At 46.5% G+C, this 144,179-nt stretch overlaps 2 protein-coding genes across 2 annotated transcripts; one reads left to right on the top strand and one right to left on the bottom strand.

Moving 5' to 3' along the window:
* The first annotated feature begins 42,406 nt into the window (after positions 1-42,406).
* LOC149370786 (uncharacterized) lies at positions 42,407-54,183 on the top strand. Its single transcript, XM_089584057.1, has 6 exons — positions 42,407-42,621; positions 48,501-48,631; positions 49,204-49,231; positions 50,460-50,518; positions 53,948-54,007; positions 54,092-54,183. The coding sequence occupies exons 1-6, from the start codon at positions 42,407-42,409 to the stop codon at positions 54,160-54,162; spliced, it is 564 nt and encodes a 187-aa protein (XP_089440183.1). The 3' UTR covers positions 54,163-54,183.
* Positions 54,184-64,367: 10,184 nt separating this feature from the next.
* LOC149370785 (uncharacterized) lies at positions 64,368-139,695 on the bottom strand. The gene is made up of 6 exons (XM_089584049.1): positions 139,635-139,695; positions 98,863-98,972; positions 90,527-90,592; positions 82,519-82,560; positions 81,475-81,528; positions 64,368-66,877 (listed from the first exon to the last, which is right to left on the bottom strand). Exons 2-6 carry the CDS (start codon positions 98,926-98,928, stop codon positions 66,800-66,802), a joined length of 306 nt encoding a protein of 101 aa, XP_089440175.1. The 5' UTR covers positions 98,929-98,972; positions 139,635-139,695; the 3' UTR covers positions 64,368-66,799.
* Between the last annotated feature and the right edge of the window lie 4,484 nt (positions 139,696-144,179).

The following is a 144,179-nucleotide window of genomic DNA, read 5'->3' as shown; positions in this document are numbered from 1 at the left end:
CCCCTTTATGTTGCAGCTAAACTGAGGGCGCTACAAACCACGTCCGCTTCTGGAAGCAGCAATCTAAGGTTTCTCGCCGGTTTTACGTTCTTGTACTGCCGAATTCGTCTCAGTAAAAAATGGGCCGTTTACACCACGCCGACGCGAGAAAGAGCGGACTCGCTGCTCCTTCCTCGCAGCCATATAAACGCCGCTTCAGTCACATCTTCCACCTGAAGGAAGATGGAAAGCATGACACCTTCGTCGTGGCTTGTGACGACATGCATCCTATTGTAACTGCGCATTTACATCTTTAATGATCAGAATACTCATTTATCGCACTCGCCTTCGTGTTTACGAAAGCAAATTGCGTTAAAATATATCGTATTGCGGTTGTCCTTATATGTAGCTGTGTGTCCAAAGGGCGCCAAACATTGCTTGACGTTCCCTTCGATCTAAGGCCCCCACTGCAGCGACCAATACGAAAAATCAATAGCAAAGCGCAAAGCATGGTCAAGCCCCGGCTTACTTGCGATCGCTGGAGTAGTTGCAGTAGGGGCAGCGGTATCTTCTCTGCAGCTTCTGGCGATTCTTGCTCCGCCGGTGCTCTTTATGATGCTCTTGCGTAGAGAACGGGCCGTCGCATGTGTCGCGGGCGAACAGCGTGGTTGAAATGGGCGAACTGCTTCCATTCTCGTAGGCCAAAACAACCTTGGTACGAAGATCTAACGGACAAGGATTATTTAACTGATCTTGCATATCAACTCGCACTTTTAATCGTCAGTCATCACAGACACACGATGCACGAGAGAAGACGCGCAATGGTGTCCGCCTCTGCCACTTTCCTTGCTTTATAGCGTTTTTATACTCTTTATAGTGGCACCAATATCACTGGCGCCAATATCAATAAGCTAAAAGATCAATGCCTTAGATACCGTCAGTTGCCCTGCTGAAAAAATTTTTCACTCCTTTCTTCCTCAGAGTGATTGTGTCCTTCTTTTAGGTTTTTGGCGCTGATGCTTTATCGTGCCCGCTTTTTGCGATCTCGCTCGGCTTAATTTTTTCCCCACATATCTCTGTTAAGTCATCAAAGGTTTATCGCCATCGGGTTCTGATGCTTCCTTGCTTCGTTTTAGGCCTGATTTTGTTTTTCACGTACGTGACCACCTTCGCTTTCTAGTCGTTGCCATTCTCACAGGATTTTCCATTTATATCTTAATCGGTTTTAGCGCTCTTAATCCAGTCGTTTTTTTAGCGGAGTCATTTGTATACTTATTTCAAAGGCTTTTCCTTTTGTTCCAGTTTTAATCGTTTTCAGCGCTTTTATACCCGTTCATTTTTCAGCAGTGACTTACACGCACTGCTTCCGCTACGTTGTTTTTTTCTAGCTTCGCTCTTTCATTGTCACTCGTTGCATCGTACTGGTTCTTGGCTTTCATCGACATCGTATTAGATGTGTTTATTACGCTTCCTGTTTGTTTGTTTGTTTGTTTGTTTGTTTGCTTGCTTGCTTGCTTGCTTGCTTGTCTGTTTGTTTGTTTGTTTGTTTGTTTGTTTGTTTGTTTGTTTGTTTGTTTGTTTGTTTGTTTGTTTGTTTGTTTGTTTGTTTGTTTGTTTGTTTGTTTGTTTGTTTGTTTGTTTGTTTGTTTGTTGGCATCTGTTCCCCCAACCCTACTTTCCTTTCGTTTTTTCTTTGTGTGGTGTCATTCTTGTGGACGACGATAATGAAATGATAGTGCATCTTTTGGTCCTTGCCGTTTGATGGTCTTTGAGCATGCGTATCACTCCATTCATTTTGTCTCTCGCCATATACGGTTCGCATCGGCTGCCTTCCGAAATCAAGTTGTTAGCCCGAGGAGCTGTGTGCGCTCCTTACACCTGTCCGTTGACTGCCAGCGGTGTTCTTCTCAGACTGGGAAATCTACAGCTTCGGGCCAGTTCAGTCGGCTTACCAGAGAGAGCATGTGAATGCGCTGCTTTGCGACAAGTTAAATCATCTGTGCCTTTGCTGGATTATTGCGCGCAATTAGCCATCGATTCACGGACTAATATGGACGAGAAATGCAGTAAGTATAGTGTGCGCCTAACCGTTTTGCTCCTCCTTCTTCGCGCCCACGGGCGTGTTCGGTGCTAACATAATTCTTACTGGCGTCGGCTAACAGCCGCGATTATCTAGAGTAATTCTTGTCGAGATGCCGGCGTGAAAGCAAGCGCGTGAGCGAGAATGAGATGTTTTACACAGAGAGCTGTAATAGATTCGTACAAAGCACACAACAAGCCATAGAGGGGGTACGGTTTCGATTATGACAGAAATTCGGTATACAGACCAGGATCAGCTTATCTCGATCAGAGCTTAACCTTAGTCCACTATCGTCGCCAGACGTGCCGACACCCAGTAAAGCAAAGCCACGCGCCAATCAGGCTAAATAGATGCTTTCCCACATCTACTCGGTTTAACTAGGCTATAACCCAACCAGTTTTTCTAAGTGGGCTTCACTTCAGGTCATCCGTAAGGGGCGCTAGCAGCTCGCGCGGCGTCCGCTGTGTCCATGGAGGCTGTTGCAGACGCCGCAATAGAACCACTGAAGTGCAGCAACCGTTTTGCGCAAATTGCCACAAACGTATGCCTGGCTTGCAACAGTGTCATTCAGAGGGTACACCCGTGATCTGCGTGGTTTGGATTATTGGATTTTAGGGTTTAACGTCCCAAAGCAACTCAGGCTATGAGGGACGCCGTAGTGAAGGGGTCCGGAAATTTTCACCACCTGGGGTTCTTTAACGTGCACTGACCTCGCACAGTACACGGGGTCTCTAGAATTTCGCCTCCATCGAAATTCGGCCGCCGCGGCCGGGATCGAACCTGCGTCTTTCGGGTCAGCAGCCGAGCGCCGTAACCACTGAGCCACCGCGGCGGCGCCGTGATCTGCGTGGAGCAGAAAAGATCAGATATCTCGAAAAGTTTTGACTGTGCGGCAACCCCTCTCAGTAGGTACAGAGACTTCGACGTGATGCGGGAGGGGGAGCTGCTGAAGGGTGGTGAGCTCACTGATATGAGACGCCTGTGCGAGGCGTAGGTTTTTATGACCCAGACCTATTTAAAGCTCTCATATCCACGGAGGCGTGCAAAATTTTTTGACTAGCGGATAGGTGCCAGAGCCACGCTTCGTCGTCGTCGGAAAGATAATTTGTTCCGTAGCCGTCCTCGTAGTTAGCTTTCCAACTGCCACTTTCATCTCCTTTAAAGTTACAGGCTTTAAATTGATGTATGGGAATAGCTGCGCATCCGTACTGTTCTGCCGAAGCTCGATTCAGCGTCATGCACGCACAGCAGCCATTGAAATGGCAAACTGTTGACGCTTAGTTAGCCATTCGTGTTGCGAGCGCATGACAATCTTTTCTTGACCGATTTACGCTCAAATAGAGCGGCTAATTGGCTTTGTTACGGTGCTCGACCAGAGTCGACAGAGTGACGCCATATATCGCCCGCTAAGCTGTCAAAAATGCGGTTGCTGCAGCCGGGTGCTGTTTCGAATACTGTAAAAATGTACTTCACAGGAGTTAACTGCCGGGCTAGTTGGTGCTCTGACATCACATTCCTTCTTTTTAGCGCGAACGACAGGACGAAGGAAGTGACAAATACGAACGCGGACGGGTAACTGCCACGCATATACATATCGACAGGCGCGCGCAGGCGTAGCCATAAATTGAATGTTGTATAGATACTAAGCAGGAAGTTATTATACTAGGCGCGAAAGAAGCTTCATCTCTTGTACAGCACAACTGATATGTGACATACGCAGTCTTGTCCAGGCTTAATAATAAAAAAAGAAATGACTCCATGGTTTCAGGTGGGTTTTTTTTTTTATTACTTCTGCCAATTATTCTCGACTCACGGAAATGCGGCATATAATCAGAGCAAGCAACGCAGTAGTCAACAAGGTGCCTGCCCTCCTTATTACCCAGGTTTATTGAGTTTTACTTGAGTTGGTCACTGACGCAGCACCCCGTCTGCCCGATGTATGACCTGCCTCAGGACAGGGGGTCTGGTACTCGACGTTTATTGCGCCCTCAACGGAGCGCCTTTAAGTGATGTGACTGCTGAGCTGAGCCAGCTCCTCGGGGCCTCAAAAAACCATAACCAAGTTGACCGATAAGTCACTTTTTTCAGGCTGTAGATGACCTTGTGTATTTACTTTACCACTGCCAGGCTTTACACTGCAATGTTTCTGGAGCATTAGTGCATATGCTTAGCTCCATTTGCTTCAAAAGCGTTTCGGCCACTCTCACAAAGACCGAGCCAGGGAAGCTAGCTAAAAACAGTCTCCCCTGTTGGTGATCGAAACTTCCTTGCACCTCATGGACAGACTATTTCGTATCTTCGACGCCAAGTTAGGCATTGCCGTGGTGGTTAAAATCATCCACTACATGTTTTAGTGTAGGCTCGTTAGAAACGAAGCACTTTTTTTTTTCAGAATGATTAAAAAATTCGTCCATATGATGGAAGTCTTTAGGGTCATTACAGTTGTTGAAATGTATAAAAAATTATTATGCACAGAACGATACATGAGTGATAAATTTGATATTTCACAGCAACGGTGCGATGCATGACACTACAGAAATGCCTGTCTTTTGCTGATAAAACGCGTACGAAATTTTATTAACCTTTCTAGAGGCTAAAAACCTTCTCAGCATTCATGCAAGCGGCATTTTAGAAATCAACCGCGTCGCGTTCAGTCGCGCCGCCTGGGAATTCTGCCTCTTTGAAGTGCTCTGTAATAGCTGAAGGGTGGTCCACGTTTTTCAGCAGCACCATGGCGAGCGCCCTTGTGGCGTCTCAGATCTTTGATTTAGCACAAGCCCACCCCACAGCGCGTCCGGTTAGGTCGCACTTCTGTTGGCGCATACCAGCCTATACCACTCCTTCTTGTCTTGGTAGTGCAGCGTGAGCCTCCTACGGCACAATATTCGACCCAGCGTGAGGTCTCTCCCTCGTGTGCGTCACCAGGTATCTCTAGACGTTGAACTTCTGGTGCAAGCCTTTTCTGCAACGAGGACACCGGTGGACATGGTCCCGCCATCGACAGAGTGCTTGTGCCTGCGGTGACGGGTCAGGTTGCCAGTAAGGCAGAAGCGCTGACCACATTCGGTGCAATCTCCTCCGATCAGCAGGTGTTTGGCAAGGCCCCCTTGCTGTAGGAAGTGCTTCCCGCAGACGTCGCACACCAGGGGCCGCTCACCAGTGTGGGTCCGCACGTGGGCTGTGATGCTGCTTCTAGATGAGGAAAGACGAAAAAATAAACAGACGTGGCACCCTGTGAGCCTGACCGCCTCACTGACGGTTCAGAGGAGGTTCACTGCACCACCCAAACACCACTTACAGCCGTTTAGTTATGTTTAGAGGCATTTACATGGCTGCGTAAGAAGCTCGTTGCAGGCAGCTGACTCAGCGGTCACTGGGATAAGCCAGTTTAGTGAAGCTTCCATCAGTATTAAAACCAAGATACTTTTCTTTTCATGAGATGAGAGCAAAAATAAGAAAATGAGGCGCACCCATTTGGCTTATCATAAATGCGTTGCTGGTTGGGAAACTGTCGAAACACGTCGCGTGTACATATTCGCGAGTGCATATTAAGTTTGTATTTCATTCACTGCCGTTCACTGCCGATGTTACTTGGCGTTGGCGGGAAAGTGGTGAGGAAATAGACATCGCAGACGCAATGAGACCTCGCTTAACATGGTGCGCCTATATAGTGCCAGCGTCTTTTGAAGCGAAAGCTTCACTGCGGAACCTCGTGCTTCGATCGTCGGCTGCCTAGTTTTGACCTTCAGTTGAGTTAGGGGTCAAACGACAAAAAATGAGAAAAAAAAAATAAAAAAAATTGAGTCAATATCTATTACTGGGAGTCGAACCCACGGTTGCGCGAACAGATCTCGTTTAAGTGCCGTTCAGTGAGACCAATATAGGCTATCGCCGCAGCCAACACGCCTCCTGTTAAACTGCACACTCTCGTGCTGTGCATTGGAGAACGTGGCCTTCGACAACTTCCATCTGCTCCGTCCCGCGGCACTGCCTGCTCACCGTCGTCTTCTGCGTTGCACAAATCAGTGCTTTCGCTCCGATTCGAATGTAGTAAACATTATCAGTAGTTTTTCTGTTACTTCTACAGCAGTCCGCCAAAAACATTGCTGTCTAGAGGAAATTGGCACTGAATACAACACTGCAGCATTTTTTATACAGACGACAACACGCACTTGACCGGTGGCTAAAGAGCCGGACATCACTCCGAGCGTCAGATTAACAGCACAGGAGAGGATGGCAACAGTTGGGTGTCGTGCAGCGCAATTCTTCGTCTCCTGCAGGGTGGTGTATAGCTGCGTCCACCACACGTGATTTGCAGGCGAATTGTATTGTTCGCCCAGAGCCGCAATGTCTTTCAAACGCCTGCCTTACTCGGCAACCTATTCATTAAAGAGGTAAACTAACAGAAATTGTCGGGTAGAACGCGGCAGTGGAATATAATGGAATATAAGGAATGAATGATTACGTGATACTTAAGCTCGATACGTACTGGGCGGCAGGTGTGCCAGTAGACTGTGAGAGTGCTTCTGCTCAGCCCAGACGATGCCAGTGTTTTTCCTATCAATTATACCGCAGTGCAGAGTTTCGCAGAAAGGTTAATGTACTCAACACCTATTGTAAAGTTCAATGGCTGCAATGCTTTTTATTTGTCGCCAACCGAATATACAATACACCGGGCGGAAATGTTCCCAGAATACGCCGTACGTTGTCAGCGCGGGCCGTGCACTTCCAGTGAAACTACAAGTTCAAAGCCGCCAGCCATTCTTGTGATTCGCAGAAGCTAAAAGCGTACTTGAACGCTTCTCAAACTGCCGCTCAGGAGCCTCTCCGCTTCGCCGCTGCGTGGCCTTTTTCCTGTCACGAGCCCACTAGAGACAACAGCGCCACCTCTTTTGTTTGCAAACATGCAGGCTTGCTTGAAAGCCGTTTCGGAGGACCCGAGTTTGCGAACAATGGGTTGTGACAGGTTTGTGCCCAGTGAGTTTAACTCGCATAGAAAAAGAGCAATATTGGAAATTTTTAACCGGAATCCTAACTTATTAGTTGAAAAGCAAAACATACGATTTGGATTACTGGCATACCAAGAGGAAGGTGAACTAACCCTCAGGCAAGTTTCAACTTTGGAGTAAATTGCAGGCGCTGCATAGTTTTACAAAAAAAGAAGACAAGCCAGTAAAGACATTCCACACTATATTGTTGAACCAACTAGCCAGAATACAAAGCATGCTTAAATTTAAACTTTGCACGAGCACAGAACGAGCTATAGTTGCCTGCTGTGTATAAATCGCATAAGAGTGCTGTACATTGCGGTGCAGATTCCCGTCGAAATTGCACCTCTCTTTTAGAACACCTGGAGGACAGGCATTTTCATCAATACAACGAAAAGGTACGCAGACCAAATGAAACAAGATCAAGCGCTCGCAGAATGTGAAAGCAGGCGAAGGCACGGGAGGACTGACGAATACGAATAGCGAGGTTATTACCTCCACCTGAAATATTCAAGCATACACTTGCTCCAGGATGTTATCCAGGAAGATTTCAATACAATAACAGACCTCATTAAGGACTGATCAGTGCCTAACGCGCACGTAAAATAGCACCTCGGCATGCGATATTTTGTAAATGGCATTTTGCATAAACAATGACCTTTGACGTACAGTTCTCTTCTCTGATAATAAGAGGGCAGTATCACGTCGTCACCACGTCTCGACAAAACACAGTGAGCAAAAAACCCTCTTCAGTCGCAGCTTTTAGTGCTCAGTGACACGTAAAAAGCGCAAACGTCCCAGGCACCAGTCACTTGGTATTTGCATGAAATATGGCTACAGATTTACCTGTTTTGAAAGTAGTACCAAAGAGTGATATTAAGCATCTATATACTCCAAATCACTGCCAAGTGGAAGGCCGGTCATACTGTTTCTTCACCATGAACACAAAGGATTCTCGCGCATTATTTCACTGTGTAAGGTCACCACAAAGCGCAATCACTCAGTCCCACGGCAGTTGCCAGGAAAATAACCGAATTCAAAACGGAACATGCGCTTTCACAAAAACTACCAAACGATCATCCGAAAACTACATGTTACACTTTCCACACAGACGTTATTCCCCTGTACCAAAAAACTGTAACACCATACCGCTGCAGTTTGGTGCCAGCGGGGCACTTCACACTTGGACACTTTCCTATAGAGCCCCAGCTCTTCGCGCACTGCGCGTATTTCGTCTCGAACCACGCCGTCTTTCCGAAGGCAGCAGCGTCATAAACCGTACGAATAGAATCGTGGCTGGTATGGCAAAAAACAAGCGCGCCCACTCAGCCGATGAGAACGTACCACGAGGAAAAAATTACAACGCACTTGAAATCAACACTGATAAAAAGGCGAGCAGCCGCACGCAAAGATGTCACGGGATGACGAGATACGCTGACCGAAGCCGGCAGCTAGCGGCAAGCAAGCCGCACAATAGTCAAGGTTTGGCTTGGTTTAGTTTATTGGGGTTTAACGTCCCAAAGCAACTCAGGCTATGAGAGACGCCGTAGTGAAGGGCTCCGGAAATTTCGACCACCTGGGGTTCTTTAATGGGCACTGACATCGCACAGTACACGGGCTCCTAGAATTTCGCCTTCATCGAAATTCAGACGCTGCGGGCGGGATCGAACCCGCATCTTTCGGGTCAGCAGCCGAGCGCCGTAACCACTGAAAAACCGCGGCGGGGCAATAGTCAAGGTGAAGAGCATAGGAGCCTTTGCAAGCTGTTGTAAGGGAACTTGAATATAATTATTTTTTCTAAAAGCAATGGATATTCCAGCGAAATCTACGCAACTTGAGCAATTTTTAAAGCAGTAGTTAAAATCTTGTTTTGAATGCTAATAAATCACAACCATGTAGCTAATTATTTTTTTTCTAATTTGTGTTTGTCCGCAAATTTCATTTTGGCTTTCAGTACCGCAGTCTTTCTGATGTTGCGGGCACGTCGTTTTAGAAAGCATTCGAGCGCCGCCTTTCCGACCTATGTAATTTGGCCGTAGTAGCACCCTCAGTTAAACTGCCGCACACGGGAGCACTATCAGCGTCAATTCGCATGGATCCGAATCTGCGAATGCCGCGACAAGTGTAGAAATATTCGCGTTTCCTGTCGGTGCGAAGTACTCTTTCCTTCAAAGAACGTCCGCACGCGACCTATTTCCGCGGTTTCCAAGGGCCAACGCATGTATGAAGAACACAATGCGAGTGCCTTGTTTAGCCGTCTTCTGTGAGGTATAATGTAAAGAATAAGATATGCATTTCAAACGCAGAGCAAAGCTTCATAACGTCGGCTCATCTCAAGGGCTGCTAAAGGTAGTTTAAAGGCCTCATGTGCGGCTTTTATGACAGAATGGTTATTTCATGCTTCCTCCTCTAAGCCGGCAGAAGGACTGCCATGCTCGGCTCACCACGCCTTCTGCTTTTCACACTTTTCTCACCCAGATACAATAACACCAGACACGCGCGGACCCACACGGGCGAGTGGCCTTCGTGTGCGAAATGTGCGGAAAGGGCTTTCGACTGCATCTCACCCAACACCTGCCGGTTCACTCGGGGGAGAAGCCGCAAAGAGCAGCGCATTTTTGGCACCAAATGTACGTCACTCATGCATCCCCACTTCGGAGAGGTCAGAGTCGCAACCATGAGAACCACCTGTTGACGCACCCGTAGGAGAGACCCCTCGTCGAATCTCTATGCGACGCCGGAAGAGGTTCGCGTAGCTCAGCCAGGCCCAGAAGTTCCAGAGAGGGATGCCCTATCGCCGATGCTCTCTGCACGGGTAGAACTGTGGGCTGGACGTATGAAGCATCAAGGATCGAGCACTACATGCATGTAGGCACTCGCTACGTGTTCCGCTGAAAAATGCGAACTCCCAAGGGAGCCGCCCGGCCATAAGGCTCTGCTTCGGGCTCCCCAGCACATCACATCTCGCGGGCACGTACGCGCATGCGCGCGCCTTGCCCTATGTCCCTACGACATGTCGAGCGGCTACATCGCGTTCCGGACGCCTCAGCGCTCTTAACTCGCCTTCGACACCAGCGCCGTTGGCACATGGGAACTGTGGTGGAGTTTCTGGGTGACCTCATCGGCACTCCGGGGAACAGGCCCGTATAATCGCATCACCGCCTTGCCTCCTCCGCATCACCACCAGCGTTCCAGGCGTCCGCAACAAGCGGTCTACATCGGGCATCACAATTCGACAGGAGGTTGCGTCCCTACTCGACGGGCACGGCGGCGCCCTCCAAGTTTTCAGCGACGGCTCCGTCCTCCGAGACGTCGGCGCCGCTGCTGCTGCCTGTACCGCCCCATCCATCACCGCGGACCACCAGTGCAGACTGGCATTCGTGGTCTCTCCTACGACTGCCGAGATCGCCGGCCTCCACCTCGCTGCTGATCTGATCACTGAGGAACGAAACTTGGCGGAGGCAGTCGTTTTATCCTACTCGCGGGCAGCCATCCATACCCTAGCCCGACCAGATATGGGCACACTGACTGAGCAGCGACTGGCCGCGAAATTCCGTGCCGTGGACGCCGTACAGCTGCAGCGGGTGCCTGCCCCCTTCGGCGTCAGCGGCAACGAGGCGGCCGACAAGCTGGCTAAAGCTGCCCATCTCGTCTCTACACCTGTGAGCCTCGACATCTCACTCTTTTACGCGGAAAAACACGCTGTGCAGAGGGAGCTGCGGTTGCAGCATCCGGGCCACGTATCGCAGCCGGCTGGCAGCCCCGCCCACTCCCATCATGGTGCCAGAAACACGTGGACGCCTCCCTATTGCTACGCTTCAGGATCGGCTGCTCCTGGACTGCGGACGCGCCTACCGCCACGGACGGCTGGGCTCTGTCGCGTGCTCCCTTTGCGACGGACTGGACGAGACGTTGGAGCACCTTGTTCTAGAGTCCCCAGAACTATCTCCCCACACCGCCGTATTGGTAGCATCCTCAAGGAGTATGGGTCTGCCTTGTACCAAAGCGGAAGAGATCCTCTTCACGCACTGTTTCCCATCCTCCGACATCCAGGCATTCCGAAGCTTGCTCCGGTTTCTCGCCGATTCTGGTCTCGTCGCTCGGTTGACTAGCACCCACTCCAAAGCCGTCGCAGCTTTAAGCACCATTTTATTTATTTTGGAGGAGAAATTCTAGAGGCCCGTGTACTGTGCGATGTCAGTGCACGTTAAAGAACCCCAGGTGGTCGAAATTTCTGGAGCCCTCCACTACGGCGTCTCTCATAGCCTTAGTCGCTTGGGACGTTAAACCCCATAAACCAAACCAAACCAAACCATTTTATTTATTGATTTATTTTTGTTTTTGTTTAGTTTGACTTTTTATGTTGTTTTTCCTGCTTTTACATCTGCCCGGGAGATTGGTTCCGATCCATACGCCTCACGTGCAGACCGGGCGCGTCAGTCGAGCATGTCCGGTTTTTACACTCCTCCTTCCACGGTTTTCCTTCCCTTCCTCCGGAGGCCTTTGAAACCCCTTTTCTACTCTTTCCATCCCTCTGTCCTCACTTCTTCACCCCCCCCCCCCCTGCTAATCCCTTCCGCCGGTCATCCACGCGCTTCAATGCTCTGCGTCTCCCTCATCTCGCCTGCCCTTTCTCTTCTTTTATTCCCATCTCCCCAATCCCGGCAGCCTGGCGCAGTTGCGATTATAACACTTAGCTCGGTGAACAGTTACGTGCCTCAGTCGATTTTGTTTTCATTACCAAAACCACTTTCTCTCCAATTGAACGACTACCAACAAAGACGCAGTTGTATGGGCAGTCACAAAAAAGGCAGATAAGAGTACACCATTTGCAAGGCCGACATGAACGATATAAATCAGAACCTGTAATGAACAGTGAAATGGAGGACCCATAATTACTTCTTCCTTACAGGAAAAATTCTGGACGAGAAGGCATGTCGAGTCTCAGCGGCTATGAGAGCACTCAGCCGCCTGCAGGTATGCCGCTTGTACAGACTTCATGAACCTTTTAGTCGGGCGTACTAAGAGAGTTCACATACGCAGCGACTATGCGGGCAACGAATGCGCATGCGCAGAACGCTACGTATCTCACACCGTCTCACGGGCGTACGCACGTTACAAGGCGTGCGCGCGCTCCGGGAACGTTACGGGAAGCGTTGACAAGATGGCGGCGCCCTGCTCGCCCGCTTCGGTATAAATACATGTAACCGCTGGATTCTTCGAATCGACAGCTCGCTCAAATGGTAGCGGTTCGCTTTTATTCCGCACAATCTCGCCCACGCGCAGAGGTATAAGCGATAACTAGCCCCTATTTTTCACATATGGCGATATTCAAGCTCTTAGGCTTAACTGAATGCAGTGTTATACCAGTGCTTTCCTCGCAAGAACGACACCTGGCGAAGCAGTTGTCTAGCTTTTAATCAATTGTTACGTTTTCTTCTATTTGCATAGTTTTTTCTTCTGGGAACGAAAAAAAAGGCTAGAATGCACCCTAGTTATCAGTAATTACGGATGAAAGTTTCAACACCATGTTGATGTGATTTGGCATCTTGCCACTAGATGGCGCTACCATTTACGCGTGCCTAGAGTTACTGTAGTAACTCTACGCATGCCTAGGGAGCCCCTGAGGGACGCACGGCCAGCTAAATGTGTCGTGTTTACACTATTTACAGCGCACGCAACGCAATAAGCGACGAATTCGCTAGCTTACTGCTTACGTCCAACTAAAACTGTCTAATGGTGAGACAACGGAAACGCAAACGGCTTGTCAGTGCTATCACACGGTGCGTGCCGGTTGTCGAGATATACGCAGTGCGCCCTCCATAATATGCTGGGCTCTTCACGTGCATACATTTTCACTGGACGCGGCTTTTTCAAGAATTCTGCCTCGAGAGACCGCTTTTCACTTCCGCTGTAGAAGGAATCCTGGGCTTGCGAATTAACGCTCGCGGGCAGTTGTATGAGTAAATCTCTAATGCAAGTCACTAGCACGGCACAATTCTTTGAACGCATGCTCTGCTTGTGTTCTATGCGAGCAATCTGTGAACAGCTGGTGTTTGTGCTGTTTACCATCTTGCAAACTGAGCTGAACGACACGACGCTTTGAGTTCACAGGCATTTGGGCGATTCTTACCGGCAACCTAGCTCTGCACGAGAAACTATTCCATATACGTAGCTTTCAATCTGTAGTATGGTCGCGTGGGCATACGTGCTGTGAAGTGGAAGTTCAGGGTTGCTTTAGGCAGTATGCATAACCTTTATGCAACGTTGTGCTGCTAAAGCGACTTGCGTTAATGCTTGAACGACTAACGGTTCGCCCGCTCTATCTGCTCGCATAGACAGACTGCTAGCGCAGTAGCGAAGACTGTTCCCATAACGACTTCTCTGCTGAAAAAGCCTTGTCCCACTGAAAAGCGTTCGGAAACAGACCGGCACATTTAGGAGGGCGCACTCCACATACCTTGACAAAGGGACTGGCCGGCAGATTGCACTGAAAAGCGTACTGAAGTGTGGGTACGGAGATGGACAAGACAGGCAGTGGCTTTCAGTCGTACTTTCTAAAAAGGATATTATGTATCACAGCATGAACAGTGAGACACGAATTTGTTTTCGTATTGTATGCTCCTTGTGTTCGTTTAAATTTCTTCCCCCTTTCATGTGCCTATATATTCTAATCAGTCTTTTTAATTAATTTAGTTGGAAGTAGCGCTAATTGATCGTCTTCCTTACGTCCCCTTTTTTCCCGTGCTTCACGCTTGCTAACAAAGACAAGTTCTGCCATTGTTTTCCTCGGCCGTCGACTTTTGCTCGCGCCGGTTCGTCAGACGTTATGCAGGCATGACTGTGAACAAAGATATGCGTCTTCAATTAAAGCATTTATTTTACTAGGAAATGCAGATTTCATGACCAAGACAGAGAGAACCACATACTCCCAAAAATGCACAAATTGTTGCGGGCGGCCTTGGTTGGTTTTGGCTTCCAAGGAAGGTTTTCTTGGTGCGAAAGCAATGAGAAGTATTGGCTTCCTCTATGCGGCTTTTAATATCTGTGCATCTTCCTTGTAGCGGTCGCTAAGAACGCCGTGTTACATTTTATGGATAGTCAACAGTAATTTAGGCAGGCTACAGAAAAACGGAGTCCAGCTTTCCTGCAAAGCAAAAAAATTTCCCTCTGGCGGCGCGGCTCCATCTGCACGCAGCAGTTGGGCGCAGCGCTGGAGATTTGTAATGTGAACCTTATGCCATGCATGTGCCTGTGCAACCTAACGATCATTAACTACCCTCTTTCCACATCACGGGGACAAAGGTCTGTCTCTTATTCCTGCCCAGCATAGTCTGCAGAGCCGCAGAAAGCGTGGCACGGCGGTGTTTTTCCGCCTCGCGAAACAGGCTCGGGTTAATACCTTGATTGCGACCGCAGCACAACGCAGGAGAGTTGTTCATGTTCGATGACTGCATGCCCGATGACTGAGGTTGTGGCCTCCGACCCGCCAAAAGAGAGAAAAAAAGTGCCCAGTTTCGCGGATGACTGCGTCGTTTATAACATCATGCATGACCCTGAGGACACCATTAAGCTACCATATTATATAGACAAGAATTTGTATCATGGTGTGAAAAACGGCACATGCCGCCTAACTTAAGCAAATGAGAATTCATGTCATTCGCTCGTAAAGAAGCCTCTATTAACAGCACATACCATACGTTAATTCAACTCCCATTGCACGAACTTCCTATTACAAACACCTTGACGTTCACCAGACATCATCCTTATCATTGGTTGCTCATATTAATTCAATGTGCTCCAAGGCCTGGCGCGCGTTTAGTTATTTACTACGAAATGTAAAATCAGTACCACCTGAAATCAGACAGCTGGCTTATCAGACGTGTGTGCGCTTGAAGCCCGAATACGCTTTATCCATCTGGCCTCCTTCACAAGCATACCTTAAGAACTAGAGAACCTTGCAAACGGTGCAGCGCGGTTTATCATGTTAGGGTTCTCGCGTGATACTAGTGTCACTGCCCTAAAACGAGCCCTTTCCGTCCCAAGTGTTCAATCCTGTCGCCTCGTATTATGCCTCTGCCTCCTTCATTCCTTTTTCAACCACCCTGTTAGCAGACACCCCCTGCTATAGCCCCTGTCAAGAACGTCCCCTCGCATAAACCAGTCATCCAATAACTATTATGAGAGGCCACACGTCAGCTACGAATCATTCATTCCTTCTAGATGCAGTGCCCCGATGGAATTCCCTGCATGATAATAGTGATTCGCGCAGAGATTGAGCCATTTTTTACATTAAACGTACGAGTCACCTGCGTTTTGATGTTTTTCGCCTTACCAGATAATCTGATTCTATTCTACTGTCCCTCCTCTTATGATAACTTTCTTATTTTTGTTCTTTCTTTGCTTTTTTTATTGCTTTTGCTATTCTTCAACTGATACCGATATGTTGTCATAGACAGCTGTTGCCCTCGACTTATGTTATGCCCACGAGCCCTTAAGGGAAGCTGATTTTATTCTTTGGCAATTTGTTCCTTGATGTGTCAGCATATCTACTCTATACCCCCTTCTTCTCCACTGCTGTTCTGTTGAACCCTCCTCAGAAGTAGCATTAATGAAAGGTTGCTATTCTAGATGCCTGCGATGTGCCTCGCGCAGAACGCACACACATATTTCACCGTCCTTTAATATCTGTTCTCTTTCTAACCCATTCGCTGTCTTTCAATTTCCTTGCCTGTCTACGTAACTAATCCATCACCGATAGCCAGTGCCGTGGCCGTCGCAGCGGCTTAAATTGGAACTTTCGCGATCCCCGGCAGCGCTGCGCACTCAGCGAGTGGCTCCTAAAGTAGATCGGGCCGCCGTGTTCTTCACTGCCATTTTTCTAGTGCTGTGTCGCTTATGTGTTTCCTGTTGTGCATAATGTTGATTTGCCACTCTTATCCTTATGGCTTATACATAGTTCACGGACATAGAATATTACATCACTGCAATAAATACCGCATTGAAAAAAAAATTGCGATTGCGTAGTGCTTAAACGAAGCGGTCAGTGAAACTGATCTGCTCGCACCGGTCTGGGTTCGAAACTCACATTGGAAAAAGTCTCATTCAAAAATATATATTTTTTATTTGTTTTCTGATGACGCAGGCTTTGCCGGTGACCTAAAGAGGTCAGGTTGGTTTGCATACCGTCTGGCTGGGAGAGCTCTGTTTTCGGTCCCATGAACGATGGTATGCTTCACATCAAAAAGGAAGGAAAATTTTTTTTTCTTGCCGCGCCAACTGCTATCGTAACCAGATGCACCTGCGCTGCGGCCAGAGGGAGTAAAAGGGCAGGGAGAGGACATTAATCAGTGCACTGCTGCCGATGTCTCAATGCGTTGTCGGAGTTCAAACGCTTCGTTTCTGCGCAACATGCGTGTTTTCGTCAGAACAGCAGGGTCTCCTATTCTGGGAAGAGGGGTGAGAAGGTTTCTTTCTGCGCGCGGCCCGCCTTCTCTCCACTGCTGTGCTGAGCAGCCTTCGCACGGGGGCCATTCTATTCAGCGTAGCGTGGCTTCTTCTGTTCGCCTCGGAGCCGTCTCCGTACCGGCAAGTGTATTCGCAGTAAGCCGTAGCAAAGCCGGCATCTTTGAGTAGGAATCCATAGACCGATGGAAAATCTTGTTGAGGAGTCGCTCATAAGCATGCTTGTTGCAAGCGTTTCGGAACGTGTGATGAAGCGGCCGTCTGTCGTGCCTCGCAGGATGGGGTGGGGGACAATGTAGCGGCCGACCGAGTGGCAGCGAGACCGGTTTTCCTTTTGTCGACATTATGTATATGGCTCCCTTTGTTGGTGTCAAAGCGGAGTGACTATGCCAGCAGCGAGTGGATGGAGTCCCGACTGCGCCCTCCGGAAATTCATGTAAACCCGAAAGCGTGTCGCAGCGAAGCGGAGGAGGACTCTGAGCATTGTGGTTGCGGTGGACAAAAGTGGAAACACTTGCAAGCGCATAGTAGCGCGTCCGAATAAGAAGGCCCTGGAAGCGGAAGTGGAGAATCCCCAAAGGCCTAACTCCCAGCTGCGACACAGGACGGCGCCACCATCGCGGAAGCTTCGATGCGCATGAAATGTTTACGGGCATAACACATTGGTTGTAGATGGTACTAGTCAAAATCTTGAAATGGGTTTAGTGTTCAACACACCACACCACACTATTCTTGTTGTGTCGAAGCGATCGCCTGCAATAGTGCGGGCTTAGGTAGGCAGCCGCGAACCGTGGCGGCCTTGTCGCTTTCGGGAGCGGCCGCATAATCATGGCGTTGTCGGCAGGGGCGAGCAGTCTTCTGCTGTCCCGCTCGCAAGTCGGCGGAGGCGCCGCTCACTCCGGAAAGATCTCGATACTACTGGAACCCGTCACAACTTTTTGACCAATGAGGACGCGCGACCGGCGCGAGAAAGAAAAGAGTCTGCACGGCCGACACTGGGCGCATTTGTTTTTCAGTCCCGGACTGTCCGGGACTACTTGCGGACTCGAGTCCGGTATTTGTTTTTCTCGGGCAGCCCGAAAGCTCCGCCTACCTGCTTGCATCGCCATAGCAACGCGCTCGTTTTTAGCCTATGGCAGTCCGCGGGCTGCTTGGGGCTGCTGAGAAGGCAGCAGACGATAGCTGCGCGCCGCGCTGGCAGCCATATTAAGTTAGACTCCGTGTGCATTTTGAGTGCTTTTCGTGTTCCTGGAGGTCGATATCATGCGTTAAACCTTCACATGAGCTCCGTAGCTCCTCTCTGAGCCATCGCAAGACTTTTTGTTCTTGCATCTTCGTTTATTTTCTTGAAATCCACCGCACACGGACGCGCGTTCGGAGCTGCGAGCGCGTATTGTTTGCTCGTGTCGTCAAGAGGTTCTTGTTCGCTTGTTTTGCCACATGCTGTCTGTACGCTTACCTGAAAGCGTCGCAGGTGAACCACTCGTATACTGGAGCAGCTATAGAGCTTGTTGTCAACATTTTTGCGGAGGCTTTCGTCTATCCGCCTTTCCGCAACGAGTTGGGCTACTTTGTGCGAACTTCGCCGCAAGCAGTAGCGGCGAGCATACCTCCGAAGCTGAGTTCTGTAATGCACCTACGCTAAGCTGACAGTACAGTCTTTAAATCGACTCAGTATCATGATCGAGCGCACGGCGTTGCTTCGGCGTTGCTTCGGCGTCGTAGTGGCCGTGGCTTGCATCGTCTGCTAGCAGATGACAGCGTCCTTGTACGGTAACCGAGGGGGAGCCCGGCTCTGGCGCCGTGTTCGAAAGCAGCCTATGGCAAGTAGGTCATGTGACCATGACGCTTTTCCTGTCCGAGCGGAAGCCGAGACCTGCTAGCAAGTAGTCCGGGACTGGAAAAACAAATGCGGCCACTGTTTGTATGTGTGCGCGTACTTTGGCGCGTAGAACAAACAGACGCGGAGCAAGCCTACATAAGAAGGGCGTTGACGGCTTTCAGTTTAGTCCGAACCGCCGTTTAAGCTTCATCGAAGCATGCCCGTTTGACTCCTGGGAAAACACCACTCGGCCAGCATCGGATCAACGAGGCAACGTTCGCCAGTCTGCGGGACGGCATCGTCGTGGACCTCGGGTCGTCCGACGGTCGCAGTGCCCGGTCAACAAATTGTGTTTTGTGTGTTTGTCTCTGTGTTAGAGAACTTTAGGTGCAATATTGCCTTTGTATTATATTCTCTCTCGAGTTTAATTTTGCACGAGCTGCATTGTTTTGTTAATCACTATGTGTGTGTTTGTACTGGACATTGTGAAATCCTCTGTATCGTCTCATTGCTGTATAAACGTTGTTTTGTTTGTGAACCCTTGGCTCCGACCCATTCTCTGGCTTGCGACCGGCGAAAGCTGGGCACCAAACGAGCAAAAACCTCTTGTCACTTGGTAGCTGGTCTCCGCTGAGCTTGCCACGCTGAGTCGAGGGCATCCCCTTTGAGTCCGAGACCGCTACCCCCTCATGCTCTAACGGGGTCTGGGAGCTTCGCGCCTAAAGTGCGCAAAGTTGGGTGACACCTATCCGTAGATGCAGCTTGTGCGGCATCCCCTGGAACTGCTAGTGCAGAAATAGTGCTCACCTTGCGACAAGACACACTATAAGCGACCGCTGTCCAGCAACTCCTGGTGTCTTTTTGTTCGCAATTTTGGTTATGTTGTTTTCAAGCAGGTCGCCCTTCTGAGAGAGATGCCGTTATCTGCCAAAGCACACATTCATGAAGAGGCCGTTGGCGGGAAAACAAGGCTATCAGAGATGCTATAAACCGTACAGAAGCACAGCGTTCAAGGAAATGAATACATTTGAAAAAACAGTGAAACATGCTCCGTCATGTTCTTATTACAGGCGAGAAAGAGTTTTTGACCACGGATGGAAGGTAAGTAATAAGTATTCTCTCCACAAAGACGCGTGAAAGAGAAAGAAAGAAAATGACAAACTGTGGAACACGGCAGGTGGGCCAGAATTAATCTCCAGTTTTGAGCGGTCCGCAGTCTGGGCAGATGCTGAAACTTTCCTAAGGCACGAGCAGAAATAACAAAGACAGCACAGCCTTGCCAAGCTATAGAGTCAAAGGAATTATATCACAGAAAAAATTAAGGTATTCACTATAAAATTCCCCTAATTTTTTGCTCTCTTGTTATAATTTCTTACATGTGCTAGCACTTACTATCTCGTCATTGCCGCAAGACCACGCCGTGTCAGCAGGCGCCCTATAGAACGCGATACGTTTAGTTCAGAGCACCGGTGTCCCATATTTAAATGCAGGTTCGTTCTTGGTTATTAAACACTACAATGCGTTCTACTAGACAAAGGATAATGCGCATTCAACCTTCGTCAAGTCTCTACCTTTCACGTGCCCTACGAGAAGAGACAGACAACTTTCGGCAGCTGTGTACGTTCCTGTACTGTGAGCGCTTTTATTTCGTCATATATGCCTATGGTTCAACGAAAGGGCCAGAAAAGCATTTGCTCAGATTCTCACTATGGAGCTCTAAAGAACATAAGAAACAACTAACTTAATTTCCGACTAAGTAATTTTTCTGTAGATGCACAGTCAAGCTTATTCACACGCGCTGATAAAGGGCCGCTGCACACAACTAATGACACGAAGTACCCCTCCAAACCACCTGGCGGAGCTCAGCTACGTGGAGTGGATCGCGGAGAGCCCGTTAGTCTCCAAGACTTCGCATCAGTATTCGTTTCGTTTCTTGTGCAGCTTTGTGTAAGAATTGTCGCTTATATTCTTTGTGTAATTTAAGCTTGCACGTGTAGCCGGTGTGTCACTCCGCTTTTTAATGTAAATTCTAGGCCTTTTTGGAGAATAGCTTTTCTGTTTTATTCTTCTTGATATTTCGTCTCGAAGCTTACTTCTATCAACTGAACAGGACAGACAGGACAGAGCTGGAACTCGCCTCTTGTTTCATAAAAAGCGAGCGACACACTACAGAGGCCTTTTGTAGCTTGTTCGCAGTAACAGCAATAACCCACGGCTAGACAGTGGCATGTGTCGTCTGTAAAATTAAAAAAACAAAACAAGACGTTAAAAGCGTGCGCACATTCCTTGGTCTTTTTATTTCATTGAAGGTCGTCTTTCTCATTTCGTTTCCTTTTTCCCGACACGTGCGACCGCTTTTTGGTGTTGACACATCTGTCAGTGGAGCTAGCTTTGGACACTACTAGAGAGAGAGAGAGAAAACTTTATTGTACAAGGAATTCGGGGCACGCCCCAGGGTCCCCGCACGACCCCACTGCACTCAAGTGTTTATGTTCCTAAGGTGCATAACATGGCAGCCCGGCCGGTTGCGATGGTCTGCACGGCCGAGTCCTCCGAGCGCAGCAGGGTCTCCCAGTCCTCCCAGGTCTTGAGGTTCTCTAGGTCCCGCGGGGGAGGGTCCGCCGGGCAGAGGGAAAGGATGTGGAGGGAAGAGGCGAAGGGTTCTGTGCATAGGGCGCATGCCGGAGTGGGAAAGGAGGGATGATAGTGTGCTAGGGTAAGGGGTGAGGGAAGAGAGTGTGTCTGTAGTCTGCGCCAGAGCGTTGCGTGTTTGTTATCTAGGGAGGGGTGGGGCGGGGGGTAGAGCTGGCGTGAGGCTCTGTAGGCCTGCGTCAGCTCGCTGACTGAGTGCATGCGCTCCTTCGTGAATCCCTGATCCGAGGGCACCTGAACCCGGTTTAAAGAACCTCGGGCTAAAAGGTTGGCGGCCTCGTTTCCGGGATTCCCGGAGTGCGCGGGCACCCATATCCTCAACGGTGCACTGTTCACTTATTCATCACCGTCAACATGCTGTCGCCGGCCGGATACCTCCATTTTGCGTTGAAATACAAAGGTTTCTTTGTATTTCAAGCCAAGATCTCTGCTGTTCTTACCTTGAGGAAAGTAGATATGGCTGGCATCCGCTCAAATATTTTCGAATTCAGCGCGGCAGAATATAGCCTTCTTTTGCACCCCGTGGAAATAGATAGACCTTCGTGGGCTGTACGTTGCTACTCTTTGGCGGGAAATTAAAAGGGCTAAGCATAAACCACTTTTATCTCCTTCATAGGGCGCAAATTAGTCTCAATTCAGTGTTGATTTTTTATCAATAGACCTATGTGCTTTTTCAACGTCGCCACTCCAATCTTTTGGCCGCAAACAGGAAACTTGAAGGGACGCTTTTGCAGTGCCTTAGCTCTTATTATCTCGTCACTGATTTTCGAGCTTACGTTGTCGTTGGTGTCCGCAGCACCACCTGCTAACTCGGTTGGCAGGTGGAAAAGTGGATAGAGGGAAATCCCCTGCTCCACCTTTAATGAAAGCCGCCGCGGTGGCTCAGTGGTTATGGTGCTCGGCTGCTGACCCAAAAGACGCGGATTTGATCCCGGCCGCGGCAGTAGAAATTCGATTAATGCGAAGTTCTAGAAGTCCGTGTACTGTGCGATGTCAGTGCCCCTTAAAGAACCCCAGGTGGTCGAAATCTCTAGAGCCCTTCACTACGGCGTCTCTCATAGCCTGAGTCGCTTTCGGCCGTTAAACCCCCTAAACCAAACCAAACCAAACCAAACCTTTAAGGAAAAGGAAGGAGAGTAAGACTGAAAAATAGAATAGAGAGAGCGTTTGGGGCGCTACGGGTAGCCCAGTGTTTTGGGTGTCCGCCATGGCTGCTGGAGGTGTGCATGGTTCGAAAGCCACCACTGCACAACTGCGGGTGCAAGGGTCCCTCGGCCCGGCGCCCAGAGTTCCATTCCCAGAATTGAAATACTCAGCTTGCAAACGTGGTTCTTTTTATCGTGTCCACACGAGCGTTCAAATTAATGCGCTATAACCAGCGTGCCCAAACCGACCGAGAGCTTTGCTCCCATTGCTATAAACGGTCCTTCGAGTAGCGCCTCTGTGTGTCTGTGTGTCTCTTCGTTGTGGATCGTCCCGTGTATGTTCAACCTTCACCTTAAAGGTAACATGTAGCAACTAGGCACAACCGAAGTTTTATTTATTTCGAAACAAGTTTTAATTTAGAGTACCACTGCAGTTGGGCTAATCCGGATTCACCTCCTGCTTTATGTCTGCGAGAAGAAATATAACCTGTCGGACAAATATAGGTGCGATAGCACTCAAAAGCTCACCAACACAAACCATGAATCTTGCAACTGAACGTACCGGCGCCCACAGACTTAACACGATTGACGGAAATCGTGGCCTACACGGCCGCCAGCGCCTCGAAACGATCACGGCATTAAGCTCTTATAATGACGGTCGCTCCAGGTTGCTCTGGTATTTTTATACTTGCATGAATAAAAATAACATGAATAAGTGTAGTTTTAGGCGTCATGACATGTGCACTGATACAATAATGACAGCGAATTACCGAGATAACTGTGTCATGGCACACAGCCGCACAGTCGCGTCCGTGTAACGCCTAGCCCGAGTTGCTTCTAGAGAAGGCATTGATCAGTACCCCGTTCTTCACGAACTTTTCCACTCATAAGGAGGTATTTTGCTTGCGTCATGCCATTTTAACGGGCAAGCCCGAAGACGCCTGCCATTAGGCACCACGCGCAGACTGCGGCCCCAACCGCTTCGCGCGAGTCCTTATCCCCTTCGGGAGCGCTTGCACCTCAGGCGCGGACATTCCCCTTTTGCCTAAGAGAAAACCACATACATATCACTGTGGAAGGACGATGTCCCAGCAAGGTGTGCGCTTGAGCAAGTGTCCTGCTACAAACGATCGTGGAGTTAATCGGGCATAGAAAGTGGAAAGGAGAGGAGACTGCGCACGTTCACTCGGCTGCCGCAGGTGCTCGAGGGTTCCCATTCATTTGCCCGTCGTGCGCAGCCGGCACAGGCAAGAACTCGCAGGATGAGGTGTGCGTGGAGCGCACACCACCGGCTAACCTTACCAAAGGAAAAGTTTCCTGCGCTTGCCTGGTATAGAAATTCCATACGACTTTCTCTTATTCATGTCACTCACAGGCGATACTTTTGGGTGGTGACTCAAGCGTCTCTTTGTTTAGCTAAGAGATTAAAAGTACGTAGGGTCTCATTCGGCTTGCACGCCTGATTTAAAAGACTTTTCTTTCGGTCGGGTACGTGTAAGCACATCTTTGTTCTATGCTTGCATGTGCGCCCGTCAAGCGTATAAAATGGGTTGAAGGTTTTCTCCTGTGCTATCGGCTTCGTGTCGATTGTTTAAATCTTATATTTGCGGTGTTCAGCTTTGAAAAGCGTTTTTTTTTATATCGGTGCCAGGAAATCTGAAGCCAGTAGCAATTGAAACAAAAAACACGAGCAGCGCGAAGAACCGAAAAGGGGTCTTAAGAAGAAAAAATAAAATCTTGGAAGCTGGAACCCTGTAATTTCAAGTAAAAGAATAAGGCCAATGATAGATGAAGCCACGCAGAGGTCAGTTTGTTAATCTAATAGGATTTTACTAGTTTATTAGATGCTAGGCGGGTATTGCGTAGCACTATATTCATGCTAATTCGTGTAAATAGAAAATAAAAAAGTTAGTTAAACAACGCTCAGAGGCCTGTAGAAAATATTCACTTCTGTTCCAACCCGAGACTGAGTACCTAGCAAGGAAGCCGATGTTACTCGATATTAACAATGTAGAAAGGTTCCGGACTGAACATAGATTATCCGAACAGCAACAAAAGACCACTTTACTGACAATGAGTCGGGCAGCAACCGGCTTTCTAAAGTTTACACTCAGCGCGAACCCGCAGTTTGCTATAGCAAATGACATAGCTAAGCCTACGTTAAGAAACTAACGGTATAATGTTGGAGGCGCAAGACAGGCTTTATATTCTGAGTCGTGGCCTAGTGGTTTGAGCGCCCGTCTCGGCTGCGGGAGGTGGGTGGTTCGAAACCAACCCACCGCCGGGCACCCACCGGTCAAAAGGGTACAAGCGTCCCCCGGCCTGGCGCTCGGCTTCCTTTAGGGGTGTACGTTTGGGAGAAGTGAAAAAAAAAAGGGCCACAAATTGGGCGGTGAAATGCTTGGGAAAAGGGTCTTAGACCAAACAGTTGCCTTGACGGATGAGTGATAAGTTCCCCCCGCAAGCAACCATAAGTCCGCCTCGTGCGGCATAAGCCCAATTTGTGGCCCTTTTTTTTTTCACTTCTCCCAAACGTACACCCCTAAAGGAAGCCGAGCGCCAGGCCGGGGGACGCTTGTACCCTTTTGACCGGTGGGTGCCCGGGCGGTGGGTTGGTTTCGAACCACCCACCTCCCGCAGCCGAGACGGGCGCTCAAACCACTAGGCCACGACTGCGGATATATTCGCCTCGCATTCGGAAGGTGCTGGGTTCGATCCCCAGTGCCGCCGGGTACCCACCGGTTTCTTTAATGGGTACAAGATTTCCCCTGGCCTGGTGCTCGGCTCTTCTAGGGTGAAATGCTTGGGAAAAGGGTCTTAGACCAAACAGTTGCCTTGACGGATGAGTGATAAGTTCCCCCGCCAAGCAACCATAAGTCCGCCTCGTGCGGCATAAGCCCAATTTGTGGCCCTTTTTCGTTTTGTGCACACGACTCTCTGCCCACAGTGACGGGATTTGAAGGCGCAGGCTCCTTTCCCAAGCAATGTAGCCCTAGTAAGCCGAGCACCAGGCCGGGCCATAGCTTGTACCCATTTTGAGAAAACCGGTGGGTACCCTGCCGGTGGCGGGAGTCGAACCCACCACCTCCCGAAGCCGAGGCGGGCGCTCTGCGACGAGGCCACGGCTGCGGTGCGCATATTGGCTGTCATCAACCGCGATGAAGCCATCGGATTGATGACACGTCGAGGTTGCATGGAACACTTCCACTGATGACACGGGTGCGTGATTGTTGCGCCGTGAGCCACGACTACGAAGGACGACCATTTGCAAGTGCCCAAACATAATGGTGTGCTTGAAGATGCGAATTCGTACGCCTGAGATGTTTTAAATGACGACATATATAGCGGGCAAGTGCAGTGGCGCATGAAAATGTTTTTCTTTAATTTTCATTTCCAGAAAGATTTCACTCTTGCGAATCATTGAGCAAGGCTGCAAAGAAGCGTGCATATATGAGCACGAACGCATGCACACACAGGCGCGCGGCCTTTTGGTTGAGTAGATCTTTGTGAACGCAGAGAAGAATAAAAGATAGAGTGTGCTGTTAAATAGCGCATTTTAATGTCCGTTTGCATGTCCCGCACTGCGGCTGAAAAATATTCTGCGGGTTTTTCACACGTTCGTACACGTTTATTGCACAAATCTTCGTTAAGCCGTACAGTGAATGCAGCGGCTGTGTCGCAACACACGTCGGGCCGGAAGTGAAAAACCTATCTAATTACGCAACAAAAAAAAATGCATATGAATTTCGTCGGCCGTAATTTAAAAAACCTGTTAAATTTTAACTGCCGTTCTTTGTGAAGCAACCATGCGGCGAATATTTCACCCTTTAGTATTAAAAAAGCTGGTCAGGTTAAAACCTGACCAGCTCGTCAAGGCAACTGTTTGGTCTAAGACCCTTTTCCCAAGCATTTCACCCTAGAAGAGCCGAGCACCAGGCCAGGGGAAATCTTGTACCCATTAAAGAAACCGGTGGGTACCCGGCGGCACTGGGGATCGAACCCAGCACCTTCCGAATGCGGCAGTCCCATCTTTCGCAGTGCATGAATTGAATGCTCTATTTCGGAGCCACCACGGTGGCTTAGTGGTTATCGTGCTCGGCTGCAGAACCGAAAGACGCGGGTTCGAACCCGGCCACGGCAGTGTCATTTCGTTGGAGGCGAAATGCTAGAGGCTCTTGCACTGTACGATGTCAGTGCACGTTAATGAACCTGAGGTCGTACAAATTTTTGAAGCCGTCGACTACGGCGTCACTTATAGCCTGATACACTTTGGGATGTTAGGCTCCGTGAAACAAAAAAAAAACTGGATTTGGTATGCTCCGCGATTTGAATAGACCACGCTGCTCTACTTCAGATGGCACTGACTACATACGTGCTTTCACAAAATCGCCTCTTGCTAGTTTGAAGACAGGGTCGGGGCGTGTCTCGGTCATTGCACGGGTAACAAATGTCACAGATTGTAAGAACAAAGTGCAAATAAATATACCACGGATAAAAAGACGAAGAAGACGTGATAAAGGTGCACGTCGATACGCAGAGAGGGAGAGTCACTGGGTGGAGAACTTTGGATAGCCATGGGGTGTACGCTGCCGATCAGGGCACTCATATTGAAGCTCTAGCGCACACATGAGGACTTCTTACTACATTCCTCACATGAAGACGGCAGTCTATATAGAAAGCGCGTAAGATTCGGTGGTCAACTGTCAACATTTGGCTTCTGACCACCTTTGCTTGCTGAGAATACATTGCTGTGAGATGATATGATGATCAAATTGATGATGATCGGATGGATCTGAGCTTGTTGGTTTTTAGCGCAATTAAAGCAGTAGCTTACGAGGGACAGCGCATGCAAGGTGACACGACACTCAGCCTTGTGTAGTGTCTCCTTGCTGTGCGCTGTCCCTCGTAAGCTGATTTTTTGACTGAAAATGCATGCCCCATTTATTTTCTTTCAAATTTGTCTATTGAGCAAGTCATCCTTTGCGCGCTTGCGCTTGGTTTGTCTTCATTTCTTTGTTTTTGTCATGTGTTCCAAGTGTCAGTCAGGTGAGGTTTCTGGTACAATCACAAACCGGCCCCTTATTTTCAAGTCACCACCATCATCGTTGAAGAGTGTCGTCGAATGAAAATATGAAGCACCGAATTCCTTGCCCTGTTTTTTATATTTATGAAGTTTTCGCTTTTAAATTTAACTTGCCCTTAAGTGACTTTAACTACATGGCTCACGAAGACAAAATCAAGTCCGTAAAGAAAGCACTGGAGCCAAAATACGCGCAATGAATATGAAAGAAGTTGTTCATATCTAGACAGCTTTATTACAAATCCTTTCAATGGTCTCCTACTTTCTTTAAATAAGATTTCTCTCGTTTTCTCTCTTGTTTACCATATCCTAATTATTTTTTTCAGCCATTTTCCTAAATTGCGCTCTGTAATTATCAACTGTACTGAATGACAGGATACAAATTAGTGAGAAAAATGTGGCAAAGCACAGTGTCGATGCATGCCTAAAACACTCCAACGTGCAGGTCACAAAATGTTACGGGCTTGGTAAGCGGTGAAAAAATGAAGCAAACTTTCCCGTATCCTGCATCTTTACTTTGCCACTGATGCTGAGTGGCTTCCGGTTGGATCCTTTTCTTCCCATCCAATTGTTCCAGTAAATTGATTTTCCGTGTTCCGCCCAACTGTTCAACACCAAGTGCACTTAGGAGGCAGATTATCGTAAATTACCTCAAATAACTCTAGTAAAGCCAAATATGTTTTTTAGAATATCAGTACTCAGACCTGAACTGAAAATTTTCGATAAGGTTAAAGTAGTTTTTGAAGTTTGGCATTGCTTAAGTTTTGGATCAGTACTTCCTATCGTACCTACCCAGCAGCGGTGGCTCAGTGGTTACGGCGCTCGGCTGCTGACCCGAAAGACGCGGGTTCGATCCCGGCCGCGGCGGTTGAATTTCAATGCAGGCGAAATTCTAGAGGCCCGTGTGCTGTGCGATGTCAGTGCACGTTAAAGAACCCCAGGTGGTCGAAATTTCCGGAGCCCTTCACTACGGCGTCTCTCATAGCCTGAGTCGCTTTGGGACGTTAAACCCCAACATACCATACCAAATATACCATACTTCCTATCGTACCTTATTTGCACAAGGCGGTATTTAGCTTTCTTGAGCACGAAGACTTTCGTGACTTTCTTTTCTGTGCCAGTGAAGTCCAGCGGTTTTGGGTGAAGAATTCTGCCTCCCCCCTTAAGATAATAAAAAAACTGTGCTCCATGAAATATCAGAATTATAACATGGAATGCGGCATCATAGTCTTTGACCAGATTTCTTTTGTATGTAAAAAATCTACACTTGTCAGACAAGGCAGACTGTTGATAACTGAATGTGCGACAACCGAACAAAAAGTAATGGTACAGAAAATGGTCATCTTTAATTTTATAGTAACTGATTTACACGCGTACGTAGATCATGTTTCAGTGGGGTTGGTGTTCTAGACTTCGGAGAAGCCCTTAAAAAGACAAAATCACTGCGGGCATCCAGAAAAAACACAAGGGGTCCTGTGTGAATGTAACAACTAAAGCACTGAATTGGAATCTCATGTGATTTTGATACGCGGCTTACTCGCAGGTTTTGGCGTGTTACTTTGCAGCCTGTATTCAACAACACTTATAGTTGCTATGTCAACAACCGCGCTGTGCTTTCTTGTTTTGCGTGTAGCGTCTTTTTTGGCTGTTTTTAATAATAGTGAAACAATCTACAATGAAATCGGCTGGATGAGATGGGTTCTCAGACACAGAAGCAATTTCTGCTTGGTACCAGGCGGCAAGACTAACCGCTGCTCTCCAAGGGCTAGGTGTTACAGCCAGCAAGTGCGTCAGTCCTTTGGCGTCAAGCCGTGTTCTAGGAGACAAGTACTACCCCACAAGCGTAAACGTCTGGGGGCGTCTACACAGCATTCAAGCTGAAGCTCTCCGGAAGTGCCTAGGACTGCCCAAATGCGCATCTACTGCCGCAACAGTACTCATCGCCCAGGAGAATTCAGTGGCTATCTATATAACAATCGACGCCTTGAGAGCGCGGGAATCTCTCAGATTCCCGCGCACCACCTTGCGTCTCCCTGCTAACCAGCCGCGTACATCCTTTGCGAAAATTATTCATGCCCATCGCGACTTTCTACTATCCCAATTTACTCCAGCCACTTGACCGTCGTCTCCATTATGGAGCCTGCACCAATCTCGTGTGCTTCTTTCTATACCAGGCATCAAAAATAAGGCTGCTTTATCGCCACCAGCATTAAAACAGATCACAGTTGAATATTTTCATGAGAAGCAAGGACACCGACTGCACATATACACCGATGGCTCAGTGACCCCCTGTAGTTCCTCGGGCTCCGTGGTCATCCCCGTAAGGACCATGGTAAAGAAAGTGAAAACATCACACCACACTTAATCGACTGGTGCAGAACTCACTGCTATTCGCGTCGCTATTGAACATATTAGTGAAGAAACACGCCAGCAATGGTCTTTTTTCACCGATTAAAAAGTAGCCATCTATGCTTTATAATCTGCTCTTCGTCATAGGACCCATGAACAACTGTTCGCGGAAATCCGAGAGCTACACCACACCGTCATCAATAAATGGCACGATATTATCTACCAATGGCTGCCAGGACACAGCGGCATCGCCAGCAACCACCGCACGGATGAGGCCGCGCGAACTGCTTACCACGAGCGCTATTTTATGTCAATCCCCATCTCGAGAGCCGAAGCAGCGGGTAGGCTTCAAACACTGGCCCGAGGGATCACGCTTGCTTTGCGTACTTCCGGCCAGCTTTCGAACCAGCGTTTATTATCCCTCTATCATGACCTGTAATTAGGCTTCTATCCGGCCTACTACGATGTGAGCGAACTTTGATGTTTCGCCTGTGGCATAATGTCGCATTCACGGAACACTTCTGCACTGTGATCGGCATGGCTGATAACGCTGCCTGCAACATCTGTGGCCGTGATGAGACCATTTCTCATATTCTTTGTGAATGTCCAGCATAGAGTTCTGCAAGACGTTCTCTTCGCCTTGCGTTGGAACCCATCGCTTCACGCCCGCTAACGGAGTTCAGGTTCAGGGACCCTGACCGCGGAGATCATCGGCGGTGAGGTATTGCCAGGCCCTCCTGCGGTTCTTGCGAGTGTCCGGCCTGCACGACAGGCTGTGACTTTATCTAAGCCTTTTCGCCTTATACATTTTCTCATCTCTTCCTTTCCTCTCTCACCTTTATATGCCCTCATCCCTTTCCCCCAGTACAGGGTGGCAAACTGGCTTCACCTACGCCTTTCTTCCTTCTCTTCCTCCTTCTTCTCCTCCGGTTCACTTCTCTCTGCCTTAAAGCTGCGAATGCAGGCTGAATTTTTCCATGTTTCGTATTCCTAGACGGAACGAGAGAAAAAAGTGTAATTCTTAAAACGTAGGCTTTATTAGTTGGCCCAAGGTTACTTTGCAATAGCCATGTGTGACGTTAATGTTTAAGCTTACAGATTCTCCCTAGTAGTTTCTTATAGCGAGGATGAGTCGTACTTTTAGGCTTCCGAATCAAGGCACCTGATACCACATCTGAAATTCACTTGCGATACGGAGAAAAATTTCAAGCCATACATTACTCAGGCCGGGGTTAAACTACAATCAAACTGATTCATAAGGTACCAGCGATAAGCTAACGAATATGTACACTCCTTCATTTCTTCCGCTGAATCATGAGTGTGCGTATCCTGGTGCTTGGAAAGCATACATACGCGAAAATGCTTGAGCATGAAGACATCCAGTCACTTTCGCTTTAAAATGTGCAGTGTGTAAAAATATCTCTCCCTCTCCCATATAACCGAGAGTAGAGTAAGCATGAAATGCTTACGGGCATAACACATTGGTTGTAGATGGTACCAGTCAAAACCTTGAAATGGGTCTAGTGTTCAACACACCACACTAAACCAGACGTACTGTGCACTGGTCCATGTGGACGCAATCATTCCCTGTGAGTGTCTGGAAAATCTCTTCCGCCCTGCCTCGTCAGCTGTATCCGGTTTCTGTTTGCATTTCATCTTTGTAATTGTTGCTTTCATTCCTCAGTTAATTGTACCACTTTGCCTATGTGACAGTGGGGACGTCACCACTGCATTACGTCACACATAATTGATGACGAAGTAATGAAAAATTACTAATTAGTGACTAATTAGTGATAGTTGAATTAGCCGAAGAGTTCTACACAAATTTCACATCGGACTACCTCTACTGGAGCAGAGTTGGCCGCACTTCTTGCGGCGGTACAGTATATCTCACAACAATCACCTCAAAAATGGGCTGTTTTCTGTGATTCAAAAGCTGCCCTACAATGTCTTCAATCTGCCTTGAGACATAGCGACCATGAGCAAGTTATAGCGGAGATACGATATCTGCACCACCAGGCAATTGAACAAGATCATGAAATCATCTTCCAGTGGGTATCAGGCCATAGCGGCATTGTTGGTAACGCCTTAGCTGACGATGCTGCTCGATCGGCTCACGAAACAACCAACACTGTCCGCATACCACTGACAAGAGCTGACGCAGCAAGGCACCTTCAACTGCTCGCCCGAAACCTGACTGCAACGTCGTGGTCTGCCCCTGGAGGTTGGACACCCCGCTCGCATCACTTCAACCTCTTGCTCCAACATCATATACCATTCGGCCTCCCCCGCGGTGATACTACGCTGTTGTGCCGCCTGTGGCTGGGAGTGGCGTTCACAAACGCCTATTCCCATCTCATCGCAATGGCTGACTCTCCAGCGTGTGACCAGTGTGGTTTTGACGAACGATCAGCCACCTCCTCTGTGACTGCCCTCGTTTTGAGCGAGAGCGCGGTTTCCTAATTGCTTCTCTGCTCCGCTTGGACTCGCGTCCTTTAACAGAGTCCAACGTTCTGGGGCCTTGGACACAACCTTCCAGACAACGGAAAGCGGTGAAAGCGCTCCTGAATTTCTTAAGGGACTCGGGGTTGCATTCCCGCCTACAATCTAAGTTTTCAGTGCGCGCCCTCTGTCCCTGTGACATAGTGGTCACTGGACACTTAGAAAACTCATTTCCTTGCTGCTCTTTTTCCTTTTTTCCCCTTTGTTCCCCTCCCCAAGTGTAGGGTAGCCAACTGGGCATCGCCTGGTTAACCTCCCTGCCTTTCCGTCCTTTTCTCTCTCTCTCTCTCTCTCTCTCTCTCTATACAGTAGCGAATGTAATCATCAAGTTACTGAGGGAGGCAGTCGAGCACAGCAATGGGACATCCTGCCAGTAACGGAGGAGGAAGTAAAGAAGGCCTTAGGAGCAATGCAAGGAGGGAAAGCAGCTGGTGAGGATCAGGTAACAGCAGATTTGTTGAAGGACGGAGGAGAGATTGTGCTACAAAAACTAGCCACCCTGTATACGCAATGCCTTGTGACCTCGAGAGTACGAGAAGCTTGGAAGAACGCTAACATTATCTTAATTCATAAGAAAGGAGACGTCAAGGACTTGAAGAATTAGAGACCAATCAGCATATTGTCCGTTGCCTACAAGGTATTTACTAAGGTAATCGCTAATAGAGTCAGGACAACCTTGGACTTTAGTCAACCAAATGATCAGGCAGGCAAATGATCGGAAGAGGGCGGAGTGTGTGAGGGAACAAACGCGGGTTAATGACATCTTAGTTGAAATCATCAGGAAGAAATGGGCTTGGGCAGGGCATGTAATGCGAAGGCAAGATAACCACTGGTCCTTAAGGGTAACGGAGTGGATTCCAAGAGAGAGCAAACGTAGCAGGGGACGGCAGAAAGTTAGGTGGGCGGATGAGATTAAGAAGTTTGCGGGGATACAGTGGTGGCAACTGACAAAGGACAGGGTTAATTGGAGAGACATGGGAGAGGCCTTTGCCCTGCAGTGGGTGTAGTCAGGCTGATGATGATGACTAATTATTGATTAATGATTAAATACTAATTAACTGCTAATTAATGACGCTTAAGCTTCACCTTTAGGAGTGGAACGTGACAGTGTGTTGTAGCGCTGCTAGGCAGTCCACGGAACGCCACCACCCGTTCGGCGCGATGCCTTGCCCTTTGAACGCAAGGCTTTATGAGGGAAGGAAATGGTTGGTTTTGGTTGGTTGGTTTTTGAGGAAAGGAAATGGCGCAGGCTCTGTCTCACATATCTCGGCGGACACCTGAAACGCGCCGTAAGGGAAGGGAGGAAGGTGGGAGTGAAAGAAGAAAGAGAGAAAGAGGTGCCGTAGTGGAGGTCTCCGGATAATTTCGACCACCTGGGGATCTTTGACGTGCACTGACATCGCACAGCACACGGGCGCCTCTTGTGTTTCGCCTCCATCGAAACGCGGCCGCCGCGGTCGGGTTCGAACCCGGGTACTCCGGCTCGGTACACGAGCGCCAAATGGCGCAGTAATTCTCTGTCATTTCGGTGGACAACTAACCCACACCGTAAAGAAAGGGAGGAACGCTACCAATTCGGCGCGATGCCTTGCCCTTTGAACGCAACGCTTTGTGAGGAAAGGAAATGGCGCAGTAATTCTATGTCAACTCGGTCGACACTCGAAACGCACCGTACAGGAAAGGAGGAACGCCACCACCCATTCGGCGCGAAGCTACCGGCGCTTGTACGCCGGTCCTTTAGGAAAGCTTAGAGAGTCTCGTTAAATCTCGTACGGTGCCCGGATGATCTCGTTTCAGTGCCCGGATGAGCGGAATTCAGTGCCCGGATGTTGGCTCTCGGCCTCGGCATGACGTCACCACACTGCCGACAACGGGAGCTAAAAGCATTTCATGCTTAATATATTCCTTCGTTAACATCTGTAATCAAATTTTGATTCGACATTTTATTTTGTTTGTTAGAGGAAGTGTGATAGCTTGGAGGATATTAACAAGAATGTATTTTACGTAGTGCAACAGTATACCCGAATCCTCAACGCATGATTTTGTTTTATAGTTAACGCGCGTAACTGCTTATGTACAACTCCCGTAATGAATTTGTCCTAATGTAAAATATTTGTATGGCGCCTCTGTGATTTAAAACATGCGCAGTGGTAAAGTTGGATAGCTGACACTAATTATACGCTTCATATCCAGCTCACCCAAATGTGCTGAAGAATGACGGAAACTTTAATATAACCAGCGCAGAAAACTCAATATTTCATTTAATGTAAACTCCGTTTATACATTCCTGGCGCGTTCAGAAATAACCAAGCAAAATCGAACAGCACAAATATCATGAATACCAGCGAGCCCCGCATGACATACCACAATAATAGTAACACTTAAATACAGCATGTGAAATCACATGTCGGTTCATTATCATTTACCTTGAGAATGCCTTATGCTCCAGGCAATAATACTACGAGCTAATAGATGAACCCTGCACTATCCATGCCGCGTAGTGTGGCTGTCGAATTACTGATTGTTTGTTGCTTGTCATTTGCCGAAAAATAAATATCTCATCAAGAAAAATAGCCTAGAGATCTGGGGCAGTGCCTCTCTTTATGCAAGCGTCTGTCACATTTTATACTTTCATGTTTTGTCTATGGCACGGTGAGGCGGGACCCTGCCTAGATGGACAACTTTTTTTCAGCGTATAACAACCGGCTAACTGCGTGTGGAGATGTGACCGGTGGAAGGAATATTTTGCTTCAGTTGAAAAGAATTGTGCTTGTGTTTATTTGTGAGGTGATTTCTGACGAGTGTGCAGAGAGGTGCAAAAATTTGACAAAATTGCTCAGGCTCGCCGAATACAACCCTTATTACATAACCGTGAGGCGGAATAATTTATTTTGACCCATGGCTCGTGAGCATATAGTAAGACGGCTATATTAATTTATTTGTCCCTGCTTTTTGTCTACGTTACCATTTTTATGCATTCAATCCTTGCCGTTCTCCCACCTGTACAATCCATGCAGATCTACTACCAGCTCTAACTTTTTGACATGGACACCTGCGCCTCGCGTTTAAACCTAACATTTAGAATGTACCTAGCGTGCACGAAACAATGCAGTGTCGTTTTTTGTTACCATACATAGGACAAATGTGGAATAGAGCAGCTGGCTTTCTGATCTAGGAGGATGTTTTTTCACACTTTTGATCGCAGTTGTGCTGCAATGAGAGATAAAATGTAGCACAGGCTTGGATTTGCTCGAGTGAATATGTCCAAGATGTGTGAGTGAGTCGAAATAAACATATTTCGATTGGTTGAAAAACCATTGCTTAACTTTCACGGCGCTTTGGATGCAGGGCACAGCAGAGATGTATTCTCGAACAGGCCAACATAGAACTCAGAGGTCAAAGTTCCACTGAGCAGCCCACCCAAGAACAATTTGTTAATTTTAAAAACTGCTCGATATCATTAAACTCCACCACGCGTCGCGATACTGGAGTGAGGACGGGAGGCTTCCACCTCGACCTACAAAAGATCGATAATACATTAGGCAGCGCAAAACGGTGTGTTAGCACGCGGCTTTCTACAAAACAATGTTGGGATGTAATTTTTGTAGCGCGTCAAATCACATCAGCGCATTTTCGCTTTTCAACTGCTGCCTGGGATAGGCGCGTTTTTTTTCGTTAAATGGTTTGCGAAATTCTTCCGACACGGCTTACGCAACTGTAAGTTCAGAAAGGTCGGCCTCATCTAAAAAACTAGTTTCCCGGTGAAAGGCTCGTTCTACTTTTAACTCATTTCAAGTAGTCTCCAAAATTTACTGCTGCTTCTTGCGCAAGCCCATATTAAGGGGAAAATTAAATTTGTTTGAAAGTCCTTAGCTTCTATAACTTTGTATTACCGCTGTTGTGTTGTGGGGAACTTTTCAGGACTAAGCTGATAGGATGAAAAAAGAATCGCCCAAAAATTGTAGTGAGCTACTAAAAACGTTAACAACATTCCTCTTTGTTCCCATTTCTTGCTTTTTTTTTAAAGAGCCCTCTTCGGCTGCCGGATTTCGTGTTCTCTGCATGTGAACTTCACGTTTATTTGTTAACGAGCTGTACTGCCTTACGTTATCCCTTATGACAGTTATAAATATGCGGTTAATTTAGCTATTCGCTCAATAGCTGGTAATTTATTTACGGCAATTTGCATTTCGAAATTTCGAGTGTTTTTTTATTTATTTACAGTGCTCTTAATAACCCACTGAGGAGCAATATATCAAGGTGGGGGGGGGGGGGGGTAAATTATTGTACACTAACAGACAACCGAGGATACAAAATGGCAGGCTTTTGTAGAAGGCACAGCAGCACAAAATAGATCAGTATTATTAATAGACGCAAAGTCTCCTGGTAGCTCAATCTAGTAGCTCAAACCAGCCACATTGTGATTTATTTTCTTGTTTCTCAAAAAATGGCTTGATTTGTCTTCTTTGACCTCATTTAAATGGACACTATCTGAAACCATTAAAAATCCGTCTAATATAAAAGCTGTGCTATACGTCAAAGTCACGAACAACATACACCCTTCAAATATTCTGTGCAAATTTTCTGAATGGCGGCCTCCACCTAGCAAAACACCTCTGCAGTAGCGCGAAGCAACGCAGCCAAGATTTCCTCCGTTTCGCCCGATGTCATTGGATTGCCTCCGAGCTGGCGAGGGCAAATGTCGCTGCTCGTGCGGGCAGGCGCAGACCCGTTTGCTCGATAGTTTTCCACTGCGCCTTGTTCGGTTGCGATGTGATATGCGGGGTGTTTAGTGTGAAGAGCGCATAATGAAATCAACGGAGCCGCATACTTCTGTGAAGCGCACTACAGGAATCAAAGGAACCAGTTTCGGTCGGTTCCATATTGCTTGCGAAGGCGGTGGCATCGACGCTCCTAGGAGTGCGCTGACAGCACGATTTGCTAAAAGTTGAGAAAGTCTCTGTGTTCTTCGTCTGAAATTTTGCGCCATTCGGATGAATGTTTGCAACAGTGGTGCCGCCAGGTAAAGTCCTATTCGAACCGTCGTGGAGCTCACACCACAGCGGCCGGTATTTCTCCCCACGTCCTCGTCGTTTTCTATAACCTGCAGCGCTCGTCCTGCCTTCCTGGTGGCTTTGTGGAAGGGGTGCAGGGTGTGTGCGCCTCTCTCCGTTTCACACGCACCTCAGCGCACCCGTTTTATTGATTACCGGACTTCCGTATAGAGCTTCGGACGGACCGTTCGGACGGCTCCGTGCGCTGCAACCATGCTGCGCGGCGGCGGTAGTCGATGCTTGTGGTGGCTGGTACATTGAGCGATAGCCAAAGCGACAGAATTTAGCTCCAGGTTGGGAAATGACTGCTTTGCGTGCCGGCTGTGCAGACGTGTCTCCAGGTCCATTAGCTCAGGTACTTGAGGCTTCTGCAGCTACCGCTATACGCCCCAGTGAATAAATAATCCGCCGCTTGTGCCGTGGCTCGTGGTCGTAGCGTCTCTCTGGACGTAGCGGGCAGTGTCCACTTACTGTGGAACCTACCTCTTTACATTATACTGCCTGATTCCTCAGGTGACATTTCAAAACTGGCTTTATTCTTTCATCCCCAACCTCTTCAGCGTCGGATATTTGTGACTGTACTGTGTCACAGTAATGTGTCTTGTAGTTACCGTACAATGCTTCATGTGCATTGCAATAAAATGTCTAGTCTAGTACCACTTCGGCTTTTTCTAAATGACTTCCTCACATAGCAGGTTCAATAAAGGCTCTAATAAGTGCAGAGGATCCGAAAATAGGCATTTTTGACAACATAAAATGAATTTTCATTATTTTTCTCTTAAGGCATAACTGCTTGTAAAAGTCATTCTCCGGGGCTGCCTAAATCCTCCACGTGAGCATGAAAAAATTCTGTCGGCACCCCTACCAGTTACCTGAAATAAGTAATAAATGTTGACAATGAGCCCGGGGAGAAACATTCCTGCATGCACAGGTAAAGATTTTATATTTCGTTTTGACGGAGTAAGGAAATTATTGCTAGGGATTGCGCTAAAGGAAAAGTAGTTTTATGCACATGAGGCCTCCTTTTCGGCAGATTTGTGTTTAGTGTGCCCCGTTTCTCTGTTCTTTCTTTTCCTTGTCTTCTTTAGTGCGTGCGGCTTAGTTTCAGGGGTATGCTACTGTGGATTCCTCAGATGCCTGCTAGCGCCGTAAACGGAAGGCTCAGTGCGTCCTGTTTTGAACACGATAGCATTAGAGTGGTCAGACTAAAACCGGGCTTATGCCCAAACCAAAATTCACTGATTGGTCGAAAGAGGTCTCGCAACTTTGTGAGGTCATCACAACCTGATCAATGATTGGTGGAGGGAGATCATGCGGCCATGTCACGCCATTACTAATTGCCACGGCATTTTAGCAACCTAGATTCTGTACAGTACCCAGCTAGAGAATCGAAATCAAAAATGAGGAAAGAATGCGATATACGCAAATGCTGGCGACGTCACAGCATAGCGAATACCTGCCTGCTAATACAGCCAGTAGAAGGATATGGCATTTGATGTACCAAAAATTGCAATGAAACTGCGCAAACACTCGCAGAAGTTGCAATGGAAGGTGCGGAAAATGTGAAATCTAATGCTATCCCACTCCACTCTTAATGTGACCAGAGCGTCCTCATAGTTTCTTTGTCTTTTCATGGCAAAGTCACCCGCGTCTCCAGAAGATTGCCGGCAGTACGCTTCATTTTTCTTTAGGAGTCTTGTGATTATCCTTGAAAAATGAGAGACAGCAATGCTTTTCTTGCCCGCCCAGCCCAGACTTTCCTAATTTAAAGGTGCCTCCTGGCGCGTACATCTCAACTCGCTGTTGTTCGGTTGCACGTTGCGTGCCTGTTGGGAACAGACATCTTGAAACTTCTATTCGCCGAGTACATTTTTCAATAGACATTCTTGCATCATTCGTTAATCACAGTCATCTTCACAGATCATACGAGCAAAATCGGCATGGCGCAAACCGTTGTTTGTGATTCACTTTTGCTCAGGTAGTGTTTCTTTGGCTTTTATATAAATCTTTCCTCAAAAGGTGCTCGATTAAGTCATATTAAATGCAGGCTTGACAATCAAGCACCACCGTGAGACCTATGAGAGCCTCTTTAGGGAACGCAGTCACCGCAACGTGCCTATATATCACAATCTCGGGTTCTTCCAGATTTCCAATCTCGAAATTCATTGATAAAGCTTAACCGGAAGAGATAACACTGCAAAAACGGTCAATCCGATCTGTGTAAAATTGCCTAGGCATACTTTTTAAAAATTTTTTAAAACGGGCACGATTTTGTTTCTCTGTTTGAGCTTCCATTGTACATTTAACTTCGTAATAATAATGGCCTTGCCCTGAATCGATGCCTAACAAGCTGAATAATCTACAATAGTTTAATTAACAACAAAACAACCCATTTTTATTTCAACAGCTTCGGGTACTGCTGCGAATGCTTTCAGACTTCAGATTAGCTCAATGGAGCTGCCTAGGTGCTAACTGACAAGTGTCGTGTTTTAGCAGTTCTGCGTTAAGTATTTCAGAAATTCCACACCAAAAGATTCGATCTTATACAGAATATCATATAAAACTACAAGCTACGCAGCAGAAGAGGAGTCTATAGATTTAACATTTCACTTGAAATACATGTTTACCGTATTTCCTAGCATATTTATGTCCGCGTTCAAGGCGTCGTACTAAGCAGCAGCGGCTGGGATTACTGAACACAGTCTTGAACAAGAAAGTTCTGGACCATCAAAGCAATATGCTATTGTAAGAAAAAAACAAGGCCGACTCAGCACTGCCCCGCTTCGTTGTTAGCGTTTGTATCCGCTATGCACCCTGGCCAATCCCCCACCGTGGGTATGTGCCATTAAGCCTGAGGACATCATCACCATCATCACCGCTGGTGGCTAGAGCTCCAGTCTCGGGCTGAAGCTGCTGCCCCCGGCTGGCTATCTTGTCCTACGCTGGCCCAAGTTGGTAGTCATGCCTACGTTGGTCGCCATGACCCATCAAGAAATCTACTCTTCACTACGAACGTCAGATCTATAAAGGTGCCACAATTCATATAACAACTTTTATGCTGCAAACCGTGCTCACAAGAGTAACAATATCCGAAGCATGAGCACCTCGTTTTACGTTTATTGACTGCTATCATGTCGCTTTCAAATTTTTCCACCTACAGTTGCTATCAGCGCGCAGACGTCACGATCCATAGGGAGTACGCCCTAATCACTGGTGTATAACCTCGTAATAAAATCCTGCAAAATCGCCAGAAAAAGATTTTGTTAGCAGTCTCGCCATGTCAGAGAACTAAAAATGAAGTACAGTATTCACTTACGATAGTAGCGAAATCAGCAGTCATAAGCACTGAAAGCCGTCTACAATTTCGCGTTATTGCCAAGGATTGCCTGCTCCGATGAGAAACGCCGCATTTCCTCTAGCTTACTCTTAGACGACCAGCTCTAAAAAGTATTTTGCTGCATAAAACTATGTGATGTTAGCACTAAAAAATGCAAATTTTCTGGTTTTAATTATACGAGATTTTATTTCTCTTCAATGAATATAAGAAGAGCGAACATATTTATATGCTAGGAAGCTGACGCAGAGAAATGTTACAACGCGAAAACTTCTGCTTTTACATTTTGTAGGCCCTAAACATTTTTACTTTTGAAGCGCTCGCAATGATGCAGCATTCCTGGGCTTTTTTAACAGTAGCCAGGGGTCGTAGCATTCACTTGCGTTGTCCAACTGTGAAAGTTCTGCGTAGTAGAAATTAGCACCCAGCACCATAATCTCAACTTTGCCACAAGAATAATTGTGGAAAATAATTAGTGGATGCTAATTAATTAAAGTCAGTGCGATCACTTCTATGCTTCCGGGTGGATTTTCCAGCCATATAGGCACGTTCGTGTCCGTTATCAGCTATTTCATTTTTATCAATCAAAGGAAAAGCAGGCGGCGAAGCCCAGAGACAGCAACCACCGCAACAAAGTATTGAAGCCGTGCACTCTGAGGGTAAGACGCTGGTGTCTGGAATGATTGACACAATTATGACGCCACAGATGAAAGTCGCTACTAGATAGCTTTTATTGAACAAAGAAAACTAGAGGCAGTAGCCTTTGGTAAGAGGCTCCTGTTACAATTAGGTTGTCCAAGTGGGCCATCACTGCAGGGTGGAGACCCGTGTAGAGTGGTGGTGCCCCTGTCCCGGCAGCTTTGTACAGTTGTATTTCTTTGTGTTTGCTACGCAACGATGATGATGATGATGATGTCCTCAGGCTTAATGGCACATACCCACGGCGGGGGATTGGCCAGGATGCATAGCAGAATGGAGCTTGCGGACACGACGACGACGCTGATGACGTGAGACTGGGGGAAAAGAGCGAGCATTGTAAAAGAAGAAGAGCCAGTGTTCCGCTGCCCTCTACCCTAAGGGAGCAGTCTTGTACCTGCGCTACCTTTTCCCGGAAACGACAGCGGCAACCAACTATTGATGTGAGCCTCCCGCTTGTTACCCGGTCGTTTGCGTGTTTCGCGCGCAAGAGTTCCCAAGGCAAGCACGGTGCAGAGAGGCGTATAGGTACCACTCTTTTCCCAGTACAAGCCTCGTCTTGTCGCTCACTTCTGGTCATAGGGGAACTGGTCATAGGGGACAGCCGACAGAGGCGACTGGAATAAGAGAATCGTTTTGTATTCCTCTCAAGATGGTCGCCTTCTCACGGTCGTTATTTCTCTCACTTAACAGTGCCTATCCTCAGAAAGAGGTATTTTGCTGCGAACAGTCGTTTGCGATGGCTTTTTCTTCGCCTTCTGTTCGACTTGCCTTATCGAGCACTGAGGCAAACAAAGGAGAAGAAGCCTCAACTCCCATTGTTGTTGCTAGATGCGCAGCAACGTGGTCCTATGAGTCGAGGTTTTGCTCCTCGAAGGCCGAAGTTATTAGCTTCTTCTCTTACAAGCAAATCCAGTTGCATTCAACCTATGCTGTCTGAGATGTAAAATTCCGTGTATGGCTAAAACTTTCCGGGCTAGTTGGTTTATACCTATAAGAACGTAGTTGACAGCTTGGGTTCAGTTTAGCTCAAGCTATCGCCGAGTCATTCGAGGTGCTATTTGATTTGGACAGCTTCCTCGAAGTTTTGGTGCGCACCATGTAAACAAATCTAGCTGGACGTACGCAGTAAAAAAGGAAGTCAGCGCCTGTCCCGCATTTCATGCGTATCCCACACACCTGCCTTCGGGCGGTTACGTGCCCGCGCTCACCTCAGCGACATCTGCATGCCTCCCGATAACTCTGCTCTGGCGCGTGCAGATGTCTGAAGAGGAGACTGAAAAGCACGAAGCAGAAGCAGGCCAGAAAGGAGACGGCCAAGCGGCGGCGGAAGCCCACCCAGAAGGCGGCAGCGAGGAGATCGCCCCACCGGAGGGCGAAGACGCGGCTGCTGGCGGCCCGCAGAGCGACGCCGGAGGCGGCAAGCGTGCCGTCGCCAACTCCATCTACCTGCAACGCATGGGCTATCGCGAGAAGTGAGCGGGCATCTTGCTTGAAGCTTATCCTTTCCCACAGACGCTTGCAGAAAGAATTGCCAATTCCTAAAAACCAGCTAGTTGTCGCGAAGTTAAATACATGATAGTCAAAGTGCGGGATTCTGCGCTCACTGTCCCGTTTTTCGCACTTTTCATAGCATGTAGTCGTATCGAGTAATCTACCTCCTATCAGCATGGACGTTTGATGAAAATCCCTGATGAGGAGTGGAATGCAAACCGGGGAAGAACGTTCAAACAGCTTGAAAGGAAAACTTTACAGCTCCATCAAGATGGACAAAAATATTAACAGTTTTTAACTGCATGCCAAACGTTTTATGTTATTGCTCTGCAACATCAATGTTTTACGCGCATTGATCAGCTGACCATTTTGGTCTTGCCCGGGCATCAGTTAGCCTACCTCGTCGGCTCCGTTAGGGAAACGAGCGGTCCGATGAGGTTTTAATCCTCCTCATTTGAGCAGCGTACCAGAACGAAATTTACAACTCCAATGATCTAGGAAAGCTGCATACATACCTTCGCAAGGTATTTGGTTGGGCTATGGTGCGTGCGTGCGTGCGTGCGTGCGTGCGTGTGTGCGTGTGTGCGTGCGTGCGTGCGTGCGTGTGCGTGTGCGTGTGCGTGCGCGCGCGCGCGTGTGCGCGCGTGGTGACACTTCACGGTACCCATAAAAGGTGGCATCCTCATTCAACCTTGTAGGTGGCGGAATAAATTCATTTTTGGTCGCGCGAGGTTCCCCGAGCAGTGCAACCTGGATCGCAAATATTCCTCCGGTGGCAGCGCCTGTCATCCGAGGCTAGTGCCAGACCACTCAAACTCCTCACCACTGTACCAAGAGCGGTATAAGAAGTCCGAGTGATCTATTAATGTTAAAGAAAGATCAATTCTGCACATATGGGAGCTAAACTATTAGCTATCACGTCATATCCTTAAGGCGTATGAGCGCGCAGATCAGAAAATGCGCGGGTGTTACGTATAGAGTCAAGGGGGTGGTGGTGGAAACATTTATTAAGAGGAGAGAGGAGGTATATTTGGATCAGCCCTGAGCAGTCTCTTAAGGGCTGACCCAACATACCTCCTGACCCTTCTTAATGTTTTCACCACCACCCCCATGGCTCTACACGTAACACCCGGGCATTTTCTGATCTGCGCGCTTATACGCCTTGAGGATATGACGTGATAGCTAATAGTTTAGTGCCCATATGTGCAGAATTGATCTTTCTTTAACATTAATAGATCACTGGGACTTCTTATACCTCTCTTGGTACAGTGGTGCAGAGTTTAACTGGTCCGGCACTGGCCTGGGAGAGTCATGCAGAGGTTGAACTGCCAGCTGCGTGGCATCGGATTACATCATGGGGCACCGCACGGTGACTGCGTTCACAAAGTGAGCGGGAGCCTTTTCGGACGTAAGCAGTCTTAAGGGCCTATGCCGACGTTTTCTCCCTCCACCTACAAATATGGGCGTCTACAGTAGTGATATGCAGCGTTGTTTTTCCCGAATAACACAATCTGGCGGGCTAGTTGGTGGGAATCCATACGATTTCAGTAGCGCGAACACCTTCTATCTTTTCCTAACCGTGTTCGCGCTGCTGAAATCGTATCTTTTCCTGGAAGAGTGGAGTAGTAGTTTCTCTTTAATGGAATGCACATCGCAATGGGGACAGAAGCATGAAAGCTTTCCCGCATGCGCGTGGGCCACTATTTTTCTCGTCTCACCAGCCAAACAGTGTTTGGCTGCAGGGCAAAAACTAGCTGGGCCGAAGCCCTCCATTATGGCGTTCCTCATATCCCAACTGCCGCTTTGGGACGTTGAGACCACAGTCCTACCTAGATTTCTTTTCTCTCTCTTTTCTTGGTGTTGTTGCTCTTAGTACTTTGCAGCTGCTGTGTGTCAGGTGGAATGATTAAGTTAATTTATTTATTTTTATTTCTTATTTACTTATTTATTTATTTATGCATACTGTTAGTCCCATTTGGGACTGTTCAGGAGGACCTACTTAGATCAACAAGATAGCGGTCTAGTATTAATGAGAACACTGAAATTGGTAGCATGTTAAAAAATATACAAATGATAAAACGCAAATACAGCAAAGCTATGACGTAAACAATGAAATACAACACGAAATGAGGTTATTCTCAATAGCATTACACAAATAATAACAAAAATGTAGAAAGAATAGTGCATTTTGAGACCGTACAGACAATAAACAAACAATTAACATTATGCACATACACTGGAAAGGCTTCCCTATCTACAGCGCTAAAGACTGGACTGAAGACCAGAACACAACAAGTCACACAACAGAGCTGTGACTGACAACTTACTGGCTACCGGAAAGGAAAGAAACCACAAGAAAGCATGCACGGAAGCAACTAGTGCCCGCGGAAAAGTTTCACGTATCAAATCTCGCAATCAAGATACTTCATTTCCTTTTGTGACAATGCTATTGAAGGCACTATTACACAAACATCCCGCAATCTTGCTGTCATATGTGCCTCCATTCTTGCTCGTGTAAGAGCGTCACAATTTTTACCTGTCATGCTGCATTCTCTGTACAGCGGTTCACAGGCTTCATTGATAGGGCATTTGATAGGGCACTGACCGCAGTTTTTTTATTTTAAAGTGTAACCTCCAAGTTCCCTCATGCCGCGTTTTAATGAAACATGTTATTACGAAATAATGGATTAAAAAAAGGTTTAGTTACTGCAGTTGGAAGCTCGTAAAAAAAAGAAAAAGCTTGCGTCTTTTTTTCCTAAGCGCCCTATATTGATACGACGGTATATAGCAACGCCCAATTGACCTTGCCATTTTGAGCTGAGGACGTAGATTTTTAAGGTTGCTCAACACTTCTGTATTTATTAGTTACCAGAAAGTGAATTTACCGGTCTTTAGCGGCTCTGTCGAGCAACACAAAATTGAACACAAAACTATTCCCGGCACATGCGGTGGCTGCGTTTTTCCCGAAGTTTCAGTCGCTACAGTGCTAGAAAATTTTTGCCAGCCGCGCGCCCATCTTTTCAACTCGACTACGCAGCTATCTGGATAACATCGCGCAGAGCAGCTCGCAAGACCCGCTGCGCTTCTCCAAAGTTTTCTAGTCATTAGAGTCCCGCCATGCTGTAGCGTCATCGCTGCGCGTAGCACGTTGCACCGCACTGTGCTTCTCGACTGTCAAGTGAGGTTTAGTTTCGCTTATCGTGGCGTGGGCCGTGGTTGCATGGTTTGACCTTTTGAAAGCGTGTTTCTTCTGCCTGACGACCATGATGAAAGCGGTTGCATAAGGTACGAAGAAGTTTCAGGCCGCAATGGAGTTCGTAGCTCAGAACACGCTGTCTACAGTCTGCGGCAAAAAAAGAAGCAAACGCTAATTCCGTCACACGCAGTATTAATGGAACCGACAAAAACTTTTTTTTTTGTTTCCGAAGGAGTTGGAGGAGCCTTCACACGCAGTATTAATTGAACCGACAAAAACTTTTTTTTTTTCTTTCCGAAAGAGTTGGAGGAGCCTTTTTTCAGATTATCGAAAAGTTATCCGGTATACCTTCATTCGGCCGAACTCATTATCCTAAAAGGGTTCTCCTTTCCGGCAGGAGAGAAGCCCACATTGGGCATTCCCGACGCAAAAACGTTCCCCATTAGTTTTCTATGACGGTCTTAACTGCTACATGCGAGCGATAGAAACATATTCAGACATGTTTTTCTACGTATTGGAACATTCAACCATTACTCAATATTTCCATGACACTGCCTTACAATTTTCCAACATTAAAAATTCTTGTCCAGAGTGCTGGGCATGCATACGCTTGGTGCGTCTCGCAAGGCGTGCTATCGGCAGAACTCGTATTAGTCACTTGCGACAAAGCTAAACTTACTATAATTCCTGTACACGCCGTTAGAGCCCTCCCGGTGACAAGTCAGCAGTCCCACTCATCAGGCATTCACTCGCGCCCACTTCCACTGGCACATATTAGAGTGGATATTTGCGGGAGTGGACGCTGTTTTAAGCGAATGCAATTCTTAGTGAGTGGATTTAAGTTGCAGTGGGCGGACGAGAGCGTGCGTTAATGTGAGGGAATCGTAGCTGCAACGTAAGCATGAGTGGATGTAAGCTTTAGTGAGGGGATGGGATTGCGCGTGAATGCAGATGAAGTGGGTGTGATTGTGAGAAATGAGTCGTGTCTGGACGATCCTTAGGTAAGTAGATCAATAGCTGGATGCGCTGACGTCTTGTAGGTTCATTGCTTCAAAATCACGTTACCCAAGGAAACTTTTGAGGCTAGGGTAGCTCCTTAATTACAAACTAGAAAAAAATTCGCAAGATGAAAATTTTTGCAAGCGACGGACTCATGAAGAAACTTGCCGAAATCATCCTCAATCCTACCAAAACCACTTCTATGAAACGTAGTGGCCCTCGGCAGAGCCGCAACCTATTACCCCGGTTTGATCTCGTGTGCTTTAGAACACGACCAGTCAGCCAGTATCGAAAAGGCTTTCATCTCAAAGATTTTTGAATACCGGTAATTTGTCTTCCTTGCGTGCACCCTTGGTCTTTGCGAAAACACTCTTGTTTTCCCAGACATTCAAATATTTAGTCTCCACTTGCCTTAATTGTGCAGTACATTGGCTCTTCGGCATGCCATTTTTGAGAACTGATTTGCAGTTCTGTGCGATTAAGGCGCTCCTGAGATAGAGCTAGTTTTCTTGCATGGAGACATTAGATACTTTTCGTCGGGCATACGCATCGCTTCCTGAGTCCCTTAAGCTGTAAATAGCGTAAACACGATACTTTTTGTTGGCCATGCCATAGCGTCTATGTATCAAGCGTAAATAGTAGCGCCATCTAGTTACAAGACATCGAAGCGCATCTTCGCTGGGTTGAAGGAATTTTAATTCGTAATTACTCAACGAGAGTTTGTCCATTGCGAGCCTTTTTTTTTCTTCGAAGTAAAAAAAAAAACTCTGAAAAGAGAAGAAAATATAGCAACTCACTAAAAACTAGAGAACTGCTTCGTCAGGTGTCGTTGCTAGGAGGGAAACACGCAGCATTTAGTTAGGTCGAAGATTTGAAAATTGCCATGTTATCTCATAAACAGGGGCTAATTAGCGTGTATGCGTCTACATGTGGGCCAGTGTATGCGAAATAAAAGCGAACCGCTTCCATTTGGGCGAGCTATCGCGTTGAAGAATCCAGACGCGACATATATTTATTTCGAAGCGGTGAGTAGGGCGCCGCCATCTTGTCAAAGTATCCCATAACGTGCCCGTAGCGCGCGCGCTATGCTGTATAGCGTGCGTACACCATGAGACGCTGAGATTTACGTGGCGTCCTGCGGATGCGCATTCGTTAGCCGCAGTGTCGATGCGTACGCCAGCTCACTGCGTACGCCCAACTAACAATATCTATTGCTGATTTCTCAAACCTTAACATTTCTCTGTCGCAGACCAAATTTACAGATTCCTCACGGAAAAGTTTCTTCAACATTACGCACAATCATATCCACCTTAACTATATATCTACGGCTCATCCCAAATGATAGAAGCTTCCAAGTCTAGCACAGCAAATAAACAAAAAACGAGCAATGCGCAGCCATGTTGACCAGTTTGTCGACGCCTACCCGCTCAATCGGTACCACCAGACGGACACCCGTAGTATCAAGCTGTGCCGCAGCGTTCCGTTGGCCAAACGCAAATCCCTATTTCCCTGCCGTACTCCGTACTCTCTGCTGCTCACGGTCCAGCAAAGGAGCCGGAAGTGAATGAAGGTAGCCTAATCACGTGATCAAAGATGGCGGCGAACGTGCGCAATACCAACGCTGCACACAGAGTGGAATGCAGCGTGTAATGTCGTCCTTCGCAGCATGGCCCTTCTTCAGCTGCAAGCGGTGCACTCGTACAAGGCGATTGTGCTGGCCGTGGGCGGGGCCCTGGCTTTCCTCGTGCTCGCCATTGCCGCCGTCGCCTTCATCGTCCTCAGCCTTCTCAACTCTGGTAAGCGGCTAACGCCGCCAGCGGAGGCGGTATGCGACCTTAAATGGCCATCTCTCCTGATATTTCCTTTTCCATCCATTGTTTTTCGCAATTCCTGAGCCAATTACTAACTTTTTCCCCGGCTTGGTAGTGAATGCAATCAGTTGATATTTTTAAGACACGCTCCCTGCCTACACGTCGTAACCTGGTTACGCGAGTAATGTGATTTTAAAAAACGGACATCACTCACTCCACAACAGTCCTTAACGCGAAACGGGTGCTGCTCGTTATGGTAACTCATTAAAAAAGCCGTCATGCTCTTTTGTTGTGACGTCACTTTATTGTGTATTGAATTAGCGATGATTGGCGAGTGAAGACTGACGGAAAGGCCATGGCCGTCATGATTCCGCATCGGCTAAACGGCATGAGTGGTGCAAAAGATCGCTGAACAAGGGCGGATGGCAACTTAGACAATGCGAGGCAGCGGGCGGCTCATCTCAACAACCGATTTACACCTGATGTGGCGACATGCCAAGCGAGCTATGCCGCAATTTAAGTTCGTTTTTTGCATTTTTCTTCTTGATGCTTTCCAGATACAGAGACTACGATTTTGCCAGACAAGTGAGTAAGCTGGGAGCTTTGTTGCCTGCAGTATGAACGTGAACAAATATATTTCATGCCTATTCAATATGGACATTAGGTTTCTGGGAAAAACTGCCCCAAAAGCGAAAGAAATGTAATAACTAACCGTGTAGGAAAAGAAGTGTTTTTAAGTCGCACTAAGTACATAGCCGTGTCGGACATTGTATAGCTTTACGCAACCTTGGCATCTTAAAACTGAACTCTCTCGATTGCAGTTATCTTCTAAGAACTCATGATATTTATGAGACTACACAAGATTTGAAGCCCCCTAATCGCTGGATATCTGATTTAGAGACACACAAACACAGCAGGCAGGTGCTATGCACACACAAACGCACACACTCACATACGCGTTAACCTGTGTCCATTTCTTTGGTAAGATGCACCCCAAGAGGTCAGTTGTTCTAGTTCTAACGAAGCAAATAAACTATACCATAGTTCCATCATTGCTGCCTCCAACATTGTCTGGTAGGTAGGGCAGCTGCACACCGCTTGTGCTCGACCCTCTCGCTGTCATTGCTGATTCTAACGCTACTTCACAGCTACGAGCAAACATACAAAATCCAGAGCTTTGAGGTCATAATTCGCTCACTGTTTCATTTGTTAGAAGGCTATTGTACTTGGGCCATTTAAACTGGTATTGAACACGGATAACAGCATATGCTTTTCTCAGCCGCGTAACAAAGCACAGCTGATGTCAGAGGGCATGAACGAAGCAGGCGTACAAGCTGCTACGTGAAAGTGACAGTTTATCAGGCGAACATGCCTACATCGAGAAAGGCCCAACCTCGATCGGTATCATATCGTTATATAGCCGTACTGGAGGGTTATGCTGTTCAGACTGCGAAACCGCCCATAGTGGCGTAGGGTGGTGTTTCTAGCACAATTGTCAGCTTGATGCAAATTAGGTAAAGTAAATCTGCCCACACTGGCCGAAACTCATCAGCATACACTTACGCTTCTCTTATAAACTATTTGTTGTAGACTTGCCATATGCCTTTGGGGCAATTTTTTCGTCACTTTTAAAATACACCGAAGGGCTACAGCTTACTCCTCGCAGTCGTTAAAGCAGTGTGCGTTTATGCATATGCAACATTTGCGGCGCGGCTAGAAAAACACTAAGGACTGACGCTCGTGAACAGCCTCTGACGTCAGTTCTCTGTGTCATTTTGCTCTCTTTACATGCACACGCGTTTTTCTAAGGCAGCAACGAGACCCAGACGGTCGACAATGTGGCGCTATTTCCAGAAGACACCATGAAAAAAGGTGCGTGTCTGTCAGATCTCTAAGCATGAACTTGAAGTCCGAAAGGGCTCATGAATTCGGCCAGATCGTTATCGACTAGCCAACAAATTTATCAGTCGCTGGACTGTTCTTAGTTTGTGCACGGCTTCCTTCATAGCGGGACTCTATAATGTACTCAAGAAAGCAATGATGCATGACTTTCACAGCGGAACCCGTACCGGGACCAAACGCCTGGTCATGAAGCCTCGAAATTTTTTTTCGTGCAGAAATTGGTATTTTTAGAGGCTCGTAAATGAATGTAGAGGCAGCTATTACTAGGTCAGCAGTAAACTCAATGATGCCTTGTTTCTATACGTCATCCCTCTTTCAATGAAACAGTTTGATGTGTTTGGCACGAGCCCTCCAAGGACAGCCATCCACGGCAGTTCGAGACTGTCCTAATTCGCATTTGGTGACGAAGCACATGGCCAACTTTCATTCAACAAAGTTCTCCGTGCACTGATTTGTCGCTCATGTGCTCCTGCAAAGACTCATTGGCGCTGTACGCCAAAAGTTACAGGTGCACGTGACAAACGAAGCAGTTAAATCTGATCTGTGTGCGCGGCGAATGTTCTCTCATCGTATGTCTCCGTCTCCGCATATTATCAATATATCAGAACTTTTCTCTTTGCTCAAACTGCGCCACCTGTAATACTTACATGCCGGTTGTGTAATTCGATATTATGCTAATTTCAATGACCGGCAAAGACGTAAGATGCCCTTCCTGGGACCCGTGTACCACTTGAGTGCGGGCATGCTAAAGAATTTCTAAGAACAGGGTGAGTCTTTACAGCGTGCCTGTGAGAAAAGCCCTGAGGTCGATTCAAAAAGGCAGGTTTTAAACGGAAGGCGAACAAGAGCATTGCAGTTAAGAAAAGAAAAAAAAGCTGTACTCAGTTTACGAATAGAGAAAAACCTGTAGTCACACCGAACGCGTCGGAAAATATTTATTTCTGCATAAATTACATAAATTGGGTATCTCAAAACCGTATGTGAAATATATTTCCTGTGGCCTCGAAAGAATTGCAGTTTAGTGCTAAATTCGAAACACAAGAAATCAAAGCATATTTCTTTCCTCAAAGCGATAAACCTGGAACTGCAAATAAAATTGCTCTATTGATGGAAAGGAATGAACAGCTCTTGCAGACAGAATGGAAGAAAAAAAACATAGACACATCCGTTGAGTATCAACCAAATAATTTAGACAAAGACAGCAATATAATGTAACCATGGCAAGCAAAACACAAAGGATTAAACACGTGTGTTAGCCAGCCGTCTGTGGCTCTGATTCCACAGAAGATTGGCTATCTTGGCCAATCACATCAATTATAGAACCTGATGGTGGACTTTCCCCGGTGTGTTTGATCCTTTGTGTTTCATATGCCATGTTCCCTATGTATTGCTCGTCGCAATAAACTATTTTCGTTGTGTTCTTCTCTTCCATCCTGTCTCTTAGGGCTTTTCAGTCGTTTCTATCAATATTCGCCACCTGCCCGACTAAGCCAACTTCCTAAATTTGTTTTGAACTGGCAAACTTGAATTACGTAATTCTGACAGCCTTGACGCCATAGGTAGCATAAGAGGGTTCTCACACAGCTTCCACCCTCGCCGTTCGATGGCGTTCTACGTCACACCAGCGGTAACTCAGGACGTTCCACGTCCGCCGCTTAAGAACGTGGGTGGCGCTGGTGAACACTCCCAAGGTTAGGTTATTTGTAAACATAAATACCCCCGAAAAGCTGAAGATTTGACAGCCGTCGCCGTAGCTCAGCGGTAGAGCACCGGACACGTAATTCGGAGGTCGTGGGTTCGGATCCCACCGGCACCATGTGGTTGTTTTTTCTTCTGCTTTTCTAATCAATTAGCTTTAAGCGATAACATATTCAGTAATATTATAAATTGGTCAACACCACAAAATAAATAAATTTAAAAAAAGAAATCCCCAGTGCCCCTTGGTTTCTGTGCCTGTTGGCTTCTCTCGTAATTCATATATGTGGGCTTTGTTACAAACCTCGATATCGACACTACCGGAACCTCACCGGTCTTTGTTCCCGACAGTGAACCAGACTGCTTGTGGTAGTTTTATGGATAGGTATTTATTATCGCAAGCGGTGCAAAAAGAAATTAAATGTGTACCACGGCTAAGTAGGTTTTTCAGCCTTCCTGTCAGTAGAAAGGCAGCGGGGTATATTTTGCAATGCTTCTTCTCTGATACATTCTTTCATGTTTCTGTGTGTACCACTCCTAACTTCACTGGCGTTGCATACCACTCACAAATTCGCAAGGAGTGAGTCGGGGAAGACTCATTAGAAAATATAACGCGAGATTGAAATTTGCATTTTGGTGCAGCCTTTCTTTTTTTTTTAGTGCGAAAGCATTTAGACTGATCGGCAACAAGGCCCGGGTTCGGCGTTGACCAGCGGTAATGTCCCCAAATATCCCTCATGACGTCACCGTGGTAGCAAGATAAAATAAATTTTTGTCTGAAGGTGCTGAGAAATCAGACCAGGACTTTCAGATTTTAGTTAGACGGCGAGTTGAACTAACTGGAACATAGTGGGAATGACAGCGCAGAGGCAAGGGACAGAGCAAGCGCTGGTCTTGTCTGCTTCCTCGCTTTCTTTTTTAGCTCAACTCGTCGTCTAACTCAAATCCCAAAGTCCTGGGCTCATTTTCCTGCACCTTGGGACCAAATTTATTTTTGTTCGCAACCACGGTGACGTCATTCGGGATTTTTGGAACCACTGCTGTTGGTCAACGCCGACGCCGGGTTTCAGTGCGAATGAGCCATAGAGACCAGCGGCAGAGAAAGCGCCGGTGTTGACTGCTTCCTCTGTTCCTTGCCTTAACCGGCTCTGCGGCCGGGGCACTTTTCTTCTCCTTTCTTTCTCTCACCCTTTCTTATGTATGTCCCTCTCTATTACCCGCGATACACGAGTGGTGCGGGCGAGGTTCCTCCTTTACCTCAACATATAACGTGTCCCTTGTCTGTGTGCTGTAATTTACAGTCGGTATGACTTTCAAATTGCGAGGCAAGCACTCAACCCATAGTCCACAAAACCACGTTTTTTTTTTGTTGGTGAACGAATTTGAACCTCGTATATGCGCCGCCTTACGACTGAATGCTAATTAGTAGGTGTGTCAATAGAAATGAAGATAGAAAATAGAAAATAAATACAAATAAATGAAAATAAAGAAGAGAAAGCTTTCATATTCCAAGCCCGCAAGTAGCCATAAGTTCCCTTCGCAATTTTTTTCCTCGCGTCGGCTCTCCGCGCCTTTTAGGGTGCTTTAAAGATCACCCCCGTCAAATTAGTCCACCGATGTGCAGTATGTTTACGTATGGTATCTCCCGAACGCAAGCTTATAGTCCGAGTGTGAGCTGACGTTGATCCACTGTTTTCTGCGCAGAATTAGAGATCGACGGGAGCGCTGCGGCATTCGCGGAGGAGATAGTGCCGGCACAGGAAGGTAATACCTTTTAAGAAGGTGGCAGCGATCTCGAACGTTGCTTGCCATGCGTGGTTCTCACGGCGCGCCTTTTGTCGATTGCAGCTGCTACAAAGGAACCCTGGAACGCCAGCGGGAAAGAAGACAGCTACGTGAACATCCTGGACGTAGCGTGAAAGCCAGCAAGCGCTCGAGGTCCGTTAAAAGATTTTTTTCCACCCGCCACTGCGATGCAACTGCTATGGTTTCCGAGGCTGGATAGGATTTCGCTCTTTAGATCCCATTCGTCGCAACCGCATTGGAATTGAGACTTTATGAAAAAACATCCGTGTGCCGACCTTTTGCGATATGCTAATGAACATAGTATCATCTAAATTACTTCCAGCATTCCAATACGGCGCGCGTCATGTTTCAGCAACTTGGCATGGCGCTGTAAAATCCTAACCCTTTAGGAGACTTAGTGACAGGATATTGCTGATTCGGAAAACGCCGGTTCATGGCTGTGAAGAGAGTTGAATTAAAATTCGGGGGGTGAAATATTTTTGATTATATTCTAGAACTGTGCAATATTTAGAGATAAGCAGGTTTTGGTCCACGTAGATCCTACTAGTTCTCCCCTGAGTATTAATGAAGCTTGGCCTTCCAGCAGAAGTATGGAAAATAAGATGTCTTGAATATGTTATCGCTTAAAGCTAATTGACTAGAAAAGCAGAAGAAAAAACAAACACATGGTGCCGGTGGGATCCGAACCCACGACCTCCGAATTACGTGTCCGGTGCTCTACCGCTGAGCTACGGCGACGGCTGTCAAATCTTCTGCTTTTCGGGGGTATTTATGTTTACAAATAACCTAACCTTGGGAGTGTTCACCAGCGCCACCCACGTTCTTAAGCGGCGGACGTAGCACGTCCTGAGGGACCGCTGATGTGACGTAGAACGTCATCGAACGGTGAGGGTGGAAGCTGTGTGAGAACCCTCTTATGCTACCTATGGCGTCAAGGCTGTCAGAATTACGTAATTCAAGTTTGCCAGTTCAAAACAAATTTAGGAAGTTGGCTTAGTCGGGCAGGTGGTGAAATATTTTTTGATTATATTCTAGAACTGTGCAATATTTAGAGATAAGCAGGTTTTGGTCCACGTAGATCCTACTAGTTCTCCCCTGAGTATTAATGAAGCTTGGCCTTCCAGGAGAAGTATGGAAAATAAGATGTCTTGACGGAAGGGTACATATGTGCAAAGTGTGTTGTATCTGTCTTCGTCTCCGAACTCCTATTCAGTCCTAACTGCTTACATGATGTGTTCTCGGGACATGCTCGCGGAATATTAGCGAGAAGGACACATGAAGACTTTCTTCCTCGTGAAGGAAGAGTTTCCACTTCTTCCCGCTCTAGAAGTCTGGGTGAAGTGTCATTAATTTTTCGATAATCCGAAGTAATAATCTTAACAACCTTACGAAACCTCCATTTAGCTTAACTGTTCAACAATGAAACTCGGCCATGTATTACGTATACGTTCCGTGCACGTGGTCATGCAGCGGCGTCTCCTTTTTTTGAATTTCATAGTTTTATTTCTTTATCCCGCAAACCGTCTTCTGATTTTTTTTTTCATATTTCCAGACGACGACGCCGGTTGGCACCGAGCTCCTTCAGGCGTCAACTTTGAGCTGCAGCTTCACATAGATGCACACTTATGTACGACGCTACAACAAAAACGACAGAAGCTTCCAAGCACGTGGCGAGTTTTATTGCGCGTGACTGACGTTATTGTATACCATAAATTCGTGATGTCTGAGCAATTCATGCTTTACAATTAAATACCATACATGATTACTTTTCTCACAAGCGCCTTCCGCTGACTACGCCTTGCGGCAATGCGATACACGAGCCTAAAAGACTGTCACAAAGTGCGCGCATGCTTTATCTTTCTTTTTTCTTCTCCGACCAAATTGGCCACGGCTGGCCATGGCGCCGGCAGTATGCGGGCATGTCGCGACGCAGCGGCGATGACTTTGCCTCCCCCCGCGGGGGCGTTGACCTCTCGCGACGCTGGGGGGTCAAGACTACGCCGCCCCCCTCCTCAGAAGCGAGTGCTTTCGCGAGGGGGGACGGGAAGCGGCCGGTGGGTGCCCTGGCGCCCGTCCCAACCTTGAGAAGTTAACATCCCTCCTCGTTGGGACCATACCTTTCCTTCGCGTCCCCTTCAGTTTCTTCATGTCTCTTCTCCCCCCTTCTCGACATCTGTAAGTCGTTGGTGCACGGGGCCGAGAGGATTCGTTTGCTTTTATTTGTTTTTTTTTGGTGGTTTGTCACGTGAACACGGTGGCGGGAAAATCACGACCGAGTTAGTTGGCTTAGAGATTTCGGTGCGTGCCGACGTGTGTAGGGTCAGCCAGGGCAGTGGTCGGGAGGCGAGCCTAGGCGGTGTCTGACGCGTAGAGCGCGGCGACGGCGGCCCCGAAAGACGCGTGGAAGACGCGTAACCCGGGGCCCCAGTGCGCCCGTATCCGCACCCCCCCCATCAGCACCGCGCGCTTCCGCAGCCCGACGCTCCCTGCGACCGGACCTTACCACTACGCAGCTAAGTCACCGATTCTCACCACTCGCTCCACTCTTTTCTTTGTTCTGTCGCTGTTGTCATCCTATTCTTTTGTATATTGCTTTAATCGTGTAACTTTGTTGTATAGTCCTCGCCCTGTTGTTTTCCTTCCTATTGTTAATAGTTGTTTGTGTTCGATTCTGTGTTTATTCGTGTCGCGTCTCTGTATTGCCGCCGTTTTGTTGGGCCTTGTTTTGTAACTTTTTGTTGTGCTGGTTTGCCCAAGTATAAAAGTGTTTGATAAGTAACCTGCCTACGCCTCATGCCTCCGGTCAACGGCTAATCAGGCGTGGCCCCTATCGCCGGTCAGCAGTCTAACCTCATCTTCCGCACGCGGGGTGGAGAGGTTGTCGCTCCTCCCCCTCCGAACTTACGGAGAGTGCAGTGGTGGGCAGGTTGGCCCGATTAATTATAATTTCGGCGCCAATCAAACATCTAGCCGCCCACCATATCGCGACAATTGGCGTCCGCGGACAGGACTTGCTGACCACGATTGGCCTTGACCGCGAGGCATAGCATCCGGGCAATATCTCAGCATTGCGGGAGCTGAGAACCAGAGCGTGTGCGCAATGGCAGATTTGGAGAAGATAATTGCTTTCGGGAGGCAGCTAGGCTTTGAGGGGGTAGCCCTTCAGGAATTCCTCAGAGACGAGCGCGCGAAGCACCGCGAGCACTTGAAAGAAGAGGAGCAGCGGCTTCGTGATGAGGATGAAAGGGACAAGGCGCGCTCCGCTCGGCGGCTACTAGAAATGAACACGGAGCTGCAGATTCTCCGCGCTAGAAGCGAGAGCGCGAGTTCGGATTCCGCTGCAAATGGAAGTGAAGCGACATCGCGTTTCACAGGTGTCAGTCCACATAAGCTGATGGCGCCGTTTAACGATAAAACGGACGACTTGGACGCCTACCTGACAAGATTTGAGCGGGTCGCAGAGGCGCAGAAGTGGCCACGAGAGCAATGGGCTACAGCCCTGAGCACCTGCCTGACGGGAGAGGCATTGAGCGTTTTCGGCCGGATGCCTGGATCGGACGCGGGGGACTACGATAAAGTCAAGCGAGCTCTCCTGCTACGTTTCCACTTGACGGAGGAGGGGTTCCGACAGAAGTTCAGGGCAGAAGCGCCCCACGAACACGAAACTCCGTCTCAATTCTTCACCCGATTGGAGAATTATTGGGAGAGGTGGGTACAACTCTCCGCATCCGAGAAGAGCTACGAGGGTATTAAGAGCCTTCTTTTAACGGAGCAGTTTCTAGAGAACTGCACCCCTTCAATGGCTACCTTTCTGAAAGAGAAAACGGCAGCCGATACGAAGGAGCTGCTACAAAGGGCAGACAACTATGTAAGTGCCAGGGGTGCCACTTACTTTGGCAAACGCGAACCGAAGCGTGAGGCGCTGCCCTTGGACAAATCTTCTGATGCTGGCCGCAAGGGTCACCAGGGAAAGCCGCCACCAGCGTCAGTATCGTCCGCACTTCGCTGCTACATTTGCGCGCGATGGGGGCACGTTGCGGCGCATTGCAAGGAGAACCGCAATCCTGAACAGGGCAACCGGGCACGCCCGGGAGCAAAGGACGTGTCGGCCTGCATTCAAGATGGTTATTTGGAACTGAAAGACGGGCAGTTTGTGCCCGTGGTGAGCCTCGGCAGGGCCCAAACTTCCGGGGTCCTTCCCGTCGTTGAAGGCCGCATCGCAGGGCAGAAGATAACAGTTTTGAGAGACACTGGTTGTAACATTGTTATTGTCAACCGAGATCTTGTCGCAAAGTCCCAACTTACTGGCCGAGACCGAGCCGTTTACCTGGTGGACCGCTCGGTCAGAACGCTCCCCGAGGCGCGAATCCAGGTTGACACACCCTACTATAAGGGAGAGGTGCTGGCCGGATGTATGGAATCGCCGCTGTTCGACCTCATCCTCGGGAATATCGAAGGCGCCAGGTATCCGTCCGAGCCCGACGCGTCTGGGAGGGCTGCGGGCCCGAGCACCGAGGAGGCCGAAACGAGAATATCGGATTTCGTACAGGGGCGGCAAAAGGGCCCGGAAGAACCCGCACCCGCGGCGGCCGTGACCACCCGTCAACAGGCCAGGCAGCAATCGTCGGAGACGTTCCGCGAACTACGCGTACCAACCGCTATTGCGGAAGTCCCACCGACGCAGTTGAGCAAAGATCAACAAGCGGACGGTACCCTTCGACACTGTTTCCAGATGCAGAGGGGAGAGAGGATAGTCAAGTGCAAGGGAGGGGGCTCATACACCTTTCTGCTAAGGAATGACCTGCTCTATCGCCAGTTCATGCCAGAGTCAGGCTCGTTTACTCTGCAGCTGGTGGTCCCCTCTCAACATCGAAGTAAAGTTCTCCGCCTCGCCCACTGCGGACTGACGGCAGGTCATGTGGGGCGCAAAAAAACGCGTGACCGCATTCTGGCTGATTTCTTCTGGCCCGGCGTGCATGGTGACGCCAATCGGTTGGTGGCGTCGTGCGATGGTTGCCAGAAAGCAGCGCCACGAGGATCGGTGAAAAGGGTCCTCTGAGAGAAAACGCGCGCTACGACGGCTCAGTTTCCGCTTAGTTAGTTAGTATTGTCTTTTTTTTTCTTTGTCTGTCGTGGATCTTTTTTTTTGTGCTTGGAATGTTTGGCAACGCAAAATGTGTGTATGTTGGGTGCAGTGTTGAAATGTTTCGATTCCAAGTGCAGTGTGGAACCGACTGCAGTGACTGTGACGTGACTGCGTGAAGTGTGCAGTGCGCGATCCGGCGAGCCGTTGGGGAAAACTGATGAGGCGACGAGATGGTGCGCCCTGGTGACTGTGAAGTGCGCGTATTTTATCTGTGTTTCCTTGCTCGGCAAGACGCATTTGTGCATGCACGACATTTGTGCATTTGATTTTGAAATGTTATTAAGAATAACATTCTTTTCGTGGGGGTTGCCACCACAACCCCCACGAAAAGAATGTTATTCTTAATAACATTTCAAAATCAAATGCACAAATGTCGTGCATGCACAAATGCGTCTTGCCGAGCAAGGAAACACAGATAAAATACGCGCACTTCACAGTCACCAGGGCGCACCATCTCGTCGCCTCATCAGTTTTCCCCGACGGCTCGCCGGATCGCGCACTGCACACTTCACGCAGTCACGTCACAGTCACTGCAGTCGGTTCCACACTGCACTTGGAATCGAAACATTTCAACACTGCACCCAACATACACACATTTTGCGTTGCCAAACATTCCAAGCACAAAAAAAAAGATCCACGACAGACAAAGAAAAAAAAAGACAATACTAACTAACTAAGCGGAAACTGAGCCGTCGTAGCGCGCGTTTTCTCTCAGAGGACCCTTTTCACCGATCCTCGTGGCGCTGCTTTCTGGCAACCATCGCACGACGCCACCAACCGATTGGCGTCACCATGCACGCCGGGCCAGAAGAAATCAGCCAGAATGCGGTCACGCGTTTTTTTGCGCCCCACATGACCTGCCGTCAGTCCGCAGTGGGCGAGGCGGAGAACTTTACTTCGATGTTGAGAGGGGACCACCAGCTGCAGAGTAAACGAGCCTGACTCTGGCATGAACTGGCGATAGAGCAGGTCATTCCTTAGCAGAAAGGTGTATGAGCCCAACTGTCGCGATATGGTGGGCGGCTAGATGTTTGATTGGCGCCGAAATTATAATTAATCGGGCCAACCTGCCCACCACTGCACTCTCCGTAAGTTCGGAGGGGGAGGAGCGACAACCTCTCCACCCCGCGTGCGGAAGATGAGGTTAGACTGCTGACCGGCGATAGGGGCCACGCCTGATTAGCCGTTGACCGGAGGCATGAGGCGTAGGCAGGTTACTTATCAAACACTTTTATACTTGGGCAAACCAGCACAACAAAAAGTTACAAAACAAGGCCCAACAAAACGGCGGCAATACAGAGACGCGACACGAATAAACACAGAATCGAACACAAACAACTATTAACAATAGGAAGGAAAACAACAGGGCGAGGACTATACAACAAAGTTACACGATTAAAGCAATATACAAAAGAATAGGATGACAACAGCGACAGAACAAAGAAAAGAGTGGAGCGAGTGGTGAGAATCGGTGACTTAGCTGCGTAGTGGTAAGGTCCGGTCGCAGGGAGCGTCGGGCTGCGGAAGCGCGCGGTGCTGATGGGGGGGGTGCGGATACGGGCGCACTGGGGCCCCGGGTTACGCGTCTTCCACGCGTCTTTCGGGGCCGCCGTCGCCGCGCTCTACGCGTCAGACACCGCCTAGGCTCGCCTCCCGACCACTGCCCTGGCTGACCCTACACACGTCGGCACGCACCGAAATCTCTAAGCCAACTAACTCGGTCGTGATTTTCCCGCCACCGTGTTCACGTGACAAACCACCAAAAAAAAACAAATAAAAGCAAACGAATCCTCTCGGCCCCGTGCACCAACGACTTACAGATGTCGAGAAGGGGGGAGAAGAGAAATGAAGAAACTGAAGGGGACGCGAAGGAAAGGTATGGTCCCAACGAGGAGGGATGTTAACTTCTCAAGGTTGGGACGGGCGCCAGGGCACCCACCGGCCGCTTCCCGTCCCCCCTCGCGAAAGCACTCGCTTCTGAGGAGGGGGGCGGCGTAGTCTTGACCCCCCAGCGTCGCGAGAGGTCAACGCCCCCGCGGGGGGAGGCAAAGTCATCGCCGCTGCGTCGCGACATGCCCGCATACTGCCGGCGCCATGGCCAGCCGTGGCCAATTTGGTCGGAGAAGAAAAAAGAAAGATAAAGCATGCGCGCACTTTGTGACAAAGACGAAAGCGCGAAGCTTTTTTGTACGGCCGACCCTGCACTTTTCTTTTGTTCCCTCTGAGAGCCAACCTCGATGAAACTTCCCATCCCCTTCTCCCATCGGTCCCCCTCAGTTAATGAAACAGTTTAGAAAAAAATAAAAGAAATTCCTGGCATGCTTCTATGAAGATACCAGTTATTAGAGGCTTTTAATCTTGACGGAATACGATCGCGCTCCAGTAATGACAAGATCATGAAAGGTTCTTTCTCTTATCTAAGCAGATGCTCGAGTGCAGTGCGGTAATGCAGGTACGCAGGGGCGTGGCCCGAATTCCTTTCGTATAATGAAGCTTTTTTTTCCTCTCTCTCTCTCTCTCTCTCTCTTTGCCGCTGCTCCTTCTCAAGAAAGACTGATGCGGGTAATAGCTGCCACCGTTTGTTTTGCGATGGGACGTAAACGAGATAACTTTGTGCTGTCTCTATTTACGAAGTTTTCCGGCAAAGTGTGCTGCAATGCTTGGTATAATCCACGTTGCGCTTTTGGCCCCATATGGCCTGCTAGTATGGAGAACCCCATTACGATGACGGAGCGTAAAAGTCAACTGAAGCAAGATTTCTGACTGTAATAAAAGATTGGGGTGTAATCCGACTGTGTGCCCCCTCTCCCCCCCCCCCCCCCCTCACAAGATTCGGGCCGGTGTAGTTCCGGCTAGGAGGCTTTGTTCTGGTGCAACGCCAGCTGTCAGAGTGGCACATTGTGGTTCCAAATCCGCAGCAGAGGGCGCAGAGGCCTCCCTGCGACGTGAGCGTGTCGCAGCCACAATGCCCGTTGCCCGTGTGCGGGACAGGGCTGGAGGTTAAAATATTGATTTGGGCTAGTTGGTAGTTGTTTTCCTGAAACCAGTTTCTTACCGCTTTAAAAGTACAGACGCTACATCTAGGACAAACACCGTGGGTTTCCCTAGTGTGTGTGTCGTAGATGTAGATTTGTGTTTTTAAACCTCTAATGAACTGATTCACCAAAGTCCAAAGGGTCATGGACAGGGCACATGGAATCCGGCATCTGAGCAGAACAGTGACTTGAAAATGAATACGCCAAAATTAAGCCGTATGGTCTCCTCCTGGTACGTAAGGCGTACCACCCAGCCGAGGACGCGTTGGTTTCCGATTCCGAAGAGCTCGGGGCCACGTAGGGACATGCAGCTGGGCGAACAAAGCCTAGCTTTTGGCGAAGTCGCCCTTATGTGCGAGGACGGGAAAGGTGGCATAATTAATAGCCCACTCGGGAGGCTACTTGGCTACGAAATTTGGGAAACCCCTGTGGTCAATACAGAGTAACGGTTAGTAGACCTGACGAAATCGCAGAAACACACCAAGCCTGGGGAAGGCACACGCAAAAAGACCTTGCGGTAGCGTGAGGCTTGAGCTGCGGACATTACATGAGACTTCAAGCCTCTGCAGCCTGGAGGTGGGTGTTTCACAGACTATGTCAGGGGGCGGACGCTGGTGGTGCGACTCCAGAGAAAACCATGAACGGGTTCCCACCGCGAGTGATTAGCTTGAAGTAAAAACTGGAGACCGAACGGTCGGGCGAAAACTGTCATCTTGGTATTGTTGGATGGTCGGGGTGGCGGAGCCTGACTTGGGGGAGGTCATCTCAGTCGAGCCCCTGCTGTTAGGTCACCTCGTCGTGAGCAGTCCGAAACCCTGGAAGCGTTCTCTGTGATATAGAAGTACGCTTAAAGGCCGAGGGCCGCACTGTTGTTTATTGGTGAATTTATTACACTGAATGTGTTCCAATCTGAATGTGTTTGAAATATCCATGTTTAAAACCTGATGTATTTCAGAATAAGTGTTTCTAATGTACTTCTAACTGGATGCGCTTGGTGGTTCTTGTACGTGCTTGCTGGTTATGTCCGCTCTCGATGGGAGGCTTGACCAGTTCGGCTCCAGCTAACAGGCTCTTCATGAGATTGGAGCGTTCCGGCTGCATGCAGGATAATTTCGTGCCCAGCGGTACCGAGAACCCGGTCCCTGTTTGGACTGGCAGTTATTACAACTTTCTCTCAGGCATTCTTCAAGCAAGACACAACGAGCTTAAAGCATGAAAACGGTATGAATAGTCAACAACCAATGGAGCGCTTCGTTTATAATATTAAAGCTCGTGGCGTGCAGCTGTAGCATAAAGTCGGGTCAGAAAAAAGATCAGTATTGTCACGCAGTGGTGACTGCAGTCCGGCGAGCACGACAACAGCCAGAATGGCTTGTAAACAAAACTCTCTATCTCGACTGAGTTGCGCCCGCAAAGAACTGAATGACTCTGCGCCGGCGTAGCAACAGGCGAGCTCGGTGGTCGTCGAACAGGATCCCCACGTAAGCTGGCAAGTGCTCTCAAAATTTTGGCCAGTGTAATATTATTCGCGTGTAAAACCCCTCTCGGATTTGAGAAAAGGAAAAGCGCGTAGCTGGTTCACTTTGTCGGTTGACACCTTGAGCGCGCCATGAATGCCGAGTAAAATAATGTTACCAAGCTTTTCCTCTGCTTTCGTGATGCGCTTGAGGTGTTCACTGAAAATGTGAACCAGCTATGGGTCTTCCCTTTGTCTCAACACCGAGAGAGGTGCAAGCTGGGCAGGGCCTCGAACTGGCAGCGCTGAAATCCGCGACTGCGCCTAGAAGTGCTGCTCACTAAAAATATTTTCCCCTCCTTTGAAAATCTGCCTACAGTGTGCCTACTGTAGGAGTTTCTGTTTTCAATTAGAGAATTAACACCATGCTGACTCAGTTTGAAGTTCACTTCTAACGAAATTGCTTGGCGAGGCCTATCCGTCAAGAGGAAAGATGTTGGCTGTAGAGGAAGAAACAAAAAAAAAACAAGTATTCTTCGTTCAACACAAGACCAAATAGGTTTGGTAATGGTTTATTGAAGTTTTACGTCCCAAAACGATTCAGGGTACGAAGTAGGCTATAGTGAAGGGATCCGGAAATTTCGGTCACTTTGGGTTCTTTAACGTGCACTGGCATCGCACAGTACGCGCGCCTCTAGACTTCAGCGTCCATCAAAATTCTAAGACCAAAACTAATAACCTTATTTTTTTCTCATGCAGTTTATGGGACAAGAACCAAAATCATGGGAAAAGAGTGTTAATTAAGGGACGATTTTTAAGATTTTCTGAGGCACGCGGTTCCTGAACAAACAATTGGCATTCGCACACAGATGATAGTGACTACTATCAAGCCTTATGAACAAAACTGTGCGTGTGGTGTTTTGGAGCGAGAGCTCCACTACAATATCATCATCATCAGCCTGACTACGCCCTCTGCAGGGCAAAGGCCTCTCCCATACCTCTCTAATTAACCTTGTCATTTGCCAGTTGCGGCCACTGTATCCCCGCGAACTTCTTAATCTCATCCGCGCACCTAATTTTCTGCCGCCTCCTACGTTTGCCTTCTCTTGGAATCCACTCCGTTACCTTAAGGACCAGCGGTTATTTTGCCTTCGCATCACATGCCCTGCCCAAGCCCATTTCTTACTCTTGATTTCAACTAGGATGTCATTAACCCGCGTTTGTTCCAACTCCCACTCCGCCCGTTTCCGATCTCGTAACGATACACCTATAATTTTTCTTTAGCTCGCTGCGTTGTCCTTACCTCAAGCTGAACCCTCTTTGTTAGCTTCCATGTTTCTGCCCCATAGGTTAGTACCGGTAATATAAAGCTGTTGTATACTTTTCCCTTTAGGGATATTGGTAAGCTACCATTCATGATCTGAGAAAACCTGCCACATGCGCTCCACCCCATTCGTATTCTTCTAGTTATTTCCCTCTCATGATCCACTACGACATGTTTCGACAAATTCATCGAAGGTTGCAATTTAACCTTTAGCAGGAGGAGCGCCGGAGGCGTGGCTGTGACGTCAGACCACTTGACTCGCCGCAGCTGCAGCCGCCGTGCCGCTGTTGCGACCGCTGCCGCACCCCTGTTCCGACATCGGTGCGTCCGCCGCTGCTTCTCCAGATGGGGTCATGTGATTATGCACGGGACTCGGCGTTCGCTTAAGGAGGTTTGTGCCGCGTTCGCATGCAGTTTCGCCATAGTTGAGAGCTCGGCTGACAGTGTACCAGAAACGCCTGCGAGGACTTTGCACTGAACCCGACTGCTGCGTCCGCATTTTGATGGAGGCGGACGCAAACGGCGCGGACGAATAGCACCCACCATCCTCAGCATTCTTGAAAAAGCAGCCCGACCTCCCAGAGAGGTCGAACTGATTTGGGTGCCGTCCCACTCGGAAAATCCGGGGAACAAGGCAACTCACAATAAAACTCGAGGTTTCGTCAACCGGGCAAGAAGCTCGCCTATTCATCCGGGGCTCACGACAGACGGCATGACCTCTTTTCATGACATTACCCACCAACACACCTTGGAAAGGCGCGTTTATCCCCCTCCGGCTAAAACGCTGTCCAAAGCACAAGAAACCACGTGGAGACGGCTTCAGACGCGCTCCTTGAAGAATCCCGTGAAATTGTCATCGTGTACCCCTCTCAATACGACGCCCAATGTTTCCGCTGTGGCGAACGTGCCACAACGACCACAACTTGTGGGATTGTAGTGAAGAGCCGCCTCCGGCGGAACTAGTACGAATCCCTTCTCTCGAGCGATGGGAAGCTCTGCTGGCCAGCTCAGACCCGAAGACCCAAATCCGGGCCGTCGAGTGGGCCAATCGGGTCTCCAACAGTCATGGACTAGCGGCCACCTAACAGGGCCCTCTGATCACCAAGCTCTTCTTCACTAAATAAATGTTTTGCAGTCCAAAACATCCGGAGACCTCCACTATGGCACCTGTTGCTCTCTTTCTTCTTTCACTCCCACTTTCCTCCATTCCCTTACGGCGTGGGTAAGGTGGTTAACCGAGATTAGTGATACAGATAATGCGCTATTTCCTTTCCCAAAAACCAGTTTTTACTTTGCACTGTAGACAGCAAGCTGCGTCTGATCATCCTGCTGAAATAGCCGGACATCCTGCTTCGTTACTTAGACGACGAAAAGCTAAGCGTGCTAAGGCGGAAGTCGAAACCGAGGAAAAGCGTGAGCAACGACTCGCTAAGCGGTGGTTGCAATATCGTGAGGGTCATCAGCGGAGAGAAATGACCCAAGCTATTGCGTCGGCGACGAATTCTGTAGTATAGCTTGACGATCTAGTCTACCAAGCGCTGCCAAGTTTAATGGAGCCTACTCTATCACTAATTAGGTTTGGAAAGTTAAACCATAGCATTCTTATTCCAAGTCACTGATCTTCATGGATATTTAAGGAAAAGCCTGTTTATAACAGGGTACATTACTGGCTTTTGTCGACTGCCAAATGCCGATAAATATACAAATGCAGTATCAGCGGTAACCTGAATGCCTTGGAACAAGTACATTTCTAACAAAAAATGACGCTGGGAAGGGTGGTCAGAATTCATCATCCGGATATCTTTTCAAGATAGGCCATCGTGTGCTTGGCAACTCTGCTGGATGGGGCCGCATAAGCGGCGCAAAGCTGAAATAAAAAAAGCAGCAATTATAATTAGAACGTGGTGCTTCTCTCCGCAAAAAAAAAAAAATAACTCGGGCGCTCGCTTGAAGAAAATTCGGTAAAGGTAGCACTACAGAGTTACATTAGCGTGGTCCCAGTAGGAGGGCGTTCTTGACCATCTCCTTCCATGCGGCAGCTCCGCTTTACGGTTTTAACTGTTGGCTCTACATATGAACGCCCCTATCATATAGCGAACACAGCGGCACAGATGGATTTCCGAATGTTCGGTATGCAAAATTGTTGTCAATATTACCATTCAAGGCATGTGAGGGAGAATTTGGACGCTGCCTACGCAGTGGAGCTGGCTCTTCCCCAATGGGATTGATTGATTGAAAACTTTAGTTAAACAATGGCAATTACTTGGGTGGTCCGCCTATTCCGGAAGCCCACTGGCCTGCGCCGCAGCGTGGGCCCTGCGAACCAGTCCTCTTTGCCGGTCAGGGTCCTCGCTGTGGAGAATAGCCTCCCACTGATCCCAATTGTAATTACGAAGTCTGTATATAGCCAGATAATCACGCTCGTGCGACCTTTGCTTATGTCAATACGTAAATAGGCTTATTACAGTGTACCTCACCCCCTGTCCTTTCTATTTTCGGATCACTCCTTTCATTGCACTTCTATACACTGCCTGCTATCCTTTACTTCCGCTGCCCAAGCTCAGGGTCTTCCTGCAGCGATGCAGATGCCGGGGGGGGGGGGGGGGGGTGGGGGGGGGTGTAAGTAAAAATATTTTCCTTCCATTTGTTATGTCATTAAAACCACTTACTACTTTCTATAGCGGGATTGAATTTGCATGCCCACAGCAGGTGAAAAGCTGTCGCTATTTCTCCACAGTGTGGGCACTCCGGTTTGTAGAGTGTGGGGTACCATCGGTGGAGATCAAGTGAAGTTACGGGAGTGTCTATTTATAGTCGGCGAAGGGTGTGTTGTTCTGCCTTGTCTAAAGTTTTGTGAGGTGTAGGGGATGTCTGTCTGGCCTGTCTGTAGGCCTGCAGTTATTCAGCGAAGCTGATTATGGGCTGTGTAACGTGTTCCTCTGCCTCGTCGGCTAGGGGGGAATCCCGGTATAACACAGCTCGGGCGTTTCGGTGGGCGGCATCATTCCCTCCCGTGTGTTCCATGTGCCCTGGAAACCACATGACTGATGCGTGATTAGCAGAAACATAAACAAAGGACTAGTCCAACAATCAGGTCTCACACTATTAGCCAAACATCCTCCTGATCACGCCTCAGTCCCCTGAAAGAAATATCATCTCTAATATTTTCGTGAAGTCGCCACTGAAGTCTCTCTCCAGAAGGTATTATGTCTCCAGGAAACGCGCCTCTAATGTGACACACTAATTTTGAGCCTTACCTTTCAACTTGTCCTGAAAGTATGAAAGCATGACTTGCTCTTTGCCTCGCAGGAATAGAATTTTCTTCGTTTTTTTTTGTTCAAATGTAACAGTCACAGCCAAGGCATTTGACTGCCCTGCCAGATCAATTTTCGCTGCAGTGATCAATTCCTAAGCTGGCTCGGTACAGAAACTTCATACATCCATACAGTCCTTTCAGTTATCACTGTATAAGGCTGCTCGGTCGCTGATGGACTACTCGTTGATGGAAAATACTCGTTTCTCGTCAGCGGTCTTCGAACTCTTGCCAGCCTTACTGAGCAATTATTACTTTGCTCTCTGAGGGCCCTACGTCGCTCGCTGACTGACTGATTATTAAATAAGGTCGTCGAAATCGTAATAGCGCATAAAAACGCCTTTCATAAACAGTCAAATTAGGCATGCCAAGGGGGTGCTCTTTTATGCAATCGACAAAAATTACCGAAGACACTTTGGAAAGCCTTATGGCCAATCCACTACTGCTGTGGTCCGTGAGAGACTGTTCACCTAACTAGAAACGCACAACGAATTTGTAGACACCATGTACGAGTTCAGCCCACACCGGTCCGCACAAGATGTGCTGCTGCAACTTCATAGAGAGATTCTTGATCTCGTCGAGCATCCTAGCGACGACAAGGTGGTCCTCTCATTGTACTTTCGGGGTGCTTTCGACAATGTGACGCATGATATCATCCTTTCCCACCTGTCCCAAGTTAACTGCGGGTGCAACACATTCCAATACATTAAGCAATTCTTCACAGATCGGCAATCATATATCCCACTGCAAGGTAGTGAACATGGACGGTACCAACTTGTTACGCGAGGGACTCTACAGGGAGCAGTCCTCTTGCCTCTTCTTTTCAATCTGGTCATGATGAAGCTCCCTATCCTGCTGGGTGAGTTCCCGGGTGTGCAGCATGCCCTGTACGCGGACATCACCCTCTGGGCAAAACACGGTTCGGTTGGAGATATCATGGCCAACCTGTAGCAAGCGGCGACTATTGTGGACGATTATGCACACCTCTGCGGGCTTGAGTGCTCCCCGAACAAATCGGAATTCGTGCACATACGTCCCAATCCAAGGCGCACAACCAAAATTGCCCTCTCCCTGCTTAGTGGCCCGATACCTGAACACGATGAAATAAGAGTACTGGGACTATACATACAAAGGAACCGCAAGATTGACACCACGCTGAAGAAGCTCCGCAAGGCGGGGGATCAGGAGGGCCGTATGGTACGCCGGGTATCAAACAAACGAGGGCGGTTGTGACGCAAAGACGCCCTGCGGCTGGCCAATGCATTCGTAACCAGCCGAATCCTGTATTCGGCACCGTACCACAACCTGCGCAAATGCGATGAGAACGCTCTCGAAGTGATTCTCCGCAAAATCTGTAAGAGAGATCTCGACCTTCCGATTGCAACATCCAACCAACGTCTCCTCGGCCTGGGCATGACGAACACCTTTGGGAAGCTGCGCGAGGCTCATATCGACAATCAATACTTGCGGTTAAGCAAAACACGTGCGCGTAGCCGCCTTCTGACCCGCCTCCACATCAGTTACACAACCCAAGAGGAGAAGCGGGTATCTATGCCCGAGGCCTGGCGTTTCGCCCTGGAGGTTCGCCCCCGCCCCAATAACATGACAAAGGATGGCCATGATGGCCGCCGCCTCGCGGGAGCGGAGGGCATTTCCGAGCAGTATGGTGCTCGACCAGGGGTATTTTGCACGGACGCGGCCGGTCCACACCATGGGGTTTGGTACGCGGCTGCCGTCGTCCGCCAAAACAACCCAGTTCAAGGCCTCACCTTCCGTGCCCCCCACATAACATTCGCGAAGGAAGTTGCGATCGCACTTACAGCTGCGGATCTAGCGTCCCGAGTCATTATCACCGACTCAAGGGAAGCTTGCCGCAATTTTGAACAGGGACAAATTCCAGATCGTGCCTTCCAAATTTTACACAGATCTCAGAACCGGGATTTCCCCATCCAGCGCACCATCCCCTAGGCACCAGCACATGCGGGGATAGAGGGAAATAAGGTAGCGGACGTTGCCGCCCGCGTGCTTAACCACCGGGCATCGCCTCTCTCGCCGCCTTACCCGGCTACTGATTTTAATCCGGCTATTACTTTTCTGGAGATCTCTCTCCTGTAAAAAACCGCTCACGGCCGACACCCACCCCCCTGTCAAGGCCTCAAGAAGGCAGAGGAGCGTTGACTTCCTTCTTCGCCTCTACTCCAACACGGTATTGCACCCGGCAGTGCTTAAACCTTTCAATTCGACCTTTTCGGGCGAGTGTCCACCCTGTGGGAAAGTGTTTGCGGGCCTGCATCACAAGGTGTGGGCATGCCCTCCCAATCCTGCTCCCCCCCCCAAACCCACCCCTTAGAGGACTGGGAGGCTGCATAACTGGTTAGTCATTGAGCACTCATGACTAGTTAGTCAATAAACAGTCGTGACTAGTTATGACTGGTTAATGACTGGCTAGTCATAACTAGTCATGACTGGTTTGTCATGGCTGGTTTGTCATGGCTGGTTAGTCATGACTAGCTAGTCATTAATCAGACATGACTAGTTCCCCCTTCACCAGTCATGACTAGTTAGTCATCAACTAATTAGTCATGACTAGTCAGTCATTAACCAATCATGACTAGTTAGTCAATAACCAATCATGACTATTTTGTCATGGGTCATGCCTAATTAGTCATACCGCAATTAGTCGAAATTAGTTAGTCATGTTTAGTCAGTCATTAACCAGTCATGACTAACTAATCATGACTAATTGCGGCATGACTAATTAGCGATGACCGGTTAGTCACGGCTAGCTAGTAATTAACCAATCATGACCAAAAAGTCATAAACTAATTTGTCATGACTAGCTAGTCATTAACCAGTCATTAATTAACTAGTCATGACTAGTTAATCATTAACCAATCATGTCTAGTTAGTCAATAACCAATCATGAGTAGTAGTTAGGGGTGTGCGAATATTCGTAATTTTGGAATATAATTCGAGTATTAGATTTTTGCTATTCGTATTCGATTCGAAATTTAAGTATTCGTGTTGTTTCGATTATTCGATCCCATGCGAATATTCGTAGTTTGCCGAATATTTTATTGCGAGCACCGGCGCACATTTAGGTGTGCAAGTGAAATCGACACAGACATAACAATATGGCGGCGTCCAGAGCCATGCGTAATGTTGGGCCATGCCTTAGCTGACTGTGCTTGTGAGCTTCTTTGGTATAGTCAAAGCTGTGCACGAAGTACCTCGCAATACCTGCCACTTCAGTGCCAAGTGAGAGGGAATTACCTGTCTCTGGAGAAGTCGTTTCAGCTAGAAGGGAACGACTCCTGCCTGACCATGTGGAGCAGCTGGTTTTCCGTCACAACAACCTTTAATGTTCATCCCAGCACCGAACTTTTGCGCTTATGGCATGCTAGATTCAATCAGTGCTGTGTACTAGCCATTTTCTGTGAAAACTCCACTCCTCTAAGAATAATTTTCTAGACTTCGATACATTCTAGAGGCCCGTGTGCTGTGCGATGTCAGTGCACGTTAAAGAACCCCAGGTGGTCGAAATTTCCGGAACCCTTCACTACGGCGTCTTTCATAGCCTGAGTTGCTTCGAGACGTTAAACCCCAATAAACCAAACGAAACCAAACCAAACCGATACATTCTGTGCAGCCACACACACCTTTTGTGTTCATTTACTTATTGATAGTTGAACTGTGATGTTCTTGGATGCTCAAATAAATGTTTTGCAGTGGTTAAATGCGTCTTTCCTTGATTATTCGATATTCGATTCGATATTCGGAACTAAGTATTCGTATTTGATTCGTATTCGAAAAATTTGATATTCGCACACCCCTACTAGTAAGTCATGGGTCATGACTAATTTTTCATGACCAAACTAGTCATGGCTAGCCAAACCAAGTCGCCCCATACCAGCCTCGTGTGTGCCAACGGTCGTGCAGCCAAAGTTGCGTGGAAAGGCTTTCGCCTCGCACACTTTAGATCGTCAAAGTGGCCCCTGAATTTTTGTTTTAGAGCACTGCTCTCTGGCTCCCGTTTCGCGGCTTCGCCGTCGCCGTTGTCCGTTCGCCGTTCATTGTGTTCATTGGCTTTGGCGTTGTCGTTTTACACTACGGTCATTTTAAGGAAAGAAAGAGCGCAAACTGGCTCCCTGGGTCAGTGGACGCCTGAATCACGCTATTTCGTTGCCTAGCAACCGCCGCGGTGGACCCCCGAACCACACCGTACAGGAAGGGAGGAAGTGGGAGTGAAAGAAGAAAGACAAAGAGGGGCCATAGTGAAGAAAATGAAAATTGTATTTGAGGAAAGAAAATACGCAGTAACTGCCTCGCATATGTCGGTGAACACCCGTCATTCATTTTTAGAGGAAGGGGGGAAGTTGTAGTGTGAGAAAAAAACAGAAAGTGGGGCCGTAATGAAGAAAACGATTTAAGGAAACGAAATTACGGAGGTGGTTGCGCCGCTGCGCGGAGGTGAGGCCACAGTTGGCACAGTTCCAGCGCACGGATAGACACCGCGAGCATGGACGGACGGCGTGAGCAAGGACGGACACCGCGAGCATGAGCCATTAAAGGCTTTCGCCTTAAAATGTCTTGTTACTTCTCCGATCGAGAACCCCTTTCTATTGCTTTGTTATTCCACAACTTCAAGGTATCACTGGATGGTCGCAGTATGATAATTTACATATATATATATTTTTACTTTTTATTTCTTAATTTTCTTTTTCCTTTTTATTTTTTTAAATATTTTTAACCGCGCCCACACTAGGGCATTATTAAAGCTGGAAACATCATAAATTGCAGCCAACATACTGTATTGAACAAATTAGGCAAACGAACAACTGCACGAAGTAATATGAAACTCATTCACTATGTGAGCAAAACCCAAAAATGAAAAGGAATAAAGAGGAGTCCTCACATGGCTCAAACCGAATACTAGTGGAGTAAAAGCAGTAGCGGTCCCTCGATGCTACGATTAAATATTGGTAAGTTTTAATAGGAACGCGACGATGCTATGAAAAGTAAGAATGGTGTTTGGAACATTTTGGTTGCGTAAATTGCTACCCACCCATCAGCATTTTTTTTTGACCGCTGTGCAAAAACGTCCTCCTAATATAAGTGCAATGTTTGTCATAGTAGTGTACTGTGTTCTTTCTCTTGATTATTCCAAAAGTTGCTGTATTGCTAAAGCAGTCCCGCATTTTCAAATGTTCTTATCTTGTGTTTGTGTGTCATGTGTGATAGTTTTTCTTCAACGATTCTTTCGGTTTGGTTTGGTTTGGTTTATGGGGTTTAACGTCCCAAAGCGACTCATGCTATGAGAGACGCCGTAGTGGAGGGCTTCGGAAATTTCGACCACCTGGGGTTCTTTAACGTACACTGACATCGCACAATACACGGGCCTCTAGAATTTCTCCTCCAAAGAAATTCAACCGCCGCGGCCGGGATCGAACCCGCGTCTTTCGGGTCGGCAGCCGAGCAACGCGGGTTCGATCCCGGCCGCGGCGGTTGAATTTCTTTGGAGGAGAAATTCTAGTGGCCTGTGTACTTTTGTACACAGCAACATTTTGTGTACAGCAACTTTTGGAGAACTTTTGGAATCGGTACGGTGCATTGAAGCCAACGGAGCCAAAGGCTTTCTAAACGCAACAGGCATCTCGGTGGACAGCTTTCTGACTCTAATGCAGCTTTATTTAAACACCACTTTTATCACTTTTGACAATCGGACCTCTGCACATCGACAGGAAATGTGCACTTGGTCGTGCGTAGCACCAGTCTAGTGTAACATCTTTTTGTCCTGTATCGACCGCACCTTATTCGGTGTACTAAACATTGACGACGTAATTCATGTTTTTAGATACGTTGACGATTTTCTTGTACTCATGAAAAAATTGAGTGATTTTGTGTATGACGATGCCGTTGCGGATATTGTAAATCTCATTAAGGCCAACACCTGAGGTTTAACTTTTACCCATGGGCTCTCTGTCAATAACATTGTTCATTTCCTGGACCTTAAGCTTACCTTCTCTCATGAACATGTGTTTTGGTGTTTCTGCCCCTGCACAAGGAAACAACTATTGCCTTACAATTTCGCTCACTCTGGAACCACTAAAAGGGCAATTGCTAAACAGATACTTGAGAAGGATTTAAAAAGCCTTCTACGCATGCCATGCAAACCAGCTTCACCATGCAGATTTCAAGGTTGAAAAAGGCTCTTTCCTGATTTGATTGTCCTCGAAATAGTTAAAACGTTCGCAAAAAAGCTAAAATCCACTGAGAACGCAAACACTGGGGTAGCTATCAAAACAAACTGGCCAGTCGTAATTCCCTATACTCTTGTCAAATGTTTTCGTTTGAATCTTAAGAAAGTAGGAAACAATCATGGCGTCCCACTGATTTTTTCTGCACCTTACATTAAAACGCACACCACCGGAAAGAAGGAAAGAAAGGCTCCTCGATTGAATGCCAAGTTGGCGTTGTTTATCTGATTCCCCTCACATATGGCAAACTCCACATAGGGCAGACATATTGCTGCATCATTATTCGCACTCGTGGACATGAGCGGTCTATTGAAAAAAAATAGCTGGTGGATAGCTCTGGTTAACCAAGTGGTGTTGCGAAAGCTAGAGTCTAGCCATCTCGTTGCTCTCCAAAGGGAACCCAAGATCAATTTTGGGAGCACGACGCCCATTCCACAGCGGCGAACCGTGGTAAGTCGGGGCGCGGCCGGAGCAGACGCTCTGCTAGCTTTGTGCTCACGTGCGACGGGAGAGTCGCGCGAGGCGCAATCTTCTCGCTGACAGACGCGGTCTCGGCCAAGCAAATATGCGCCGCTACTGCGCATGCACAACTGGCGAGCGTGGCGGCGGCACCTCTAAGTCACCCGCGCAATGATGATGAAAAGCCTTTATTTAATAAAAGAGGTGAGGCTCTCTTAAAGAGCCCCGCAATGGGTGGAGTCCCTATTCCGGGACCCCATTGGTCGAAGCCGCCAGCTTAGCCCTCTTGACCAAAGCCTTTTGGGCCTGAAGGTCCGAGCAGCCAAGCAGGGCCGCCTCCCATTCCTCTCTGGTAGGGTTGGGGTGGGGGTAGAGAGCTGAGTTGCGCTGACAAGCCCAAACCATGTGGTAGGTGTCAGCCACCTCGCCACAGTGTTTGCACCTGCCAGTGAACGCGGGATCGAAGTGTTTTAATACTGCCGGGCACAGCATTGTATTAATGAATAGTCTAAGTAGAACGCGTTCGTTTGCTTTCCCCAGTCCCTTTGCAGGGGCTGGGTACACGCGGTGCCTATCCTTATAATAAGATGTTACATCTTTGAACGAGAGTAAAGAGCCACCTTCAGGTTTCAGGTGCTCAGGAGCCAATGGGAACGCCCGGTGAATGAGTGCTCGGGCCGCCGCGTCTGCAGCTTCGTTTCCTGCTAGGCCCTGATGGCCCGGAGTCCAAACTATGCAGCGGGGAGTAGGATCGGTGTCTCGGCTGCAGTTACTTAGTATTCGTTCATCTAGTGGAGTTATCGAGCCAGCCTAATAATTTTCACACGCCGAGCGCGAGTCTGTTATGATGTGTTTTGATTCGGTATCAGAAGCAGCTAGGGCGATAGCAACCTCTTCAGCTTGTGTTGTGCCTGGGGCTCGAAAGGAGAGCCCATCCACCTGTATTTCTTGATGTATGACCGCGGCCGTGTACCACCCCCCGTGGGTCGGCCCGGCTACATCTACGTAGTAGACACCTTGCTTTTTGCCATAGTGGCGCGCTAAGGCTTCCGCCCTAGCCTGGCGACGACCACTGTGGTCTTCCTTATCCATCTTAGTGGAGAGGGGTCGAACTCTAACGGCGCGTCTCCAGAGTTCGGGCACTCGTACCCGCTCCTGAATGTGGAAATCGTGTTGGGTGTGAAGCTGGGCTAGCATGTCCCGGCCCGACTTCGTTTGGGCTAGCCTCGTGTATTGATTTGTGAGATGGGCTTCCTTGAGCTCCTGAAAGGTGTTCACCACTCCCAATGCAAGAAGTCTCGCATTGGAGGTGCAGACAGGAAGGTCAAGTGCCCTCTTCATCATTTTACGGAGTATTACCTCAACTTTGTCTTCGTCGTGCTTCCGCAAGTGTAGATAAGGGACAGAATAGAGAATTCGGCTGATTACGAAAGCATGGGCCAGCCGAACTGCATCCCTGCTTCGCAAACCCCCTCTCTTATTGGAGACGCGACGGACCATACGGCCCACCTGGTCTCCAATTTTGCGGAGCTTGTGCAATGTTGTGTCTACTCTTCTTTGGTTATTGATGAAGAGTCCGAGTATTCGAATTTCTTTGGCCTCATGTATGGGGCCACTTGTTAAGGAGAGATGTATTTTGGTATTGTCCTTAGGTGATGCCCTAAGGTGTACGAATCCAGATTTGCTGGGTGCGCATTGGAGACCACAGTGCCCTGCGTAGCGATCCACTACGTGAGCGGCGGTTTGCAGGCATTCCTCCATGCGCCCTAAGTTTCCCTCTGTGGCCCAGATCGTGATATCATCGGCATACAGCGCATGCCGTATGCCTTCAATACCCTGCAACTGGTCCGGGAGATGGAGCATCGCCAAATTAAAGAGTAGGGGGGATAGCACCGTGCCTTGTGGTGTCCCCCGCGTACCCATTTGATGCGGACCGTATTCTGCCTCTTGGATTTTGATTAATGCTGCTCGCTGGGTGAGAAAGTCTTTGATATAGTTGAAAGTGTTGCGGCCACAGTGGGTCTCATTGAGGTGTGTCAGTATAACGCTGTGTTTGATATTGTCGAAGGCTCCTTTCAAGTCCAAGGCAAGGACGACCTTGTCATTATGTGGATGTTCAACTGGTTGTATTATGTCTCTGTTGAGTTGGAGGAGTATGTCCTGTGCCGACTTATGCGGGCGAAAGCGGAACATAGTGTCTGGAAACGTATTTCGTTGTTCCAAGTATTCGGAGAGCCTATCCCGTACCATTGTCTCCATTAGCTTGCCCACACACGAGGTGAGCGAGATAGGCCTCAAGTTTTCTGTGTCGATTTCCTTTCCCGCTTTGGGGATGAAGGTTACTAGAGCTGTTTTCCAGTCTAGAGGGAGCGGGGTTTCGCCCTTCCATATAGTGTTGATGTATTCCAGAAGGGCCTCATACGCCTGGTCAGGGAGATTGGCCAGAAGCTTGACTTTCACCTTGTCCCGTCCAGGCGCAGTGCCCCTTCTCATTTTAGCCAGGGCTGCCTTGAGATGAAAGAGTTGGAACGGTTCGTCTAACTCAGGATTATTTTTGCCTGCGTAAAGATACTCCTGACCACAAGGGTCCTGTTTGCAGCAGAGATACTTGTCCCTGAGTGTGTCTGCGAGTTGTGTTGTGCTGCCCTTGAAATTATGAAGTGCTCGTTGTAAGTGGCGCTGTGTTTCGCCCCGGGTCTGCGCGGGTCTATAAGGCTGCGAAAAAGCCTCCAAGTGTTCTTCCCGGACATCTGCCTGGCAGCCGTGTTAGAGCGATCTATCCAGTTGGCGTCAGCAAGTTTTGAGGCATACTGAGCTGCTTTGTGAGTGAGATCTAGGATGCGCTTCTTGAGTGTTCTGTTATGTTTCTGTCTTTTCCAACGTTTCGTGAGACTGCGGCGGGCTTCTCAGATGTGGAGTAGATGGTTGTCCACCGCTGGGCAGTCCTCCGTGGTCTGTATCTGTGTTTCGTGTTTCTTGAGTGTTGTCATAAGTGTTTGGGCCCTCTGCTCGTATCCATCTTTAACCAGGCTGGTTGTGGGCAGGGACTTTCTGAAAGCCTGCCAGTCTGGGAGTCGAGCCTGTGTGAGCGGCCTTTTGAGAGGCCGCGTGTGAATTAGTGTGTTAATGATGCAGTGGTCACTGCCTAGTGTGTCTTCTCTATTGTTCCATTCCACGTGTTGGATGTGTTTAGAAAGTGTGAGATCAGGACACGTGTCCCGAGTCACAGAGTTTCCCATTCGTGTGGGATGTGCTGGGTCGGTCTGGAGGGTGATGCCTAGCGTAGATATAAGTTCCGCTAGCTTTCTACCTCGCGCCTCCCCTTTTTTGTAGCCCCATAATTGGTTGGGGGCATTGAAATCGCCCACAATCAATAATGGGTCCCGACCCGCTATCTTCAGTGCCCGGCTGAAGATATCTGAGAAAGTAATATGTTTGAGCTTTGGCGGACAGTATGTATTCAGTATGTGTACAGGGGGGTCAGAGTGTCGCAGGGGTAACACGGAGACCATAGTGTACGAGTATGTTATATCTATGTCGAGGTCTACCCCCTGTGCTGTGTATGACTTATGTACAAGAATACAGGTGGATGGGTCCCGCTGAAATGTGTTGTATTCAGAAATTTTTGCTGAAGCCCCATGTTCTTGAAGCGCTACGATGGCGGCATGAAATTCTAATGTTTCTAGGTAAAGGCGTGGGTGTGCTCGTTTCGCGTGGTAGCGAAAGCCTCTACAATTCCATTGTATTATGCCCAAATGTTCCTGTTTTGTTTTACGAGGTGTCCGCTTAATGCCCTGAGCCATGATGAAGGCTAAAGGCTGGCTGGCTTACCCCACTCACTGCATTGGTGTTCTGCACCGTAGCGAGGAGGTTATCCTCATTCTCTTCCTCAATAGCGTCGCGGCAAATTTTGGATGGGCGGCCTACTTCCTTTACGGGTCCTGCGCGCCTAAATAATTTTGGGCTAGTCTGTATCCAGGCTTTAATGTTTTGGGTGACTTGCTGAGTAATGGACACAGTTAGTTACTGATTTATGGTTGTTACCAGCTGCTGCATTTGTGTTTGGATGATTTGTGTATTAATCGCTGGTGGTTGGGCCATGTGATCGGCCACATTTTGCTCTATATCCGTCATGCGGCTTTCCATGTTTGCAGTGAGCGGAGCACTTGACAGAGCGACGCTCGAGCACGCAGACGACAATTCACCAGCGTCCTCCATTGTTTCCGAGACAGGTGGCTCTGCCCTAGCGTTTTGTATTGCGTTGACTTGGGATTGTAGCTGCGCGTTCTGGTTTTTGAGAAACGCTAGCTCTTTTCTCTGCTCAAGTTCGAGAGGGGAAGGGGAGGGAGAGGAAATAGAGGCGACACCCGCCCAGTTGCTTACCTTTGATGTTGAGGGTGGGTTGTTGCCAAGGGGGGGGGGGGGGGGGGAAGGGGGGGAAATCCCCGGCTTGGAAAGCTGGCGGCTTGGCCCCAGTCCCAGATTTCGCCTTTATAGAAGCGGGAGGTGGTTGGTTTCCGCTTCATTGTTGCCCGGCAGTTTTGTCGAACTTTCCCGTCTTGTTCCCAGGCGACTTTCCCGGCTTGCTTGGTTGCCCCGCTTGTTGCTGCTGGGCTAGCGGTCTCGATCGTTGGAGACGCCGAAACTTTACCTTGCAATCCGCGGAGCCAGTCAAATGGGCCTGCCCGCAGACCATGCAGCATGGGGTGCAGTCATGATCTTTTAAGCCCTGCTCGGAGGCTCCTACGTTATTCCCGCAAATCCACATCTTCCGATGTCCAGGTGTGGGCAGTTGTCGACCCGGTGGTCGATGGTCCCGCAGCGGTAGCATGCAGGAATCGTCCGTTTATATTCTCGCACAAGTATGCATTCACAATTGTAATGCACGTAGCGGGGCACCTTGCGGCCCACAAAGGTGAGCACCGCCACATTTGTGTTTCCCAGTTTGCGCACAAAGGCTATCTCACCTCCGCGCCACTGCACCTTATTCTTGAGGGTAGCCGTCGTCTCATCAGCCCGCACACTGATCACACCCCGGCACACCTCACCATTAAGCTTCACGTGGCCCCGAAATGCATGGGAGTCCGCTCCGGTCTTGAGGTCAAAGTCTTTAGCCAACTTATTTGCTGCATCGATGTGTTCAGTTCCACAAACCACGAGGTTCTGGGTCCAGACTGGCCATATGCTGAGCGCGGCGCCAGCGTCTCCTCCCACATACTGGGCAAAAGCCGCTCCCAACTCGCCATGCCGGAAAATCGCCTTGAGGTCCATGGTTTTCCTTGGCTTGAGAACCACATTGATGTCTTCGGAGTTCATTTTCGGCGTCTCTTGCAGGCGCCAAAGAGCAGTCTTGTTATACAGCGGCAGCTAAGCGCGATCGGTGCCGGATGCCTGTGTTGATTTGAGCGACGCCATCGATGCACCGCCCTTGGATATCTTGGGACGCTGGGCCCGCTTGCGCATGAAAATCAGCGTAAAGAGCCCTTTATCTTCGATGAGCGGAGAGTTATCTTCAGGCTGTTGAATGTCGATTTCAGTCCAAGCCATTGCAGTGGGATCATAGCCGCGTTGGGTAGTGGTCGCCATAATGCGGTGGCTTTGGGGAAGTTCCCGCGCCTACGGAATCGAGGCTAACCTTCGGCAGGTTTAGCGTTCCGCGGCGTGGCGATGATGAAAAATTGCCATAAAACAGCCAGCTTTGGGCCTACCTGCTCAGGACCAGTACTGGCAGGTTCCTCTCGATGTTGGGAAGGTGATAGTAACGATTTCGGTGGGGTCACACGAAAAGTTCCACGGTTCCTGGGGAAAATAGCAGGAGCCGATACACCGCACCTCTGGTCACTCCACGCGCTCGCAGCGCCCCCTCACCCGCGCAACGACGGCGGCGGCGCGCCAGCTGTGCGCCGTGTGACGTCCCTGCTACTTGCGCATGCGCAGTATGGCCTTCCCTCAGCTCTACGAAATGGCTCGGCGGCTCGCGTAGTGTTGCTTTCGCAACAAAAGAAGCAGCGTCACCTAACGATTCATTGCCTTGATCACAAATGCATGTCTCTGATCAAACAAGCTAAGATTCTGCGCAAGAGCAATAATGAAAAAGCACGGGAACTTCGAGGAGCATTGTTCATCAGACAGAAAGGCCAAGAATGCGTAAGTGATACATCAGACTGCATAAGAGAGAGGCACACATCCTTGAAAGCATGATGATGTAAACAATATTCTTTACTCAATGTGCTGGTAATGCTCTTGTGGGCTGCGCTTACATGTTTATATTTAAATGTCTGTTCCTTGAATAAATCAGTTATTATTTTGCGCTTGTCCCGTCTTCTTTCATCTGATTGTCCCTTCTGCGCAGCCCATCTATACACTACAATGAACTAACTTGCCCAAAAACTCATCTTGCTGAAAGAAAGAAAGAATGGCAAAAGAGCACCTCACCAACGCTTTCTCCACAGTGCGCATTTGCTCCAAAGGAACAACCTCAGTCCCAAGCTGTAAAAGAGTGCCGAATAAATCGTTACTCAGCTATACGCCATCACGCCGAAACAATAATTTTAATCGCTTGCCCTCTTCATGATGTAGCAAAAATGGAATTTGACAAAATATTCTTATACCGGTTTAGTACTTCGGTATCTACCAAATACCTAGCCTCATGACATGTTGCAGAGTTCTTTTCTTTGTATTAGACAGGCTTGGAACTCGAACTGCACAATATTAATTTTTTCTCTGCGATTGGAAAAAATAGTATAAAGGTAATGACAATCTCTGTCCTTGTAGATTTGAAACACATTGTACTAAAGGATAGCTGATGGGCGACTGAAATATAATCGCGTTAACAACGGATAGAAAGAAGCTGTTCAGTGCCTTTTTGATGGTTTCTGTACTTTCTTTTTCCTCTTCTTTTTATACCTTTCTCTAGTAATTTGCTTCCCATATTGTTAATTGTACTGTACACGAGCTACGTACATTTTATTTTATTTTTCTGTTGCTCTATAGCCTGTATTGCGTATCGTTTTACCTTATCTCTCTGCCCTTTGGTCTTCTACCGTGTTCTTTTTCATTTGTTCAACTGTTTTGCATGAATATTTCATTTCTTTCCATTTTGCTCCGTTTATTCTGTTTAAAATGCACTGCTCGAAATCACACGCAACCGCTACACAAACACGTACGGGCTCGTAAGTAATTTCGAATAAACGAAAAATAAAACTGACAGAAACTGCGGAGACTTATCCCAGAGTGACGCCTCTCAGGATGGCTGTACCTCAAAGCTAGCGATTAATTTTTAAAGGTCTCTACGAGATCGCTTTGCACCTTACATCTTTTCTGGAATAAACTTTCTCTGGTCCTGCCAGTGTTCCAGGAAGTTGATGTCTTGTCGTCATAAATGCTGCTGGGTATGACGAAGGCAGCTGTGTTTTTCGAACAGTGCAGCATCTTTAAAACTTTGCAGCTTATTTTTTAGATTTTTAAATGCCTACTCACCCAATGTGCCCACATCCAATTCTGAATGCAGGGGACCTTTATCTAAGGGGGAAAAATATTATCATGATTTTCTTACATCCTGACATCGTGTGGAGATGCCCCAATTTTATATCGCCCAACATAGCATTTTATCACACCAGCATAAATTTACAATTTTAGGAAAGGAAAAATTCGTGTCGAAAGAAGGAAAGAAGCAGCGAATTTTCTTTGTTCACCTCAAAATCACCACAACTGCCTAGCTACGAAATGTTCATTTGCTATCAAAAAACCCTTCGATTCCCCGCAATAAACTAGAACTGTTTTCTTATATAGGCAGCCTCTTCACAACCTTAAGTAACAGCGCCAGCTGCCAGGTACCGCCCAGAAACTCCGTACTGAGCTCAGATATTTTCGCTTTCGTCGTTTTTCAGCGCCGAAGCTCCGGCTTATAACAAATTCTCGTTGCGTGAAATGTCTATAAAGTGACATTTTGACTAATTAATTTAAACCGAGTTTTCCAGCTTTCGAACTGTGATAGCATAATATTATTCTTTATTTAGACAATGAGCATGTATACAGAGTATGATGGGCAGTATAAAAAATGAAAATGACTGCTTTACACCGATCAGTAAGACGGCATCGAAAATAAGTGTGTGCGTGTATAACCTGCAGCAAGAACTAGAAAATCATTACTAAGCTGCTTGGCCTTCCTAAGCTGTAACTAAGCGTTTTAGAGGTAGCATGGGAAGTGGCAAGTTTATCAGTGTCAGTATGCTCAAATACGCACTGCCGTCCTAGTAGAAGCAGATGCTAACTTGTGCGACCCCTGTCCAACACATAAACGATGCTGCTGCGTCAGAAGTTTAGTGGACGCAAAAACTTTTGGAGCGCTGTGTGCTGTTTTTACATCACTTTATACTTCTGGTCAGCTTACCGTCAGCAGTTTATGCAGGTGCCGTTATGTGAATGGCATCGCAGAGAGGAAAAAAAATTTAAGGTAATTGTTAAAAGATTCAACGTCACCGTCCACCGTGGGCAATGGCTACGTTGCACTACATCATACGAAAAGCTTTCTTCATCCGACATAAAAAGTTCAACAAGATTCCCCGCCCAATGTAGAGGGAATGCGGTGCAGTTTGCCTTTGCTTTTCAAGACGTAGACGGATGTTGTCAAAAGAGATGGCAAATTCGAAGCAAAGGCACTGTTCTGAACAGGATGTCAGCACAATCGTCACTTCAGCAACATGAGCAGATCATAAATTTAACTTAGTGTTTGTTTGCTTCACTGCTTTTAATATGGAACAAGTGCACGCCTACGCCTCCACAATTTTATTACCTTCAGAGAATCGCAGAAAAAAACGTTTCATCTAATTGCTTTGATATTATAGCGCTCGATAAGCGTGGTAGCTGCATGTCTTGCGTTTTACTGATATCTGTTGCATTCAGCGAAACAGAACAGTTCTCGTTTTTTGAGCGCACGTCGTTGAAACCCACGAAACTCTCTTAACCACGAAACTCTCCATATAATGCCCACACTTCCCACCTATTCCTTAAATAAAAGATTACTAAACTTTCTACGCTTTATGAGCGCCAGTTGCTGGCATCCTTGAAGTCTGAAATTCATAAAAATATAACATCACGAGCCGTTGCATACTTGCAGATTAACATGTCATCTCGCTCCACCCGCCACCATGAACATAGGCACGTTCCGCGACCACGTACTAACTACGGTCTCCAGATGCTTAGAAACAGGCTGCCTAGTACACTAAACAAATATAAGCTAACGGAAGAGCAGCTGCGGCTTCTAACCAAGAAAAAATTATTCGACATTATTAACTAACCCGTACTGTAAGATTTGATTGTATTTTTTAACTAATGCACTCATTCACTGTATTTGCACTTATCTTGTTCGTATATTTTTTTCCATTTATTCCTTGTTATTCTTACCATCATATATATTTTATGTCCTTCTGAACTGTCGTGCTTGCTGCCATGTTGTTCGGGGAGACGGGGCCTGTCAAGCTGCCCTTGACGCAGCTTTTATCCCGTCACCCTCGCCACACCTCGTACATGCCCTGTACTTGTTGTGGGAAATGGACTAAAACTGATACTGAAACTGAAACCTGTTGTAACGTCCTCCTTCTTCTTTTTTCCTGCTTCTTCCATGTCCAACATTATCGGACAAAAGTTTTGATTATCGCAAAATTGTAGGGTACTGTAATGGAAATATTTAGACTAATGGTCCATTCTACTGATATGCGGCGAAATCTTCTTTCAAAGTTTTTCCATCACTCGCATTGAAAAGTTAAGCCTGCCGTTAAAACTCCATGGGAGACGCTTTCGGAAATCGCAAAAACGTTAACAGCAAGAAAACGGAAGGCTAGGGACGGGAGGACAGTGCGTATATTGATTATTATAGTGGCATCTTACAGTATATAAAATGAGTGCGTTCATAAACTCTTTCCTGTTCAAAAAATGCTTTTGTCCTCAATTTCTGGGTATGCTATTGCAAGAGACACTACTACCTTTGACATTTCTTCCTCATTCTTTTATGAAACAAGCCCGTTGCACCCTACGAACCCCTGAACGCCTGTTTTGACGTCGTCCTCCACATTTTAGTTTTTAATGCGAAAGCACTACTAGCCCCGTTTCATCGGTGTGCGTCGTTGTTGTTGTGGCCGAGAGGTGGCCCCAAAAGTATGACGTCATCAGGGCGCCTCTCAGCGAGGCGCGCGCTTTGCGTCAAGGCTAAGCGCGCTAAAGGAGGAGCTGATGGCGTCCCGTCTGGGTAGGACCGCGGCAACGACCCACCAAAGCCAAGACAGGTAGCAGCAATTGGTAATTTTTTCCTCGCCGAAGCTCCATGATAGGTATTTTTCGCGGGTGCTGCAAGCGTCTTATTGTTAAATGGCATGCATGTGGTGCAACGACACCATGAGATCATGTTCAATGCCTTGTATCCGTCCATTCATGATATGGTGCGCCGTAAATATTTAACAGCTCCGACGGCTCCGGAAACACGGAGGAATGGGCGCGAAGAACTCTGACAGTTTCTGTAGATGAGGAGTATTAAAGGCTGCGCAAAGAGCAGCACGTTTTAGCAATCTCGGGTGCTATCCTACCGAATTTTAATGAGCAAATATCATGCACAAAAGGTGCTCGTATGTATCGGAGTTATAAAATCGCGCCAACATTTCGTGACTCTTCCTACAAGGAATAATAAAACATGTTCAGGGGCTAGTTGGTGTTGCATTGTTTCTAGAAAAGTAATTGAGCGCTACTCATTTCAGACATGACAGGACAGCGCCCTTCCTGTCATGTCTTAATGTGTGCTCGTCTGAAATATTAATCAAGAATCAATAGCTACAGTGAAGGGCCAGTGGTTGGTTCTGGCGACTTAAAGCAAACATCTCAAAGTCGTCAGTGGTGCGTCATTATGTGATGAAATGAACAAATAAAATACAACACTTGCGGCTTGCTCAAAACTTTAGTAAATCATGACATGAAAAATTGGCTGTGGTTTAACTACGGTTCAGCCTCGTTAGAGACCGAAAGCTGTGGTGTATCGGGGAATTTGACGCGGCCTGGCATCTGTAACGTTGATATTTGAAAGGGTGTGCGCTAAAAAGACTTACACAGGAAAACGATAGAGACGACAGGAAAGAAGCGCAACTTCTAACTTTAATGATTAATTAATGATTAATTAACTTTAATGGTTAAACTTGGAAGTTACGCTTCTTTCCTGTCGTCTCTATCTTTTTCCTGTGTACGTCTTTTTAGCGCACACCCTTTCAAATATCAATATGTACTAACTAGCCCGTCAAAAAGCTTTACTGTAACGTTGAGTCCGTTCCCTATAACTCTACTGCTCGCTTAATTGGAACATCTGTAATTTGCACGCTCATAACTAAATTATTCATGACCGCAGCAGTAAATGACTCGAAGATACGTTTCTAAGACATCTGTGCATTCGCTGGAGGCGCGCCATCTGCTGGACCATCGCAGTACATTGCGTGTTGGGGTTTCAGTGGGTGCCACAAGTTGGCGCTACAATTGCACGCCATGCACGAAGGAAATTCTTCGCAAATGTACTTCGCGACTCCCTTAATTGGGATATCTAATTTACATACTCATAATGCACGCCTCAGTGCATATCTCGAAGATGAGTTGCTTAGACATCTGTGCATTCACGAGACATGCCTTCAGTCATTTCCAAGAGTCGAACGCACAAAAAAATAACAATCGTCGCGGAGTGGAAGGGTCCCTGTCTCGGATGCCGGAGGCCTGGTTTCGATTCCCGCCTAGATCACAATTTTATTCTGTTTTTATTAAATGAAGCCGCTTCAAGGTCCTATCTACGCCGCAACACGACCTTCAAGGGTTCTACGCGATAAGTAGAGCTTTTGCTTCAAGGTATAAGCCACCTTTGCAAGCCCTTTCCCGGAACTGATCTCGATTCTTGTGAAATTCCAAACTACATAATATCTCCGAATAAAGCAGAAGCGTGGTGAAAACTGATAGCACAAAAAACAGCAACAAAATAAAGGCTCGACTCAGCAGGAGAGACAAAGCGCTTCTCCTGCTGAGTTTGTAGTTATAGCTGCTGGCCCTATCTTCTGAGATCGCAGAGCGTTCAGTGCTCTATAGTCTGAAACAAGCCTGGAGAATAATAGACACGCCGGAATTGCGATAAAATGAGGAGTTTCTGTGACAAATGTTACCAAGAAATGGCTTCTTTCTCTCGTATTATAAGCCATAAGGCCTCGGGAAATCTGGCTGGCTAGGACGTCAGACACGAATCGAATTCGAGAGGCACATACGAAACGTCCAAGACAGCGGGAAGAAATTGAAGTCAAAGGACACATAAGGAATGTTCTACTACAAATGAAAATCCTAAGGAGACCTGTTTTCTTGGTCTGCTGGAGGAACGGCTGGTACCCGTTTGTGGCTCAAGATACGGCAACCCGCCGCGGTGGCTCAGTGGTTACGGCGCTCGGCTGTTGGCCCGAATGACGCGGGTTTGGTCCCGACCGCGGCGGCTGAATTTCGCTGGAGGCGAAATTCTAGAGGCCCGTGTGCTGTGCGATGGCAGTGCACGTTAAAGAACTCCAGGTGGTCGAAATTTCCGGAGCCCTTCACTACGGCGTCCCTCAGCCTGAGCCGCTTTGGGACGTTAAATCCCAATTAATCAATCAAATCAAATCAAGCTACGGCCACCGAATATATATAGAATATGACGCAACAGATATAACAACTGCATTTAGAATATGATGCAAAATTTTAAATTCTAGATGACTGCCAACCTCCATCTTATCATGCCCGAAAGTTTACACATTAAATTTATAACCTTACCAATCCCAGTCCGGCAAGCTCTTGTAATGTATAGCTATGTTTAATTATGTACTTCTGGTTACGATTCACAGTTGTAAACTATACAGATACACACGAGCAGTTTTCATAAACTCTGCTTGCTTTCTTTTTTTTCAGCCATTTTTAGAATTAGAAAGTGAATGCGTTTAAGTGTGTTCGTGTTATTGAACCCATTTTATTTTATTCCATAATTGAATTCCTTGGTACTTCGTCTTCTATAATATTCCCAGCTTCTTCACTGCCGTCTTTTGCGCATATTTTTTAAATCAGGCTATTTTCTTAATCTCAATTCTTATGCAGGGTTTCCAATGTTACAGGGTTGGTACAACGGCTTCTGTGCAAATAAAGCATCCGCTACTTTTAGTGCTCCCGATTTTCTTTCCTATACGAATAATTACAGCGCACGTTCCTCCGGAGAGCTATCATTTGCCTGAAAGACAATAGCCAGCTGACTCTCATGCGCCGGTTTTCTGAGCACCAAAATAAAAAACCTGCCCTTCATGCAGTGAGTCATGATGTTAGCCCACAGATGCTCCTGACACCGCTCGACGGGGAAAATCATCTACGGCGCCCTTCTATGCTTACGGGCACACCGCGTGCGCTTGGAGCGCTTCCGGCTGTGCAAACGAGTCTATCTTTGGCTTAGACAGGAGCCCCTGGTATGTGGGAGCGGAGCATATAATTTATCAGAATCTCTGGGATAACGTTGGGCGCTATAATTCCTTACCTCTAAGAGCAAGCGTTCAAAGAATAGTTGCTTATGATAGCGATGTAGCTGGAAAATGTTTTAGCTGTAATAAGAAATTATGAGGCGCTAAAAGGTCTGTTAGCACAGACTTCCAAAATTTTATCACGATTTTTATTAGACAACTCGGTCCCGTACTTTATACAGAAATTGAAATCTCGATAAAAACTCAGATGTTATTGAATAATCATTTGCATGTACTTAGCCAACAGGTAGTTAGCCAATGTTTTAGGCAACAAATTTCAGCATAGTAATTTTGTTCAGCTTTTTAGCGAAAGCTACACTAGGTTCGCAGAAGCGCAATTCGGGGTGTCTGCCAAAGGCCACCACTGCGCATGCGCCTTTACCAAGGAAACCAGTACCACGGCAACGATGACGCCGTTCGGACTGTCAATTAGTGCGAGCGGCGTGTGTGTATATATATATATATATATATATATATATTGAACATCAATTAAGGCGCGTCTAGTGAATGCGCAGTTCTTAGAAATATATCTTCGAGGTATGTATGAAGGCCTACAGAGCAATTATTACCATGTCAATTACAGATGTGGCAATCAAGCGAGTGCCAAATTTCCTCCGTTTCCAGTAAATTTCCTCCGTGCTTGGCATGTAGTTGAAGCGCCATCATGCGGCACCCACTGGAAACCCCTCTAGCATTGTACGGCGTAGGCCCAGCAGATGGCGCAGGTGGCGGATGGCGCAGTTTCCGCGCCGCGTGAAAACGAGATGAGAAAGGCTAAGCGGGTGGCAAAGACGCCCGAAGAACGAGAGGAACGTCTCGCGAAGAGACGCTGCAAAGCTGCTGAACGACAATGTCGCGTGTCGCGTGTCGCTTCCGAAATGTAAGTAGACGAAACTGCTTTCACTACGTATATAAGGATTGCACCTGCAATCTTTGCATAAGCAGCCGGACACTGAAGCCACTTTGTCATCACGGCATGTGAAATAAAATTGCAGCTAAGATTTATTATTTCAGAATATTATGAAGGACATATCAATGTCTGAGGGGCCCGAATTTCATAATTTTTCGAGCATAGGAATGTTCCACATTCACTGGCAATATCGACTTTGTACTCTGGGCTGGCACAAACAATGCACAGATGGGCGTGAGCCAGTCGCAGACCGCTCGTAAATGCGTAATCCCTTGGTATGATGTTCCCTGACTTGTTGATGGCCATATTAACATCTACATTATGACAAAAAAGCGAGTGGTAACAGGGTGAAGCACACCATGGACTAAACACTTCCTATTACATATAGGCAGCTTGAACGGCGTAGTCAAACTTAACAGATTGTGATAGCAACGAAGAACAGCCCATCATAGCCCATCATTAAATACTCTAGCTTTTGTATAAGAGCTGTGGACCGAAATGAAACAGATTATATTGACCGATTTCTGTTTTGAAAATACTTCTATATCCGAGTATTTCAATGATCCTTGCCACTCATTTTTGCACATTAGCTTTTAGAGGCATAAGGCGACTTTTTGGGCACACTATTGCAAAATTTGGCCGGCAGAAAAAAATAAATCATTATCTATCACGCAAACAATTATAATACCTTACTCAGCCTTAGGCGCCCAGGTACAATTAAAATTTATGCAGCTGGCCTTTATTTTTTGCCATCAATAATTTTTTTTATATTTCTGAAAACACAATTATGCTTCCCACTGGAGCTCAAGAAATTCTTTTTTCATGTGCTCTATTTAGGTCTCTTCACTGTGACCCTCAGAGCCTGCACCTTCATTCCTTCAGAGCATAGACAGAAACTGCTTTTGTTATTTTCACTAACCGTTCATTTGTTCATCATATGATCAGAATGATAAGAAAAATATGATAACGAAAGGCCACAGTTTCGTTGGTTCATGACCACCATGAACCTTAAAACTCGTGCATCGGCTCGATGCCTCACCTGAAAGTTGTCACCTTTAATCAACTTCTCACAAATATCGATCGCATCGCACGAGCTTTTTACAAACTGCAAGGAAAAGACATGAGTCATTTTTTAAGGAATCTGCAAAATTTGTTCACCAATATTTCTTGCAGTAACCACTAATTCAGTCAGAGCAACCTTAGATTTCAGTCAAAGAGGAGGGTTTGGTTTTCCAATAACATACAAGGAATACAACGAAACACCATTGTATTGATAATTGAGAAATACTTTCAAGATTGCAAAGCGCCTATACGTGGCTTTTATTATTTATTAGAAAGCATATCATTCTAGGCAACAGTCAGCACCATTGAATAAACAAAGAGAGAAAGGCATACATCAAGTTATTAAAAATTCTGCTGTGAGATATTGAGTTCATGGTTTCGTGATCGTTGGTCCGATTCGCTGCCACGCTTTATTATCACTGTGTTTCGCATGTAAAACGCGACAGCATTTCTCTGGAACGTTGTAAACGTGCCGCCTAGTTTTTTACGATGTTCGGGATTGTTGTCGCCGTTTCAGGCGTGTTAACTTGAATCTGTCCCTTTTTTAAACTAAGCATGGCATTCATTTTGTCTCAACAATAGCGGAGTGTAAGGGATCGGTAGCGTTCGCGGGGGTCATTGGAACGCGGCTGGGGGCACTCAAAGCGGAGCGTCTCCTTTCTTGGAACGCGGCCGCTCGCGAACGCGCCGGGAAGTACGGGTGTCCACCCGCCCCGCGGAACCGATTCGCGCACGTTCTGGCACGAATGTGTATTTGTGTTTGTTTTTATTTTTATTTTGTGGTGTAGAGAACGTTCTACTCCGCCCATGCTGGCACGACCGTGCGTTTGTTTTTCTGGAAAGGGTGTTACCCTACGGTAGTTGGAGCGCTGACCATGCTCTCGATTAGCCAATGATATGAAGCCAACGGGCCTTTAGGGCTTTAAAACTGGGCCCCGGAGCCGGAAGCGGGGTTCTGCGCTAAGGTGAGATGCTACGCATCTTCGGCCACGCCGAGTAGGGGCCTCCCCTAGTATTAGCCAGTTCCGCCTTTTGGTTGTTTGTCTTTTTGCCGTTGTATCTAACTTGTATATTCTGTAAATATTTGTATATAAATCTTCAGTTATTGCCTTTTTTTATCCCTGCATCTCAACTGATCACAAGACCGTCTCTGACGGGGCACCCCTGGTGCGAAGAAATAAGCTTCAGTTTTCCAGTTGCAACAAACCGTCTCTGACGGGGCACCTCTGGTGCAAAGAAGAAGAACCTGTGAAATTTTACTGCGCAGTCGACAGGATCCTGCGGCTATCGGAAGACGGCGCAGAAAAAAAAGACTGAACGCAGGGAGAAAGGCGACGGTCAGGCAACAGCAGCGTTCGAGAAAGGACCTGCGGAGAGACGGCGGCAAAGGCTCAAGGACCACGGCAGTAGTCAAGCGACGCGGGACTGCATCCAGTGAAAGAAAGCAGCGCGTCGAGAACTTGACGGCCACCGGCGGCGGACCAGCGGCGTGCGACAGCTCATCGCAGCGTCCGGGGAAAGTGGCGGTGGGCTCCGACGCCAAGGAGCTGGCAATGCGGATCGACGCATCGAAACCGTGAGTTTCCTTGGTCGCATTGTTCACGTCCCTGTGTTCGAGCCGGTAGGACAGCTGAGGGGTACGGAAGGCGGTATGGAGAGTTATCCAAGCCGGCCCTCACTTGATGTGAAGTATCGAGTGGAATTGGCGAAGGCGCGCTTAGCTTATTATCAGGCTGAGCTTGCAAAAGTGAATGGAGGAAAGGCGCCGCAATGCGAGGAAAAACCTCCGGATTTGCAGGCGTTAGAAGCAAGGCGCCAGCAGCTAGAGCTCGAGCTGGCTAAGCTCAAAGAGTCTCGGAGAGCTAGTCAACTAGCCAGGGAGAACTGCTCCGAGTCACGAGCAGAGAGGCCGCCTGTGCTGGAAGACAAAGGATTATGCTTGTCAAGCACAGGTCAAGAAAACAGCCAGGCCGAAGTAAAAAGTGAGCCAGATTTCTCCGAAGCTGGAATCGCAGTTGAAGAAAATATCGTGACGGAACGCAGCGTCGCGGTATCAGAGGCGGTGAACGCGCGCTCCGACGATCCAGCTGCACAGGTTAGCTCAACCCCTAATGAGACCAGGGACGAGGGCGCGAGTTCAGGAATAAAAACTCGGTCTCAAGCAAGCTACGAAAAAGAGCTTTTCGTTCAGCAGGACACGGTCAGTGAAGACAGACGCCAGATCGGCGAGCGGGTGAAAGGAGGAAGTCTAGCGTTGCCACAGCGGCACACCGTGTCGGGCATAGGGCATAAAGTGTCCCGTAGCGCTATTGATGCCAGGAACCTTCCATCCGAGGCAAAGATCGAAGGTTGGCCTGATGGGCCGACGGGACCGAGCGCCGCGCAGTTGCTGAGCGCACCCGACGTGTGTCCCACCAGGTCCTTCGAGGACAAGGAGATGCGTGGCGACTTGCCACAAGGCAAATTAGGGTCAAGCAACTGCGAGAGAGCTCATGCAGCCTCAGACTATGCCACGAAGCCGGCAAGCGCCGATCAAGCACGGAGAGGCAATTTCAAGGTTTGCCCGTGCAGTAAAGGTACAAATGGCTCCAAGCGAGGCAGAGTAGCTGGAGGCAGGTGCGTGGCCTTCACGTTGAAAGTCAGCGCGTGGAGCGATACGTCCCGTGCTGCAGAACGCCAAATAACGTGTGGTAAAAGTGGTCGCACTGATATGATTAGGCTGGACAGGGACTATGTTCCTCACGCAGTACGCGTTTCGAACCGGCGCGCCGGAGAAAGCTTGCCCTCAAGTGCGTCGCGTGCTGAAGTATTTGGACTTATCGAGGATCAGGACGTTGTTTTCGATCCTGGAGGGCAGCAATTTTTGAATTCTTGCCCCGCTGTGGCACCGGCCTAATGAGCGCAGTAGCCATTGGGCGTTGATCGTATCGATTGAGACGCGTGGTGGCTCGAAACGTACACAGGGACGCTCGGTGCGACCAAGGAGGCTCACGAGGCCGCTTACGGACCCTATATGCGGGCTAGTGAACGCTCCAGTCGCGAGTGTGTGTGTGTGTGTGTGTGTGTGTGTGCGTGCGTGCGTGCGTGCGTGCGTGTGTGTGTGTGTGTGTGTGTGTGTGTGTGCGTGTGTGTGTGTGTTTGTGTGTGTGTGTGTGATCATTCCCGAGCAGGACCACGGTGTGCATGCTGGTGAACTGGGTGCAACGCACCAACTTGGACGCTGTGTTACGGCGCACGGCAGGCATGCCACTGTGTGTATTTAAGTGTGCATTTTGCGTAATGTTGTGTTGGTGCCCGTGTGCATTATTTTTGTTTTTGGTTTTGTTCGTGGTGTAGCTGCGGCATGTCACCCACAGGGTGGTTTTGTGACCCGTACCGATCCCTTTGTTATAATTCTAAAAGTGGCATTTGAGCTCTTTGTAGAATCTTGGGAAGGGCGTGTAAGGGATCGGTAGCGTTCGCGGGGGTCATTGGAACGCGGCTGGGGGCACTCAAAGCGGAGCGTCTCCTTTCTTGGAACGCGGCCGCTCGCGAACGCGCCGGGAAGTACGGGTGTCCACCCGCCCCGCGGAACCGATTCGCGCACGTTCTGGCACGAATGTGTATTTGTGTTTGTTTTTATTTTTATTTTGTGGTGTAGAGAACGTTCTACTCCGCACATGCTGGCACGACCGTGCGTTTGTTTTTCTGGAAAGGGTGTTACCCTACGGTAGTTGGAGGGCTGACCATGCTCTCGATTAGCCAATGATATGAAGAATGTAGAATGATTGGGTGCTACGGAATGTGGGCCGGGCCTTTAGGGCTTTAAAACTGGGCCCCGGAGCCGGAAGCGGGGTTCTGCGCAAAGGTGAGATGCTATGCATCTTCGACTACGCCGAGTAGGGGCCTCCCCTAGTATTAGCCAGTTCCACCTTTTTGATGTTTTGTCTTTTTTTTTTGCTGTTTAATGTCTCGAGTGTCTGAACTTCTATACGCTGTAAATATCTGTACATAAACTGTACATAAGTATTCGCCTAACCCCTGCATCGTAACTCATAGCGAGACCGTCTCTGACGGGGCACCCCTGGTGCGAAGATCAAGCTTCAGTCTTCCAGTTGGAACAAACCGTCTCTGACGGGGCACCCCTGGTGCAAGGAAGACGAAAGAACCTGTGAAACTTTACTCGGAGGATACTCACTACAGTTGCCAATGCTGGTGCGTTTTCTTTGCTGTGAGGGTACAGATTCTCCTGGCAAACAATTACCCACTCAAAGCATCGCTTGTGTGGTTGCGTTACGTTCCCCGCGCGTGACAGCTGATGGAAGTGAAGGGAAGTGATGAGCCAGGCGCACACGCCCTTTGAACTTAGTCGAATGAGCCAAGACCGAAGAATAGTATTGACGTAGCCGCCGCACCGAACGGCTGCTGCATGAGCACGGATCCCTACTGGAACGCAACTGAGAGTCCAAATGAGGTTCGACGTCGACCATGAGCTTGACTCGGAAACCCACAGTAATCAACCTTGGAATGGCCCAGGGTACTTTGTCTTCAACAGCTGCCCTGTTAAACGAATGAATGGCTCAACCGATTTGAACTTGCATATAAATTCAGCATGTTGGAAGATTACAAGCAGCTGTGATAAGTTTTCTTTCTTCTCAATGGACCGGCTAAACCATGCTGAGATAACCACAGGGCCACGATTGTTCGGGACCTTCTCAAAAGTTACATCCTGAAGACCTCAGCATGTACTCTGCATTTTATCGCACAAGAGGAATTTATCGAAGAACAAAGTGACATATTTTGGTGCTCATATTTTGGCTCAGCATGTACTCTGCAAAGAGTACATGCTGAGCCAAAATATGAGCGCCAAAATATGTCACTTTGTTCTTCGATAAAATGCTACCTCTTCCATTGACCACAACACAAAACGGTGGAAGAAAACAAAATTGACGTCTTAATGAAATGCATAAAAAAACCACAATTTTAGGTCTCCGCAAACCATCAACAGGTGCCAATGAATTTATCATTGAAGCGCAACCACAACCATCAGAAATACAGAGCCGTTCCTAACTTTCCTGAAGTGCAGTGGATTTCTTCGCAACTGAAGGCGATAAGCTATGAGTGGCCACAACGAGGTTGTCGATAAAGTTTATAATGGGCAGCTACCACTATCTACTAGGCCAATGCAGAGATACTATTTAACGTCGAGCGTGGTGAGGCGCCAGGAGCACTTAACATGCTGACAACCTGCAAACGTTGTACATGAATCGAGACCTGAAACAATAAGCTATTCCACTTCATGCAGCAAGGGCAACGCTGAGAAGTTTACAGAAGTAGTCTGAATGAAAAATAAAGAGAGGCTTGTTAATCCGCTCTTGTTTTGTGGCGGAATAGTTTAAGGCTCAAGAAAGCGACAGCGTTTCGTCAGCAATAAGGGCGCATTCAATCAAGCTCAAGACATTTCTCTGAATGCCAATGGACATCTTGAAAAGCTCTAATTTCACCTTGCATCTTACCCTGACTCATTCTTCACGCAATGAACTTTGTTAGCCCATTTTTCAGACTACGCAACTCATCATTTCATACGCTACATCACTACTCTCCGATGCAGCATAATGGGCATTTAATGACCACATTTGGTCTTCTTCCATTTTTATTTCTTTTATTTCTTCTTCTTTGCACCACTCTCCTTGCATCTTTGTACCTCAATTCGCTGCCCCATGCAAAGTAGCATGCCAGTGATTTTTAAACGCAGGCTAAATTTTCTGTTTTTCATCAAAGTGTTTCTCTCGCTCTCTTGACCAAAGCAGTAAGTAATGGGTCTGCAGGCAAAGCATTTAATAATTTTGCTCACAAGAAGTAACGTACTACTTGTTGATCGCAGATGCAGGCAGCGCAGCGAAAAGAAGAGTGCAAGCTTTGACAGCGATGTATCACGATCTATGAAACGGAATATTGGCTAACCTATTACGTTTTTTTTGGCGCTTTCGAAGATGCGCCAAAACTATTTCCATATCCACCTGCTCTTTTTCATGACTTAGACACCAGAATAAAAGAGATTTTCCAAGAAAGGAAGAAAAAATACACCGAAGAAGAAATAAAAACAGAGAGATGATTACAAAACAAAAGCATGCTCAGAAATGAAAGACAACGATGAAAGATAAAGGTGGGGCGTAATACAAGGCGAAGCTGATGAAAACTGAGAAAATTTAATTGCATGCAAGAGCTTATGTGGAACAGGCGGAGAACATTCTAGTCGTTAGTAATACAAAGCAGGAAGCGTATTTCACGCCTGTCGAGTGGGCCTCGACACCTACAACAACTGCTCTAGTCCCTTCGTTACGGAGGCACCCCCAACCCCGCGGCGCGAGCCCCATGCCGATGGTTCCCAGCACGTGTCGACCTCCTTCTTTCCGACCTCCGTCAGCCCTATGAAGTCCCCGAAAGACAAGCGCCGCTAACCGCTGAAGTTGGACGGACCTCACGTCATCTTTGCGCAGTCTCTGTTATCACCCATAATGCATCCCTTTGTAGTTTCCGACACGCACAGCACGTCAATACCTGGAACACCTGCCTCCGCGTTTGCAAGTGTCTTTAGCACTGTGGGTGTACTGCGTTAGGACTTATTTATTATATTAACGCAAAATTTTCATTTCTGTTTTATTTTTGTTGTGTATGCTTGTGCGTTGCAAGCACACTCTCCCACAGTGCCGACCTGGAGCTTCCTCCCGCAACCGGCGAGGCCTTGGAAATATAAAGCGTGAAAAAACAGTTTAAAACCCCCGCTGCTCCTTGCGTCATCTGTTCGTTTGCAATACTGCTACAAGGAGTTTCCTTGGCATCAAACCGTTGCAAAACTAAAGATACTATCTTGCCAGAGATTCGAGCTTTTTGAGTGAGCTAGCATGTGTAGTGGTCATACCCCGCATTCAGTAATTGTGTGTTGATCTCAAATCTGCATCTGGGTGCTGGCCCACGTTCCTCGGTGGGCAGGCGACAACTTTAGTAACTTGGTTGTCTAATTTCGCACGTGGCACAGGTGGTGGCTGAGCTCGAGCCAGTCGGCAGGCCCGTGTAATTCCCTTTTCATCCTTTTTTTCAGTAGCAAAAACAACATAACTTAACCAGGTGACAAAAAGCTTTCACTTGCGTAACCAGACTTAGCTGAGCTAAGCCCTTGTCATTTTTTTGTTTTAATGCTAAAGCATTACTAGGCTATGTCGGCTGGTTTGTGTCCGCAAATAACGTGTCGGAAGCAGTTGCAGCCAACTATAAAGAGATATCGTCTAAAAAGGAGTTATACCCGAAGGGAGGTAATTTGAGGATGCCGGGCAGTACATTTGGTGCTAATTGGATCATTACTTAACTAATTAAAGCCAAAAAAGCAACCAAAATTGGGCGCGGTTGGGGCGCGAGTGGCGCGAGATTTGAATCGCCGGAAGTGTCATACCATGTGACGTGCCCGCGTGACCTAGCACGTGTTGTACAACTTGACCGTATGTGTGGGCGCAGCCAACGCAGCGCTAAGTTTGACTGCCCGAATAAATATTTGGGTGAACGATTGAATTATTGTGTTTTAGAAAATGAATTACGAATTAATTGCGAGATAATAAATTCATTCTGGATTAAGTAAACTAAATACATACTGATTGAACTAATTGTGGGTTGACTGTGTCGTAATTGTTAAATATGTGTATGAGGTGTTATTACGTGAATTAATTGCGAATAATAAGAATTAATGGATCAATACGGAATGGGGAGGTTAAGTTAATCGAATTCTAATCAATACTTAAGAATTATAGAAATGTCGAGAGTAAATGGAGATGAATGAAGGTGCATTAAGTGTGAATTGAATTATTGTGTTTTTGAAAATGAATTGCGAATTAATTGCGAGAAAATGAATCCATTCTGGATTAAGTAAACTAAATACATATTCATTGAACTAATTCTGGGTTGACTGTGTCGTAATTGTTTAGTATGTGTGTTAGGTGTTATTACGTGAATTAATTGCGAATAATATGAATTAATGGATCAATACAGAATGGGGAGGTTAAGGTAATTGAATTCTAATCAATACTTAACCATTATGGAAATGTCGAGAGTAAATGGAGATGTGTGAAGGTGCGTTAAGTGTGAATTAAAGCAAAATCACATATAAATTAAAGTAGATTAGTGTGGATATAATAAGATTTTATGATACATTGCGGTGAATTCATCTGAATTAGGCAATCAATTGTGAAAGAATCAAAGAGGGACAACTAGAGGCGCCGAGGAGGCGTCAATGCTTTCAGATTACTCCAGTGCGGTTTCCGCAGTGACCTCTAACGTTTTTACCTCCACAGCGAGATGGCCAGAAGGGTAAGGCTTCAGCGTCAGAAGTATAGGCATGCATTTCTTCATAAAGTGGTGCACGAGGCGTCCAACGGATGTTGACACAAAAAGTGCTGGAAAACAATGGAGTGAAGTTTCAATACGCATACTAGGTTTTGCCCGGAATTTTCAAGACACCTATAAAGCGATTATAAAGCGATTAGCTATAAAAAAATTGATGCAGATGAGATTTTATGGACTGTAAAGAAGAATAGGTCTGCCATTGCGCTGACTCAAAAGCGGCGAAATTGAGCAAAACATGAAATTTTATTCAAAAAAGCCTTTTTTACCCTTTGAAAATTGCATAGTTACATTACAGAAGAATGGAATTTCCTCTAGAGGTCTATAAAAAAGTGTTAAAGGGTCTCATTTTGGTGCTCATGATTCGTAAAAACACTCCAGTCAATGAAACTGACGTGCTCATCTGGTGTTGATGGTATTAATTCAGAAGCACTAAAGACACGCACAAAAATTAAAATCCCGATCTTAAGTTCAATCCCTCGACTGCTCTTGTGATCAGGTACGGTTGAACAGCCCCGGAATGTTGGAAGATAATTCAAGTCCGCAAAAACGGCCTTGCTAATCGCATACAACAAACTGTTTGAAACGAATAGACCGTGCTCTTTATTCTCATAACGTCAGTTTTATCTGCTGGTCAACCTTTCTTCATCGTCAGAAGCAAGAATTATGAAGAAAAGCAACAACCTTCTGGCTATACGTAGTAAATTATTTGCAATTTATAGACTATTTTTCGGCCTGAGTCGAACCATTCTGAGTCGAGCTATGTTTTTCGAATTGGATAACGACTGCTATAATTGTAGAGTACAAAAAAAATTCGAAAATGACGCCGCACACTGTGGCGACATGAGCGCTAAGTAAAAGGTTAGCTTTATTGGGGTTTAACGACCCAAAGCGACTGAGGCTATGACGAAAGCTGCAGTGAAGGGCGCATGATAATTTAGACCACCTGGGGTTTTTTAACATGCATGGACATCGCACAGTTCACGGCCATCTAGCATTGCGCCACCATCGCAATGCTACTTCCGTGGACGGGATCGAATCCGCGTCTTTCGGGTCAGCAGCCGAGCGTCATAACCACTGAGCCACTGCGGCGGCCGGAGTAGAAGGAAATAAACTTATTAGAGTGTGTATCTAGGTGAGTTGTTTGCCCGCGGAGCTTCACTGTCTAATTTCTTTTTTTTTTAGAAATTGCTAGCGCCGTCCACTTTCTCTTTGTTGTGGACGTTCTTTTCCGCAGTATCTCCACTCTACATTCCAGCCCAAAAGGTAGGTGTCGCACTTTAGCACTGTAACAAAATCAAGCATAAAAGTCTGCTCATAAAGCTCTGGCGTATGCGCACCTGACCTTTTGAGTGTGATGGGATTCCGTCACACTCTCGACTTCGAAGAGCACTTTGGGTCTCTCCCGCGTAAGGCACTCTCTACAGCCGCACTAAAAAATATATTAGTATAAGTATTCTTTCCTCGTATTGCATCGTACACATGAGTAGTGTTGCTGTCACCGCCAACACTCTAACCTCATTTTAACGCTAGAAATTGTACAATCTGAGAAAAAATCTCATAAGCATGGGGTTAAATTTGCTAACCATTAACTTTTTTCGATACTGTTCAAGATATACAATTCTTGAAGTACTAGATGTCCTCAAAAATTATAAAGACGAAGAAAAGATCAATTCGATGGTTGCACTTCACTCAAGCACGCAAGCGGGTTCTTTTGGAGAACATTCTGGCACGTAAGAATGGCATACAACTTCTTTTGCCTTTAGGTCCAAAGCTCGTTTTTTTTTTTCAGAATTTCAAGACAAAAATTGCTAGTCTAACCATCCATTATTACAGCGCAAAGACGGCACAGAACAAGAAGGGGACACAACAGCGCTGTACAGAACAAGAAGGGGACACAACAGCGCTGCACAGAACAAGAAGGGGACACAACAGCGCTGGCATAGAACAAGAAGGGGACACAACATCGCTGGCTGTTCTGGTTGTGACTGTGTTGGTTGTTCTGTGCCGTCTTTGCGCTGTAATAATGAATGTAGGTAACCAACTCGCCCGAAATGTTGTATTATAGTCCAACCATTCCAAGTCACCCACATGTGCAATTCAGTGCATGCGCGGAGTTAAGCACAACTTTACATTAAATTAACGTTGATTTTTTAGCCACTCACCATCTTTAGGATTAGAGTCACAGGAGTCTACGAAAGCTCCGGCGGCAAGAACCACGAACCATATACAACAGCTACGAGCGTGTGTCATGTTTCTGCGAGGTCCCGATGATGCTCAAAATTCGAGCTCCCAGCATCGAGGATATGTAGCAGGTGAGTCAGTATTTACAGGCAGAGTATGAACAAGCGGGCTTCTTCCCAGCGACTGCTGACACTAGAGCGCTGCGGACACAATTAATCTTGACGGGCTTATATTTTTCTGCAACAACCTATATAGGCTGGTGCATTTGAGAAAGTACTTAAATATCTTGCCGTTTGCTGTGAAAAAAAAAGTGGATGAACGCACGTTCGTAATGTGCTCTCGCAGCTTGCGCACGGCAATAACACTCCCCATTTGGGTCCAATAATCCTGAGCCTCTTGAGTGCACGTGTGAACATGTTCTCAGCTTTCTGCCAAAAGAATAAAGGGCACGCGGTAAGAGTTGGTAGCGGCAAATGGGATGATATTCTCACGTTATGGTGAGCACGTCAGGTATACCCCAGTAAAGTGAGAAGATGGATGTCAGAAAAGACAAATGCGTGCGTACGCACGAGAAAGATTCTCGAAATTGTGCGACGATTGTAGAAAGGTTAAAAGAGGAAATAACCGGTGAGTAATGTGCATGGAAGTAGCAAAACGAGGAGGAAAGGTTGTTAGGCACAATCTTGCCTTTTCAGTACATTGTCAGACTTTTAGATATATTGTCACTGGTGACGCTGTGCTTCTCGGTGGCGGTGTGACACGCTTTGAGCTCAGCCACTCCACGAAGAGCGCTGGCAAAGCTCCTGACAGCCCGGACGAAAGAATTACGGTTGGAAGTTGACTCCCACTACGCCGAGAAGAGCACTTGGCCCATTTCGGCGACTAAATGGAACAGAAAACAACCTCTTTGTGCTGGAAGGCAGGAGCTAAACGCGGGACTTCTGCGCGCTACAACGAATTTCACCATGCTCAGAGAATCGCCTTATTACGAGACTTGTTGCCCTTGTCTTTGGTGAGCATGCTGCCATTAGCAGGCTATGAGCTCTAACGGAAGATGGCTGCATATCGGTGAAGGTTACGCCGGTTTCTTAAATTTTGAAACGTTACTATGGTGTTGCAACGCTTTGCTTCGCGAGCACTGGAAAACATATGGCACGATGCCCGTGCGTCTTAGGCGCACTCAAACCATGTAGTTCGGTTTTGTGTGCTCCGCGCCCAGCTGAGCGCAGTCAGGTTGGAACAAACTCGTCGAGCTGGCTCACGTGGTTGCGCTTATTGCATGTGCGCTCGTGCGCGCTGTGGTCTGTTCGTACTTTGGGATATTTCACCCCCCTGGTTTGCTATTTATTATGTTGTGTATGGTTTGCTGCTGAATGTACGCATGCTTCAGGTGCTCTGGCCTTGGTCGGGCAAGAAAATTGCCTTATACCGCAGCATCTGGGACAACTGCATTTATCAAAGGATGACTAAAGAAAGATGTCAACTGCGCATAGACTGCTTATCATGGCGTGCATATGCGGCAGTTTGCAGATGTTATGTCTCCGTGGGGATAATTTCATAGCCCTTCGAGTCGTATATAAGACAGCTTCTCTGAGTCCATGCTATCGATGAGTGCTGTTTATCTGTTGATAACATGTGCGGGCTTCTCGGTAAGACTATGTCCATTTTTTATGAAGCCACAGGACACAAAAGTTCACAATGATCCCAGAATAAGACAAGAGCAGCGGTCTGAGGGTACCCCATAACCACGAAGTATAACCCAAGGAAGTGAGCCAAATTTCCATAGGGAAATTACGCAGAGAAGACCCTTGTTCGCTGGGAAGTTAGCGATATCAGAACATACTGCCTAGCTCTGTCATCCTCCACTGCGTAACGTAAGGCTATCCTCTGTGCCTTAATAACCCAAATTTCGCTGCCTCAGACGTGCGGGTTTTTATGCGAGGCCTAATCAGCCCATCCTCATCCCCGATTCTCAATCCTGGTTTTTTTTTCGTTCTTTGCGAAATGTATTGCAAAGCAGAGGTTTATGGCTCCTGACAGTTTTCATACGATTATGCCCTGGTGAAAACAGCTGAAACATACCTTTCTGTGAACAAATTGCGCATCATGCAAAGAAAAGTTCTTCCTCAGCACCTTTGCACAAGTGAAATTTTATTGCAGTTTTAGAATTCCGTTTCATTTCGGCAATTGTGCGTGTTATTTCGGATAATAACGTTTAAGTCACCCTTACCAAATGTCTATTTAATCCTGTAAGGTAATATGAATGTAATAACAAATACCAAGAAATTTTAAACTTTCGAATGTTCTGAAAAAGGGTGAAACATACGAGACAGGTGCCATGCATTCATGCTGGGACTCATAGAGTGAGAAGGCGAGAATTGCAGTGGAAGAAAACATTAAACCAAGGAGAATGATTCACTCGGAATGAGATTTAATCAAAAAAGAAATTCAGTTTGCTCTGAAGATACGTACTTGATGCTCAGGACGAACATCAACGGTTTTATTGTGTATGCTAATATTGTTTTTATTTTAAAAACACTGCAGTCATCTTGCAATGATTTCATCCGGGTGGTACAAGCGTAATGGATGCTTGTACACTGAGATGTACAGAATATGCACAGCTTAATAAAACCAGTATTTAATTGTTCTGCAGAGAATCGCGCGAAGCGGCCTACCAGAAGAAAAAACACACGGAGCAGCGATAACTTAGACAACATGCTTCGCCTGTCGACTCGTACATTTCGCACATTTCGCTTTCAGGTAACCACTGTAGCAAGACTGCCTGTATACTGAACATACACTAGACCCCTTTCTCTTTATTGGACGATCTTTAAAAAAAACAGCACTTGTTACTCATTTCTTATAGAGAGGGCTTCTCTTTTTTGTTTCTCTCTCTTCTTGCACCAAATTAAAGGTGCAGTGAAGAGGAATCTGAACTCGTCTTTTTGCCGCGGGAAATCGATCTACACGTTCCGAGCATTCTTAGAAACTTCCATTTATTGCCCTGTGTGGCTGATTTTCCTAATTAAATCGAATTAACCTCCGGCTCCCGCCTTTGTTTTTAATTCTCCCTCGTACGGTGGGCGGAGTCGACCAACGCGTGGTGTGCCTTGCAGCCAGCTCCGTGGAGGCTTTGCTTTCGCTTTATTTTGTTTTTTAGGTTTCCGTGAAAAATAGTTTCATTCGCAGATAATATAGCCGCAAAATAAGCCCGCAGAAATAAAAATACGCACGGACTATTTGCTACTACGGATTACTACCTATTACTCCACCGATGGCAGAACGGCAAGTCACCACGGGACTGGGTGAAAGGCACTCCACGCGTTGTTCGGCTCCGCCCACCGTACGGGGAGAATTAAAAAAAAAAGACGGCAGCCGGACGTTAATTCGGTTTAATTAGGGAAATCGGTCACATAGGGCAATAAATCGCAGTTTCTAAGAATGCTCGGAACGTGTAGATTGAGTTCTCGCGGCAAAAAGACGAGTTCATATTCCTCTTCAGTGCACCTTTAACGCTTGTGTGTGTGTGTCAGTTCAGCAATGGTGCCCTGACAGGTGGCCTTACAGGTGACAGATAGGCGCTGGCCTGACAGGTGACCAGCAGCTATCTGGAAAACTTTTCGTTTTACTGATGCTCCCAAAGCACGAGAAGAAAAAGCGAGATGCCAGATAAGCGAGCTCAAAGAAACTAAGCACTTTGGAGGAGCTGAGCGACAAATATGGTAAATATTAACCACCCTGGAGATTGGTTTAAGGCATTTGTAGTGATTCCTTACCTTCTTTCATGTTTTTGTGAAAACTCACTCTTGTGCCACTCCTTCATACTCGAGAAACCATAACTTCATTGCTGTAAGATTTTTTAACTGAAACTCTGCTTACTCATCTGCTATATAACTGGTTGTGCATTGAACTACAATAATTAAAATCATGCATTTTGTTTTTCTGCAGCTGCATTTTTTCTCAAAAGATGCCTTTCGTCAAATGTTTAGGGAATCCCCCAAGGTGGAGTAGATTTCGAGTTATTGATCAATTCGCTCTCGCCCTACTATAAGCTTGCCGCCCCGGTTAGCTCAATTGGTAGAGCGACTGGTCCGGTGAAGCGGTGGTGCCGTGTTCGATCCCCGGACAAGGACGAATTTTTCTTTAACTGCGAAGTTTCTGAGAAAGCTGTATAGCTTTCCTTTGTAGCCGTATGGCTACGCTTGGGTGGATGTCAATGAGTAATTACTCCCTTATTATAAAAGGTGCCTTTAGAAAAACCATTGCTTTTTGTCATTCCCCGATCACACGGTTAGAAGTGATGGCATAAATTTTTTGTTCGTAGCACAGCTCATGCCTTTATGTACATAATTGCAAAAGCAATTTCGCTTCCTTGAACTAAATTGAAATTATGACAGTTGGCGTGAGATGTATGTTAAGCTCGTTTTTTTTACTGAAATTTATGGCTTTTCAAATGTTTTAACGTTTTCAATGGGCTAAAACAACGCCCTTTTTCGAACGGGCAACTAATTTTATGTTTTTCTCTACTAATAAAAATTGTTTACCCTAACTTCCATGATACCTTCCACATGCAGAAATTTCAGCGAAGCCCGCAACCACTCCGCGAACTGCGGAAACCTTTCTTGTGGCTCTTCTCATTGAAAATGAGAGAAATGTGCAGCCACGGTGGCTCAGTGATTTGATGCTCGGCTGCTAACCCGAAACATGTGGATTCGATCCCGGCCGCGGCGGTCGTATTTCGATGGAGGCGAAATTCTAGAGGCTCGTGTGCTGTGTGATATGAGTGCACTCTGAAGAACCCCAGAGGGTCTAAATTATATGCAGCCCTATACTACAGCGCCCCCCATAGCCTGAGTCGCTGTCAGACGTTGACCATCACCAATCATTACCAACCAAACGTGGTCATAAAGTTCAATGTGCGTCGCAGGATCCTCCTCAGGAGTATTTTATTTTTGTGGATACATGCCAAAACCCTACTGGAGAGAGACCCTATAGTCAGGACGTTTCGTATCACCACAAGAAGTAGTTTTTAAACATGAAATCCTTTCGGCTCGAATTATCCGGAAATTCAGGTGAACATCGTCGTTAACTTTGTGAAAGGCATGATGCCGAATCTAACGAAGACCAAAATTGCTTAATTTTCCGAATAACTTTGAAGTTTTTGTCAGCATTGGAAGCATTGAAAAAAACTTTGCTGCCCTTTTAGCCCCCAATGACATTAGAAACCGCACCGGCGCAAAAAGACCGACACTGTTATTCAATGAGTCAGGTCACTAGGTCATCGCTGCAGGTTTAATTCAATGTTTAAAGCATTGAAGGTAAAGAACATTTGCCATTCGCAACCCAGAAATGCGCAGGGCGCATCTTGGGAACTGGCCGTACATTCTCACGCCATCGTTCCGCTATCCCACCGGAAGCACAGGGAAACACATACAAGCGTCAAGAAAGAGCAGCAAGGGAGGTGGTTAATTTTTTGGAGCGTATACCCCCCGCCCCACCCTCCGCACTAAGGCGGGCTGTGCCTTGAACAGAAACTTGGTTGAATGTAGTTGTTCTGTGAATCAATCATCCATCGTTTTGCATATCAATCTTATAATCACCCTCAAAACAACTAACATTTGATTCATATGCGGCGCTTCTACAGGCTCAGCACTTCAGTGAGCAGAGGAATACAGCGGCAGTTATGAAGTAACGCCCACCTGTAGGTGCACCGCAAATAGTGGACAGAAAACGGTCAGCAGCGGTTCGTCGTTTCATTGAGAGCCTTCGGCTTATTTCAGCACGCTAAGCACCACAGAGAGCAATGGCTAGAGTTTGTCCTTATAGGCAGAATTGCTATGATTTAGGCTGTAATTAAAGTTTCCTTTTTAAGAGTCGGCTGACGTACGTTTCAAAAGAACGCTGCATTACGACAGAGCACAAAACAATAATCAATCGCCTCTGCCTGTTTGGAAATGTGACATTTCACTGACCATGGCACACATGTTCTCTAGTCACGAGACCACGTCTTGACCGTTAAGGTTGACGTGTACAGTTCAGAACCGGTTTCGGGAAGATCGGTTCTCTCGCTCAACGTCTTCTAACTTGTGCCATACCCTTCCTCATCTTTCATCCGTTCATTCGGTCCGACCAATTCCTCGTCTCAAGGCGCTGCCTCAGCGCAGTGAAATTTAGCTGCTCCATGCAGTTGACAGGGTGTACTGAACGGAGAAGCGGCAGTTATGAAGTAGCGCCAACCTGTAGGTGCACCGTAAATAACGGACAGAAAACGCTCAGCAACACTTCGGTCATTTTAGTTAGTGCGTTCGGGTCGTTTCAGCAAGCGAAGCACAAGTGACAGCCATTGCTAGAACGGAAATTACGACTGATGTGCTGAGCGACACCAAACCGAGTTTGCAGAGAAAAACTTGCTGGTGTGGTATTCTCTCGTCGCTAATGAGCAGCGCTGACGACCGGCTGTAGTTTTCCGTAATGGGGCCTAGGCAGACGGGGCCAGCCGCTCGAGGCCATAAATATGTGGTTCTTTTTTTCCGTTTTACTCTCTGTTGGAGCTACACAGGAGGCCCTGTTATCGTACACAAGAACCTCCAAAGCTACAAGGCCAACCGTTCACTCCCACCCTTTCTCTCTCTTCCTTTTTTTTCAGAGCTTTTTTATAGCTTTTAGTGTACATTTGCAGAGCGAACCTTGCCGGCTTAGCGCATTAATCAGCGAAATCTGCTACAGCTTGGTTTAGCCATTTAGGTTATCCCACTCTACCGTAAGCGGTATTAAGTGGCAGAAAGAAGGAAGACGAACCAGCTCGGGCCCATATATTGGCACCAAATAGGCCCGTATCCCTGCCATGTGCAGGGAAATCGAAGTTGAGCGAAAATTAGACGGTAGGGTAGGTGCGTTCAGCGCTAGCAATTCCATAAATGGCAGACATAGTTCTCACAAGCAGAACAGCCTGAGGGAAACTAAGGTCACCTTTAATGAAGATTTCTCGGTCGCAACACGCCGAGCGTGGAAAAGCTACTTGATTTTGCATAAAGACAACCTGGATCCCCCACGCACAAACTGGGTTAGAGAAAATTGTGTCTCATGAAAGAATAATACATGCATGACTCACCACAGACAGCATCATGAACATGGATACCCGCAGAGTACGGGCCAATTCGACATCTGCCGATATCTCGGCTCGCACATCCTAGGCACTCGGGAGCGGCAGTGGTCAGGCGTCCGCAGGTTTCATATCTGTTCTTTTTACTGTTATTGGAACTGTTATTAATAAGCATAACTCGCTATAATCAGGTATGGAGACTTGTTCCGTTAAAAAAATCACGTCAAAAGGAAAAGAGCTCACTGTGCATGCACTCGGCGGTGATAGCTTTTGAAATGTTCATTTATTTTTATTTATTTTTGTTTTGCTCACGGCACGCAGAGCGGCGGCGGCTTGCCTCTAGCAATTTCCAATGTTATCCCGTGAGCATATGTACAGCCTCTGTCAAAAGTTTAGAGCCCAGGGGGTTTGCTTCTAAGCACTATTGTGGCGCTCCTGCAGCACTTGTGGAAGTCCTACTCATCGGAGGGAGGAGGACCAAAAATCTTCTTACCTTCAGGTGATTTGGGACGCAGAGGTCGCATTACGAGCAAAGCAATGCAGCCCAAAAGTAAACCCCCCCGAGCTCTAAACTTTTGACAAAGGCTGTACATTTCTAGAGCAATCTAGAAACAGTATCGTCTCAGGTCACCCTTAATCATCACAATGTAGTAATATGGGCATGTAACATTCCTCTTCCCTCGGCACGCACCTTTAGTAATGAAATTTATTATTTCTGTTATATTTACGATTATTAACATTGCCACAACATGCTGTTCTTCGTCCCCACTGTTCTTATTTGGCGATTTTCTTTAACAGCGTGACATCCATCCCCCAATGCCCTTTATTTTTCCCATTCTGGTCTCAAGTAGCGAATTATTACCTGCGTGCAACGAACTCTCTTTAGTGCAGATAAGCACGCAAGCCACTAGAGTAATAGCTGACGTCGCGAATACACAAGTTTGAATCCTGCTAAATCGACCCGATACATTTTCATATAACAAACCTGCCGGACATTAGGGTCCGCTTGCTTCTGCATTTTCACATCAACCCAGCTTTTCAAAAATTCATGCAAAGAAAAATTATGCGAGACTACAACAGAGCAAACCTTCAGGCGATAATTAAGAACCATCTTCGTGTATTAAAATCTTCCTTGGAGGCTTTGTAAACCACAGGGTTGAAACTAACTGGAATATGCCCACAGCTATGTTCAACTCAACTCTCCGGACAGTACATTCCTCACCGCACCATTACACATGACACAAATTTTCCCTGTTTAATAATGGCCTTAAGCGTTTATCTTTAAAAAAGAAACATTTTACTGCATCCCCAAGTTTCCACCAATTAGCGAATGAAGGCCTTCGTATTCGGTGGCGTCCAATGCATATGTGCATGCGCTCAAAAACTCTAAAACACTACTATCACATGTTATGCTCTCTAAGCTCACCACCAATGTCAAACATTTTAGCGTGCAATTAATTCTTCGAACGACCCCGCCGTGGTAGCTTAGTGATTACGACGCTCGGCTGCTGACCCGAAAGACGCGGGTTCGATCCCGGCCTCGGCGGCCGAATTTCGATGAAGGCGAAATTCGAGAGGCCCGTGTGCTGTGCGATGTCAGTGCACGTTAAAGAGCACCATGTGGTCGAAATTTCCGGAGCCCTTCACTACGGTGTCCCTCATAGCCTGAGTTGCTTCGGGACGTTAAATACCAATAAAACCAAAAAATTCTCGACGTTCTTAGCTTAAATTCTAAGCTAAGAACGAAAATTCTTATCTCGACGTGCTAAGGCACAAGCCGAAACCGAAGGAGTAGAGTGAGCAACGACTGGCTAAGCGGTGGTTGCAAGACCGGGAGAGGCGTCACCTTAGGGGAATGGCCCAATCTATTGCGTCGGTGAGGAATTCTGTATCATTGCTTGACAATATAGTCAAACCCAGCGTAGCAGAGTGTAATGTAGCTTACGCAATCAGTAACTAGGTTTGTAAGAGTTAAACCAATGCCTTTCTTTTCCAGTCACTCATCTTCATGGACATTTAGGTGAAAGCCTATTTTTAGCAGCGGACCTGATTGGCTTTTGTCGACTGCCGAATGCTGATAAACATACAAATGCACTATCAGGGCTAACTGAAAGCCTTGGAGAAAGTACATTTCTAAAAAACAATTGACGCTTAGAAGGGCAATAAGTATTTATCATTCGTAAATGTTTTCTAAAAAAACTTGACGCTTGGAAGGGCAATCTGAATTCATCATCCGGAGATCTTTTCTAAATAGGCCATGGTGTGCGTGGCAACTCTGCTGGATGGGGCCACAGGAGCGGCGCAAAGCTGAAATAAAAAAAAGCAACGATATAATTAGAACGTGGTGCTTCTCTTTGCACATGAATATTTAAACTCGGGCGCTCGCTGGAAGGAAATCTGTTAGAGCGTAACAGTACAGAGATACAACAGCATTGCCTTAGTAGGAGGGCGTCCTTGACCTTCTCCTTCGAAGTGGCAGCCCCGCCACAAGGTTTTAACTGTTAGATCAGCAAAAGAACGCCACTACCATAGAGCAAACACAGCGAGACAGATTTATTTCCGGATATTCGGCACGCAAGATTATTGTTAATGTCGCCACTCAAAGCGTGTGGGGGAGATTTTGGACGCTGCCCACGGAGTGGATCTGGCTCTTGTGTTCTTAGGGAAACGGCATCTCTAGGATTTTCACGAAGTCGCCAGTGAATTCCTGTCTCCTGGAGATATTGTCTCAAGAAAACACGCTTCCAATGTGACACACTAAGTCTAGGTCTTATCTTTCAACTCGTCCTAAAAGCATGGACTCAAGACTTGCTCTGCGCGTCGCGGAAACGAAACTGTATTCGTTTTCTTTTTTTTTTTCAAAGCTAACAGTCGCAACCAAGGCATTTGACTACCCTGTCAGATCAATTTTCGCTGCAGTGATCAATCCGCAAGTACAGAAACTTCATATATCAATGGAGTCCTTTCAATTATCACTGCGCAAGGCTCCTCGGCCACTGACGGACATTCTTTAAAAAGCTAAAAATACTTGCTTCTTGTCAGCAAATTAAAAACGTCCAGTCGTGGAAGCACTTGATGTAATTTCCAATTTATTTCCAGCTGGGTACCCTTCAAGAGAGGCACATTTCCTTGAAAGCATGATGACGTAAAGCGGTTTTTTAATACTGTGTGCTTGTCATACCTCTGTGCGCCTGCGCTGATACGCATATATTTTAATGTCTGTTCTTTGAATAAATCAGTTTTTAATCTGCCCTTGTCCCGTCTTCTTTCATGTGAATGCCCCTTTTGCGCAACCCATCTTTACGCTACAATGAACTAACTTGTCCGACAGCTCATCTCGCTGAACTACATTTCTAGTTCATCGGGCTTTTCACTTTGTGTTCTACCATCTTTTTGTCAAGGAACCGCACTTACCACTCGTATTGAGAGTACCTCCTGTCGTGCAAGACTTTTAGGCCTATTCATGAAGAGAGGCTTTATCTCGAACGAAATCGATGCCTTATTTGGTCAAACGAGTCTTTCGTTTGGTAATGCCAAGCGCACCTGCAAAATTCTGCGATCCGAACTGTGGCCTCAAGTTTGGATTTATCAGGATATGCATCGAGTTTCGTGCTTCTCCAGGACCCGGAATCGTTGGTTGCAATCCAATGGCACGACATACGGCGACAGACAGCGCAAACAGCGAAACTGTGGAGGCACGCAATCAACCAAGTGCTTCCACGCTTTAAGAAGCAGAGAATGCCACGGAGAGCCGACCTGGTGTATCTGGGTGGAGCCGAAGTCTCGGCGAAGGTGTCGTCACTGCTGCGGAAAGGGCGAAAATTCAGCTTGGAGCCAACTATCAAACCACACGTATGGCTAGCCAGGAACCACCAGATATCGAGGAAGGCAGGACCGGAAGACGAGGAAAGATGCCTCTTGGACAGCGTCGACAGCTTCGCCAGGTCAGTGTGCAAGACGTCCAGTTGGGAAGACCCAACAAAAAGTGTTTACGTCTTCTTTGCTAAGAACGACTTTAGACTCATCGAATCTGACAAAGAAGATGGCTTTTCGTCCTGCCATCCGGACTTTCCGAAAAGAAAGCAGCTGTAGCCGTGCTCAAGAACTTTAAAAGGGTACCTGTAAAGTGTACGCATGTGAAGAAAGGCGCTATCTCTTTATGCAATAACATCGAACTAACGAAACTGTCCCATGCAGTTGTTAGCAGTAAGGAAGACAACCTTACTGTATACTTTGCCGCTAAAACGCACAAGAATGAAGTGCCCTTCAGTCATATGTAGCGAAAAAGGCTTGAGGCAACATGAAATAAGTCTTTTTCTGCAGAAAAACTTGAGCATGTTGCAGATTATTGATCCTTGTGCCACAAAGAACTCCGAGGATGTCATAGCGCTTCTGCAGACAAAAGACAATATTGGCTTCGGGTTCCGAGTAGATGCCGAATATCTATTTCACGCCATACCACATCAGGCTCTTTTTCAATCGGTAAGCTGAAATGAAGCCAACGGAGCCATAGGCTTTCAAAACGTAACAGGCAATTTAGTGGACAACAGCTTGCTGACTCTACGGCAAATTTACTTGAACGCCACTTTTGTTACTTTTGACAACCGGATTTTTCTACAGCGACAGAAAGTGTACTTGGGTGTTGAGTAACAACTCTTTATTCAGTATTGGCCGCACCTTATTTGGTGTACTAAACAATGACGACAGTGTTCATGTTTTCAGGTATATTGCCAATTTTCTTGTACTCACCAAGCAACGGAGAGATTTTTCGTATGATATTGCCGTTGCGGATATTTTATCTCTCAGTAAGACCATACATACGCCTCAGTGTAAAACATTCCCAAGAGCTCCCTGCCAGTAAGTCTCCAGTTCCTGTACCTTAAGCTTACCTTCTCTAATGAACATGCGTGTTGGTGTTTCTGCCCTCGCTGAAGGAAACAACTATTAGCTTACGATTCCGCGCACCCTAAAATCACCAAAAGGGCTATTGCTAAACAGATCCTTGCGAAGGCTTTAAAAAGTATTGTACGCACGCCCTGCAAACCAGCTTCGCCATACAGATTTCAAAGTAGAAAGAGGCTGGTTTTTCTGATGTGACTGTCCTGGAAATAGTTCAAACGCTCTCGAAGAAGCTAAAATCTACTGAGAACGCGAACGCTGTTTTAGCTCTCAAAACAAACAGGCAAGTCGTAATTCTGTAAGTCTACAGGACTCCACACAATCTTAAGGAAGTAGGAAACAATCATGGCGTTCCACTGGTTTTCTCGGCACCTCGAATTAGAAGGCACACCACCGAAAAAAAGCAACGTGGATGCGGCGTTAATCACAAGAGCCCCTGTATGGAATGCCAAGTCGGCGTTGTTTAGCTGATTCCCCTAACATGTGGCAAAGTCTACATAGGGCAGACAGGCTGCGGCATCATTATTGGCACTCGTGAACATAAGTGGTCTATTGAAAACAAGAAGCAGCGTCACCTAACGATGCATTGCCTTGATCACAAATGCATGCCTCTGCTCAAAGAAGCTAAGATAAGCACGGAAACTTCGAGAAGCCTTGTTAATCATACAGAAAGCACAAGAATGTGTGAAACATCAGATTACATAAGAGAGAGGCACACTTCCTTGAAAGCATGATGACGTAAACAATATTCTTTACACTACGTGCTGGTGATACTCTTATGCGCCTGCGCTGACATGCATATATTTAAATGTCTGTTCCTTGAATAAATCTGTTATTAGTTAGCGCTTGTCCCGTCTTCTTTCATTTGATTGTCCCTTCTGCGCAGCCCATCTATACGCTACAATGAACTAACTTGCCCAACAACTCATCTTGCTGAAAGAAAGAATAGCAAAAGAGCGCTTTACCCACGCTTTCTCCACAACGCGCATTTGCTCCAACGGAACAACCTCAGTCCCCAGCTGTAAAAGAGTGCAGAATAAATCGTTACTATGCTATATGCCTTCACGACGAAACATTAACTTTTAATTGCTTGCCATGTTCAAGATGCAGCAAAAATAAAATATTACAAAATATTCTTAAACCGGTTTAGTACTTTGGTATCAGCCGAACATTCAGCCTCATCGAATGTACGGTTGTTTTCTTTGTATTAGAAATGGTTGGCAATCGAACTGGCCAGTATTTATTTTTTTTCTGCGACTGGAAAGAAACACTACGGACGTAATAAAAATTTCTGTGCTTGTACATTTCAAATACAATGTACTAAAGGATAGCTTATGGGCGAATGAAATGTCATCGCTTTAACGACGGGTAGAAAGAGTCTGTCAAGTGCCTTTTTGATGGTTTTTTGTACTTTTTCCTTTATTTTTATATCTTCTTCTAGTAATTTGCTCACCATATTGTTTGGTTTGGTTGGTTTGTTGGGGTTTAACGTCCCGAAGCAACTCAGGCTATCAGGGACGCCGTAGTGAAGGGCTCCGGAAATTTCGACCACCTGGGGTTCTTTAACGTGCACTGACATCGCACAGGACACGGGCATCTAGAATTTCGCATTCATCGAAATTCGACTGCCGCGGCCGGAATCGAATCCGCGTCTTCTGGGTTAGCAGCCGAGCACTCTAACCACTGAGCCACAGCGGCAGGTATCACCATATTGTGAATTCTACTATAACACCGCATTTGTGATTACGCTTTGATATTAACATGAGATAGGTTCATTTCATCTTATTTTTCTGTTGTCGTGTAGCCTCTATTACGTATCGTTTTTCCTTATTTCTCTGCCGTTCAGTCTTCTAGCGTGTTCTTTTCTTCATGAGGTCAACTATTTCTGCTGTGCATTTCATTTCTTTCCATTCTGTTTCGTTTATTTTGTTTAAAACGCACTGCTCGAAATTACACTCACCCGGTACACAATGCCGTACGAACCTGTAAGTTATTTCAAATAAACAAAACAAAATGAGAAAACCGCGGAAAAGTATGCTAGAGTGATTTCTCAGGACTGCTGTACCTAAACCCTAGCGATAAATTTCTAAAGGTCTCTACGAGATCGCTTTGCAAGTTACGTCTGTTGTGCAATATAATTTATTTTGTCCTGCCAGCGTTCCATGAAGCAGTTGCCTTACTCTCATAACTGCTGTTGGCCATAAGGAGGGCAGCTCTGCATTCCGAACAGTGGCGCATGTTAAAAATTTGGAAGCTTATGTTTTAGATTTTTAAATGCATACTCACCCATTGTGCCCACAACCAGTTCTGAATGCAGGGGACCTTTATCTAAAGGAGAAAAATACTATCATGATTGTCTTACATCCTGACATCGTGTGGAGATGCCCCAATTTTATGCCGCCCAAAATAGCATTACATCACAGAATCATAAATTTTTTATCTAGGAAAGGTAAAATTAGTGTCGAAAAAAGAAAAAAAATTGCGTGGACATTTTGGCAACTAAAGTGTTGAGAGGCGAAAGCTGAGGACACTATGCCGTTATGACTTCCGGTGGATGTGACGTGGCACCATTCCCGTTCCTATATTTATACCCAAATTGTAAATTTCAACATCTTATTTGACACAAATTCGATGCTTTGCCGACAATTCTGTGACAATTTTCTCTTTTCTGTGGTGACTTCCGGTGGATGTGACGTCACACCGTTGTCGTGGTCTATCGACGTCCGCGCTGTTTCAAAGCAATTTCGACAGTTTTGCCTACAATAATTTTACCTAATTTACCCACGGTCATCAAACATGACTTCTTGGTTTACTTTTTCCTTCTATATCGGAAGCAACCATTGGTTTTCTTTTCTTTTTTTTAGTTCCCGAGTTAAACGCGTGTGGCACGTTTTGTTAACAGACGACAGTATGAGCCATTAAAGGCTTTCGCCTTAAGACAGTAAATTTTCTTCATTAAACTCAAAATCACCATAGCTGCATAGCCACAAAATCTTCATTTGATTTTCATGTTCTTCATCTTAAAAAATCGCTTCGATTTTCTGTAATAAACTCCAACTGTTTTTTTATATAGGCAGCCTCTTCACAACCTTAAGTAACTGCGATAGCTGGCAGACACCGACCAGGAACTCTCCATTGAACTCAGATATTTTCGCACTCGCCGTTCTGCAGCGCCGATGCGCCGGCTTACTGCAGATTCTCGTTACTTGAAATATCTATAACGCGACAGTTTGACTAATTTATTTAAACCGACGTTTCCAGCTTTCTAACAGTAATAGTGAAATATTATTCTTTATTTCAACAATAAGCATGTATACAGAGTCTGATGGACAGTATACAATATAAAAATGACTGCTTTATCCCGACCAGTAAGAAGGCATCGAAAATAAGCGGGTACATGTATAACCTGCAGCAAGAACTAGAAAATCATTACTAAGCTGATTGGTCTTCCTGAGCTGTGACTAAGTGTTTTAGAGGTAGCACGAGAAGTGGCGATTTTATCAGTATCAATATGTGCAGATCCGCACTGCCGCCCCACTAAAAACAGTCTAACTTGTTTCTTCGGAGTTCTATGACTACCGGCGTGAGACCCCTGTCCTACATATAAACGATGCTGCTTCGTCAGACGTTCAGCGGAAGCAAAAGGCTTTTGGAGCATTGTGTGGTGCTTTCACACGACTTCGTTGTTCTGGCCAGCTTACCGTGAGCAGTTTATGCAGGTGCCGTTATCTGATTGGCAATGTAGAAAGAAAAAAAATTTAGGGCAATTGTTGAAAGAGTCAATGTCCCTGTCCGCAGTGGGCAATGACAATGAGCTGAATGCGTCGCGTCTGGGTAGAACCGCAGAAACGGCCCATCAAAGCCAAGACTGCTGCAGCGCGCTGCATAACTGAAGGACGTGAGTGGTGGTGGTGAAAAACATTTATAATGCAATAAATATTTACAGAGAGGTGATTGGGGTAGGCCCTATTGGCCCTTTCCCCTAACAATACTAGGTGGAGCCCCTATTCCGGGGCCCCATTGGCAAGCAACGCCGCCCGCGTCCGGTGAACCAAGGCCTTTTGGGTCTTTAGGTCCTGACAGCCGAGCAGGGCCGCCTCCCAGTCCTCTCTGGTGGGGTTGGGGTTGGGGGGGATAGATGGGTTTGACTGACACGCCCAAACCATGTGGAAGGTGTCAGCCACCTCCCCACAGAACTGGCACGCGCCATCAAAGGATGTATTGAAATGTTTAAGCACCGCCGGGCACAGTACAGTGTTAGTAAGAATTTTGATGAGGAGGCGCTCGTCAGCGCGATCCAGACCCTTACAAGGGGCCGGGTAGCGCCGGTGCTCCTCCTTGTAGTAATCGGTGATTTGTTTGAATGTAATGGCCAGATTGTCTGATTGGGAGTACCCTTCCAAGGACAGGGAGATAGCCCGGGGAGAGAGTGCGCGGGCGGCCTGATCGGCCTGTTCGTTTCCCTGGAGTCCCTGGTGACCCATACACGACAAATCACGCAGAAGAACCATCTCGCAAAAAGAACTTGATTGAGAAAAACTCGGCAGCGCAGAAACATGTTTTCGTATTCCTACACGTAAGCAGCCTTAAGTGTCCCTACCGAATTTTCTGCTTAATCTCTTTCGGAGCACATTCGCCCTCCCCGTGCCCTCGTTTTTTCTACCCTTAATTGCAACATCTGTAATTTCCACGCTCACCATTAAATTATTCACTAACGCCTCTGTAATAACTCGAATATACCTTTCTAAGACATGTGTACGTTCACTAGACGCGCGCCATCTTCTAGACCATCGCAGTACATTCCGCGTTGGAGTTTCAGTGGGTGCCGCAATATGGAGCTGTGACTGCACGCCGTGCACGAAGGAACTTCACCGGAAACCTACTTCGCTACTCACTTAATTGGGATATCTAATTTACACGCTCGTAATGCATGCCTCAGTGCATATCTCGAAGATAAGTTTCTTAGACAGCTATGCATTCACTAGACGCGCCTTCATTCACTTCCAAGAGTCGAACACGCACAGAAAAAAAAAAAACAGTCGTCGTGGAGGGGAATAGTCCCTGTCTCTCATACCGGAGCCCCGGTTCGATTCCCACCTACACCACCGTTTTATTCTGTTTTTTATTCGGTGAGATCGCTTCAAGGTGATATCTACGAAGTAACATGACCTTCAAGGTTTGTAGGCGAGAAGTGGAGCTTTCGCTATAAAATATAGTCAAGAAGGGTTTTCTGGCGGGCTAGTTGGTGGTTGTCGTTAATGATTAAACTGCGCGAAAAAAATGGCTGAGGCTTAGCTTAGGTTAAGCCTAGTCAGATGCGAAGCATATTGTCGCCGAGTTGCATATCGAGCACGCCGCTTGGCTAGACGTTCTTCACGCTCATCATCAGTCTGTAGCACGCCGCAACTTTTGCTTCTCATTCCAACGAGCAGCCCTGTCTCCAGGAGGCATCTCTATCCCTTGTACGCCTAGCAGAGGCAGGCGCACCCCCTTGTATACCGCCGCTCCAGCATCACGTGTTCACTACAGCGCACCTAGCGACAGAAGCAGGAAACACATTGGTCGCGACGCCTCGCGCGACGGCGCGAGCTGGGGCAATACCTCCTAGAAAGACTTCTAGTAGGTATTGGCTGGGCCCCCGTTTCTCATCTGCTGTGACGTCACGCACCACGTGGTCATCCTTGGTCACGACGCCTCGCGCGACAGCGCGAGTTGGGCCCCCGTTTTTCATCTGCTGACGTCACGCATCACGTGGTATGACATGGAGGTCACGAAAGGTCAATGGTAACGACACCGCCGCGCTCGAGACGCTAGGTTGGGCTATTTTAGTATGCTTCGCATAAAAACACGGACACAGATAAAAAACACTTACACACATAGAGCGCAGAACTTCGAACTTTTATCCGAAAAACGCTCCGAGCATTACCTTTTATACGCTCTAAACAACCACCACACGACACACCCGGGATCCAAGTTGGTTAAAAGAGCGATTGTTCACCTTGCCTGCCGTTCGACCCTAGAAAAGTCATGTGAGCACAGAATGAAATGAAATTTAAGCGCACACAAAAAACGCACACAAGAGGAGATACACACAGGACAGGCGCTATCCTGTGTGTATCTGAATGAGTTCAAATTTTAACCGTCAGATTGAGAGGTTGTATGCTGCTGGATATCAGCCGCAACTGAAAGCTTGTGTTTGTTAAAGTCTGCTACAGAGGATGAAGAATACGAACCGCCAAGCGAACGAAGTCTGAAAACCAGTGTGTGTCCTGCCTTACCTGCACCGAGTGTCTCACAATATAAAGAAAGTTGCAGGAAGATACGGGTCCAACTCGTGTTTGCGGCGCCGTGTAAGCCCGCTAAACTGTATGCAATCATGAACCGAGATGATAGACAGCAAAGATGCATTCAAATCACAGCCTTGAGTACACTGAGTGTGCCAGAGCAGTTATTTATCAGGAGCCAATATCCTGTGGAAAGATGTACATCGGTCAGACTGGGCGATGATTTAATGAGAGGGCGGCTGAACATGTTCGCAATCTTTCTACCAGCTCAGGAGGAAATTTAGCTTTACATTATAAGAAGCGCGAAAAAACTAATTGTCACCCGTTTCTCGAAAGCACAGAGTTCCTCGCTACGGCTAGAACCAAAATGGAAAGGGAGATAATTGAGGCCTTCCTAATCGCAAAGAAATCGAAGAATTGGGGGAGCACATCGTCCATTAAGCTTTCTGATAAAAAAATCCCGTTTTTAGAAAGGAACACTTTAAACCATCCATTTTAAACCCGCACCTGTACTCTTGTTAATTGTTTTTTCCATCCTTCATAGTTTTTAGCCTCTTTTTGCCTTTTCTTTGCTCGCGTCGCCTTTACCTTTGTTTATTATTGTCTCCATCTTTCACTCTCAGTTTCACAGTTTTAGCCTCGTTGTTTTTTTCTTATTTCTTAGTTTTTTTCAGCTTACGTTTTTTTAGTGGCTTTGCACCTTCATCGTTTACTGTTATCACTGTTGGTTCCACGTCTCATCCCATTTTGCTGAGTAAGTTTCGCTAGTAATACAGCGTTTTGTTGATGCCCTCATTCGTGATACTGGTATTATTTTCACTTTCAGGATCTTAATGTTCTGTTCCTTTTATCCTTTTATCAAGGTTTCAATGGTGCGTAAGCTTGCACACACTGATGTAGTTTAGATTGGCACTCTGGCGGGTCCGCGCTTCATGTACACGTAACTGTCATTACTTATCTGTTTTCATCCCGGCTGTGTCATGTGGTGGTTGTTTAGAGCATATAAAAGGTAATGCTAGAAGGTTGGTTTGGTTTATGGGGTTTTAACGTCCCAAAGCGACTAAGGCTATGAGGAAGGCCGTAGTGGAGGGCTCCGTAAATTTCGACCACCTGGGGTTCTTTAACGTGCACTGGCATCGCACAGTACACGGGCCTCTAGAATATCTCCTCCAAAGAAATTCAACCGCCGCGGCCGGGATCGAACCCGCGTCTTTCGGGTCAGCAGCCAAGCACCATAACCGCTGAGCCACCGCGGCGGCAACGGTAATGCTCGAAGCATTTTTCGAATAAAAATTGGAAGTTCTGCGCTCTAAGTGTGTTTCTGTCTCTGTCCTTGTTTTTCTCGCGCAGTTTAATCATGAACGAAAATATCGGCCACCTTGGCAAGCACTTTCCCAGAACTCACCTGGATTCATTGAAAATTACAGACTACACAACATATTTAAATAATGCAGGAGCCCTCTGAAAACTAATGACGCAAAAGAACGGAAACAAATTAAAGGTCCCTGTGCATCCTTCTTGGGTTCTGCTCGATTTCACAGCGCTTTTTTCAAAGGAGAAACTTGTGAGGCGTAGACCAATGGCTCGCCGGCTTAGTTTGTAGTTACTGCTGCTGGCCATATTTCCTCAGGTCGAATAAGAGTGGTTAGGGCTTTATAGTGTGAATGCGACCTGGAGAATAATAAACACGCTGGAATTACGATAAAATGAAGAGTTTGTGTGAGAAATGTCAACGAGCAATAGCTTCTTTCTCTGCAATTATAAGCCATACGTCCTCGGGAAATCTGGCTGGCTAAGACGGCAGGCAGGAATCGAATTCGAGAGGCACATACGAGACGTCTAAGACATTAGGCAGAAATCGAAGCCGAATGATACATACGGAAGGTTGTATTACAAATGCAAATCCTAAGGAAACCTGTTTTTTTTTTTTAGTCTGCTGGAGGCACGGCTGGCACCAATTTGCGGCTCAAGCTACGGCTCCCGAATGTATTTAGAATATGAAGCAACAAATATGATGAACATATTTAGAATATGATTCATAACTCCTAGATGATTTCCCAATCTCCATCGTATCACGCCCGAAAGTTTACAGAATAAATTCATAATCTTACCATTCCCTGTCCGGCAAGCGCTTGTAATGTATAGAGAGGGTTATTTATGTGGATCGGGATGAGATTCTCAGTTTTGCAGTGTGCAGATACAGGCAACCATTTTCCATTACCTGTGCTAGCTTTCTTTTTTCAGGCGTTTTTAGGATCACGAAGTGAATCCGTGTAAGGATTTTCGTTTTATTGGAACCGTTTTATAATTTTCCGTAAATAAATTCATTGTTACTTTGTCTTGTTTAATATTCCCAGCTTCTTCACTGCCGTCTTTTGCGCACACTTCTTAAATCAGATTATCTTCTTAATCCGGATTCTTATGCACGGTTTCCAATGTTTCAAGGTTGGTACAATGGCTTCTGTGCAAATAAAGCGTCCGCTACTTTTAGTGCTCCTGATTTTCTTTCCTATACGAATAATTACAGCGCAAGTTCCTCCGGACAGCTATCATTTCCCTGAAAGACAATAAATAGCCAGCTGACTATCATGCGCTGGTTTTCTGAGCCCCAAAATAAAAAACCTGCCCTTGATGCAGTGAGTCATGATGTTAGCCCACAGATGCTCCTGACACCCCTCGACGGGAAAAAATAATCTACGGCGTCCTTCTCTGCTTACGGGCACACCGCGTGTGCTTGGAGCGCTGTTGGCTGTGCAAACAAGTCTGTCTTTGGCTTAGACAGGAGCCCCTGGTATGTGGGAATGGAGCATATAATTTATCAGAATCTCTAGGATAACGTTGGGCCCTATAATTTCTTGTGTCTCCGAGGGAAAGCAATCAAAGAATAGTTGCTTATGATAGCGATATAGCTGGAAAAATTTTTAGCTGGAATAAGAAATTATGGGGCGCTAAGGGGTCTGTTAGCACAGATTTATAAGATTTTACCAACATTTTTATTACGGAACTGGGTCCCGTATTTCATAGAGAATTTGAATTCTGGATAAAAACTCAAATGTTATTGAATAATCATTAGCATGAAAACAGGTACTTAGCCAATGTTTTAGGCAACAAATTTGAGCGTAGTAATTATGTTCAGCTTTTTAGCGAAAGCTAAACTAGGTTCGCAGAATCGCAATTCGGGGTGCCTGCCAAAGGCCACTTCTACGCATGCGCCTTTGCCAAGGCAACCACTACCACGGCAACGATGACACCGCTCAGACTGTCAATCAGTGCGAGCGTTGTGTGTGTATATATATATATATATATATATATATACAGCCGTCGTATACAGGTTTGACAGCCGTCGCCGTAGCTCAGAGGTAGAGCACCGGACGCGTAATTCGGAGGTCGTGGGTTCGGATCCCACCGGCGGCATGTGGTTGTTTTTTCTTCTGCTTTTCTATCAATTAGCTTTAATCGATAACATATTCAGTAATATTCTAAATTGATCAACAACACAAAAATAAATATATTAATTAAAAAAAATCCCCTGTGCCCTTTGGTTTCTGTGGCTGTTGGCTTCTGTCATATTTATAACGAGCCCCTCATTCCCCTTCCCTTGTTTGCTTAATTGCTTAGCGAGGGCCTCGGTTCTGGCAGCCTTGATGCCATAGGAAGCATAAGAGGGTTCTCACCCAGCTTCCACCCTCGCAGTTCGATGACGTTCTACGTCACACCTGCGGTAACTCAGGACGTTCTACGTCCGCCGCTTATGAACGTGGGTGGCGCTGATGAACACTCTCAAGGTTAGGTTACTTGTAAACATAAATACCCGCGAAAGCAGAAGGTTTGACAGCCGTCGCCGTAGCTCAGAGGTAGAGCACCGGACGCGTAATTCGGAGGTCGTGGGTTCGGATCCCACCGGCGGCATGTGGTTGTTTTTTCTTCTGCTTTTCTATCAATTAGCTTTAATCGATAACATATTCAGTAATATTCTAAATTGATCAACACCACAAAAATAAATATATTAATTAAAAAAAAATCCCCTGTGCCCTTTGGTTTCTGTGGCTGTTGGCTTCTGTCATATTTATAACGAGCCCCTCATTCCCCTTCCCTTGTTTGCTTAATTGCTTAGCGAGGGCCTCGGTTCTGGCAGCCTTGATGCCATAGGAAGCATAAGAGGGTTCTCACCCAGCTTCCACCCTCGCAGTTCGATGACGTTCTACGTCACACCTGCGGCAACTCAGGACGTTCTACGTCCGCCGCTTATGAACGTGGGTGGCGCTGATGAACACTCTCAAGGTTAGGTTACTTGTAAACATAAATACCCGCGAAAGCAGAAGGTTTGACAGCCGTCGCCGTAGCTCAGAGGTAGAGCACCGGACGCGTAATTCGGAGGTCGTGGGTTCGGATCCCACCGGCGGCATGTGGTTGTTTTTTCTTCTGCTTTTCTATCAATTAGCTTTAATCGATAACATATTCAGTAATATTCTAAATTGATCAACACCACAAAAATAAATATATTAATTAAAAAAAATCCCCTGTGCCCTTTGGTTTCTGTGGCTGTTGGCTTCTGTCATATTTATAACGAGCCCCTCATTCCCCTTCCCTTGTTTGCTTAATTGCTTAGCGAGGGCCTCGGTTCTGGCAGCCTTGATGCCATAGGAAGCATAAGAGGGTTCTCACCCAGCTTCCACCCTCGCAGTTCGATGACGTTCTACGTCACACCTGCGGTAACTCAGGACGTTCTACGTCCGCCGCTTATGAACGTGGGTGGCGCTGATGAACACTCTCAAGGTTAGGTTACTTGTAAACATAAATACCCGCGAAAGCAGAAGGTTTGACAGCCGTCGCCGTAACTCAGAGGTAGAGCACCGGACGCGTAATTCGGAGGTCGTGGGTTCGGATCCCACCGGCGGCATGTGGTTGTTTTTTCTTCTGCTTTTCTATCAATTAGCTTTAATCGATAACATATTCAGTAATATTCTAAATTGATCAACACCACAAAAATAAATATATTAATTAAAAAAAAATCCCCTGTGCCCTTTGGTTTCTGTGGCTGTTGGCTTCTGTCATATTTATAACGAGCCCCTCATTCCCCTTCCCTTGTTTGCTTAATTGCTTAGCGAGGGCCTCGGTTCTGGCAGCCTTGATGCCATAGGAAGCATAAGAGGGTTCTCACCCAGCTTCCACCCTCGCAGTTCGATGACGTTCTACGTCACACCTGCGGTAACTCAGGACGTTCTACGTCCGCCGCTTATGAACGTGGGTGGCGCTGATGAACACTCTCAAGGTTAGGTTACTTGTAAACATAAATACCCGCGAAAGCAGAAGGTTTGACAGCCGTCGCCGTAGCTCAGAGGTAGAGCACCGGACGCGTAATTCGGAGGTCGTGGGTTCGGATCCCACCGGCGGCATGTGGTTGTTTTTTCTTCTGCTTTTCTATCAATTAGCTTTAATCGATAACATATTCAGTAATATTCTAAATTGATCAACACCACAAAAATAAATATATTAATTAAAAAAAAATCCCCTGTGCCCTTTGGTTTCTGTGGCTGTTGGCTTCTGTCATATTTATAACGAGCCCCTCATTCCCCTTCCCTTGTTTGCTTAATTGCTTAGCGAGGGCCTCGGTTCTGGCAGCCTTGATGCCATAGGAAGCATAAGAGGGTTCTCACCCAGCTTCCACCCTCGCAGTTCGATGACGTTCTACGTCACACCTGCGGTAACTCAGGACGTTCTACGTCCGCCGCTTATGAACGTGGGTGGCGCTGATGAACACTCTCAAGGTTAGGTTACTTGTAAACATAAATACCCGCGAAAGCAGAAGGTTTGACAGCCGTCGCCGTAGCTCAGAGGTAGAGCACCGGACGCGTAATTCGGAGGTCGTGGGTTCGGATCCCACCGGCGGCATGTGGTTGTTTTTTCTTCTGCTTTTCTATCAATTAGCTTTAATCGATAACATATTCAGTAATATTCTAAATTGATCAACACCACAAAAATAAATATATTAATTAAAAAAAAAATCCCCTGTGCCCTTTGGTTTCTGTGGCTGTTGGCTTCTGTCATATTTATAACGAGCCCCTCATTCCCCTTCCCTTGTTTGCTTAATTGCTTAGCGAGGGCCTCGGTTCTGGCAGCCTTGATGCCATAGGAAGCATAAGAGGGTTCTCACCCAGCTTCCACCCTCGCAGTTCGATGACGTTCTACGTCACACCTGCGGTAACTCAGGACGTTCTACGTCCGCCGCTTATGAACGTGGGTGGCGCTGATGAACACTCTCAAGGTTAAGTTACTTGTAAACATAAATACCCGCGAAAGCAGAAGGTTTGACAGCCGTCGCCGTAGCTCAGAGGTAGAGCACCGGACGCGTAATTCGGAGGTCGTGGGTTCGGATCCCACCGGCGGCATGTGGTTGTTTTTTCTTCTGCTTTTCTATCAATTAGCTTTAATCGATAACATATTCAGTAATATTCTAAATTGATCAACACCACAAAAATAAATATATTAATTAAAAAAAAAATCCCCTGTGCCCTTTGGTTTCTGTGGCTGTTGGCTTCTGTCATATATATATATATATATATATATATATATATATATACAGTCTAGCCCGGTTATAACGAAGTCGGCGGGAATCGGAAATCACTTCGCTATATCCGCTATTTCGCTATATGCGGACTACGAAAAAAAAAATGCAAACATCGGCATACCGATTGATTGCCGCTGAAAGAAGTCGTCCAGCGTGCCCTGAACACGTTTCGCGAGTGCGGACTTCGCTGAGGCGAAGCGGTCACGAAATATAAAAAGAAGCGGAACAAGACAGGAAACCGTGATGGCGTCAATGCGGGCGTCAATGCGGGCAGAAAACAATTGACAATAGAGTCACGCGCGATCTCAGTAGCGTTCGCCGTGCTCCCAACCTGGAACAGTGCGACACTGCGCTCAGTTGTCCGTTCACCAGCTAGATCAAGTCGAATAACTCTGTCCTTATAAACAGCATACAACGATCCGCGATAACGATAAAAATGAGCCACGCTTCCAACATGCACAATGCTGCCGCGCTTTCTCCCTGCCTTGCGCACCGCGGCACCGACATAAAACAAAGCGCGCGCTGCCACACCTCCTGCAGACTGCAGTCCAGCCGTGGCGCCGACTCCCTGGGAGAAATAGAGAACCGCGATTGGCCAAGACGGCCGCTCTCTGCAACGTCATCGAAAAAAAAAAATCGTCTCTGTTCTTTTTTACATTTTTCTCCTGCGCGGCGTGCTCTACCGCTCTACGCCGTGACGCCGTTCAAGGACGGCGCAACACGAGACCGGCGTGTCATGCGATGCAGTGAAGCAACCTTTCGCTCCGCAGGAGAGCAGACGACGCCACAAAAGGACGCCGTCAGCCGAATTTCGCTCTTATTTTCGCGGAAAAAAACGCCTCAAGGACGCAAAAATGTGTTGATTGGCAGATTGTGTTTCGGTTGGTATTAAATCTCTTCGTTATATCCGCTGACGCGCTCTTATTTACTTCGTTAAAACCGGACCCAAAATGTATTGAAAATGCAAAAATGGGAATGGGAAATTGAAATCCCTTCGTTATAACCGCTATTTCGCTATAAGTGGCTTCGTTATAAACGGGCTAGACTGTATATATAAGGGATAACAAAATCTTCAAGGCAAGTGATTAAAAATATAAGAAGTTGGGGAAGTCACATTGAAAAACTTAACAGATTTATTCAGCGTTTCGACCAGGAACCAGGGACCAGTCCCTGGTCGAAACGTTGAATAAATCTGTTAAGTTTTTCAATGTGACTTCCCCAACTTCTTATATTTTTAATTACTTGCCTTGAAGATTTTGTTATCCCTTATATATATATATATATATATATATATATATATATATATATGTACACACACAGTTAGTGTGGACGGCCAGTCTGTTCGAGCGGTGCTGTTCAGCAGGCCAGCGTTCGCCAGATCACCCGAGCTTCGTCAGCTTCGTCTTCCTTCTTTCTCTCCTTCGTGGGCGCTAGCCACTGGGGCATCAAACCCCAACTCTCTTCCTTACAATATATATATATATATATATTCGGAGGTCGTGGTTATAGGTTGTGTTATATATATATATATATATATATATATATATATATATATTCGTAATTCGGAGGTCGTGGGTTCGGATCCCAAAGGCGGCATGTGGTTGTTTTTTCTTCTGCTTTTCTAATCAATTAGCTTTAAGCGATAACATATTAAGTAATATTCTAAATTGATCAACACCACAAAATAAATATATTAATAAAAAAAATCCCCTTTGCCCCTTGGTTTCTGTGGCTGTTGGCTTCTGTCATATATACAACGAGCCCGTCATTCCCCCTCCTTGTTTGCTTAATTGCTTATCGAGGGCCTCGATTCTGGCAGCCTTGATGCCATAGGAAGCATAAGAGGGTTCTCACACAGCTTCCACCTTCTCCGTTCGATGACGTTCTACGTCACACCTGCGGTAAATCAGGACGTTCTACGTCCGCCGCTTATGAACGTGGGTGGCGCTGATGAACACTCTCAAGGTTAGGTTACTTGTAAACATAAATACCCCCGAAAGCAGAAGGTTTGACAGCCGTCACCGTAGCTCAGAGGTAGAGCACCGGACGCGTAATTCGGAGGTCGTGGGTTCGGATCCCACCGGCGGCATGTGGTTGTTTTTTTTCTGCTTTTCTAATCAATTAGCTTTAAGCGATAACATATTAAGTAATATTCTAAATTGATCAACACCACAAAATAAATATATTAATAAAAAAAATCCCCTGTGCCCCTTGGTTTCTGTGGCTGTTGGCTTCTGTCATATATATATATATATATATATATATATATATATATATATATATTGAAAACACAATAAAAGCGCGTCTAGTGAATGTACAGTTCTTAAAAATATATCTTCGAGATATGTATGAACGCTTACATGAATAATTATGCGCGTGTCAATTACAGATGTCGCAATCAAGCGAGTACCAAATTTCCTCCGTTTTGAGTAAGTTCCTCCGTCCTTGGCATGCAGTTGAAGCGCCATCATGCGGCACCCACTGGAAACCCCTCTCGAAATGTACGGCGCAGGCCCAGCAGATGGCGCAGGTGGCAGTGCGCGCACAGCCGCGTGAAAACGAGGCGAGAATGGTTAAGCGGGCGGCCAAGACGCCCGAAGAACGAGAGGAACGTCTCGCGAAGAGACGCCGCCAAGCTGCTGAACGACAATGTCGCGTGTCGCTTCCGAAATGTAAGTAGACGAAACTGCTTTCACCACGTATATAAAGATTGCACCTGCAATCTTTGCATAAGCAGCCGAAAACTGAAACCACTTTGTCATCACGGCATGTGAAATAAAATTGCAGCTAAGATTTATTATTTCAGAATATTATAATGGACATATCAATGTCTGAGGGGTCCGAATCTCATAATTTTTCGAGCATAGGAACGTTGCACATTCACTGGAAATATCGGCTTTGTACTCAGGGCTGGCACAATCATTGAACAGATGGGCGTGAGCCAGTCACAGACCACTCGTAAATGCGTGATCCCTTGGTATGATGTTCCCTGACTTGTTGATGGCCATATTAACATCTACATTAGGGCAAGAATGCGAGTGGTAACAGGTGAAGCACACCATGGACTAAATACTTCCTGTTGCAGATAGGAAGCTTGAACAGCGTAGTCAAACTTAACAGATTGCGACAGCAAAGAAGAACAACCCATCACAGCCCATCATTAAATACGCTAGCTTTTGTATAAGAGCTGTGGACCGAAATGAAACAGATTATATTGACCGACTTCTGTTTTGAAAATAATTCTCTGTGCCGAGTGTTTCAATGATCCTTGCCACTCATTTTTACGCATTAGCTTTTAGAGGCATAAGGTGACTTTTTGGGCACACTTGTGCAAGATTTGGCCGGCAGAAAAAAATAAATCGTTATCTATCCCGTTTACAATTATAATACCTAACTCACGCTTAGGCTCCCAGGTACAATTAAATTTATGCAGCTGGCCTTTATTTTTTGCAATCGGTAATTTTTTTTATAATTCTGAAAACGCAATTATGCTTCCCACTGGAGGTCAAGAAATTCCTTGTTCATGCGCTCTATTTAGGTCTCTTCGCTGTGACCCTCAAAGCCTGCACCTTCATTCCTTCAGAGGATAGACAGAGACTGCTTGTGTTATTTTCACTAACCCTTCATTTATTCATATGAGCAGAAAAATAAGAAACATCTGCTAGCGAGAGGCCACTGTTTCGTTGGTTCCTGACTACCATGAACCTTAAAGCTTATGAATCGGTTCGATGCCTTACCTGAAAGTTGTCACCTTTAATCAACTTCTCACAGACATCGATCGCCTCGCACGTGCTTTTTATAAACTGCAAGGAAAAGACATGAGTCATTTTTTAAGGAATCTGCAAATTTAGTTCACCATTATTTCAAACAGTAATCACTAATTCACTAAGTCAGAGCAACCTTATTCAGTCAAAGAGAAGGGCTTGGTTTTTCAATAACATACAAGGAATACAACGTACCCTCATTGCATTGAAATACTTTGCAGATTGTAGAGCGCCTATACGTGCTTTTAATATTTATTAGATAGTATTTCATTGCGGGCAACGGTCAGCAGTATTGAGTAAAAAAGTGAGAAAGGCATACATAAATTTATTAGAAAATTCTGCTGTGAGAAATTCAGTTCATGGTTGTTACGTGATCTTTGGTCCAATTCGCTGCCACGCTTTATTTTCAATAGGTTTGCCATGTTGCCAAATTTGCCACGCTTGACGCGAAAGTACTTCTCTGGAAAGGTTTTAAACGTGCCAACCAGTTTTTACGATGTTCGAGGTCATTGTTGCCGTTTTAGGCCTCTTATCTTGAACCTTCCCTACTTTTAAAATCAGCATGGCAATCATTAGAAATCTTGGCTCAACAATAGCGGAGAGTACTCACTACTGTTGCCAATGGTGATGCATTTTCTTTGCTTTGTGGGCACAAATTCTCCCGGCAAAGAATTACCCACTGAAAGCATCGCCTGCGTGGTTGCGTTACGTCCCCTGCGCGTGATATCTGATGGAGGTGAAGGGAAGTGGTGAGCCAGGCGCACACGCCCTTTAAAATTTGCCGAACGAGCCCTCATCAAAGAATAGTCCAACGTAGCCGCCGTACTGAACGGCTGCGACATGAGCAGGGTCCCCTACTGGAACGTAACCGAGAGTGCAAATGAGGTTCGACGTCGACCATGAGCTTGACTCCGAAGCCAACAGTAATCAACTTTGGAATAGCCCAGGGTACTTTCCGCCTTCAACATCTGCCCTGTTAAACGACCCGCAAGAATGGCTCAACCGATTTCATCTTGCATATAAATTCAACATATGGGAAGATTACATGCAGCTGCGATAAGTTTTTTTTCTTCTCAGTGGACAAGCTAAACCATGCCTAGATAACCACAAGGCCTGACTGTTCGGGACCTTTTTCAAAGCTAAGTCCTGAAGTCCTCAATATTCACTCCATGCAAACAGTGCACTGATACCACCGTAATAAATGAAGCAGCACCAAAACTTGTCGCTGTTTTCGATAAAGTACTACCTCTTCCATTGAGAACAACACCAAACGGTAGAAGAAAACAAAATCGGCTTCTTGGTAAAGTGCATAAGGACACCTCTCTTTTTAGTCTCGTTCACAACCCACCAACAGGTGTTGATGAATTAATCATTGGAGCGCATACCCGCAACCTCAGAAATACAGACCGTTCCAAACGTTTCTGAAGTGCAATGGATTTCTTCGCAACTAAAGGCGATAAGCTATGAGTGGCCATCCACGAGGTTGCCCATAGAGTGTATAATCAGCAGCTACCATCATCTACTAGGCCAATGCTGAGACACTAATTAACTTCGTGCGTGATGACGCGTCACAAGCACTTAACATGCTGACAACGTGCAAACATTGCGCAAGGTATCGAGACCTGAGACCATAAGCTGTGCACCACTTCATACAGTACGGGCAACGCTGAGAAGTGTACAAAAGGAGTCCGCATGAAAAATAGAGACGTGTTAGTTACTCCGCTCTTGTTCTGTGGAGGAATGATTTAACGCAGGAGAAAGCGACAGCGATTCGTCAGCAATAAAGGCGCGTTTAATCAAGCCCATGACCAATATCTAAATGTCACCGGACAGCATGAAGAGCTCTAATTTTACCTTGCATGTTACGCTCACTTTCACTCATTCTTCACGCAGTGAACTTTGTCAGCCCAATTTTCAGACTGTGTACTTCATCATTTATTACGTTACTTCATTACTTCATACTTACTTCATAAATAAATAAATAAATAGATTACTCGCCGATGCAGCATGATGTGCATTTAATGGCCGGCTTTCATCTCCTGCCATTTTTATTTCTTTTATTGCATCTTCTTTGCAACGCTCTCCTTGCTTTTTTGTCCTTTCCAATTCCCTTCCACATGCTGAGTAGAATGCCAGTGATTTTTAAACGGGAACAAAATTCTCTGTTTTTCATTAAAGAGTTTCTCTCTTTCTCTCAGGACCAATGCAGTATGCAATTGGTCTGCAGGCTGAGCATTTATTATGTTTGCTCACAAGAAGTAACGTACTACTTGTTGATCGCGGATGCAGATAGCGCAGCGCAAATCGGAATATTGGCTGACCTATTACGTTTCTTTGGTGCTTGCCAAGCTGCGTCAAAAGTATTTCCATATCGACCTGCTCTCTTTCATCAGTTAGAGACCAAAAGAAAGATCTTCCAAGAAAAGGAAAAATAAGCCGAGGCATGTTCAGAAATGAAAGACAAAAGAAGGTGGGCGTAGTACAAGGGGAAGATGATGAAAGCGGAAAAAATTTAATTACATGCAAGAGCTCATGTGGAACAGGCGGAGAAAATTCTAGTCGTTAGCAATACAAAGCAGGAAGCGTATTTTACGCCTGTTGAGTGGGCCTCGACACCTTCGACAACCGCTCTAATCCCTTGGTTACGGAATACCCCCGACCTCACGGCGCGAGCCCCAAGCCGATGCTTCCCAGTACGTGCAGCGACGACCTACTTGTTTCCGACCTCCGTCAGCTCTATGATGTCTCCGAAAGACATGGCTTGCTTTGGTTTAGGTTTATGGGGTTTAACGTCCCAAAGCGACTAAGGCTATGAGAGACGCCGTAGTGGAGGGCTCCGGAAATTTCGACCACCTGGGGCTCTTTAACGTGCACTGACATCGCACTGTACACGGGCCTCTAGAATTTCTCCTCCAAAGAAATTCTAGCCACCGCGGCCGGCATCGAACCCGCGTCTTTTGGGACAGCAGCCGAGCACCATAACCACTGAGCCACCGCGGCGGCTCAGTGGTTATGGTTTTCGGCTGCTGGAAAGACAGGGGCCGTTTATCTCTCAGAAGGGACAGACCTCATTTCATCTTTGCGCAGTCTCTGTCATCACCCCATAATGCACCTCTCTCTAATCTTCGACTGGCACATCGCGTCAGTGCCTGGAACACCTGCCTCCACGTATGCAAGAGTCTTTAGCACTGTGGGTGTACTGCATTAGGACTTATTTATTATATTAATGTCAAATTTTCATTTCTGTTTTATTTTTGTTATGTATGCTTGTGCGTTGCAAGCACCCTCTGCAACACTGCCGACCTCGAGCTTCCTCCCGCAACGGGCGAGACCTAGGAAATTAAATGCACGAAAAACAGTTGAAAACACCCGCTTTTCTTTGCGTGATCTGTTCGTTTGCAATACTGCTACAAGGACTTTCCTTGCCATCAAACCGTTGCAAAACTAAAGATACTCTCTGGCCTGAGATTTGAGCTTTTTTAGTACGTTATCATGTATAGTGGCCATTCCCCGCATTCAGTAATTGTGTGTTTATCTCAAACCTGTCCCTGGCTGCTGGCCCACCTTCTACGGTGGGCAGGTGACAACTTCCTCACCGGTTTGTGGGCAACCTGTGAGGTGTATAATAAATATATGCACGTCGCTGATTGTGATGACTATGTCTTGTGTGGTTTAACGTCCCAAAGCGACTGAGGCTTTCTGGACGCCGTACTGGAAGGTTCCGGGCAATTCCAACCATCTGAGGTTCTTTACGCGCAGTGACATTGCACAGTACACGGATCTGCGACACAAGGCCACGTGACTTAGGTGGCCGGTGACCCAAAGCAGGTGGCTCACCTTCTACAAAGAGGACTCTCCAGGATATACACTTCAGCGTAGCAATGACTATTGATAGAAATGACGAAGCTTACTTTCTTAGCGCACATATTTGCCTTTCAACCTCTTTTCAATCATTTTTCGAAACCTTTTGACCCTATGATTAATTCTTATTTCATGTTGAAATTAAATCTGACATTGAAGAATTCAATTTCAGTAACTTAGTTCTCTAATTTTGCACGTGGCAGCGCTGGTGGCTCAGGTCGAGCTAGTCGGCAAGCCCGTGTAATTCCCTTTTCATCCTTCTTTCAGTCGCAACAACAACAAACCTTAACCAGGTGATAACAAAGCCTTCGCTTGCGTAAGCAGGCTTAGCTGAGCTAAGTCCCTGCCATTTTTTTTCTTGCGAAAGCATTACTTGGCTTTTCGGCATGTTTTGTGTCCGCAAATAACGTGTCGAAAGGAGTTACGGACAACTATAAAGAGATATCGTTTAAATAGTGGCTATAATCGAAGGGGGGTGATATGAGGATGCCGGGCAAAATATTTGGTGCCAATCGGTTCATTACTTAACTAATCAAGAGCCAAAAAGCAACCAAAATTGGGCGTGGTTGGGGCGCGTGTGGCGCGAGATTTGAATCGCCGGAAGTGTCATACCACGTGACGCGCCCGCGTGGCCTACCACGTGTTGTGCAGCGTGACCGGGTGTCGGTGGAGCCAACGCAGCACTAAATTTGACCGCTCGAATAAATACTTGGGTGAACGATTGGGGGAGGGGGTGACGTTTATCGATTTCTAAATTAAGCTGATTTAGAGAATGAATTGCGAAATATTGTGAATTAATGTGATTTATTGAATTAATTGCAAATTAACTGTGAAATAATGAATTCATTTTGGATGAAGTAAATTAAATGCATATTGATTGAACTAATTGTTGATTAATTGTGTCATAATATCGCAATAAGTGTAGTAGGCGTTAATTACGTGAAATAATTGAAAATAACATTAATTAATGAATCAATTTGGAATGAGGGGTTAAGTTAATCGAATTCTAATCAATACTTAACAGATATGTAAATGTCGAGAGTAAATGGAGATGAATAAAGGTGCATTAACTCAGTAAGGCATGTTGACGGGCTAGTTGGTTTTTCATCTTAAAACTGTCCATTGTCTCCTCGTCTCTTTTTGTGTCGTGAAATCATTTGCGCCTAGGTGGGTTTTTTCCCAAGTTTTAAGATGAAGGCGCATTAAGTGAGAATTAAGGCGAATTCATACCAGCCAATGCATACATAAATTAAGGTAGATTAGTGTGAATATACTATGATTTCATGATACATTGCGGTGAATTCATCTGAATTAGACAATCAATTGTGAAAGAAGCAAAGAGGAGCAACTAGAGGCGGCGAGGAGGCGTCAGTGCTTTCGCATTACTCCAGTGCGGTTTCAGCATTGACCTTTAATATTTTTACCTCCACAGTGAGATGGCCTGAAGGGTAAGGCTTTAGCGTCAGAAGTATAGGCATGCATTTCTTCATAAAGTGGTGTACGAGGCGTCCAACGGACGTTGACACAAAAAGTGCTGGAAAATAATAAAGTGAAGTTTCAATACGCATGCTAGGTTTTGCCCGGAATTTTCAAACCACCTATAAAGCGAGTATAAAGCGATTAGCTATAAAAAAATTTATGCAGATGAGATTTTATGGACTGCAAAGAAGAATAGGTCCGTCATTGCGCTACCTCAAAAGCGGCGAAATTGAGCAAAACATAAAATTTTATTAAAAAAAACTTTTCTACCCTTTAAGAATTGCTTAGTTACATTACAGAAGAATAGAATTTCCTCTAGAGGTCTATAAAAAAGTGTTGAAGAGACTCATTTTGGTGCTCATGATTCGTAAAAACACTCCAGTCATTGAAACTGACGTGCTCATCTGGTGTCGATGGTATAAATTCAGAAGCACTAAAGACACGCACAAAATTAAAAGTCTGATCTTAAGTTCAATCTCTGGATTGCTCGTGTGATCAGGTACGGTTTGACAGCACCGGAATGTTGGAAGACAATTCAAGTCAGCAAAGATTCTCTTACTAATTGCATACAATAAGTTGTTTGAAAGGAATAGAACGCGCTGTTTAATCTCATACCATCAGTTCTATCTGCCGGTCAATGTTTCTTTATCGTCAGAAGCAAGAATTCTGAAGAAAAGCAACATTCTGGCTACACGTAGTAAATTAGTTGCTATTTATATACTATTTTACGGCCTGAGTCGAACCATTCTGAGTCAACCTATGTTTTTCGGATTGGATAACGACTGCTATAATTGTAGAGTAAGAAAAAAAAAACTTCGGAAATGACGCCGCACACTGAGCTGACATGAGTGCTAAGTAAAAGGTTAGGTTAGCTTTAGCGGAGTTTAACGTCCCAAAGCGACTGAGGCTATGATGAAAGCCGTAGTGAAGGGCACAGGATAATTTAGACCATCTGGGGTTTTTTAACGTGCACTGACCTCGCACAGTACATGGCCAACTAGCATTGCGCAATCGTCGAAATGCTACCCCCGTGGCCGGGATCGAATCCGTTTCTTTCGGGTCAGCAGCCGAGTGTCATAACCCCTGAGCCATCGTGGCGGCCAAAATAGACGGAAATAAACTTTGTAGAGTGCGTATCTAGGTGAGTTGTTTGCCCGCGGAGCTTCACTCTCTAAACAGATTTCTTTCTTTTAGAAATTGCTGGCGCCGTCCACTTTTTCCTTGCTGTGGACTTTCTTTTCCGTAGTTTCTCCACTTTACATTCGGACCCAAAAGCCATGTGTCGCACTTTAGCACTGTAATAAAATCAAGCATGAAAAAAGATGTACACATGCTCGAATCAGTTCAACGAAAAGCGGTTCGCTTTATCTAGCAGGGATACCGGCGCACTGACTCTCCCACGGAGCTGCTTTCCCGAGCAGGCTTCGACACATTATCAAGTCGCGTAACACTTCATAGACTCAAGTTTTTATATCAATTAACTCATAATGCATTCAACATGGATCCTGCTACTTACATTAGTTTTAACCGTTCTAGAGACACACGTCACAAGCATCATGATTTTACGATTAATGAATACTTTTGTGCTAACAACAAATATTATTTTTCTTTCTTTCCCCAAGCAGTAAGGGAATGGAACGCCCTAGATAAGTCTATAACTGCGCAGCATTCCTTAGAAAAATTCATGGAGCTTGCAGCCTCATCAGTTTTGTCATCAAGCCAGATTTGATGACCATCCATAGTCTCTATTGGTCTTATGTTGCTTTTTTTTGGCTCACTCGATCATTTACCAAGTGTATGATTGTATTAATGAATACTTTGAGACGTGTTTGAACACATGTTTTGAAGGCCAGAGTTGGCTTTCTTCTGTCTTCTGTTTTTCATTCGATGTGATTCCGCATATGAATGCTGATTTCTTGTCTTTTAAACCTGATGGCTGGCTTTTGTATTATTGTGTTGTTAACTTGCATCTTTGTTATTTATAAATCAACTCCTGTAACAGTCCCAATAAGGGACTAACAGTATGTTCAAATAAAAAAAATTAAAATAAAGTTTGCTCTTAAAGCTCTGGCGTATGCACCCCTTACCTTTAAGCAACAACATGCATACGGACCATTAGAGGGAGACGGGGATCTTTAAATGAACATTTTTATTACTAAAGATATCATAATGAAATTAGGTTCATATATGTGTTTTTTCTCTCTGTTTTCAAAACTATATTTAGTTTCAATATATCTCTATTATTTCCCATTATATAGGAAAATAACTGAAGCCTATTTAGTTGAATTCTTGCGGGTCCTTCAGACACTTTATTTATGCATTTTTTTGGTGTCGACGAAAATTGAGCTGCAGGAAAATACCTGTCACCTGGAGATATGCTAATTATACGGTTGTTCAAGTACATCATAAAAAAATGTTAAATTTTCTCCAAACTCTATGATTATGAATTATAGCTAAGTAACGGTATGGTTCACAAAACTTGAAATTTTTGATGCAACCAAGCGAAAACTGCGTCGCTCAAAGTTTATTTATTTCTGAATTCAATGGTATAAGATTAATTGAAATTGAAACCTAGAAACATAATAAAATCTTCTGTGAGGCTAGTAGCTTTGACAGAAAGCACGAAGCTAAGAAAATAGCATCTGAAGAGCGCGCGCCAGCCATTGGGAGGTTGTTGTGGAGGCCTCAAAAAATAGCGGAATGCGGATGTTCCAAAATTATTTCGCAGTAGTGAGTAATACCAGGTAGTGGCGAAGGGGCCCAGCTTTGAAACAAAACCAAGTTGGCGACCATCGAGGATGCGGTCGTGGAGAGCGACGGGCGTTAATCCTTTACTCTGAAATCGCAATTTACGAGCTTCTAAACATAGAAGTAATTTAGCTGTTGGACGACAAATTTATTCCTTGCATAATTTTAGGCAGGAAATCTCGAATGTATTGATCCCGAATATACCATTTTTGTAAAATCTAAATTTTCGCATTTTTGATCATTTCAGTACCCAATAGTCTCCACGTCTTTCGCTTATTTTAGGTGTTAATCGCGGCACGGTACTTGAGCTAGTTTTCGTCTGGTATTAAAATGATGATTTGGTTGCAAATATTCTTGTTAATTTTTCATATTCCTATAATTGTACGTTTTTCTGCCAGTAATTCAACTGACGTCGAAATTTCTTACGCCACTTCACACAAATGAAACTTCTGTTTCTTTGCACCGCACATATTCCTGAATTCTTTCAATAGGCCTCATAACCTTGTAAATCGAAAGCACTTCCCTTGCAGCGTTTGGCAACTCTACCGCAATCGAAAACAAACGTCGCATAATACCAACAGCACTTATGGGTCTCTCCCGCCTAAAGCACTATTTACAGCTGCACTAAAAATGCATTAGTGTAAGAATTCTTTCCTCGTATGAAAAGTGTTACTATCACCGCCAACAGTGTAACCTCATTTTAACGCTAGAAATTATACAATCTGAGTAAAAATCTCATAAGCATGGGGTTCAATTTGTTAACCCTTAACTTTTTTTTTCAGTACAGTTCATGATATAAAATTCTTGAAGTATTAGGTGCCCTCAAAATTTATAAAGAAAGACGCAGAAAAGATCAATTCGATGGTTACATTTCACTCAAGCACGCAAGCGGGGTCTTTAGGAGAACTTTGTGGCACGCTATATATATATATATATATATATATATATATATATATATGCTTAATGCTGTATATATATGCTATAGAGGGTGTTTCACCTAAGACTTTCTGCAATTTTTAAAAATAAGATATTTGAGTTAGATGCGCGCTTTTTCTGGCATAGCATTGTCAGCGGTGTAATACATGATAATGCAGCTAAGACGTGCTAACTAGCAGGCTTGTTAACCAACATTTAATAGGTAACTTTTAAACTATTACCGTTGGGCTCCCTATTTATTGAGAGGCATGTAGCACACCGTAAGTAATGTCCATATCCGTTTTTAGAATTTCAAGAAAGCGATTATCCTCGGCGCTGTGGCCCAACAAATTTTGGCTATCTCGACGAATTAAGTTCACCGGAGAGGTTGCTTTGCCTGCAAGCTTCTGGATCCGCATGTATTTTGGCGCAATGTAGGCGAAATTTGTTGGGCCACAGCGCTGAGGATAATCGCGTTCTCGAAATTCTAAAAACGGATATGGACATTACTTACGGTGGGCTACATGCCTCTGAATAATTAAGGAGCCCAACGGTAATAGTTTAAAAGTTAGCTATTAAATATTGGCTAACAAGCCTACTAGTTAGCACGTCTTAGCTGCATTATGATGTACTACACCACTGAAAATGCTATTCCAGAAAAAGCGCGCATCTAATTCAAATAGCTTATTTTTAAAAATTGCAGAAATTCTTAGGTGAAACATCCTGTATATATATGCTTAATGGCATATAATTTATTTTGCTTTAAGCTCCAAAGCTCGGTTTCCTTTCAAAATTTCAAGGCAAACAATGATAGTCCAACCATTCCAAGCCATCTGCCTGTGCAATTCAGTGCATGCGCGGAGTTCAGCACCACTTTACATTAAATTAACGCTGATTTTTCATCCACTCACCATCTTTAGGATTAGAGTCACAGGAGTCTACGAAAGCTCCGGCGGCGAGAACCACGAACCATATACAACAGCTACGAGCGTATGTCATGTTTCTGCAAGGTCCCGATGATGTGCAAAATTCGAGCTCCCAGCATCGAGGATATGCAGCAGGTGAGTCCGTATTTACAGGCAGAGTATGAACAGGCGGGCTTCTTTCCAGCGACTGCTGACCCTAGAGCGCTGCGGACACAATTAATCTTGACAGTGTTGTGTTTCTACCCCCCCCCCCCCCTAACTCTCTTTGTGTGTTCCCGTCACACCTGTCTCCACTTAGGCCATGTCCACATGCAGTGCGTGATTCTGTGAAAGGGGTCTTTTTTCATGCACGCGCTCCCATGAAACCTCATGACAGGTGGAACCGAACACGAGGGACGTATTCAACTTTTAGATTCCTGGTACCACCACTTCTGCCTAACTGCCACGACGTGTTTTCCGGAGTTCCCCTTAGTCGGCACCGAACGCAGCAGTATTGACCCTGCGACTTTGTGTGTGCATCTGTCAGGGTAACAATGACTCAAACGCCTGCTGCCACCTGCGGAGACGAGCGTCTGCCATTCAACCGCGCCTCGCTCTCTTGTCAACAGCGGGGTGACGACGCTGCAGGTGTTCGCCTCTGGGCCATTTCCTTGGAACAAGATATGGAATCCACCTGGCCGGAAACGACTAGCCCGTCAACACGCTCTTCTGGACATTTCCGAGTATCCAAGTGCCTCAGCGGATGAAGCGAGGTGACGACGCTTCAGGTGTTCGCCCTTGGCGTTTCCTCGAAACAAGATATGGAATCCACCTGGCCTGACGGGCCACTTCAGGGTATCCAGGGGCCTCAGCCGAGGAAGACGACGAAGCGGTGAACGACCTTGGAGCACCCGGACGAAGTCCCTACGATTGGTTGAAAAAGGCGGGAAGATCTCGGGAGGGTCTATTTAAAGCGCTCGACACGTTCATCGAGGAGCCATTCCCGGAGCGACTCCCTGAGCGATTCCCTCAACGTTTCCCTAAGACTTCTCAGTTATTACCTTGTTTGTCATTTTTGTAAATAATCATTTAAATATGTAAATACAGTTTTTCCTTCACTTCCCCTACTCCCCGTCTCCGGCCCTCGTTCCTTCCTCCTTCGGCACTGGGGCGGTGCTCCTGGACCCGATGCCTGGTGGGACACGCTACTAGTACGGCAAAACATATCAACTTACATTTCTTACAACAGCCTATATAGGCTGGTGCATTTCCGAAAGTACTTAAATGTCTTGCCGTTTGCTGTGAAAAAAAAGGCAGAAGAACGCATGTTCTAATCTGCTTTCGCAGCTTGCGCACGGCAATAACACTCCACATATGGGTCCAATAATCCTGAGCCTCTTGAGTGCCCGTGTGGACATGTTCTCAGCTTTCTGGCAAAAGAAAAAAGGGCATAAGGTAAGAGTTGGTAGCGGCAAATGGGATGATATTCTAACGTTATGGTGGGCACGTCAGGTATACCCCAGTAAAGTGAGAAGATGGATGTCAGAAAATACAAATGCGTGCGTACGCACGAGAAAGCTTCCCGAAATTGTGCGACGATAGTATAAAGGTTAAAAGAGGAAATAACCGATGTATAATGTGAATGTAAGTAGCAAAACGAGGATTAAAGGTTGTTAGGCAAAAACTTGCCTTTTCAATATACTGTCAGACTTTTAAATATATTGTCACTGGTGACGCTGCGCTTCTCGGTGGCGGTGAGACCACACTCTGAGCTCAGCCACTCCACGAAGAGCGCTGGCAACGCTCTAGACAGCCCAGACGAAGGAATTACTGTTGGAAGTTGACCCCCACAACGCCCACACGAACACTTGTCCCATTTAGGCGACTAATTAGAAGAGAAAAACCTCTTTGAGCTTGAAGGCAGGAGCTAAACGCGGGAATTGTGCGCGCTACAGCGAATTTCACCATGCACAGAGAATCGCCTTACAGCGATGGGAGAAAAGATACGCTAGGCAAGTTCTAGCCTTAGATGTGCTGCGCTTGTCTTTGGGCAGCATGCTGTCATGAACAGGCTGTGAGCTCTAATGGAAGATGGCTGCATATCGGTGAAGGTTATGCCGATTTCTTAAATTTTTTATTGCTACTATAGCATCGCACTGCTTTCCTTCGGGATCACTGGAAAGCGTGCGGCACATGCCAGCGCGTCTCAGACGAACGGGAACAATGTACGCTTTTGAGCACTGCGCGGCCAGCTGGCCGTAGTCAGGTTTCAACGAGCTCGTAGCGCTGGCTGACACGGTTGCGCTTATTACACGTCCTCTCGTGGGCGCTGTAGAAAGTTTGTGCTTAGGCATATTTCGTAGTTCTGGTTTGTTATTTATTATGCTGTGTGTGGTTTGCTGCTGAATGTACGAATGCCTCAGCGGCTATGGCCATAGTCGGGCAAGAAAATTGTCTTTTGCCGCAACACCTGCGAAAACTGTATTTCTCAAAAGATTAATAAAGAAAGAAAGATGAGAATAAAGCATAGAGAGCCAATCATGGCGCGCATATGGGGGCATTTTGCAGGTGTGATGGTTCCTTGGAGAAAATTTCATCGCCCTCCAAGTCATATATAAGCCTGCTTCTCTCAGTCCCTGTTATTGATGAGTGCTGTTTATCTGTTGATGACATGTGCGGCCTTCTAAGTAGGATTGCTATGTCCATTATTTCTGAAGCCACAAGACAGCAAAGTTAACAGCGATTCCAGATTAAGACAAGAGCAGCGGTCTGAAGATGGCCCAATCACCACGAAATATAACCCAGGGAAGTTTCCCGAATTTCCGCATAGAAGTTGCGCAGAGAAGATCCTTGTTTGCTGGGAAGGTGGCCACCAAAGAACGTACTGCCTACCTCTTTCGTCCTCCGCTTCGTAAGGTAAGGCTATCTACTGTGACTTAATAACCGAAATTTCGCTGCTTCGGACGTGCGGGCTTGTTTTTATGCAAGGCCTAGTCAACCCATCCTTATCCCCGATTCTCAATCATGGTTTTTTCTTTCTTTGCGAAACGTATTGCAAAGAAGAGGTTTATGGCTCCTGGCAGAGTTTTCAGACGACTATGGCCTGGTGAAAACCGCTGAAACTTGCCTTTCTGTGGACAAATTGCTCATCATGTGAAGAAAAATTCTTCCTCAACCCCTTTGTATCGGATAATTTTTGTTGTAATCTAAGAATTTCGTTTCATTTCGGCAAGTGTGCGTGCTATTTCAGACAATAACGTTTTGGTCACCCTTACTAAATGTCTATTGAACCCTGTAACGTAATATGAACATAATAACAAAGGGTTCTAACCTTTCCGATGTTCCGCAAAAGGGTGAAACATAAGAGACAGGTGCTATGCATTCATGCTGGGACTCATACAGTGAGAAGCCGAGAATGGCAGCGAAAGAAAACATTAAACTAAGAAGAATAATTAACTCGGAATGAGGTTTAATCAATAAAGAAATTTAGTTTCCTCTGAAGATACGCATTTGATGCTCAGGACGCACATCAACGGTTTTATTGAGTCTATTAATATTGTTTTTAATTTAAAAACGCTGCAATCACCTTGGGGTGATTTTAGCCGGGTGGTACAGGCGTAATGCATACTCGTACATTGGGATGTACGGAATATGCAAAGCTTAAAAAAAAGCAACGTTTAATTGTTCTGCAAAGAATCGCGCTAAGCAGCCTACCAGAAGAAAAAAAAACACATGAACCAGATTAAACAGACAACATATGCTTCGCCTGTCTACTAGTCCCATTTCGCGCATAACCACTGTAGCCAGACTCCGTGCATACTGAGCATACACTAGCCCCCTTTCTGTCGTTGTTGGTCGCTCTTTTAAAAAACAAACAGTACTTGTTACTCATTTTTATGGAGTGGGATTCTCTTTTTTTTGTTTCTCACTTTTTTTTGCACCAAATTAGCGCTTGTGTATATGTATCAGTTTAGCAATGGTGTCAGCAGTACGCTAGACGCTTTGAAGAACACTTAGATCAAACCTGGTTCGCACACACAGAACGCTTGCCTCACAGGTGACCAGTAGCCTATCTGGAAACCTTTTCGTTCTAATGGTGCCGCCAAAGCTCGAAAAGAAAAAATGAGCTGCCAAATTAGCGAACTGAAGGAAACTCAGCACCACGCAGAAGTAGAGAGAGAAGCATGGTAAATTGTAGCCATCCTGGAGATTGATTTAAGGCATTTTTAGTGATTGCTTACCTTCTTTATTGTTTTTCAGGCTCAGCACTCTATTGAGCACAGAAATACTGTGGCAGCTATGAAGTAACGCTTACCCATAGCTGCACCGTAAATAGTGGACAGAAAACGGTCAGCAGCTGCTCGTCTTTTCGTGTAGTGCTTTCGGCTCATTGCAGCCCGCTAAGCACCAGTGAGAGCAAAGGCTAGGGTTTGTCGTTATAGGCAGAAATGGTATAATTTAGGGTGTAACAAAAATGTCGTTTGTAAGAGTCGACTGAAGTAGTACGTCGCAAAAGAAAGCAGCATTACGACAGAACACGAAGCAATGATC

Source organism: Amblyomma mixtum, chromosome 1 (genome assembly GCF_055824585.1).
Source record: "Amblyomma mixtum isolate Tamu chromosome 1, ASM5582458v1, whole genome shotgun sequence".
Taxonomy (NCBI): domain Eukaryota; kingdom Metazoa; phylum Arthropoda; class Arachnida; order Ixodida; family Ixodidae; genus Amblyomma; species Amblyomma mixtum.
This window is presented reverse-complemented; position numbering and strand designations above follow the sequence as displayed.

What these genes read in the sequence shown, in the direction of transcription:
- LOC149370785 (XM_089584049.1), bottom strand. Translation starts at nt 98,928, where the DNA reads ATGAAGAAATGCATGCCTATACTTCTGACGCTGAAGCCTTACCCTTCT. An exon ending in TTAAAGGTGACAACTTTCAG is followed by an intron (nt 82,561 to 90,526) that starts GTGAGGCATCGA and finishes TTTCCCCCTTAG; the next exon opens with ATAAAGGTCCCCTGCATTCA. An exon ending in ATTGGATGTGGGCACATTGG is followed by an intron (nt 81,529 to 82,518) that starts GTGAGTAGGCAT and finishes ACTCTTTTACAG; the next exon opens with CTTGGGACTGAGGTTGTTCC.
- LOC149370786 (XM_089584057.1), top strand. Translation starts at nt 42,407, where the DNA reads ATGTCTGAAGAGGAGACTGAAAAGCACGAAGCAGAAGCAGGCCAGAAA. An exon ending in CGCATGGGCTATCGCGAGAA is followed by an intron (nt 42,622 to 48,500) that starts GTGAGCGGGCAT and finishes CGTCCTTCGCAG; the next exon opens with CATGGCCCTTCTTCAGCTGC. An exon ending in ACTACGATTTTGCCAGACAA is followed by an intron (nt 49,232 to 50,459) that starts GTGAGTAAGCTG and finishes TTTCTAAGGCAG; the next exon opens with CAACGAGACCCAGACGGTCG.